The following is a 144,179-nucleotide window of genomic DNA, read 5'->3' on the forward strand; positions in this document are numbered from 1 at the left end:
CCTCTAGTTGCAGTACTTGGAATAATTTTTATGGCATCATAATAGATTGCTGACAGCTTAATATAATCCTCTTTCACTCAACACTTGCTTTTGTGTCAAAAACTCTCCTTGAATGAGTAAGCCTACAGAAGTTAGCTGAAATAACTAAAAACTCCAAATTTTTAAGACTGTTGAATGCTTAACCCTTTTTTCTTAAGAATCACATGTACTTAACTAGAATCACTAAAATCTCCAAACTTCTAAGACTGGATTTTTGCACTTAGGTAGAATCAATTTGCCTCTAATGATTCTAAATACACAATATCTTTATAGAAGTATTTGTTTAGGAAAGGTGTGTGTTTTCGGTCATTGTGTTAACAAACAGTGTCTCAGATTATAGCTTCACTTGTCTATGCTTAAGTGATCTTACAGTTTTAAAAATGTAAATATAGAAGCTAGAGCAACTTATTTTCTAGTTTTGATGCTAACTATGTAGTAGAGTATAAAAACTCCATTTGTCATATTTTTTACAATATTTTCAAAAAGATTACTTTTTTAAATATTTTCAAATATTCTTTACATTTTTGTAACTACATATCAACACCAATATTTTGTACATTTCTTACAACCCACAAAAGATGATTCAGATAAGTTATTTTAATACACAATACAATAATAATTAGGTGTCTTGTCACATTTGAAAACAATCACGCAATAATGTCTTATTACATCTGACAATGACAACTCAATAACACTCCTCCGTGGATAATAACTTTATCTGTTGGTCAAAAGGATGAAAATTCTTTGTTAAATAATTTAAGGACCAAAGTATGTGGTATTATAAATAGAGGGGGAGCCCCTTTATCCCTTGGATAAAAAAGGAGTATCAATTTTTATTAGGAATGGCTTGGGGGTGGAAGACAATACATACATATTTTTTATTCCTTTTTTTCTCCAAAGACCAAAAAAATACACACAATACACATATGTTCACCAGATTTTTGCCCTATTTTTTCCCTATCTGTCACAAATAAAAAATACACATATACAAAATACACGCACACCTCACACCCTTTCTCTCTCTTCTCTCCATCACTGAAGCTATCGTAATTGGCCACCGGACGATCGGCAAATAACAACTCTACCACTATCGCACTCCTCTTCCACTTCTCCTCATATCTCTACCACCGCTGCTCCAGCTGATGAAAACACCGGCACCACCATAAACCAGATCTGCCAGTGGTCCCTTCCCCTCTAACTCTGTCTAGTCACCAGTGAAACATCAAACCTAGCACCCATTAAATCGATGGCGGTCAAAATTTTCTCCAGCCAGCGAACTAGACTCAAATACCACTGCCCACCAACATTGCCCCTCTTTCCTTTGATCCTCTCCCTATTATCGTTTTTCTCATTGTTGACGGCCAGATCTGGCCGAAGCTCATGGCTTCCGGCGATGCTCTAGTAAAAGCCATGGAAGCAACGTCATTCTCCTTCTTCTCTATTCGTTGCTTTCACCAACTAAAAAATTCTCCAATAATTTGGGTTTTATTGTATTATTTGATTATTCATCAATGCTGTCTTATCGGATTTTGGCTTGAAAATGAATAAAAAAAATGTATTTTGTTTTACCTTCTCTAGATGTTTTGGGCCGGAGTTGGCGAAAACTCGATACTTTCCAACTAGCTTTTAAATGTTTCAAACATTGCTTTAACTTTTAGGCTCGGATTTTTCTCTATGTTTCTACTGTTGCTCCATTCTTTATTGTGTATTGTTGTTATTGCTTCTAATTTTGCTATAGTTTCTTATCTTTGCTACTGTGTTGTGCTATCCGGGATTGATTTTGTCTGGCACATTTTTAATTAGTAACAAATAAATTAATATAGATTATGGCCAATGACAATATCTTTCCATCAGATTTTTTAGGCCATTTTATTATAAAAGACGGACTTTAATTTTATCAAATTTACTATTTTATAACAAAGATCGACACTTGATCGATGACATATCTCTCCATCGAATATTTGAGGCCATCCCATTACAAAGATAATTTTTTACTTATTTTATTTCAAAATAAATTCTTGGCCATTGAAGAAATTCTCCGATGATTTTTGAGTCCTTCCTAAATTAAAGAAGGACATTATATATACAAATACATAACACAAATAAATAAACTCGGGCGATGAACAAATATTTAAAATATGACGATAACAAAACGGGTTTTATGATGCGTATCTTGGCAAGATGATGTAGGATGGCCGATAAATCAAGAAACCACTTCGTATCCACGACGCGTCTAAAATTTAATATGAGCCCAAGCTGTAACAACAATCTATTTTTAATGAATATTTGTATACATATACGCACACATAGTTTCTAGTTTATTTTGCTTTTTTACTAACATGTTTGTATAGGTTCTCGGGAATGCTTGTCGAAAATGACATTCAAAAAAGAATTTATATCTTGTAATTGTACACATAAAACATAGTGAAAAATTTACTTCTTGCGGTCTCGTGCCGGAATATTCTTTACTTACCTAATATGCGTTTAGGCAAAACTTAGGCCATTAATATTTACACAAATAAATTAATTAATTAGTACGTTTACATCATAAATATTGTATAATCTTTCTTTTCAAGTAAGTCTTTAATTTTTTTTCGGTAATTATTTGTAAAAAATACTTTTCCTTTTTATAGTACATAAAAGATACTTTTCTCTTTACATGTCACAAAATATCTTTTCTTTTCACATGAAATTTGTACATTTTTATACATACTCTTTACATATTTTCGTAACAATAAAATTTACTCATAAACTTAATATACATACATTTTTCACATTATTTTAAATATTTCTATTTTTTAAGGATTTATTTTTAACTCTTCCCTTTTTGATGAATTTAGTCTAGTCGGGTACCACATTTGTAGATTTTGAATGGTGCCTAACCCCTTTCCTTCTGAATAACTTAAGCCCTTACCTAGAATCTTAAACTGATTTTTGAAGACTAAAAAACATTAGTTATACATGTTAATAAATAGGTTTTCTTATTTTTCTGAAAAAATTAGGTAACAACTCTATATAAATATTTAATTCTTTAGTGTCCACGAGTCATGATGTTTTGTTTAACCTATGCAAAAATAGGGCCTGATAGAATGGCGACTCCACTGGGGACTAACAACAGGTTCTAACCATGATAGACTCAATTTGTGAATTGAGGGAGGTATTGTTAAAGTTTGCATTTGCTAATTCTTTGATTCTTTACCTGTTTCATATTGCCAATGGTGTAGGTTTGTTCAAAATTTTTTTACATTATTTGCAAAAATTAATTTTGCTTGCCTTATCAATTCTTTTATTCATTACTTGTTTAATACACTATATCTGTACATTATAAAAATTACTACATATTATTTTACTTCATTTAATCATAAATCACAATTTCATTAAGTCTTTAGCCTTATACAATTCACACACTGAACACACGAAGGGTGTACTGCACTCCTTCGAACCTTCTTTGGGTTCCTTAGTTTTAGAATTGGTGTATTTGGATTAGTGTTCCTTTTTCCAATTATTCAGTCCTACTCTCAACCATTTAGAAAAATCTCTATTCTAGGAATAGATCCCTCCATGTACAAACTTACAGATAATTTGACCTATGTTTTGACCTGATTTTTGTCCTGACAAGATACTTAGACAACCCTGTATTAGGGTTTAGTCTCTTCGCTATTTGAGAATAATTTCTCCGATATTCAAACTGGGACATTTTTTCTATAACAGTTCAAAGACGCTCTTCAAAAGTCTTCAAAGAGTGCAAATAAATAACTCCTAAAAATCCAAATATTAAATAACATTAACGCCTAGCCATCCTACTTCCATATCCTCACCCATTTTTGGATCGAGAAAACCTAGATTCTTCTTTTGAACGTTGCAAACCATTAAATTTATGGCATATTGATCCTCAATTTAAAAAACAAGGGTTGAACGCTCTTTTAGTCATAACAATCCTACCAACTACGGCAAAATAAGGTCATAAGTTCTTCAACATATGACCTTCCCAATCTTGTCAAACATATTGAAGTAGTTTCAAAACTCTGCTCATGCTTGGCATCCATACTCTCAATCATCTGATCGAAATAATTTTGATGCTACAAGTAGTTCCTTCCTGATCGCTTTTCAAATCATTTTCAAGGATGGCCATCACTTTTTACAAACATCCATGTCACATACAAATTCATAAATTTTCCGTAACTACGCAAACCTAATTTTTCTTCTCACAAGATACATAGGCAACCCTCATTCGGGTTCAATCCCATTTTTTTTTAAAGAAAATAATAAAAATTTAAAAAAAATAGAATTTTGACTTGGTTGGTACCAACATAATTAGGAGTATGCATGAGAAAGAACAATTGGTATGATGGAAAGGATCAACTTCTGGGTAAACCATAGATTCTTTTGGTACCATTCAATCAAACCTGAGTAATACTTGAAAAATTCTCTTGCATACATCTACGATGAGAATGAAACCAATCTCATAGTTTCAAGTGCATTGTGTGGTGAGCTTTGGATTAATTCCTTGCATGGTATTGTTGATCTAGAACTTGGCCTAAATGTCAGGTGAGAAAAAATTCTGAGTTATACTTAGTTTGGGAAAGGATTATAGGCATTCTTTGATCCGACTGTGTCTTCCACAATCCACCAAATAACATTAATCCCTATCATATCTCCCTTTTGAGCCTAAAAACTTTTGTCTGGCTAACCTCATCTAAGCCTATACCTTTTGAGCGCTTAAATGGACTATCCCTCTTTTTGCTCAACTCCTTGAGCGCATTAAATACGTGTAAGTTGCAAATGAAGATTCAAGATCAAAGGCACCAAAGACAAAGGATGTCACAACCCAAAAATGAGGGTCATGATGGCACTTGTCGCGGCGTACCTTGACAAGTAAGCCTATCACCCAAACTGATATGAAAAGAGAAAAAGACAGAAATACCCCAAGGTAAAGCTTCTAAAATTAAGCCGAACCATATAAATAATCATAACAATGTTGAAAGAAGTTATCCAAACTACCAATCATACCCAAAACTAGGTGTCAATAGTGTAAGAACTACTAATACAATCCAAGAGTCAAATACATCAGAAAAATAACCACAAAGGAATAATAACTGTCTCTAAATACTAACAAAGACATAACTAGTATAGAAAGATAAAGGTGAACTTCAGACGCATGAATGCCCAACCAATACCTTAGAAGCTCCAACAATCGCCCGAATCAAGTAAGCTGAGGCACACTCAAGATAGGACCTGCATCGAAAGGTCGCAATAGGCATGAGAACGGTCCACTTGTACTAAGTAGGTATCATAGGCCGACCAAGCAAAGTGGTAAATAAAGCATACAAAATATAAAATAAGGGCATATCACCTGTAATCAGATAATATCCCACAACGGTAGCCCACACCACTTGCACTAACAGTTCTAGTATATCTCACATATATTACAAAAACACACCAAGATACGAAACACAAGTATGCATTATGCCACATATAATATAACAAGAAAGAACACGTAGATGCAAGATCATCAAATACAAGTAAAGGAAAGTAAGACAAACACATAGATGACATGTCAATAAGGCAATACAACACAACATAAACATAATAAAGTAAGTGTAATGTATATGATAATGATGGTGGTGGTGATGATGATGATGATATACGAGGTTGCCGCATAACCTCCAGGATCGCCGCACAATCCCCGTATACACTTATGAAGCTAAAGATTCCCGATGTAGTACCCATGGGGGGTTCGTCAACCCATATACAATCCACATATCTCATATCTCCTTTCCAGCATATCCCTCGAAAAGGGATTTATAAGGTGTTACAATATTTTTAAAAAGGTGTTGCCAGTGTTTCTCAGATGTTGCCACGATGGTACTAATGTTTCATGAATAAGTATGATATGAAGATGTAATGCTCAAAACCAATCACAATAAGTATTTCCACAGCCAACCACATGATATATTTCCATAACCAACCACAATGATACATTTGTACAACCACATGAGTCAATATTCACTCATTATTTTCATTTCATCCATGAATTTCCACATGCCTTATATGCCAGTAAAGTATGAATATAATCAGAATACACCTACGGTACCACATTAAACAATACCATACAATTACTCACATGTATTCAAGGCTATCAATGTCACATATGACCCCATACGGTCAAACATATCACATAATATTTCATATCTACAATTACATCACATATAGGCCCCTACACGGGCACAGCACGTAGATAGACATTTTTCATGATTAGTTCCCACCCTTAACATGCATTTTGTACCATCATTTACTACCCAGCCTAGTCTGAAGAGTTAAGCCATAACCTACCTCGAAAGTTGAAATCGGTCCGCTACACTTGAACCCGCGACCTTAATTTTCACGATTAATCTCTAACTCTACTAAAAACATCAAATACGAAATCTACGCATCAAAATAAAACCAGCAACACCCATATTGACTACTTTTAGTTTGGGGTCAAAATGAACCCCCAAAATAGGTTTTCGAAAAAGAAGGGTGAAATTGGAACTTTACTTCAAAAGTATGTCTCTCATATTTTTAGGAACCTACATCTGAAAATTCAAGTTAAATCGAGTGAAAAACAGGGTTCAAATTGAAGAAAAACTATTTTTGAGCTTTACCGGGTAAAATCCTTGAAATCCGGGTTAAAATCAAGAATCGGATTTGTTTTGAAGGTTAAATTGATGAAGAACTAGTAATTATAAGATCAAAATACTATTCAAGTGAATGGGGATGAAATTTGGGTTTAAAATCATGCCCTAAGATTTTTGGGGTTTTGAGAAATTTATCAAGAAATTTTTAAGAAAAGGGTGAATTCTTACCGTAGATCCGTAATATAATCAAGAAATAGGTGTTTATCTCGCTTCCCAAGATCTCACAAACTTCACTTTTAAGCTCCCAAAATATTTAGGGTTTAACTCTCAAGAGACAAGATGAAAAATGAGCAAAATGGGCAAAAAATGTGAAAAAGCTGCTATATATATTGCAGATTTTTCTGCATAACTGTGCAATTTTTATTTTAAGCAAACAAACTATGAAACCACACTAAATTAGACGTTCTAGATGCGACGACTTTACCAGATTTTCCAGAAAAATTCGTTTTCACAAAATTGACTCCGGAGATCCGAAATCACAATCTTCCAAACTGAGGGTCGAAATGAGATTTAAAAGCCGTAAAATCATATCCAACATTCTAACACACTAAAATTGATATTCCATATCTATTGGCGAATTCGAATTTTCCATACGAGGTCATGTCAATCAAAAGTGGGTCTCACAACCAACTTTCCAATTTTTCAACTTTCCGACTAGTAGGTTGAAATGAGCTCGGGTGAACCAGGACCCAAACCAAAGGTCCATCTAGCCTGAAATCGATATTCCGGTGCTGATGGCACATTCCGTTCGGTCATCCGTCACACGGATCAAAATATAACCACATAAGTCCAAAATAAGGCTCTCAAAGCCATAAAAAACCATAACATTGCATAAATGATATCAAGATGCATCAAAAATCATGTCAACCACTCCCACACCCCAGAAATACCATAATGCAACTACGGGGAGGGGTAAAATAGTCAAATTGCACAAAATCACAAATTTCACATATTTATCAAATTTTTAGGTCGTTACATCATCCACCACTAAAAATGTAGTTCGTCCTCGAACTAAGGCAAGGAAATACCTGAATTAATGAAAAGCTAGGATAGGAACTACACATATCAGAATCAATGTCCCAAGTAGTCACATCTACAGGTTAAAGTTGCCACTGGAACTGAGCCACAAGGATTACTTTAGAACGCAACTGTCTAACATCCCTAGCCAATATGGAAACTGGCTCCTCAACAAAGGACAACCGTTCATCTAACTGAACTGAATCACAATGAATAACATGAGACTTGTCAAGAATATAGCAACGAAGCACAAAAACATGAAAACTGGATGAACAACAGATAGATCAAGGGGCAAAGCAAACTCATAAGCCACATCACCAATTGTCCGAAGAATCTCAAACGGATCAATATACCTGGGGCTGAGCTTGCCCCTCTTGCCAAACCTCATCACACCCTTCAAGGGTGAAACTCGAAGGAAAACATGATCACCAACACCAAAACTCAAGAAACGACGTCTATGATCAGTATAACACTTCTACCTACTCTGGTCCACTCTAAGTCTATCCTGAATGACCTGGATCTGATCCAAAGATTCACGAAGCAAATTCGTACCTCGAAGTGTCACCTCTGAAACATTGAACCAACCTACTGGAGAGCGGCAATGACTACAATACAACGCCTCAAAAGGATCCATATCAATACTGGAATGGTAGCTATTACTATGTGCAAACTATGCTAAAGCCAAACGCTACTCCCACTAGCCACCAAAATCCATCACGCACGCATGGAGCATACTACAAAACTTGGATAGTCCATTCTGACTGGCCATCAGTTGGGGGTGAAACACTGAACTAAGATCCACTCGAGTACCTAACTCATCCTGAAAAGTCTTCCAAAAGTGAGATGTGAACATAGGACCTCGATCTAAAATAATGGACACCGGCACACCATGCAAACGCACAATCTTACGAATATAGATACGGGCCAACCTCTCAGCACAAAATGAGACCTAAACCAGAATAAAATGAGCTGACTTGGTTGATTAATCCACGATGACCTAAACACTATCAAAAATAAGATGTACGTGGAAAACTAGTCCCAAAGTCCATAGTGATGCGTTCCTACTTCCACTGAGGAATGGGTAACCTCTGAAGTAAACCACCAAATCTCATATGCTCGGCTTTCACCTACTGATAACATAGGCAACGAGACACAAAATCTGCTATATCTAGTCTCATACCACCCCACCAGTAGTGTTGTCTCAAATCACGATACATCTTAGTCACACCTAGATGGATGGAATATCTGGAACAATGGGCCTCCTCCAAGATCAACCTAATTCGATCACCACTCTCGGCATACAAACTCAGCCCTCAATCCTCAAAAATTTATCTGAATTAGGTGAGGCTTCCTTAGGCTCTCCACTCAACATCTTATCTCCAGTCAACCTCAACCCAACATCGTCAAACTAATGAGCTTGAATCTGCTCCATCAAAGAGGGTCTAGCATCCACAAGTGCCAAACCATACCCTGGTGTTGAAATATCAAGCTTGACTATCAGATTAGCTCAAGACTGAACCTCCAAGGCTAACGACCTCTCTTGAGTCAAAAGATGCACTAAGCTACCCATGCTAGCTGACTTCTAGCTCAAGGTATCCACAGCCACATTAGCCTTTCCCTAATGGTAGAGAATAGTCATGTCATAATCCTTAAGAAACTAAAGCCAACGATGCTGCCTCCTAAGAAGATCTCGCTGATAAAGAAGTACAAAAGGCTAAGATAATCTAAGAAGATCTCACAATTGAATCCATACAAGTAGTGCCTCCAAAACTTCAAGGCAAACACTACTGCGCACAACTCCAAATCATGGTAGGATAATTCCTCTCATGAGGATTCAATTGACGAGATGCATAAGCAATTACCTTTCCCTCCTACATCAACACAACACCTAACCTAACCTCTAAAGCATCACAAAAGACAGTAAAGCCCATGCCCTCCTTAGGCAAAGCTAATATAGGAGCTGAAGTCAATACATCCTTGAGTTTCAGGAAGCTCGCCTAACAAGCTTCGGACCACTGAAAAGAAATCTTCTTTTGGGTCAACTTGCTAAATCGAGATACAATAGATGAAAACCTCCAACAAAACATCGATAATACTCGGCCAAGCCAATAAAACTCCAAATCTCGATGGGCAAAGTAGGTTTACCCCAAATGACGAACCACTGCAACCTTAGTTAGATCAACCATAATACCTTCCTTAGTCACCATATAACCCAAGAAAGAAAATAATACTAACCAAAACTCACACTTAGAGAACTTAGCATACAACTTCTCATCCCTCAATCTGTAAAGTACAATCCACAAATGCTGCTTTTTCTCAACCTCACTCTTGGAATAAACCAAGATATCATCTATAAATACCATAATAAAGGAGCCAATATATGGTCGAAACACTTATTCATCAACTCCATGAACGAGGCAGTGGAATCGGTCAACCCAAAAGATATGATCAAGAACTTATAATGACCATATCGAGTCCAAAAAGCTATTTTTGGAATATCCAATTCTCTAATCCTCAACTGGTGATAACCGAACCACAATTCAATCATCGAAAACACCACAATGCCCTGAAGATGATCAAATAAATCATTAATGTGAGGAAGAGGATACTTATTCTTAACCATCACCGTGTTCAACTGCCGATAATCAATATATATCTACATAGACCCTTCCTTTCTCTTTACATACAAGACAGACGCACCCCAAGGTGAAATACTAGGTCAAATAAATCCCTTATCCAACAACTCCTATAACTGATCCTTCAGTTCCTTTCAACTCTGTTAGGGCCATCATATAAGGAGGAATAGAAATGGGCTTGGTTCTCGACTCAACATCAATAATAAAATTAATATCTCAATTCGAACGCGTACTAGGAAAGTTCGTAGGGAACACCTTCATAAGCTCATGGGCAACACGGAGAGAATCCAAGAAAGTAGACGAAACAAAACTTGTGTCACGAATATGGGCCAAGTAACATAAACACCCCTTCTTAACCAATTTATGAGCTTGAAAATAAGATATAACCCTCTTAGGACCCGAATTAAGTGTACCCTTTCTATGCTATCCTTGTCACACCAACTAAAGCTAAAGTCACAGTCCTAGCAAAATAATCTAAGACAACATTATAAGGAGCTAAACAATTAATATCCAAAATAACATCAAAATCGACCATATCTAACACAAGCAAGTCTACCAAAGTTTTATGTTTGACAAATGTCACAACATAAGATTGGTACACCCGATCCACCACTAAAGAATCACCTACCAAGGTAGATACATGAATAGGCATGGCAAGAGGTTCCCTAACAGAATCAAAACCTAAAGAAAAATATACCGAACATAGGAGAAAGTCGATCCAGGATAAAATAATAACATACAGGTCTGAAACAAATGAAACGGTATCTGTGATCACAGCGTCTGAAGCATCCGCCTCAGATCTGACTAATATAGCGTAACACAATCCATGACTACCATCTTACTGAGTGGCCCCATAACCACCAATACGGGCTCTACCATCTCTACCTCTAGCATCTTTGGTAGAACACCTATCTCTCACAACTGAAGTAAGGTTATCTCTAAACACGCGGCAAGAACAGTGCTTGGCCGCATAGCTAATCTTATCACACACATAACAACCTCTGCGACTAGTCTCAATAGGAGAAAGTACAACTGGGCCTGAACGACCACCCTGAACTATTGGACTAGAAGGTCCACCACCTGAACTCTGTAATACCGCCTGTACTGGCCTACCATAGTATCCACGAGAACCTTTAAATTTTTTTCCTCGCGAGGTCTGACTTTTGAACTCACAAAAATATCCCGCCTTCTTTACGCCTCCCTAAGATGCACTAAGAATATCCTCTGTCATCTTAGCATGATCCACAATACTCTAAAAAGAAGCCCTAAATACAATTATATGAAATATAGCCAACAGAAGAAACACAATCCAACCCTTTACAAACCTTTGAATCTTCTCAAACTCAGTGGAAATGCTATCTTAGAAATATCAAGATAGGGTATGGAAGCATTCCTTATACTCAAAAACTATCATAGAGCCCCGCTCCAAATTATCAAACTCATCCTACATATGATCTCTCAAACTAAAAGGCACAAATCTCTCCCGAAAGGCATCAACAAACTGATCCCATGACAACTCAGGAGCATTAACAAGCCTACAACCAACAAATAATATCCAATAATCTCTCGCTGTATCTCTCAACAGATAAGAGGTATAAGAAACTCCATTCGCATTGAAAGAGTGAAACACAACTCAAAATATAGGGTATAAAAGAATTTCGCACGAAAACGAATAAAACGAGGGAATTTTCCTAAAGACATCCTATAGTCTCTCGAAGATAGATACGGACATCTACGTACCGATCTGCGATACTCTATTAGACATCTCATTCTTACACCGTTGAGACTAATGAAACCTGGCTACTCTGATACCAATTTGTTACAACCCAAAAATGAGGGTCATGATGGTACTTATCGCGGTGTACCTTGACAAGTAAGCCTATCAAGCAAACTAATACGAATAAAGAAAAAGATAGTAATACCCCAAGGTAAGGCTTCTGGAATAAAGTCAAACCATATAAATAATCATAACAAGGCAGAAAGAACTTATCCAAACTACCAATCATTATCAAAACCAGGTGTCAATAGTGTAAGAACTCCTAATACAATCTAAGAGTCAAATACATCGGAAAAATAACCACAAAGGAATAATAACTATCTCTGAATACTAATAAAGACATAACTAGTATAGAAAGATAGAGGTGAACTTCGGATGCATGAATGTCCAACCGCTACCTTGGAATCTCCAACAATCGCCTGAATTAAGTAAGCTGAGGTGCACTCGAGCTAAGACCTGCACCGAAAGGGCGCAGTAGGCATGAGTACTGTCCACTTGTACTCAGAAGGTATCATAGGCCGACCAAGCAAAGTGGTAAATAAAGCATACAAAATATACACTAAGGGCACGTCACCTGTAATCAGATAATGTCCCATAACGGTAGCCCACACCGCTTGCACTAATAGTTCTAGTATATCTCACATATATTACAAAAACACACCAAGATACGAAATAAGTATACATTATGTCACATATAATATAACAAGAAAGAACATATAGATACAAGATCATCAAATACAAGTAAGAGAAAGTAAAGACAAACACAAAGATAACAAGTCAATAAGGCAATAGAACACAACATAAACACAATAAAGTAAGTGCAATGTATATGATAATTATGGTGATGATGATAGTGATGATGATGATGCACAAGGTTGTCGCACAACTTCCGGGATCATCACACAATTGCCGTATACACCTATGGAGCTAAAGCTTCCTGACGTAGGACCCATGGTGGGTTCTTCAACCCATATACAATCCACATATCTCATATCTCCTTTCCGGAACATCTCTCGAAAAGGTTTTATAAGGTGTTACAATATTTTTAAAGAGGTATTGCGAGTGTTTCTCAGATGTTGCCATGGTGGTACCAATGTTTCATGAATTAGTATGATATGAAGACGTAATGCTCTTAATCAATCAGAATAAGTATTTCCATAAACAACCACATGATATATTTCCACAACCAACCTCAATGATATATTTCTACAACCACATGAGCCAATATTTACTCGTTATTTTTATTTCATCCATTAATTTCCACATGTCTCATATGCTAGTAAAGTATAAATATAATCATAATACACCCATGGTAAAACATTAAACAATATAATGCAATTACTCACATGTATTCAAGGCTATCAATGTCACTAGGACCCCACGCGGTCAAACATATTACATAATATTTTAATTTCGATAATTACATCACATATAGGCATCCACACGGGTACAACACATAGCTAGTCACTTTTAATGTTCAGTTCCCACCCTTAATATGCATTTTGTACAATCATTTACAACTCATCCCAGTATGAAGATTTAAGCCATAACGTACCTCGAAAGTTGAAACCGGTCTGCTATATTTGAGATAGCGACCTTACTTTTCACGAACATTCCCGAGCTCTACTAAAAATGTCAAATATGAAATCTAGGCATCAAAACAAAACCAATGATTCCCATATTGACTACTTTTTATTCGGGATCAAAATGGATCCACAAAATATATTTTCGAAAAAGAAGGGAAAAGTTGTAACTTTACTTCAAAAATATGTTTCCCACATTTTTAGGAACCAACATCTGAAAAGCCAAGTTAAATCGAGTGAAAAATGGAGGTCAAATCAAAATAAAATCATTTTTGAGCTTTACCGGGTAAAATCCTTGAAATCCGGGTTAGAATCAAGAATCATAGTTGTTTTGAAGGTTAAATTGATGAAAAACTTGTAATTATAAGATAAAACTATTATTTAAGTGAAAGGGGATGATATTTGGGTTTAAATCATGACCTACGATTTTTGAATTTTTGAGAAATTTATCAAGAAATTTCTAAGAAAAGGGTGAATCCTTACCTTAAATCCGTAATATAATCAAGAAATAGGTGTTAATCTAGCTTTCCAAGATCTCACAAACTTCACTTTTAAGCTCCCAAAATATTTAGGGTTTAACTCTCAAGAGACAAGATGAAAAATGAGCAAAATAGGCCAAAAATATGAAAAAGCTGCTATATATATATTGCAGATTTTTCTGCATAACTGTGCACTTTTTATTCTAACTCGAAATGGACTTCGACGGGGTGCTTGTGATTCGTGCGGAGTCTGATTTATGCAACAGAACTATGCAAAAACACTAAATTCGATGTTCCGGACGCGATGGTGATACCAAATTTTCCAGAAAAATTCGTTTTCAGAAAATTGACCCCCGACACCCGAAATCACAATTTTCCAAACTGAGGGTCGAAATAAGAGTTAAAAGCCGTAAAATCATACCAAACATGCTAACACACAAAAATTGACATTTTGGATTTTTTTGCTAAGTCGAATTTTCAATACGAGGTCGGTTCAATCAAAAGTGGGTCCCACACCCAACTTTCCAATTTTTCAACTTTCCGACCAATAGGTCGAAATGAGCTCGGGTGAACCAGGACCTGAACCAAAGGTCTACCTAGCCTAAAATCGATATTCCAGAGCTGTTGGAGTAGTCCGTTCGGTCATCCATCGCATGGATCAAAATATAACCACATGAGTCCAAAATAAGGCTCTTGAAGCCATCAAAAACCACAATATTGCATAAATGATATGAAGATGCATTAAAAATTATGTCAATCACTCCCATACCCAGAAATACCATAATTCAACTACGGGGAGAGGTAAAATAGTCAAATCACATAAAATCACAAATTTCACATATCTCATCAAATTTTTAGGTCGTTACAAAGGACGTATAGCCCTAGAAGAACAAAACTAAAGGAAGACTTTAAAGCAGAAGGAGAAAAAAGCCCCGCATAAAGGAAAAAAGAGATAACACTAGTAAAGATGGAGAATCATCATAAAAAATAGAAGAAAAAATAGATTTATTGGAAAGAAAGGGGAAAAACTCCAACTCAAGATTGAAGAAAAGTCTAAGAAAATACAAAACAAGGGGCAAAGAATCATAGAAGATCAAGCGTCAAAGTGTAACAAATGTCAAAAACATGAATACAGTGCAATGCTCAATAAGGAATTAGTCACCTTTATCTTAAATATCATCCTACCCATCCTCAACCCTACATTACAAGCCGATAGCAAGTCCTATAAGAACCTACTCCAAATGTTCTCACATTAGTGGATACTTACATTAACGCATCCTAGACCAGGGCCTTGTCGTAATGGACATCCCAAGTCCACCTACAACCTGGGACCACCCCCTTAACCTAATCTAACATCCTTATAAATCCTTAGATGAGCTGAATTTTGAGCATATAACAAGATTCTGCAATGCTTTTATGAAGACTTTGGGATAGGGTCACAACCATAAATGACCCAGCCAAGTCTATTGATACCAAACCAACTATCCATACCATACCAAACCAAAGAGAATATCGAAACATAATATGAATGTCTAACCAAAAATGTAATATAATGGAACAGTGATAAATTATGTCCAGTGATGCCAGCCTCCTATCTTTTCTAAAAGAAAAACTAACACTAATACCGATCCCGCCTATTCCAACCCAGAAGTACTACAAATCCTCTATACAAAAAAATACAACTATCTAGTTAGGACATCCCCTAACCATGGCGAAAACCAATATCCGAAAAGAAAATAAAAGTCTAAGAATGTCCAACATAAAATGATGCCTTCCGAAAGGATGAAAGTTCACCACTCAGTTCAATAAGATATCCCCAAATTAAGTAATATAAAGGAGAACTCAAAAGTCTGATTCCTGCATAGCCTAGCTATACAGCCGTAAGTAGACGGGTTAATGGGTGAACACTAGCATGAATGTTGGGGTAGGATAAAGTAATGCTAGTTATTAAAAGTAAATGAAAACCATCCAATGCAAAGAACCATACATATATATAAGTTCTTGGATAAGGGACCGGGTTTAGCATGCCATTTAAAACCTTAACCTGGGTCATGTAGCTTAGCCATCCTACTACCTACGGGCTATATGGGTTCAGTTCCCCCTGCTGAAAGGGCTCCGGTGAGTGTAGCTGTAGGACCAGGCAATAATCCCAGGATAAATAGTATATCCCTTCAAAATAAATGTGACAGTAGCATGTGGCCATCGAGTACCCCTCATATCAGCACATATGAGTTTCTGGTTGTGATCCCCAGCCTCCGAGATCGCCACCTTCTACGGCTCAGCTTACACTTTCAGCCATTAATGCCTAATTAAAACCAAGTCCAAACAATCAAATTATCCATTTATTAACCAAGGCTATTTGATGAACTAGTGGTATCGTCATACCACCATACTTGTAAGCATTATCCATAGCAAAAACATTTAGATTAAGGGGACTCTCGATGCCCTTTCTATTTACCCTATTAACCTCTTGGGCGACTACCATGTTCTCCACAAGAATAACCAATTAGCCTTTGCCCTTTGTAAGCCATTTAAACCATTTGTAGTTTCATGCATAGGATGAAAACAAGCAATAGTTCCCTTTTGAAAGAGAATGCAATAAATATATCTTTAAAAGCATTTAATCAAACACCCTGTGGGCATAATATAACCCAAACCAAATTCCATTACCATTAAACCATTACCATGCAATTCCATTATCCTAAACCACCATTAATGCATTAAAAGCATAATTAAAACCATAAAAAATCATTACCAAGCATATAACATAAAACCCCCAAATCAATGATTGAAAATCAAAACCATGCAAAAGTAAAAACCATGAAATCAACCATATAACTATGCCTTTAATTGATATTACAATTAGGGAAGATAATCATGCATTAAACCATGAAGATTGATGGAAATAATTCACCAAGATAAGCCCCAAAGTAATCCCAAAGTTTTAAACCTATCTCTTTTCCCCAAAATCTCTTGAGAGAATTATGATATGTTTTGAAAGAGATTATAAGTGTTTACGAATAAAATAATTGGGTAAATAATCTCCTAAGTGTATTAGAAGTTGTGTGTCCCTATTAGGTTAAGTAGAGAAATATCAAAAATACCCCTACTTAAATCGCAAAAAAACCCGACACAAGGTTAAGGATGACCTCCTTACAAGTCATAGCCTAGCTTAGGGTTGATATCTCCCCAATCATAACCAATCCTCAACCATGGATCAGACACTGTCTAGTATACGACTTATACAATGAAGTCGTAACCTCAGCATACGATTTGTACCTATGATCTGTATCCCTAGCAAAATGTAACATTAGGAGGATCAAACACTAACTACCTTACGAGTTACCGATATGACTCGTACCCATGCCTTACGACTCATACCCTTAAGTCGTATCCATTCCAGTGTCAAAGACCATCCCACCAACTAACACTGGTAAGATTACGACAGGTGTTTACCACTCGTATCCCAACTTATGACTCATACCATGATTCCTAATAGGTTCGAAGAATGAGATTCCTTGAAATTTTCTAATGGTCAAAACCTGGGATGCTTTAGTCTCCTCCACTAGGAACATTCATCCCGGAATGATGAATAAGGTAGGGGTAACCACACACAAAGTCATTTGCATTATCAAACATCCCTTTAACAAAGTTTGAAAACAAAGAGGCAAAGATGTTAATCTTTCCTTTAACAAACTCAGAAAAAAAAAATGTGTTCAAGCACACATACCTTCTGCACGAATATCAGGAGAAAAAAACCAGAGCGGATACTTGGACTTTATGTCCTCTTTCGCTTCCCATGTGGCCTCTTCCACCTTCTGGTTCCACCATTGAACCTTAACCAAAGTCACATCTTTGGTCCGCAACCGACAAACCTGCCTATCCAATATTTCAATCGGGACCTATTCATAAGACAGAGAATCTGTGATATCCAACCCTTGCAAAGGCACAATCGAAGATGAATCACCAATGGACTTCCTCATCATAGGAACATGAAATACTAGATGAACCAAACTCAAACTAGATGGCAACTCCAACTAATATGTAACATTTCCCGTTCTCCGCAAAATCTCATAAGGACCAATGTACTGAGGACTGATCTTTACCTTTTAGCCAGAAAACATTATTCCCTTTATAGGAGACACCATAAGGAAAACGTTATCCCTAACTACAAACTCCAAGTCTCTATGCCTAACAGCCACATATGACTTTTGATGACTCTAGGCATCCTTGAGCCTATCCCAAATAACCTTCACCTTTTCCATAGCTTGACGAACAAAATCCAAACCAAACAAACCATCCTCGTTGAGCTCACACTAACCAATAGGAGATGTACAACTCCTACCATACAACACCTCAAAAGAAGCCATACCAATACTCTTATGATAGCTATTATTGTAACAAAACTCTACCAAAGATAGATGTTTCACCTAACTACCATAATAATTAATCACACAGGCTAGAAGAATATCTTCCAATGTTTGAATAGTTATTTCCGCCTGCCTATCCGACTATAGGTGGAAAGACATACTCAGACTCACCTTAGTCCCCAACTCTTTCTAGAAAGGATGTCAAAAGTGGGACGTAAACTATGTACCATGATCGGAAATAATCAAAATAGGCACCCAATGCAGTTTCATAACCTCTTGAAGATAAAACTTCGCATAATCCTCCTCCAAAAAGCTAGTCCGCACAAGCAAGAAATGCACAGACTTCGTCATCCTATCCATAATGACCCAAATCAAATCAAATTAGTTTCAAGACCGAGGAAGACCGGGAACAAAATCCATATTTATCTCCTACATCCATTCAGGCAACTTAATCTTTTGATATAACCCACCAGGCCTCATGTGATCAACCTTAACTTGTTGACACAATAAGCACTTGGACACAAAATCAACCATGTCCTGCTTCATACCACTCAACTAATAGATCTCCTAGAGATCATGGTATATGTTAGTATAACCAGGATGGAAAACATAGCATGACTCGTGTACCTCAACCAAGAACCTTTTTCGTAAACCATGTACATCAAGAACACACAACCTCCCTTGGTATCACAAAGTACCATTGCTACTAATCTCAAAATCTGCCACCTTTTGCTTACCAATGCTACCGTTGATTTTCATCAAGGCAGAATCCAACACTTGCTTCTCCTTTATCACCCCACCAAGAGACAATCTAACTACTTCATGCACCATCACACTACCTTCCTTGGAGTTCAAAAGACGAACCCCAATATTTTCCAAGCAATGAATATCCTTCACCGATTCCCACTTTTCTCCTTCCACATGAGCCAAACTACCCATGGATAACCTGCTAAGAGCATCAGTAACTATGCTAGCTTTACTTGGATAGTAGTGAAGACTCCTTTCATAGTCCTTGAGAAGATCAAACCATCTTCTCTACCTAAGATTAAGCACTTTCTGTGAAAACACATACTGAAAACTCTTGTGATCAGAAAAAATTTCCATGTGGTCCCCATACAAATAATACCACCATATCTTCAAGGCAAACACAATGGCCAACAGCTTTAAATTATGAGTAGGATAGTTCCTCTCATGAATCTTCAACTTCCTAGATGCATAAGCTATCAACTTTTCATGTTCCATCAACATACACCCAAGACCAACCCGGGATGCATCACAATAAACCACCAACCCATCATTGCCTTCTGGCAAAGTCAGAACTGGAGCCGAAGTTAACTTATCCTTCAACTTCTCAAAACTCCCTTTACCCGCATCTGACCAAGATAACTTAACCTTCTTCTGAGTCAACTTAGTCAAAGTAGCAGCTATCAACGAGAAGCTCTCCATAATTTGCCTATAATACTCAGCTAAACCCAAGAAGCTCTGAATATCATACAGAGTTATTATTCTAGGATACTTCTTCACCACATCCACCTCCTGTGGATTTACTATAATCCCTTTACTTGAAATGATATGACCCACAAAAGTTACAGCCTTCAACCAAAACTCTCACTTAGAGAACTTAGCAAACAACTTTTATTCCCTTAAGGTCTACAACACCATACGGACGTTATTAACATAATCTATCTAACTCTTGGAATACACTCCAGAATATCATCAATAAACACAACGATGAAGAGATCCAAATACTGCCAAAACACCCTATTCATCAGATCCATAAACATTGATGTGGCATTTGTTAATCCAAATGACATCAGCAAAAACTCATAATGCCCATACCTAGTGCAAAAGGCCGTCTTAGGGATATCTACCTCCCTAATCTTTAACTAATGTTACCCTGACCAAAGATCTATCTTAGAGAAGAACCTTGCACCTTGCAACTAGTCAAACAGATTATCTATCTGAGGGAGAGAATATTTGTTCTTGATTGTTACCTAATTCAACTGTTGTATTTGATGCACATACAAAGGAACCATCCTTCTTGCACACGAACAACATATGTGCACCCCATAGGGAAACACTAGGATAAATAAACCCTCTATCTAAAAGATCCTTAATTTGTTCCTTGAGTTTTCTTAACTCAGCCAAAGCTATTCTTTATGGACGAATAAAAATTGGAAGAGAGTCCAGAAGAAAATCAATACCAAACTCTATGTCTCTAACCAGATGAACACCTAGAAGATCATCTTGAAAGACCTTTGGAAATTCATTAACCACAGGGACCGAAGACAAAAGAGGATATTATGAATTAGAATCTTTAACTCAGACTAAGTGATAAGGACAATCTTTAGAGATTAACCTTCACGCTCTAAGATAAGAAATAAATTTCCTCCTAGGCACTAAGGAACAACCTTTCCATTCTACTTTTGGCTCACCAAGGAACCTAAAGATGACCCTACAAGTTTGAAAATCCAATTTTGTATAACAAATATACAACCAATCCATGCCCAAGATTACATCAAAATCTACCATACCGAACTCAAATAGATCCACCAAAGTTTGCCTAACACTCACAGATACCATAAACCTCCTATAGACCCATTCAACAATGACTGAATCTCCTATCAGGGTAGAAATAGAAAATAAATCAAAAATAATTTTTGGATCAAAACCAAAAAACACAGTTAAATACGTAGTCACATAGGAAAGGGTAGAAGCTGGATCAAGCAAACAATACATGTCACTAGAGAAAAACTGTAATGTACCAGTAACAATATTATTTGATGCCTCAGATTCCTGATGAGATGCCAAAGCATACAACCTATTTCTACTAGCACTAGAACTAGGAGCAGTAATAGAAGCAGATGCCACACCACCGAGTGTAGGAATAGTTGATGAAGACCCCTGAATCTTATTCGCCCCCCTAGAAACCTTGTTAGATAGACAATCCTTGGCTATACTTGAAGGACTTATCCCTACCTTCATCACAAAATCCCTGATGAGGACGACCACAAAATTGACAAGGAGGACATAAAGAAATAAACTGACATACACTTGCCTTAGACTGGGCTCCCTGCGCCCGAGAGTTGTCACCACCATATTTGCACCTGTCGCCTGACTGCTAAGGGTAAGGAGCAATGGCAGTATATAAGGTACTAGAACTCCCCCATTTATTTCTCTTCCATTTCCTACCATCTCTACCACCTTGAGACTGGGCACCTCCCTGATTAGAAAACCTACCCCACTTACCTTGCCTATCTCCATATTCTGCACGCCCTCTCTTTTAATCTTTAACCTGCTGCATATAAATAGTCAGCCTTGACATGTCCATATCTCTTATAAGTAAAGTAGTCTTGCTCTCCATAATCCTATCATTGTTCATCCCAGAAGAAAACTTCCTCATTATCGACCTTATATCAGCCACCAAATTAGGAGCATACCTCGACAATAGATAAAACTTCAAAGCATACTTCTTCACAAACATTCTTCCTTGCCTGAGGTTTAGAAAATCCTCTATCTTAGCTTCTCTCAACTCTTGAGGAAAGAACCAATCCATGAAGGCATCAGAAAAGGCCTTCTATAAACCATCCTCTTCTGCATCACCCTTATCTCTGTTCCACTCCTCATACCATAATAAGTAACCTCTTTGAGCTGATAAGTTGCAAAGTTTACTCCTTCCATATTAGTAGCCATCATTACCCGAAAGATCTTTTCCATCTTATCAAGAAGTCTCTATAAGTCTTCCTCCACCTTCACTCCAATAAATGTTGAAGGAACCATCTTCATAAACTGGCCAAGCCTAGTAGTCTCAGTAGATACAACATTAGCTGTACCCTGCTCATCTTGAGCAGCAACCAGTTGGGCCATAGTTTGCATAGACTGACAAAATTCCACATAAGTCACATTTCCTTGAGGGACCTTAGGAGCAGTAGGAGGAATAAAAGGAACTCTGGTACAATCTAAAACATGACCATGATATCGAAGATGTACTCCAGACATAGGAAGTACTTCTTCAGCATTATCACCATATGAGATAGAAGAATTTTCTTGTGTTCCAGATCTAGGAGGCATGATCTTAAAGATGAACAAACAAGGATTAGAGGAGATTCTAGGACTGCAAAGTCAATCTTGAAGAAAGAATACCAAAAAAGTGAAACATTCCTAGATATCCTGAAGTCTCTCCCTTATGAATGTGGCATGCCACACACCCTAAAAGAGACTTTACTCAACACTTCTTTGTGGGCTCCAAATTAACCATGAATCCTAGATCTAATACCAACTTGATGTAGCCCAGACCAAGCCCTTATCGTAATAGGCATCCCAAGTCCACCTAGGACTAGTGAACACCCCCTTATCCCAACCCAACCACCTTATACTACCTTAGATAAGCTGAATTTTGAGCATAAAACAAGATTGAGCAATCCTTCCATGAAGACATTGGGATAGGGTCATAACCATGATTGACCTAGCCATGTCTGTCCATACCAAACCAACCAACCATACCATACCAAACCAAAGAGAATATTGAAACATAATATGAATGTCAAACCCAAAATGTAACACGATGGAATAGTGAGAAATTATGTCTGATGATGCCAGTCTCCCAGTTTATTCTAATGCCAAGGCTAACACTAATACCGATCTCGCCTATTCCAACCCCTAAAAGTACCACAAAGCCTTTATCCAAAAGAATAGAAATATCCAGTTGGGACATGCCCCCAACCATGGCCAAAACCAATATCTGAACAGAAATTAAAGCCTAAAAATGTCCAACATAAAATAATGCCTTTCGAAAGGATGGAAGCTCACCACTTTAGTCTAATAAGTTGTCCCCTAATCAAGAACTATAAAGGAGGAGTCGAACACCCAATTCCTACATAGCGTGGGTATACAACCGCCAGTAGACAGGTTAGTGCGTGAACACTCTTCAATTATAATTACCAAGTGAAAACCATCTAATAAAAAATAACCATACATATATATGTGCTGGGATAAGGGACTGAGTTTAGCATGCCATTTAAAACCTTAACTTGGGTCATGTAGTTTAGCTATCCTACCACCCACGAGCCATATGAATTCAGCTCTCCCTGCTAAAAGGGTCCAGTATGTGTAGCCGCACGACCAGGCAATAGCCTTAGTAGGGTCCAGTTCGTGTAGCTGGACGACCAGGCAATAGCCTTAGGATGACTAGTACATCTCTTCAATATAAAAATGACACTCATACATGGCCATCGAAGACCCCTCATAATTACAAATATGAGTTTCTTGTTTTTGATCCCCTCAAGATCGCCATCTTCCATGACTTAGCTACACTTTCCGCCATTAATGCCTAATTAAAACCAAGTCCAAACAATCCAATTATCCATTTTATTAACTAAGGCTATTTGATAAACCAGTGGTATCTTCATACCACCATACTTGCAAGCATTATCTATACCCAAACCATTTAGATTAAAGGGACTCTCGGTGCCCTTTTCGTTTTATCATATTAACCTCTTGGGAGACTACTATATTCTCTGCAAGCATAATTAATTTGCCTTTGACCTTTCTAAACTATTTAAACCATTGGTAGTTCCATGGATAAGCTGAAAATAAGCAAGTGTTCCCTTTTAAAAGAGTCAATGACATAAATATATCTTTATAAGCATTTAATCAAACACCTTGGGGGCATAGTATAACCAAAACCAAATTACATTATTATTAAACCATTACCATGAAATTCCATTATTGAAAACCACAATTAATGAATAAAATCATAATTAAAACCATAAGAAATCATAAACAAGCCTTTAAAATCAAAACCCTTAAATCAATGGTTGAAAATCAAAACCATGCAAAAGTAAAAGCCATGAAATCAACCATATATCCATGAATATAATTGAAATTACAAGTAAGGAAGATAATCACGCCTTAAACCAAGAAGATTGATTGAAAGAAATCACCAAGATAAGCCCCTAAGTAATCCCTTAGTTGAAACCCTAGATCTTTGCCCCAAAAGCACTTGAGAGAATTATGATATGTTTTAGAAGAGATTCTAAGCATTTAAGAATAAAATAATAGGGTAAATAACCTCTTAATTATATTAGAAGTCGTTGGTTCTTATTAGGGTAAGTAGGGAAATGTCCAAAATACGCCCAGTTAAATCCCAAAAAAACCCGACACAAGGTTACGACTGACCTTCGTATGAGTTATAAGCTAGATTATAGTTAATACCCACCCAATCGTAACCAATCCTCAATGATGGATCAAATATTATCCATTATACGACTATGATCCGTACCCAGGATTAGTATCCCTATCAGAATGTAACATTAGGAGGATCGAACACTGGCCACCTTACGAATCACCTATATGACTCGTACCTATGCCTTACGACTTATACCCTCAAGTCATATTCATTTCAGTGTCCAAAATCATCCCACCAAGTAATACTGGTTAGCTTACAATAGGTCTTCACCACTCGTACCCCAGCGTACGGCTCGTACCATGAATCATAATTGGTCCAGAGAGCGAGATTCTTGGAAATTTTCTAAGGGTCCAAACCTAGGATGCTTCATACATAAAGGCCAAGCCTATGGTATCACAATTGCATTCATTGAACTTTTTTCTTAGTGTGAGTGCACATCCCGGGACGTCCACAATCAAAAGAAAAATACTCAAGTAAGTGTGAGAAGAAACATTTTTTCTGGAGAGGACACTTGAAACATGAGGACAAGTATAGTTCAAAATCTTTGTTTGAAGAAAGATGAACAAATCATGTAGACACTTAGGTATGGCTGAGGTACAACATGAAACTATATGAATTACCCTAAATCAATCTCGGTTAGCTGAATGAGATGGGGGAATTCTTATACAAACTGTTAATTGTTGATACCAATTGAAGTCAAGATACGATTATGCCATATTCACTCTCTATCATTTCTCACAAAGAAAAAATACAAAATAATCTTTTGCCTTCTTCATGCTTCATTTCTCACAAAGAAAATACAAAGTAATATTTTAGATTTTCACTTTTCAACGTCGCTCACAAGGAAAACACAAAATAATTTTATGCATTTTTTATATTTTTTGCAAAAAATACAAAACAATCTTATACATTTTTCACCTTTCAAGATTCCTCAAAAAGAAAATACGAATATTTTTTTTTACATTTTTACTTTTCCATACCTTTCCATATTTCTTACAGTAAAATATAAAGCAATCATCTGCATTTTCTCCCCTTAGCATCCCTTAAAAAAAATATACAAATCAATTTTCAGCATTTTTCACCTTTCAACACATTTTTACAAACAAAATACAAAAACAATTTCCTTTTCTTTCAAACACATGCCTTCACATACATGCATTACACTTCACATGCAAAATACCCACCTCCAAATACATATAATTGATCATTCTTTCCAAAGTTACCGCCTTCAAACACAGACATTTTGCTTTTCTATCAGGTGTTCTCAGAGGCTTTTACATTTCCATAGCCCCGCCAGTTGAGAGACTATTACCTTTCAATAGCCCCGCCAGTCTAGAGGCTTTTACATTTTCATAGCCTCGCTAGTCGAGAGGCTATTACATTTCAAAACCCTGCCAGTTGAGAAGATTTTCCTTTTCCATAGCCTCGCCAGCTGAGAGGCTATTACCTTTTAAGCCCCTTCAATTGAGAATCTATTGTTTTTAAAGCCCCACAAGACGAGAGGCTTTTAATTTTCATAGCCCTGCTAGTTTAGAGACTATTACTTTTTAGGCCCCGTAAGTTGAGAGGATTTTATATTTCTATAGCCCGTCAGTTGAGAGGCTATTATCCTTCAAAGACTAGCTAGTTGAGAGGCTTTTACATTTTCATAGACCCCAGTTGAGAGGCTATTACTTTTCAAAGCCCCGCCATTCAAGAGGCTTTTACATTTCCATAGCCCCTCCAGTCGAGAGGCTGTTACCTTTCAGTAGCTCCGCCAAGCGAGATCCTTTACATTTTTACTGTCCCATAAGTCGAGAGGCTACTACCTTTAAATTGCTCTTCCAGTCAAGAGATCTTTATATCAATAGCCCCGCTAGTCGAGAGGCTAATACCTTCCCATTTTTCCACCAATTAAGGGACCTTTAGAATTCAATTACCTCGCTAGTTGATTACCCTAGTCCTCATAGACAATTGAGGACAACCATTATCATCAATCTCTGTAGATAATCGGACATATCATGCACCAAAACAACCAGAGGACTTTACCACAATCAACATCGGTCTCCATAGAGAATTGGAGATGTCATTTGTTCTTCGTATACAATCGAAGATATCATTTATCACATAGTCTCTGTAGATAATCAGAGACGACAATCAATATCTATCTTTATAAACAATTGGAGATGTCATCAAGTCTTCATAGACAATCAAAGACATCATTCATCATATAGTCTTCGTAGATAATCGGAGAAGACAATCAATATCTGTCTCCATAGGTATTATAGATGTCATCAAGTCTTCGTAGACAATCAAAGGCATCATCACTAGTATTAGTCTCCGTAGACAATCGAAGACGATAATCAACATCAGTCTCCATAGACAATTGGAGATATTATGCATCAAGTCACCGTAAGCAACCAAAGACATCATCATTCATCACACAGTCTACGTAGACAATTGGAGATGATAATAAATAAAAGTATCCATAGACAATTGGGGATGTCATGCATCAGGTCTTCATAGACAATCAAAGACTTCTTTCATTCATCACATAATTCTCGTAAACAATTGAAGATGACATTCATCCCCAAGTCTCCATAAATAATTGGAGGCGACATTCATTCTCAAGTCTTCATAAACAATCGGAGACATCATACATTTTTTCAATCAAAAATTAAATTCAAACCAACAAAACATTTTTTCAACTTTCATTCAAAAAGCCAAATACTATCAATAAATCATACATATGGGCCAATTTTGAGCATCGCCTAATTTTTTTTTCCTATTTTCTCTTCTCAAACTACATTGACTTGATTCTCGTAACACTCGATATATGTAGGAAGCTTTATGCAAGGTTCAGTCATCACAACCACACAATTATTCTTTCTCCCCAGCAAGTACACAATCTTGCATCCCAGTATCTCATAGCTCGATACTGGGAAAATTTTAAAAGGAGCATTGGGAATATGTGAGCACTTCCGTTCCCAAATAGTGCTCTTCTTAATAATCATTCCATATGATCACTCACCTATAATAACAAGGATAGAGGCAATCTGCCTATTTTTTGAACTACACCCGACCTGATTCTCATTCAACTCGAGGTATATAGGCAACTCTGAAATTAGAGTTCAGTCGAATTGTCATATAAAATTATCCTTTGTCGAGAAAAATTAGATACACATCAATGTTTTCATTTGAAGACTTCTACATCGTCCTCAAATAAAAGGAGCAACTATTGACACTTAATTTTGGATCTTCGTGCTTAAAATTAACATCTTTGGGTTTCCTGATCGTTAAAGCACACAAAATACAATTTCACATCTTTTTCTACAATTGTTTACAAATTATTCATAATCATCCTTACTTTAGGATTTTTATCAATTTGTTGTAGTATTTTTACTTTTCATAATTTATTAATAATTCTTCTTATATTAGGATTTTATCAATTCATTATCGTTTTAAACATTTTACAATCATCTGCACTCGTGCACGACATGACCTCATATTTTTTAGAATATTTTCAAATCGACTACATTTTTCAATACTATAAATAATCTTCACATTTTTGTAATTACATATCAACACCTATATTTTGCAAATACAACCCGCAAAAGCTAATTCGGATTAGTTATTTTAATACATGTACAGTACAATATTAAGTTGGTGTCTTGTCATATCTGACAATGACCACACAATAATGACTTGTCATATCTGACAATGACAAGTCAATGACACTATCCTTTGAACAATAACTTTATCTATTGGTCAAAAGGATGAAATTCTTTGGTAAATAACTTAAGGACCAAAGGATGTGCTATTATAAAAAGAGAAGGCACCCCTTTATCCATTGGATAAAAAAGGGGTGCCAATTTTTATCATAAATAGCTTAGGGGTGGAAGACAATACATACATATTTTTTATTCTTTTTCTCTCCAAAAAACCAAAAGAATAAACACAATATGCACACATGTTCATCAATTTTTTGCCCTATTTTTTCCCGTTCTCTCACAAATAAACAATACACACATACAAACTACACACACACCCCACACCTTTTCTCTCCCTTTTATTAATCACTACCACCACTGAAATTGACTACCAGACGGTCAACCACGAACAACTCCACCACCATTACACTCCTCTCCCCCTTCTCCTCACATAACAGGCACCGTCACTTCGGCTGGGAAAAACACCAGTGCTATCATAAACTAGATCGACCAGCGACTATCACAATATAGGACTACCGAGTCTTGATGAAACCTACCACAATCCATCGATAGGTAAGCAACACCCTAGCCCAGAGCTAATGCAATGGGTTACCTTGGTAAGAACATAATATAAATGTAGTTTATCCTCATAAATAGTTAAAAACTCGAATGCATCCTTTCCAGGAGCACCAGAAAACCTAGGTAGAGCCAACCTCAAGAACCTACCAAGTGTCTTCTAATCCTCAACAGACATAGATGGTTGGGTCAGAACTAGCAGAACAACTGTCAACTGAACAACTACCGAAATAGGAGAAACCTCAACTCTAAGAGCTACAGCTGCAGGCTGCACTCCTGCTCAAGAAGTCCACAAAATATCAATAATACCCAATGGATGAACTAAAGCATCTCTAATAAAATATGAGGTAATGTACTCCTGATAGAGCCTTGGCTGGTCCCTGGCGCACCACTAGCTGAAGTGGAGGAGTCTCTAGCTCGGGTGTAGAATGGGGTTCTGGGGAGGCCTATTAGATGATTGGTGGGTCATAAGACGCTAAATACTATGATGATCAGTGAAAATCTCATAGCGCATACCATACAAGTAATTCCTCCAAATGATAACATTCAATAACTAAGACAAACGATATTTAAATACCAATCCCAAGACCTAATAGTGTTAATACAAGGCTTCTAAACTTGACAATTGGAATTTACAATCTTAAGGTCTAAACCGTCTTAGATAGTCTCATACATTTGTCTTGAACATAAAAGACAAAAAAGATAGAGGGGAAAGAGGGCAACTTAATCCAAGAGCTCACCCTGTCTCTAAATAGTCAATACGGAATAAACTAGTTCAACGATGGCAATTATAACCTGGGTCTACACCAAAATGGTATAGAACTGTAGTACGAGTACCATAACATGGGTACTCAGTATGCATCATTGGCCGACTGAGCTAAATTATAATATAAAGATGATATAAAGTAAGACAATAACTTAAAGTCAAAGTGTAGAGTGTAGGATTGAATCAGAATATTTTTTAAAACACTGTATAAATAACTAATAAAATATATCAATAGTAAGATATTCCATATCCGCATTTACCATAACTTCCATACAATATGAGTAATTGTTTCAAAAGCGTAAAGCCGCATAGGTATACAATAACAACCATGTATTTATCATAATCAAAACAACTATAATTAGAATGTAAAGCACACAAACTTACCATGACGTCCCATACAGCGTGGAAATACATGAAAAAGAATACAACAAAGAGCTCATTACAACATCCCATACCACCAGAGAGTACACCAAAAGATCAAACCATGATTATATCAAGGCATAATCACACAATTACTTACCCAAAATTGTGGTTCCACATTTCCAACATGGCCTCTTACCTAGGTCTACAATTATCATCTAAACCACATTTATATACAACAACCGATATCACCATGACATAGATATATAGTAACTTATTCTCTATTTCATTAACGAACTCCAAGTCTAGTTTATATTAGTTAATCACCAAATCCAGGTAGCACTAGTTTACAAGTCTTATAGCTTACTAGCCATTTGAATAAAGAAAAGCTACAAGTTACCAATACCATTATTTAGTCACCTATCCCAAGGCCATTATCTAGTTAGCAACCTTATTATATAAGTTGTTCATTAATCCACCACGGTATCTAACACTAGATGTCAAATTATCTATTTATCATACAATGCTAAGGCCTATATCATTAGGAATATTATAACCTATAAGACTAGTTTCCATATTTTAACCAAGTAAGATCCACTAACTAGTTACTAGGTATCTAGCCCACATCATAGCCATTTATTAGAAATAACTAGTTGTCACATGAACCACTTTACTACGAAAAATTCCATAACATGACCATTTATCCAAGCTAAGTAGATTTACTAAGTGAACCCTAGATTCTACACAAGATTATTCATATCAATAAGACTTAACCCAATACTTTGCATAAACCACTACTAAGTTTCTAATTAGCATCAATATGGGTCATACCTCTTAACTAGTAATTAGTGACAAAGAATGAATATTGATTAGCAAGGAAGACATCATGTCTTAAATACATCAATGTTTAGCCTCACGCAACATAACCTCATATATATACTAATCCACTTATATAAAGTTTCCCCACATAGCTTCATAACATCATTACATCTTTCGGATTCACTGAGTATCATTATAACATCAGTACCTCTTCTGGATTCACCAGGTATTAATATCATCTCTATAGTATCCTTCAAACTTAAATACGGTATTAATATTATCATAATATCCACCGGTCTTATCTGGTATCAATATGCCATCACGATAGTATTCTTTGGACTTAAACTGGGTATTAATATAATCATAATATCCTCCAACCTTGCTGAGCATCATCATAGTATCAATATTTCCTCTGGATTAATCAGACATCATCGTAATATCAACAATATTTTCTAAGGAAACAACATACACACATATAAGGCCTAAATTAATAAGTATACACAAGTTCACAATAATTGAGTAATAGAGATATAAGATACATAAACCATCATACTTTATTACTTGTCATCATCATGACATATAAGTAGAAGCATAAGCATGAATATCTAGATGATATACCATCTTTCCATGGCTATCCATAACATGGAAATAAGACAACCAATCAAGTATACACATTTTCCAACCATTGCCCTTAGTCATAAACCGACAATCGGGTTTAACCCTTATAATCTCAATAACGTACTTTAGATGCCCATCAAGTATCTAAGTTGTTTAAGAATCTCGTAGTTCAAGATTAAGGTGGTTCAAGTCCAACACCTAAATCCCTATAATGCCAAGGCTCACTTCTAACAAGACTAAATTCTACTAAGAATTAATCTAGGTTATCTATATTATACCATAAGGACTTATTAATCCTTACTAAGCCTGTCGGGGAAATCTTATTCAAACATTCCTTCTAAGTCAACCCAACACAAAGGTCAATCCATAATTAAGAAATATCTAAGTAAACTTACTCTTATGGTCATCAAAAAATATTATTCTCATCTAGAAGAGCAACTAAAGCGTTCTCATACTATTTATGTTACTATATGTTGAACTATCCAAGGTTCTATGCGAAAGGTTAACAATCATACTTTTACAAGTTTAACAACCTATGAGAATCAACTAATACCAAAACTCACCATTCAACCATTTATCATCTAAAAACCTAGCCCACTATCACAACATATCAATAATTATATTACAACCAAGCTCAACTAACTACGAATAGGCCTAACCTACCTTGAGTCCATGAAATTCATGAATCTACAAGCTTTGCCTTTCCCTTTTTTGAAGCTTCCTCTTCTACGACCAAGCTATCAATAATACAATTTATGCCTTACAACAAGAATAACAATACCCATTATGGCACCATTGTTCTAGGGGTTCTAAATGATATCAAAACCCCAAGTAGGTTCCAACTTCAAAAAATGAGTTTCTAAAACCAACACGTTACTTACATATTATTAGGGAGTTATAACCCTCAACTAATTTAAATAAATCAATCATAATTGTGGCTCAATCTTAGCATTTAGCCCTTAGGGGTTTTGGGTAAAACTTTTAAGAAATCAATACCAGACTAAAAGGAACGATACCTTAAATTTGTAGAAAGATTTGATTTCACAAGTTTATTAAGCTTCCAATCATCCCATAAGACTTACTTGGAAGATTTTTCACTGTATTAGGGTTTAAGATCTAGAGGGAGTCACAAAATAGCCAAAATATCATCCATGACAGCTAGTAATAAGATTTACCTAGGATCAGGTAGCGTGGTCGCACCCTCCGCCTAGCCGCAGTCGTGGTACCGTATTCACGCCCTAGCCTCCATGATTGCAACATCTCATTCAAGGCCAGGCATGGTTGAAGCTTGGAACTTAGTTTCGGGCTTCAGCTAATGTTTCAAGATGCATTCAGAGTCTGATTTAAGAAAATAAAATATGTAACCACATAAATTTTATTGTTTCGAATGCATTGGCAAAGTTGGATTTCATATTTAAGGTCATTTTACTAAAGTTCTTGCTCGGTGGACAAGTAGAACCTACCTAGACTTCAAATTGAGGAAGTGGTTCTAAAAACCAAATGAACTGCCAGGTAATCGATTTATTGGTTTTGGTAAAGTAAAATGACTTGGGGGATATGGATGTAAGAGCCCACAAGTTTCTCTCATAGTTTGAGCCTTAGAGTGTGTCAAGTGAAGCATGAATTCGGCCCTAAAAGGTTGAGAAGTCTCTTCCCATGTGAGAAGTATTTTGAAACGTGCAAAATTTCCCTAATATTGATTTTTTTTATGTAGACCATTGAATAAGCTTTCTGTTGATACCAAATTTGTCAAAATCTGACACTCGAGCAAAGAGTTAGAGCTATTTTAGTGAGACAGTGTGCCACCTAGCACTTTAGCATGTCACTGAGCTAGCCAAAATGGCAATCATCAAAATTCAGCGAGCCTCTATGATTATGGCGCATTGCACCAAGGATTAATTTCAAAATTGTCAATTTCTAGTGCACCAACGCGATTTTACCATATCGCGGTGCCTTGCTATTTTGCAACTAAGGTGGCAACGCAATTTCCACTATATCACGCCACTAACCAGTTTCCTAATTGTCCAGATTCCAGTAAGCTGGCATGATTATGGTGTCTCGTGACAACCTGTAAAATTAGAATTTTTCAGTTTAATTCCAAGGGAGAAAAAGGTCTTTTCCCAACCCCTATATATACTTCTTAACAGGGGATTTAGCCTTATTTCACCCAAAATATCATTTTTTTCTCTCAAGGTTGTTCAAGAACAAGAGCTAGGGTTACTACAAAAATCATAACCATTCCTTCTTCTTCAAGTGAAATCAAGAAATCAAGAATCCCTCCAAGGGCTTTTAAGAAAGAATTTCTCTAAGGTATGCAGATGTTGATTCTTCAGTCCCATTCATCCAAGAAGCTCAACAACCCTTTTTCTAAATTTTAAAGCTTGTATGTTTATGAGTTTTCATGATTCATGTGAGGTTAAATTGATGTTTATTCGATTATTGAGTTGTGATTCATGTTTGTTTACAAGGTTTTCAAGCATTGACCCTAGTATGTGGTATTCATATGATGTTCAAGATATGCACTCTTCAAGTTGCTTGTTAAGTGATGTGTTAATGTCAATTAAGTGTAGAAATTATTGAATAAGAAAAGCATGCTCCCCATATGCTTGATAAAATGTTTATGTGAATGAATTAGAGCAATTATAGCATGTTGACTAAAAGTCCCCAATTATGTGTAAGCCCACGCATTCCAAGTGTTTGTTGAAAAGCCTTAGTGAATGAATTGTGGCATGAGAGCATGAAATTCCCCAATTTTGTACTCTTTGATACATTCTAAGACTTTAATACATGCTAAGTGTTTGATGAATGAATTGTAACATAATAGCATAAAGTTCCCTAATTATGTGTTCTCCGATACATGCCAAGACTTAAATATGTGCGAAGTGCCTGATGAAAGGCCTTATTGAATGGAGTATGATCCAATAGAATGTCCCCCTATGTTATTACATGTTTAGGATTCCTAAATGCTTGAAGTGATCCTTAGTAATTGTGATGGTGAATGATTGTCCATGGTCTTTATTATTCAAGAATGGTTATGTTTTACTTTTATGTTATTGCGTCCTGGGGGTATCTATACCCGACAATTTAGCTATTGTCTAGAGTACGAGTCAATTTTTACAATAATTCATATCGAGCCATGATCCATAGAACTCAGCGAGTTATAGAACTCTGTATTCTCAGACAGATATAGAATTTAAGGAATCTTTGTAATCTCTATAATCACTATAATCAAAGTATCGCTAGTAATCTAGCATCAGTTTTATACCTAGCTCAAATCTAGTAGTATTCAAGTGTTCAGTTTTGACCTCTGTAGTAATTGAGTACTCTATTGAAAGCTCAGTGTCATTTAGTTAGATAATGAGATTCAGCAGTATTCCGTCAGATACGAAACAAAGTAAATTCAATTTAAATCATTCAGATCATTCGATAAACATGATCAGTATTAGATTCAGGTTAGTTTGTGTTCAATTAAGAATTATTTTAAAGTCTTTCAGTTGGGAGTAGAATCTAGCACCGAGTGAGGGAAGGGATGGTGGCTCCCCATCATAGAGGTAGAGTTGTTAGGAGCAATCCCTGAACTCAAGAACTATATTGCCAGTGTAGGATGAAGGAGTCACCCATCAAGAAAGGATGGTCACCCGTCAGATAGGCGTAACTATTATATGACTTAGGCTTGACTTCCTGCGAGGGTCATCCATTAGATAGGCTTGACCAGAGAGGTCTTTACCCAAGGAACAGTATTGACAAACTACCAATGGAGGTTATATGTTGGACCCCACAAGTTGAGATTAGGGGCATGTTAGTTAAGTGACCACTTCCCACAGTTACAGTTTCAGTATCAATCATCAGAAATCAAGGCTGTCAAATACAGTCATCTATCTCAGTGAGGAACTTAGATATTTCCATTTATTCATGGACCACCCATCAGATAGGCTTGGTCATACATTAAGTTATTCATTATCAGATCTAGAGATCACCTGTTAGATAGGCTTGATCTCAGTCTCATATTCAGTTGATTAATCTCATTATCAGATCCTGAGATCACCCATCAGATAGGCTTGATCTCAGTCTCATATTCAGTTGATTAATTTTATTATCTGATCTAGAGATCACCAGTTAGATAGGGTTGATCTTAGTCACATATTCAGTAGAGACATCTTATTATCAGATCCCAAGATCACCCGTCAGATAGGCTTGATCTCAGTCTTATATTCAGTTGAGTGATCTCATTATCAGATCCCGAGATCACCCGTCAGATAGGTTTGATCTAAGTCTCTTATTCAGTAGAGAAATATCATTATCAGATCTAGAGATCACCTATTAGATAGGCTTGATCTCAGTCTTATATTCAATTGAGGAATATCATTATCAGATCTCGAGATCACCCATCAGATAGGTTTGATCTCAGTCTCAGATTCAGTTGAGAAATCCCATTATAAGATCTAGAGATCACCCGTAAGATAAGCTTAATATCAGTATCATATTCAGTTGAGGAATGTCATTATCAGATCTATAGATCACCAGTCAGATATGTTTGATGTCAGTCTCATGTTCAGTTGAGTAATCTCATTATTAGATCCCGAGATCACCCATCAGAAAGGTTTGATGTCAGTCTCAGATTTAGTTGAGTAATCCCATTATCAGATCCTGAGATTACCCATTTGATAGTCTTGATATGAATCTCAGATTCAGTTGTGTATTCTTGTTGTTAGATTCGGACATGATCATCTTTTATCATTGATAGTATATTCTGGAATTGTCCGTTAGAGAGGTTTGATCTTCGATACAGCCAGTCAATAGTACAAAGCTTAGCTTTCAATCATTGATATGAGTAGATTCAGTTATTCAATATCTCAGGCATTAGTAGTGAGTTCAGATGACTGTAAAGCAGTATTCGGGTTTCAGTATTTCAAGTTGCAATGTTTTTAGTTATGGTTTGTGCATTCATGCATATGTACTCATTCAGTATTCTCTTGATTATCCAGTTAAGTAATTGTTCATGCATAAGCCTTTGCATTTAGCCTTACCTCGTCTGTATACTTGGTATATTTTCGTACTGATGTGTTTGTGCTATGGTGTTTTATTTGACACCATAGGTTCAGAGGAATGAGATCTAGAGTACCCTTAGCAGTTCAGTCCCAGCCAGCAGTAGTAGATGTAGCAGTGACTCCTCTTCATTCAATGATGATCCTTTTATCAATATTTTTATCAAATTTTGTTTATTTTGTAGTAGACAGAGTTAGTTGGGGACATATCCCATCAACTTCATAGTTCAGACAGTTTAGAGGCTTTTTGGATAGATGTATCAGTATTCAATGTTCAATTTTGAGTATTTTTAGATGTTTTGAACCTTATGGCTAGTTACTATATTTATTATCTGTATTATGAAGTGTTCAAGTATAGATATCAGTAGAGGGTTAGCTTGTGGTCCTACGAGATCATGAGCACCATGTGACATTCTAATTCTAAAAAAATTGGGTCATTACAAAATTGGTATCAGAGCCTAAGGTTCAATAGTGTCCTAGGAGTCTAAAAAGCCGTATCTAGTAGAGTCTTGGGCATGGGTGTGATGCGCACCATATTTTTGTAAAAGAGGCTATAAGATATTTTTAGGAGCAGTTTTCCTTCTTTGAATATTCATGTCGTGTGAGTGAACATGAGCTCAAGTTGGTCCTTAGTCTAATCCACCTTTTTCTTCCAGTTATAGAGTATGCCTCCTCATAAAGATAATTCCCATATGGTTGATGACCATCCACCTCAGCCAGTAGATCCTGAGAATTAGAATATATTACATGTAGAGTTTTCGGCAGCTTTTTAGGAACTAGCCCAAGTTATGACTAATGTTTAGGGTAACTGTCAGGATATGGCCTCACCTCAGCAAGATGGGGGTTCAGCCGCAGCCAGAATTAGAGATTTCATAAGAATGAACCCGCTAGAATTCTTTAGGTCAGTAGAAGGTGAGGACCAACAGCTTTATCTAGAGGAGGTGGGGAAGATCACCCAGGTTATGCATATTTCTGAGAAAGGGAGTGTAGAGTTAGTATCCTATAGGTTAAAGGATATCACTTAAGACTGGGCTGTAGTGTGGAAGAAGGGTAGAGGGGAGGATGCAACTCCCGTTGCTTGGCAAGAGTTTCAGGGTGCCTTTTTAGATAAGATTTTCCCACTAGAGATGAGGAAAGCTAAGGTAGAGGATTTCATAAACCTAAGTCAAGGCTCCATGACAGTGAAAGAGTATTGCTTTAAGTTTAACCAGTTAGCTAAGTATGCTCCTAACTTAATAGCTGACCCTAGAGCGAGTATGAGTAAGTTTGTGACTAGTGTGTCTGGGTTAGTGTTAAAAGAGTGTAGAACTATTATGCTTCATAGAGATATCAACCTTTCTATGATGATGATGTATACACAGGATATTGAGGTATATAAGATGAAAGAAAAAAAGAGAGTGAGTAAGAGAGCCAGAGTAGGTAGTCATGGTTTCTCTCAGGTAGGGTCCCAGGGCGGTAACTATTCTCAGCATAGTCAGAATTTTTCAGTCCCAACTCCATCCTCAGCTAGTGTACCCATACAAAACTTTAGGGATGTCAGTCATGATAAGGTGCCAGACCCTAAAACCCTGAGTAGTGCTAGCAGTATTCATACTAATCCACTTTGTCGAGAGTGTGGCAAGATCCACCTAGTTATGTGTAGAGTCGGTAGTGATATGTTCTGTGGGTGTGGTGAGCCAGGCCATAGGATGCAAGCATGTAGAGCGCTAGCGTAGAGGGGTAGAGAGTTTCTTCAGTAGAGTGCCCCTTTCGATGCCAATAGTGGTCAGTGTCAGAACATTCTCTATGCATTTTAGGCTCTTCATGATCAGGAAAGGTTCCCTGATATAGACACGGGTATGTTATGAGTCCTTCATCTTTGTGATATGCATTGCTCGATCCTTCACTTCCATTTTGAGCTTATATGTCAGCATGAGTCATGTATGAGTTTCATATCTAAGTCAGTCAATTATGACCCAGATTGTAGGTTCCCCATGCACCACCCTCATATTTCAGCGAAGTGTGTTTAGAGGGAAATAGAGTCCCAAGGGGGAGATACCCCATGATATTGCAATGCTTTCATGTCCTTAGACTCATTCAGTTGTATGTTCAGACTCTCCTTACGAGATTAACATCAGTTGTCATTGCATAGCAAGTCATTTTTTGGAGAGCCAGTTCAGTCAGACATTCATGCATTAGATATGCATGTTCAGTAGAAAGAGTTCTGTTTTTCAGCATGTTCAGTCATGTATTTATGAGATGAGCCCAGTTATGCATCCATGCATCAGATATGCATGTCTATTATGAGAATTCAGCTTATGAGTAGCTTCAGTCGAGTATTCCACGCCTTTGATATGCATGTTTAGTATGAGAGTTCAGAATATCAGTAGTTCCAGTAGCATAGTCATGTTTCAGGTGTTCGTGTTCCTTGAGTAAGTTTAATCGATCAGTATTCTTATCCTATCAAGCGACATTCAAGGATGAATGTTTCCAAGGATGATATATTTTAAGAACCCACAAATTTCTCTTGTATTTTGAGACTTAGAGCGTGTCAAGTGAAGAATGAATTAAGCCTTAAAAGGTTGAGAAGTGTCATCCCAAGTGAGAAGTATTTTTAACTTTGTAGAATTTCCCCAATATCAACATTTTGTCATGTCAAGTGTTGAATAATCTTTGTGTCGATACTCAATTTTCCTAAATCCGACACTCGGGCAAATAGTTAGAGCTATTTTAGTGAGACACTGTGCCACCTAGCACTTTAGTGCATCGCAGAGCTAGCCAAAATAGAAACCATCAAAATCCAGTGAGCCTCCATGATTATGGCACGTCGTGTCTAGACTTAATTTTAAAAATGTCCATTTCTAGTGCACCAACGCTATTCCACCGCATCATGGTGCCTTTCCAGTTTGCAACCGAGGTGGCAATGTGATTTCCACCGCGTCGTGCCACCAACCAGTTAACCAATTGTCCAGCTTACAGAAAGCTGCCATGATTATGGCACGTCGCGCCAACCTATAAAATCAGAATTTTTTAGTTTAATTCCAAGGGCGAAAAGGGTCTTTTCCCAACCCCTATATATACTCCTTAACACGTGATTTGGTCTCATTGCACCCAAAATATCATCGTTTTCTTTCAAAGTTGTTCAAGAACAAGAGCTAGGGGTTCTACAAATTTCAAAACCCTTCCTTCTTCTTCAAGAGAAATCAAGAAATCAAGAATCTCTCCAAGAGTTTTCAAGAAAGAGTTTCTCTAAGGTATGCAGATGTTGATTCTTGGATCCCTTTCATCCAAGAAGCTCAAGAACCCTTTTTCTAAATTTCAAAGCTTGTAATGTTTATGAGTTTTCATGATTCATGTGAGTAGATACTGATGTTCATCCTATTATTAAGTTGTGATTCATGTTTGTTTGCAAGGTTTTCAAGTTTTGACCCTAGTATGTGGTATTCATGTGATGTTCATGATAAACCCTCTTTAAGTTGCTTGTTATGTGGTGTGTTCATGTCAATTAAGTGTAGAAATTGTTGAATAAGCAAAGAATTCTCCCCATATGCTTGATAAAATGCTTATGTGAATGAAATAGAGCCATTATAGCATGTTGAATAGAAATCCCCAATTGTGTGCAAGCCCATGCATGCCAAGTGTTAGTTGAAAAGCCTTAGTAAATGAATTGTGGCATGATAGCATGAAATTCCCCAATTTTGTGCTCTTTGATACATGCTATGATTTTAATACATGCTAAGTGTTTGATGAATGAATTGTAACATGATAGCACGAATTTCCCCAATTATGTGTTCATCGGTACATGCCAAGACTTAAATATGTGCGAAGCACTTGATGCAAGGACTTATTGAATGGAGAATGATCCAATAGCATATCTCCCTGTGTTATTACATTTTTAGGATTCGTAAATGCTTGAAGTGATTCCTTAGTGATTGTGCTGGTGAATGATTGTCCATGGTCTTTATTATTCAAGAATGGTTATGTTTTACTTTTATGTTATTGAGTCCTGGGGTATTTATACCAACAATTTAGCTATTATCTAGAGCTCATGTCAGTTTTTACGATAATTCCAGTCGAACCATGATCCTTAAAACTCAGCGAGTTATAGAACTCTGTATTCTTAGACAGATACAGAATTTAGGAAATCTAAGTAATCTCTGTAATCACCATAATCTCATTATCGCTAGTAATCTAGCCTCAGTTCTGTACCCAGCTCAGATCTAGTAGTATTCAAGTGTTCAGTTCTGACCTCTGTAGTAATTAAGTACTCTATTCAAAGCTCGGTGTCATTCAGTTAGATAACAAGATTCAGTAGTATTCCATCAGATACGGAACCAAGTAAATTCACCTTAACTCAGTCTGATCATTCGAGAAACATGATTAATATTAGATTCAGCTTAGTTTGTGTTCAGTTATGAATCAGTTCAGAGTCTTTCAGTTAGGTGTAGGAGCTAGCACTGAGTGAGGGCAGGGATAGTGGCTCCCCATGAGAGAAGCAGAGTTGATAGGAGCAATCCCTAAACTTCAGAACTGCATAGCCAGTGCAGGATACAGGAGTCACCCGTCAGGAAAGGCTAGTCACCCGTCAGATAGGCTTGACTATTATATGCCTTAGGCTGGACTTCCTGCGAGGGTCACCAATCAGATAAGCTTGACTAGAGAGGTATTTACCCATAGCACGTATTGACACCCTTCTAGCTAGGGTTACAGGTTGGATTCCACCAGTTGAGATTTGGGGCATGTCGGTTAAGTGACAACTTCCCACAGTTACAGTTTTAGTATCAATCTTCAGAAATCAAGGTTGTTAGGTACAGTCATCTATCTCAGTGAGAAACTCAGATAGTTCCATTTATTTATAGACCACCTATCAGATAGGCTTGGTCCCATATAAAGTTATTCAGTACCAGATTTAGAAATCACCCATTAGATAGTCTTGATCTCTGTCTCATATTTAGTTGAGTAATCTCATTATCAGATCTATAGATCACCCGTCAGATATGCTTAATCTCAGTCTAATATTTAGTTGAGGAATCTCATTATCAGATCCCGAGATCACCCATTAGATAGGCTTGATCTCAGTTTCATATTCAGGTGAGTAATCACATTATCAGATCTAGAGATCACCCGTCAGATAGGCTTGATCTCAGTCTCATATTCAGTTGAGCAATCTCATTATCTGATCCCTAGATCACCCGTCAGATAGGCTTGATCTCAGTCTCATATTCAGTTGAGTAATCTCATTATCTAATCCCTAGATCACCCTTCAGATAGGCTTGATCTCAGTCTCATATTCAGTTGAGTAATCTTATTATCAGATCCCGATATCACCCGTCAGATAGGCTTGATCCTAGTCTCAGATTCAGTTGAGTATTCTTGTTGTCAGATTCGGACGTGATCATCTCTTATCATTGATAGTAGATTCTGGAATCATCCGTTAGAGAGGTTTGATCTTTGATGCAGTTAGTCAAGAGTAGATTGATATGAGTAGATTAAGTTATTCAGTATCTCAGGCATTAGTAGTGAGTTCAAATGGTAGTAAATCAGTACCCGGGTTTTAGTACTTTGAGTTGTAATGTTTTCAGTTATGGTTTGTGCATTCATGCATATGTCCTCATTCAGCATTCTAATGATTATTCAGGTAAGTAATTGCTCATGCATAAGACCTTGCATTTAGCCTTACCTTATCTGCATACTCGGTACATTCCCGTATTGACGCATTTGCGCTATGGTGTTTCAATTGACACCAAAGGTTCAGAGGTACGAGATCTAGAGTACCCTTAGCAGTTTAGTCCCAGTTAGAAGTAGTAGATGTAGCAGTGAGTCCTCTTCATTTGAGGATGATCCTTTTTTCATTATTATATCAGATTTTATTTATTTTTCAGTAGACAGAGTTAGTTGGAGATATATCCCATCAACTCCATAGTTCAAATAGTTTAGAGTCTTTTTGGACAGATATATCAGTATTCAGTTTTAAATTTTGAGTATTTTTAGATGTTTTGAACCTTATGGCCAGTTTTCACATTTATTATCTATATTATGCAGTTTTCAGGAACAGTTATCAGTAGAGGGTTAGCTTGAGGTCCTTTGGGATCATGAGCACCGTGTGACATTTTGATTTCAGAAAAATCAAGTCGTTACAATGGAGATGCTCTATTAGTGGAATAAGCGTGAATATAGAAAATGACCTATAGGGTAATTACAACATCCACTACTAAGGAACTTTCGTCCACAAATTTTTAAGACAAGAAATACTTGGAGTCTCAAACAAGTGAGGATACTGGGCCCGCATCTCTCTCTCGATCTACCAAATGGCCTTCTCTACTGGGCTGTGTCTCCACTGAGCCTTGACTACTTGAATCTCCCTAGTACGTAGTTGCCTCACATTATTAGGAAAAGTCAACACGGGATCCTCCATAAAGGTTAACTGATCGTCCAACTAGACCAAGTCCTATCTAAGAACATAAGAACGATCAGGAACATACTTCCACAACATAGAGACATGAAAAATCGGATAAACAATGACAAAGTTTGGAGGTAAAGCCAACTCATAGGCTATCTCGCCAACTACACGAAGAATCTCAAAAGGACCAACATAGTGAGGGCTAAGATTACCTTTCCTCCCCTATCTCATCATGCTACTCATAGGTGAAACATGAAGAAATACACAATCACCAACTCTGAATCTCAAATCACGGAGTCTACAATCAGTATAGGCCTTCTACCTACTTTGGTAACTCTCAGCCTATCCTGAATCACCTCGACTCTATCCGATGAATCCCAAAGAAATTTTATACCACAAGGTCTAACCTCAGAAGTCTCAAACCATCCTATAGGATAACGGCATCTCCTACCATACAAAGCCTCATAAGGCGCTATCTCATTATTGGAATGATAATTATTGTTGTAGGCAAACTCTGTCAATGCTAAGTACTGATCCCACTGATCTCCAAAGTCCATAAAACAAGCTCATGGCATATCCTCAAGCATCTGAATAGTCCACTCAGACTGACTATCCATTTACGGATGAAAGTTTGTACTCAAATCCATTCGAGTACTCAACTTCTCATGAAAAGCTCTCTAAAATCTCAAAGTAAATATAGAACCACAGCTTGATATGATAGACACAGGGACCCGATGCAAATGAACTATCTCTCGAATATAAATCTGGGCTAATATCAGTATTAAAGGTCATATGAATAGGAATGAAATAGGCTGACTTGGTCAAACGATCCATAATAACCCAAATATTATCATGATTGTGAGAAGTATGGGGCAAACCACTAATGAAGTCCATAGTAATTCATTCCTATTTGCTCTTGGGAATTGATAATCTCTTAGTCAAACCACTGAGACGTTGATGCTCAACCTTAACCTGCTAACAACATGGACAACGAGTTACAAAGTCCACCACATCCTGCTTCATACCATCCCACCAGTACAACTGCCTCAAATTTGTATACATCTTGGTTGTACTGGGATAAATAGAATATCTAGAACTATGAGCCTCTTGCAGAATCGATTGAATAAAGTTATCAAGTCAGGGAACACAAATATGACCCTAAAATCTCAAGATACCCTCAAAATCCATAATATGTCTCCCAGACTCACCTCTCACTACTCAATTATGGAGAAGGCACAACTTACTATCCTAAAATTGATAGTCATGAATCTGGTCAAACATGGAGGACCTCAAATCCGAACAAGCTAAAATTCTTGTAGGATCCAAAATATCAAGGCAAACCATCAAATTGGCTAAAGGACTGGATATCCCGTACCAAGGGACTCTGAGAAACTGAAATTCAAGCTAAACTACCCATACTCGCTGCCTTGCGACTCAAGGCATCAACCACTACATTAGCCTTACCCGAATGATACAAGATAGAAATATCATGGTCCTTTAGAAACTCTATCCATCTGCACTGGCAAACATTAAGCTCTCACTGGGTCATAAGATACAAAAGACTATGATAATCAATGAAAATCTCACAGGACACACCATACAAGTAATGTCTCCAAATCTTGAGTGCGACAACTACCGATGCTAACTTTAAATTATGAGTGGGGTAGTTGCGCTCATGCACCTTAAGATGTCTAGAAGCATAAGCAATGACACAACTCTACTGCATCAAATTACATCCAAAACCAATACCAAATGTATCACAAAACACTGTGAATCCCTCGCCCTCAACAGGAAGAGCTAACACCAGGGCTGAAGTAAGACAATCCTTAAGCTTTCTAAAGCTTAACTCACACCCCTTGGACAATTGGAAAGGAATTTCCTTATGGGTCAATCTAGTCATAGGGACTAAAACAATAGCAAAGCTCTCAACAAAACACGTATAACAACCAGCCAAGTCAAAAAAACTGGGAACCTCAGTAAGAGACGTAGGCGAAGCACAATCATGAATCGTTGAAATCTTAGTCGGGTCTACCATAATACCCACCTTGGAAACCAAATGTCCGAGAAATGATAGTGACTCAAGCCAAAACTCACACTTGGAGAACTTAGCAAAGAGTATATGCTCACGTAAAACCTGGAGCGCAATCGTTAAATATTGTGCATGCTCCTCGAGTACACAAGAATATTGATGAACCCAATAATGAAGGAATCTAGATAAGGTCTTAACACACGATTCATCAAGTCCAAAAATGTGGATGGGTCATTAGTCAACCAAAAAGGCATCATGAAAAACTCATAGTGACCATAATGGGCCCTAAAGACTGTCTTTCTGATATCCTTATCTCGAATCCTTAACTGGTGATAACCGCACCTTAAGTTTATCTTAAAAAAACAACACAACAACTCCTTGAAGATGGTCAAAAAAATCATCAATACGAGGCATAAGATAATGGTTCTTCATTGTCACCTTGTTAAGCTGCCTATAATCAATACACATACGCATCGAACCATCTTTCTTTTTAACAAACAAAATAGGAGCTCCCCATGGGACACACTCAATCTAGTAAAACCCTAACCAAAAATATCCTGGAGTTGAGAATTCAACTCCTTAAGCTCAGCAGGAGCCATACGGTAAGGTTTTATAGAAATAGGTAGGGTGCCAGGCTCAAGGTTAATAGCAAACTCAATCTCATAGCCAGGGGAAGTACCAGACAGATCTGCAGGAAACACATTAGGAAACTCACACACAACAGGAACAGAGTTAGGTGTCAGACTCTCAACAAGGGAATCACAAACATTGGCAAGATAAGACTCGCAACTCTTTGATATAAGCCTGTAAGCATAAATATAAGAAATAATCCCTATCAACTTGAGGCTAACCGCTCCCTACCATCGACTAAGTGTATATCGGGCATGGCTAAGGTAACAGTCTTGGCAAAATAATCTATAACTGCATGATAGTGGGATAACCAGTCCATGCCCAGAATCACTTCAAAATCTAGAATATCCAGAATAATAAGATAAACACCAGTATCAACATCACTAACTATTAGAACACATGATCTGAATACTAGATCTACTACTAAAGAATCACCTGCGATAGTAGCTACGTCCAATAGCACGGATAATAAATTACTAGTAAAGTCTAACCATGGTGCATAATAAGAAAAAATATGAGAATAAGTGGATCCAAGATCAAATAAAGCAAGAGCCGACTTGTGGCATACAAAATTTCACACGTCACTACTCTATCCAAAGTCTCAATCTCAGGCCTAGCAGGTACTATATACAACTGATCACACCTCTCATCTAGTTGGACACCTGACCATCCTCCTATCCTGCTAACCGAAGTACCACCTCAAGCACCCTGGTAACCACCTTTTCAACATCGAGAACCATTGGTACCTGAAGGAGAAATTACTCTAATAGGAGTAGCTCCCTAGGATGAAACACTCATTGCACCACGACTAGGGAACTCTCTATAAAAATGGCCAAAAATCCTATAAGTAAATCAAGACTCATGAGAAGAACAAGGAATCATAAATCCAGCTAATCTGACATATCTACCATGCTTAGCATGGCCGACGGATAAACCTCTCAAAGATTGATCACCATCCTTACTAGGGTGACCACTAGGAATAGACTGATCCCCGCTAGTGGTCTAAAGAGCTTCCTATACTGGTCGACTAGTCTGACTCTGAGGCTGAAAAGATGCATGCGGAGAATTTCAATCATAATTAATACTACTTATAAACCAGGAACTACCAAGGCTCCCACCAAATCAACCCTGATATTTGGGCCTTTTATCATGGTCCTCATGATACATGTACTCTATTACTCTAGCATAGTCAGCAACCTCAACAAAGGTCCTACCAAAAATAACCAAATTATATGTAGCCATTCGAATAGGAAGTCTCAATTCTCTCATAAAGAAGCAAACTCTTTCATACTCGATATACAAGATAAAAGTTGCATATCTAGCTAACTCATGGAAATGACCCGCATACTCAGTGACTATCATAGAACCCTACTCAAACCTAGATAAACAATCTCTCAAATGATCTCTAAGGCTATACGACATACACTTTTCCTAAGAATATCTCAAAAAACTAAGCCTAATAGAGAGGGGAAGATCCAACTAGTCTAGGACTCATAAAACCTTTCCATCTATGTCTAGCAGACAATCCAATAAAAATTTGGTGTAGTCCACACCACGGGTCTCAACAAGGCCTAACCCACAAAGCCTATCCTCACAAGCAGTTAAAAACTCAAATGCATCCTCTCTAGGAATACTAGAAATCCTAGGTGGAGCCAACCTCAATGTAAGACACCATAAAAGTCCTAGTTCAATTCAGTCCCATATAGCATGTAATGAGGGGTCCTAGACTTATGACAAATTCAGCTAAGTTTTGAGACTTAGAATCATCTTAGCCTTCGTAATGGGACAACTTTATTTTTTGATTCGTATGACCTTAGAATGTTGATTTTAAGTTGATTGACGATCAGGGATGTCAATAGGTTTTCTTAGGTGAGTTTTAGAATTTTTGGGCAAGAATAGAGGTATGTTTGGAGTCCAAAATAGTGGCTACGCATGATTAGCATGCGGCACACCCTCCAGTCCACCCCTAGGGAGCATGCGGTGCACGCTACATTCCATAGCTCCAGAGCATACGAAACATGCTCTATTCCATAGCTCTAGATCATGTGAAACACGCTCTATAGCATGCTCCTAAAACTTTTAGCTTTTAGTTCTGCGTCTAGAGGGGTAAATAAGTCATTTTCCCACCTTATATCAACCCTAAAACATGAGATTAAGCCTTTTTAAAGGCCAAATTCACTCATTACTCACAAATCCTCTCAAGAACAAACCTTAACCCATCAAATTCAATATTTAAGTCCCAAGAAATTCACAGTAATTTTTAGAGAATTAACAATCAAGGTATATTAGGTGTTCATCCTTTGGTTTCCATCTACCCTTGGAGTTCAAGAATCCTTTCCAAAATCTCAAGTTAATAGTTTTATAAATTACATGTATCAATTGGGTTGTTTTCATGTTCATATTATTTGTATGGGTTTTCAATTCAAGATTTAATTATAGTTTTAATGAGTATATGATATCATGCATGAAATTGTTGTAATCCCCATGTCACAACCCCTGAATTGTGAATTGATGGTTGTAGTCATGATGCATCAACATGTTAGTCATACCTAAGTACAAGATTATGCCTCCTAGGTGTTTGACAAAATGCTTAATTGAGTTAATTGTGCAAATGTGATTTATTTGTGACCCTAGTGTTGAACTCATGTCATTACTATATGTTTAAATTACTATCATGTTAAAGCTAGACATTGAAACTGATTGATAGAATGTCCTTATGGATTGAACAGTGTATCTAGGACATGTTGGCACATGTCCCTATTCATGTACAAGATCATGACTTCTAAGTATTTTGACAAAATGTCTAAGTGATTGCAAGGTGAACAATTGATTATTGCCATGTTTTCAAGTATTGTTGTGTTCTATTAGTATTGATGCTATCAAGTCCTGGGTGTGTTCAATACCCGACAATCTAGCTATTTACCTAGAATTAAAGTAGCTACAGGATAGTCTCAGTAACGTCATGAATAGTAAAATTCAGTCAGCTATAGAATTCAGTGAACTCAGTCAATTTCAGTCAGTTAATATGATCAGTAATAGTTTAGTCAAGCCTAGTACAGTCTAGTGATCAGTTCAGTGTCCTTTTAGTTGGGAGTAGGATTCAGTACTGAGCGAACCCAGGGATGGGGGAAGTCCTGCCTGCATAGGGTTTGACCCTTAGAAGCAGTCCCTATATTATAGAAATATGTAGCTAGTGTAGGGTAAGATGTCTTCCTACCAGGATAGGGTTGACTCAACCATACATATAAATATTAGGTCTTTCTTTCAGATTAGGCTTTAATCGGCCCTGTTAGTATCCCCTGGCAAGGCACTAACACTCTTCCAACTGAGGTTACAGGTTGGACTCCAACTCAGCTTATATCGGGGTATGTTTCTTAGATGAACACTCCCACAGTTACAGTTTCAGTTCCAAACTCAGTATAGAACTCAGTTAGTTCTACAGAATTAGGACTGTCAAAAACAGTTACCTAGTTATCAGCAATTCATTTATCAGAAATTTTAGATATCAATCACTCAAGTATCAAAACTTACTATTTAGTTTTGGTATAATCCCTGATATAGTATATGTGCATAGTATTACATACTCAATATTTATAGTAGTTTTAATTATCCATGTACTCTCATTCAGTTATGTCCATATCATTTAGTCAATCATTATCCCATGCATATAAACCCAACATATATCATCCTACGTCACTTAGCATACTAGTACATTCAAAGTACTGATGCATACCTTTTCTTTTGCACTATGATATTTTATATCACAGGTTCGGATACATGGGTTCCAGATCGTACTTAGCAGTTAAGATTATTTGTAGAGACAAAAGTGGCGAGTCCTCATATTTCAAGAATTGATGTATTCATTTTAGTATTTTAGTAGACTCATTATATTCAGTTGTTGGAGTTACTTGGGGACTTGTCCTATCTAGTCTTCATCCAGACAGTTAGAAGCTTTCAAACTAGAATATTTTAGGCAATTATTCAGTTTTTTTTTCATTATTACATTAGTTTTTCAGTATTTATTTTCAATGTTTATGAACCTTATGGCATTTTAGTTATGCTTCCGTATTATTATAGTATTACTATTCAGTTCTCATAGCAGGTACCAACCATGGGTTTGCTTGTGGTTCTATGGGATCGTAAGGATCGCGTGACGTCCGGGGTATAGACTCGGGGCATTATACTCAAGAACTTACCCAGTGTCTTTTGCTCGTCAGCCGACATAGAAGGCAGGGTCACAATTGGCTCAATAGCTGTCGGCTGAACAACTGCCCGAATAGGTGAAACCTTAACTTAAAGAGCTACAATTGCAGGATGTACTTTTGCTCCAGTGGTCTACTAATTATCAGCAATACCCAACAGATGAACCAAAGTATCTCTAAGAAAAGAAGAGGGAATGAATTCCTAGTGGAGCCTGGGCTAGTCCCTGGCCCACCGCTAGCTGAGGTGGAGGAGTCTCTGGATCGGGTGTAGGAATTGAGTTCTGGGGGGCCCATCCTGATCCATAACTAGAGACACATTACAAGGCTGGGTCTCGATACCCTCTTTACATACAACTAAACCACGATTCCTGACCATCCGTGAAGGAGTAAAGTCAAAAGAAAATCCAACAAACCAACTCAGACTCTTAGCACGATATGATAGAAAGAAGTGAAAGACTCCTAAGAATGTCCCATAGCCTCCCGAAGATAGAAAATAGATGTCAATGTTCCAATCTGCAGGACTCTATTGGATGCTTGCTCTTGTACTAGTAATATCGGTGAAACCTAAAATCTAATACCAATTTGTCACGATTGGGATTTTGAGACATGATGGAACCTACCACAACCCACCGGTAGGTAAGCCAAAATCGTAACCCAAAGCTAATGCAGGGGGTTACCTTGGTAGAAACGTCCAACATGGACCCTAAGTAAGAACACAATATAAATGATAACATTCGACAACTAAGACAAACGATATTCAAATACCAACCTCATGACTTGATAGTATTAATACAAGAGCTTCTAACCTTGACAATCAAAATTTACAATCTCAAAGTCTAAACTATCTTAGATAGTCTTATAAATTTGTCTCGAAAGCAAAAGTCAAATAAAGATAGAGGGGAAAGAGGGCAACTCAAACTTCAAGATCTCACCCTGTCTCCAAATGGTCAACGTAACATGAACTAGATAAATAATGGCAATTAGAACCTGGGTCTACACCAAACTATTATAGAACTATAGTATGAGTACCAAATTACGAGTACTCACTAGGCATCATCGGTCGACTAAGCTAAATTATAATATAAAGACGATCTAAAGTAAGACCATAACTTAAAATCAAAGTGTAGTATTGATCCTGAATCTTCTTTGAAACATTGTATAAATAACTAATCATCTATATTAATAGTACGACATTCCATATCCGTATATACCATAACTTCCATACAACATGAGCAATTGTTTTGGAAGAATAAAGTCGCATAGGTATACAATAACAACCATGTATTTACCATAAACACAACAACCATCATTAAAATGTAAAGCACAAAAACTTACCACAACGTCTCATACCGTCGGGAATTACACATAAGAGAACATAACAAAAAACTCGTCACGGCATCCTATACCACCGGAGAGTACACCAAAAGATCAAACCATCAAAATATCAAGAAAAAATTACACAATTACTTACCCAAAACCATGGGTCCACATTTCCATCGTGGCCTCTTGCCGAGGTCTACAATCATCATCCAAACCACATTTAATACAACAACCAATATCACTATGACATAGGTATATAGTCACTTATTTCCTATTTCATTAACGAACTCCAAGTCTTGTCTATATTAGCTAATCACCAAATCCATGTAGCACTAGTTTAGAAGTCTTACAGCATACTAGGCATTTGAATAAAGAAAACCTACAAGTTACCAACACCATTATTTAGTCACCTATCCCAAGGCCATTACCTAGTTAGCAACCTTTTTATATAGGTCGTTAATTAATCCACCATGATATCTCACACTAGATGTCAACTAAACTATTTATTATGCAATGCTAAGACCTATATCATTAGGCATATTATAACCTTAAATACTAGTTTCCATATTTTAACCAAGTAAGGTCCACCAACTAGATTACTAGGTTTCTAGCCTGCAAGTAATAGCCATCTATTATAAACAACTAGTGGTGACATAAACCACTTTACTAGGCAAAATTCCATAACATGATCATTTATCCAAGTAGGTAGATTTACTAGGTGAGCCCTAGATTCTACGTAAGATTATGCATACCAATAAGCCTTAACCCAATACATGGTATGATCCACTAATAAGTTACTAATTAGCATTAATATTGGTCATACCTCTTAACTAGTGATTAGTGACAAAGAATGAGTATCAATTACCAAGGAAGACATCATGTCTCAAATACATCCACATTTAACCACAAGCGGTATAACCTCACATATATACACATGCACTTATATAAAGTTGACCCACATAATATCATAACATCATTACCTCTTTTGAATTCACCAGGTATCATCATAACATCATTACCTCTTTCGAATTCACCAGGTATCAATATCATCTCAATAGTATCCTCCTGACTCTAACCGGGTATCAATATCATTATAATATCCTCCGATCTTTCTGGATAACAATATGCCATCACAATAGTATCCTCCAGACTCGAACCGGGTATCAATATCATCATAATATCCTTCGGCCTTGCTGGGCAACATCATAGTATCAATATTTTCTCTGAATTCACCGGGCATCATCACAATATCAATAATATTTTCCAAGGCAACAACATACAGACATATATGGCCCGAATCAATAAACATACAGAAGTTCACAATAATTGAATAATAGAGATGTAAGATACATAAACCATAATACTTTACTACTAGTCATCATAATGACATGTGAGTAGAAGTATAAGTATGAGTATCTAGATGATATACACAATTGTCATCTTTTCATGGCTATCCATAATATGGTAATAATACAACCAATCAAGTACACATATTTTCCAACCATCGCCCTTATTCATAAATTGAAACCCTTATAATCTCAATAACGTAATTTAGACACTCATTAAGTATCTAGGTCGTTAAGAAATCTCGTAGTTCAAGCTTAAGGTGGGTCAAATCCCACACCTAAATCCCAATAATGCCAAGGATCACTTCTAATGTGACCAACTTCAACCCAAAATTAGTCTAAGTTATCCATATTATACCATAAGGACTTATCAATCCTTATTAAGCCTATCAAGGAAATCTTATTCAAACATTCCTTCTAAGTCAACCAAACACTATGGTCAATAAATAATTAAGCATAATCTAAGTAAACATACTCCTAAGGTCATCGAACAAAATCATTCTCATCTAGTAGAGAAACTAAAGTAATCTCATACTATTTATAAGACTATAAGTAGAACTATCCATGGTTCTAAGCTAAAGGTAAACAATCATACTTTTGCAAGTTTAACAACCTATGAGAATCAACTAATCCCAAGCATCATCATTCAACCATTTATCATCTATAAACCCTGCCCAATCTTACAAGATATCAACAATTATATTATAACTAAGCTCAATCTAACTACGGATAAGCCTAACCTACCTTGAGTCTAAGCAATTCATGAATCAACAAGTTTTGCCATTATCTTTCTTGAAGCTTCCTCTTTCACGAGCCAAGCTATCAAAAATACAATCTAAGCGTTACAACAAGAGTAAAAATACCCATCATGTCACTATTGTGCCATGAGTTCAAAATGACTTCAAAGCCCTAAGTGGATTCCACCTTCAAAAAATGAGTTTTTGAGACCAAAATGTTTCTCACATATCATTAGGTAGTTTAAACCATCAACTAATTTGAATAAATCAATCACAATTGGGGCTCAATCTAAGTCTTAAGCCCTTAGGTGTTTTGGGTCAAACTTTTAAAAGATCAATACCAAACTATAAGGAACCATACCATAAATTTGTAGAAAGATTCAATTTCACAAGTTAATTAAGTTTCCAATCATCCCATAATACTCACTTAGAAGATTTTTCAGTCTATTAGGGTTTAAGATCAAGTGGGAGGCACAGAATAGAAAAAATCTCATCCACGACAGCCTTTAAATAGGCTTTGCCGAGGCTCGGGTAGTACGATCGAGCCCTCCGCCTAGCCGTAGTTGAGAAATCATGTTTGCGCCCTAACCTCCGCAGTCACGACATCTCATTCAAGTACAGGCATGGATAAAGCTTAAAACTTGGTTCCGGGCTTCGGCCAATGCCTCAAGATGCATTTGGAGTCTGATTTAATCAAATAAAATATGTAACCACACAGATTTTTTGATGCCCCGGACGTGTTGGCAAAGTCAGATTTCACATTTAAGGTCATTTTTCTGAAGTTCTTTCTCAGTTTCCAACTAGAACCAATGAAGACTTTAAATTAAGTAAGTGGTCTAAAAACCAAACGAACCGAAGGTAACCGATCTATTAGTTTTGGCTAATCACAAATGACTTGAGTCGGCTATGGAGAAACTCTACCAATGAAATAAGAAAGAAAATAGAAAATGACATATAGGGTCATTATAGCAACCCCTTCCCCTATAACTTCGTCCAGTCACTAGCGAAACAATGAACCAAGCACCCATCCAGCCGACGTCGTCGGCAAAAATTCGCTCTAGCCGATGAACCAGACTCAAAGACCACCACTCACCAATGTTGCCCCTCATTCCTTTTCTCCTCTCCCTATCATCATTTTCCTTATCATTGGTGGCCAGATCTAGCCGAAGCTCGTGGCTTCCAACATCGCTCCAATTAAAGTAGCGAAAGCAACATCGTTCTACTTCTCCACTGTCCGTTGCTATCAACAACTGGAAAATTCTCCACTAGTTTGAGTTTTTTTGTGTTATTCGGTTACTCATCAATGTCGTCTCATCGGATTTTGGCTTGAAACTGACAAAAAAATATGTTTTGTTTTACCTGCTCTAGATGTTTTTGGCCGGAGTTGGTGAAAACTCCATACTTTTCAACTAGCATGTACATGTTTCTAACATTACTTTAAGTCTCAGGCAGCTTGGATTTTTCTTTATGTTGCTACTGCTGCTCCATTATTTATTGTGTATTGTTGTTACTGCTTGTAATTTTTCTATAGTTTCCTATCTTTGCTACTGTGTTGTTGCTATCCGAGATTGATTTTGTCCATTATATTTTAAATTGGTAACAAATAATTTATTATAGACTATGATCAATGGCAATATCTTTTCATCGGATTTTTGAAGTTATTCTATTACAAAAGACAGACTTTACTTTTCAAATTTACAATTTTATATCAAGGACCGACACTTGGCCGATGACGTATCTCTATGTCGGATATTTGAGGCCACCCCATTATAAAGATGAATTATTACTTATCAAATTTACGTATTTTATATCAGAATAAATGATTGGCCAATAAGAAATTCTCCATCTATTTTTGAGTCCTTTCTAAATAAAAGACAGACATCACGTATACAAATACGTAATAAAAATAAATAAACTTGGGCGATGAAGAAACCTTTAAAATAGCATAACAACAAAAAGGGTTTTATGATGCGTATCTTGGCAAGGCGATATAGGATGGCCGATAAATTGAGAAACTACTTCATAGACACGGAGCATCTAAAACTTAATCCAAGCCCACGTTGTAGCAAAAATCTATTTTTTATCAATATTTATATACATATACTCACACATAGTTTCTAGTTTATTTTACTTTGTTACTAGCCTGTTTTTACAGGTTCTCGAGAATGCTTATCGAAAATGACATTCAAAAAAGAATTTATATTTATTTTTTTCCTTATAATTATACATATCAAACATAGTGAAAACTTTACTTCTTGGGATGTTGTGCGGTAATATTCTTTACTTACCTAATATGGTTTAGGCAAAACTTAGGCCGTTAATATTTAGACAAATAAGTAAATTAATTAACACCTTTACATCATAAACATTAAATAATCTTTCTTTTCAAGTAAGTCTTTAATTTTCTCTTGGTAATTATTTGTAAAAATATTTTTTCTTTTATAGTACATAGAAAATACTTTTCTCTTTACAAGTCACAAAATATCTTTTCTTTTCACATGAATTTTGTACATTTTTATACATACTCTTTACATATTTTCTTAACCATAAACTTTATTCATATACTTAATATACATACATTTTTCACATTATTTTAAATATTTCTATTTTTAATGAATCATTTTTTACCTCTTCTCTTTTTCATGAATTTAGTCTAGTCGGATACCACATTTGTAGATTTTAAAGGGTGCCTAACCCCTTTCCTTCTGAATAACTTGAACCCTTACCTAAAATCTTAAACTGATTTTCGCAGACTAAAAAACATTAGTTATACATGTTAATAAATAGGTTTTCTTATTTTCCATAAAAAATTAGGTGGCGACTCTGTATAAATATTTAATTCTTTAGAGTCCATGAGTCATGTTTTATTTAATCTTGGCAAAAACAACGCTTGACAGCATGTATAACCGTCCCAATAGGATATATATGTAGTCGTCCCAACAGAAATCAAATTGTTACAATAGCTTATCTAACCGTCCCAATAAATTATATAGGGACGGTTGCAATCGTCCTAACATATCTTAAACCATCGCAATATCATATATATAGGGATGATTTGTAGCTGTCATAATAAACTAATAACAGTCGCAACATTATATTTATAATAATCCTACAACATGTATATAGGGACAGTTTGGAACCGTCCCAATAGCTTGAAAACCGTCGTCATACAGTCAATACAATAACCGTCGAGTTTGATCTAATGAAACGCCTTCAGTTGTATCAGGTGTTGTAACCGTCACAATATATCTATGGAAATGATTTTGGTGTCTATAAAGACGGTATTAGAACCGTCGCCATAGCCCCTTTTTTCAGTAGTGTCTAAACTTTGTACAAACTTTCATTTTAACATCTCAATTAGACTTTATTCATTTAAATACCTAATTAAGTGTCCAAGTGTCTCATTTTGATAATTTTTTAATAATTAACTAAAATTACAAACACTATATAATACACTTGCGGATGACGTGATATAATAAGTAATAACAAATTAAAAGTGTACATACAACATTTTGGTGTAAAATAATAAGTTATAAATAAATTAAAAGAAAAATAGAAAGGAAACAATTAATTTCAGAAAAAAAAGTTCCTATTTTTTCTACTCTACCTATCCCTCCCTCTATTTTTTTGTCACTTTTCCAACATAGTTTGTCCATTACCTATACCCCTGCTTTCTTATTTCTTCATTCCTTTTCCCCCTTTTGAATTTCATTAAATTTTAATTTTTTTTATACTATTTGCTACAGATTTAATTTTTTTTAAAATTTTAAATTATATATTTTTCTTCTTAAAATTGATATGGATCAAATTAAAAGATGGTGAAATCAATAAAGGTATCACGACATTTGGTGTTGAATATTAAAATTGGGTGGTAGTAAATTTGCGAGTGATATTGAATTCAATTGTAGTGCAAAAATTTAAAGGTGGATAGTGAAATTAATGGTGGTTGTGTAGTAAATTTGACTATCACCACTACTGATTTTGTTGTTGTTGTTATTGTAAGATTTTGTGCAACAATCATGAAGGATTTAAGAGAAGAATTTAGGAAGGAGAAGAGTTTGAAAGAGTATTTTTCCTAGAAAATTATGACTGAGATGATAGGATTCTTTGAAAGGGTAATTTTTTCATTGTGTTCTTTGATATTTCATAAAGTTCTTCAAAATTAAAGTATGATGACTTATTTAACTTTTTCCTCTATGTTTTTGTAATTCTAAAATTACTGATGGTAGTTTGGTATGGTGATGATGATGATGTTGGAAGGTGAATTTGGTGCACGGAGAAGAAGAAAGTAAAAGAAATTACAAAAGAAATAAAGCTTATAGGTGGTCGTTGGTGGTGATAAAAGGTGGAGTAGGTGTAGGGAAAAAGAGAGAAGAAGAAGATAAAAATGAAAAAACAATAAAAGGAAAAATGCTCCTCAAGAGGCTAAAATTAGTGTAGTACACACGATGTGCTATGTCAGCAAAAGGTGTCAAAATGAGACACTTGGATATTAGTTTAGGTGTTTAAATGTACTAGTTTAAGTGCACGCGCATCGCGCATGTACTTCACTTTATTGAGTTCAGACGTTACAATAAATAGGATATTTGTTTAAATAATAAAGATGAATACATTAATTAAATTCAACATCTTTAGGAGAATTTATTTAATTAAACATTACCTTTACCAAAATAATTTCTCAAAGCCGATCGACATTCATCTACTATGATGATAGAGACATCAAAACAATATAATTAAATCTAACCTTTATACAGAAATTTTTTCAAAGTCGTCCGACAATTATCTACCACCTATAAACTATAACAAAATAATATGACAATAGATATATCAAAATAATACAACTAAACTTTACCTTTATATAAAAAATTCTCAAAACAGATATAATAAATAATACAATTAAACATAATCTTTACCTAAAAAAAATTCTCAAAGTCGACCGACATTCATCTACTACCTATAAATTCATCAATGACTTGTAAACTACAACAAAATAATACAATAGTGATCACAAGGATCTACTTTTGATGAAAATAATTTTTGTCTGAGCGAAACTTTTGACACTAAAGAATGACTTGAATGAAAACAAAGAAGCTATATATACACACCCCTTGAATTCTATTGTTTTTGTCTGAGCGAAAATTTTGACACTAAAGAATGACTTCAATGAAAACAAAGAAGATGTATATATATATACACACGTTGAATTCTATTATGTTGACAAAGATAGTGAAGAACTTGAGGGTTAGAAAATTAAGCATCCACCAATCTAGACATGCAACCGAATCAAGTTAGATGAACATAAATCATATTTTCCCAATAAGTAAACCGATTTCTTCTCTAATTTAACGTGCATCTCAATATTTATAGAAGTATTTCCTTAATAGAATCCTATTTTAGGAGTATTTTTCTATCTATTATAGAAGTATTTCTTAATTGAACAATAGAAAGGAAAATATTAATTGATTCTCCTTCCACATATTTTATTAGTTCCGTATATTTTAGGAGTCTAGTTAATATAATAAAAATAATTAAATAATAATTTGAATAGTGAAAAGACAGTTTTGTCTGAAGGAGAGTCTTTTAATGAAGAGTATTTTGACAAAAAATTTAAATTACTTTTCGAAGGATTTTCACACTTTTAATATATTATAGATAGATAATAACGGGTGGAAAATGAAAGTTCATGTCAATCTAGAGGATTGATGATGTGTTAGGCTTTAAATATATATCAAGCTTAATTTGCATGACACAAGCCTCGAACCTGTAACTTACGTAAATTCGTCAACTTTTTTGCTGCTTGAACTAAGACTGATATGACGATAGTTTTGCGTACTAAACAGTAACAATAGCATCTAAGTGTTAGTTGGAATACATAACATGAACATAAGTTGAGGAAGTTGTTCTTTGATGGAAAGTACTTTTCCTGAAACAACATTTATGCTAATCAAACACCAGATAATAACTTCCTTATGAAAAAAATTACTTTTATTATATATAAAAAAACATTAGCTTTGAATGTAAGATTAAATTAAACGTTTTAGATGTTTCAAGAAGCTCAATCTTCTTCATCAAACTTGCTGTTTCGTGCTTCAAATTCAGCATAGTATTTAGTTTCACAGCTGGCATTTCATCTTGAGCAAATTTTCTCCTTATTTAAAAGAACACACAACATAAGAGAAAATAGTGTCAAAACAAGAACGAGTTATCACACTAACTACTGAAGTTACAAATGTAAAAGTGCAAGTCGAGCACTATAAAAAACAAGATACTGTGCAGGAAGAGCACATTAAAAAACTAGACCTAGAAGGTGACGATGAGAAACACCTTAAAACTCAAATTACTGCCGAAACTTTAATTACAGTTGCAGGAACATCTAAAGGGAAAAATATAGTCACTCAAAATTGACCTGAAATACCAAAGAAAAAGAATTATAACCTTAGCCAAATATTTTCAAAACCATACACACCAAATATACAAAATTTAGAAGCATTTGAACCTCCCCAGATACATACTTATTCTGAATCACTTAATCAAGAAAAACAGACATACAATTGTTCTTCTCGTAAATACATTGACAACATACACACTTTACAAACCTTATTAAATACCAAACCTATTCAAAGTGAAGAGCTAGCCGCACAGCAAAGAGGATATATTACCCAAAAATGCCAAAATTACAATAAACTTATTGCCTTACCAGAAATAAGCCCAAATTTTATTAAATCATGTCACTATTATGGATTATTATCTACGATTTACACAACCAATGGAGAAGAGTTAGCAGAAATCCCAGAGATTCACAAAGAATTTATGACTTACAAGAGAATTACCAACGGACAATTATTCTATGTTCGATTTTATTCAAACCAAATATTTTACTAAGGGCATTCAACGTTTAAATAATACACTCGAAGTGTTACTTATTTTTTGCTTAAGCTATTAGAAAGAGTATATTTTTTTTTATTCAAGTATGTCTTCAATAAAGTATGCATACTAGATCCTCGCATGTACTCGTACGTACCGAATACTCATGCATCCATAATCGTATAAAATTAATGTATTCTGAAAACAACTCTCATGGTTGGCTAGAATTATTGCATATACTTGTATGAAGGAAGGCAAGATGTGGCCAAATGAAGGATTATCATGATCATAAAATAATCACAAACTTGTGTATATCAAGCGACTATCTTTTTTTCTTTTTCGGTGGAAATGGGGATAGGGTGGGGGGACGAAATGAAGGGAAAGTTCAATGAAAAGAATCAAAATATCATCATATGCTTACACTTCTATCGAAGATTTGCATAGGGATAATTATTAGGAAGTGGTAATAGTGTATATCAATCCTAATTAATCTGATAGGATTAGTTAGGTTGTTGACTAGGACTCCGTCTCTTGAGAGTTGTATAGAAGTTGGGACTCTTTGTAAAACCTGCATCTAGTTATGTAAATAGAGCACACAATGTATACATAAATATGTAAAAAATTCATTATTAAAAAATATGAATTAGGGACAAACAAATCAGATAACTGGATATGTAAAGAATTCATTATTAAAAAATATTAATTAGCGACAAACAAATCAGATAAATAGCAAAATTCATTGTTGATTTTATTTAGTGATGGATTAGTGACGATGAAATTTGCAGCTAATTTCAATTTTTTGTAGTGAACATTCTTTGCTCTCTTGGCTGTTACCTCTATACTGTGTATTTCTGTTGGAAAATGGTAGTTTCACCTAGGAACAATATCAAGAATAAATAATAACAAGACACCAAGACTTTTAAGCGTGAAATAAATAATACTCAAAACCGAGTAATATAATTTGACTATAGTGAAACATTTATCACTTTGATAATGTAATATCCTGAACTTTCGGACTAAAATAAAATCAAATTGGACCGCTCTTCATATATACTTAGACCTGAATCTAAAAATGTATTATATCTAAGTGTAAAGTTCATGTTAAAAGTGTCGTAGAGGTATTGGATATGAATTAAGGGCATAAGAAATGTCTAAAATAAATTTGAGTTTAAAGGTCTTTTATTGATTAAGTTTTTGTATACGTTCATACAAGGATCAAATTTAAACAAGAATTTTTCCTAGAATTGTTAGAATTATGTGACCCATTACCTAACAAATTAGAGGCTTTTGAGTCTTCTTGTCAACACCACCAAGGGCTCATCATCCGAGTCCCGAATAAAAAGTTATGTGTGGTTTACTAAAAACTATCAAAACAGTTATATACCAGACCAAAATTTTCTATTTTTTCCTTAAGTTTTCACATTCTTGGAGGGTGATTTCATCCTTTCCATTTCCCATAACCCCTAGTAAGTTTTAATTCCTCTTTCTTCCATCAGTTTTCTACGTTTAATGTCCCCCTGTTTTCCTCAAGTTTACACGTTTAAAACTCCACTTTCTCTATTAATTTTTATTGCATTTTTCCCATCATTTTTTCATATGATATTCATAAAAAAGTTTACACGTTTAAAACTCCACTTTCTCTATTAATTTTTATTGAACTTTTTCCATCATTTTTTCATATGATATTAATAAAAAAAATATCCTAATTGCTCCTCTAGATCTCATACTCCTAAGAAGCTCCAGAAATTGGCTCAGGAAATCATGTTTGGTCCCCACTTTGTGATCTAAATTTTTTCAAGAGCTTGTGGTGTGTAAGACTATCATTTTTATGTATTCTTAAAATTTTATGTTCACCAATTGAATTTATTCAAGGTAACCTAGGATCGAAGAAATTCTCATACTCTTATCCCTCAATTAAGCGCATAAATATATTTTTTTCAGATACTTTGAGCAAGAAAAAAAATAAATCTTTTCTTTGTCTATCAGCATCCATCCTTTTAACTATTGATATGGTTTGAACCAATTGTAACTCTATCAATGTTTGTATAACTATTGTACTGGTTGTATGACTGCCGCACCAGTCCTATAGTTGCTGCATTGGTTGTATGACTGCTTCCCCGGTTGCTTTGTATAATTTTCTTGTTGGTTTCGTAAAATATTAATCCACTTTCCTGTTAAATAGCTCTTTGAAAATTGAATCCTCATAATGGAAACGTTAAATTCTTAAATTGGGAGTTTGGATTCTCTTTTTACTGATAATAACTATTTTATCTTCTACTAGGATCTCATGATAATCTATTTTAAGAATCTCAGGTAGTAGATGATTTGTAATACAATATCTTAGCCCAATACTCCATATAAAAAACTCAACCATGATATCATGTGAATATTTCTATTAAAGTTGTAAGATATAATTTATGAAACTCTAAAGGTATAGTTCCTGTTCCATAATCTATAAGAAGGTCACCTTCCTGCAACGTTCATAAAACTCTTTGAACTATGAACTATACATTATGAATTTGCAAGTCTTAGTATAATAGTACCAACTTCTCAAGAATTCCCCATTGACCTACAAGATACTTAATAACATTAAAATGAATATTTTTATAAGAATGCTTTCAACCATGCTCATGAATTATATTATATCGAACCATGAAATTACCTATCATGCTTCTTCAATAAGGATGTTAACTTATAATTTATGAACATATTATGGTTAACTCTCAATTTAGCCCTTAAGTGGAATCCATGACTATGAGCCTAAAAAGGATAAACTATGAATATGAGCCTAACAAGGCTAAACTATGAATTTGAGCCTAACAAGGCAAATATTTTGATCAAGAACTAAGAAGGTAAACAAATAACATTATGAGATTAAGGGAGTTAGTTGGATGACCAAGAAGTCATAGGTTCAAATTACAAATACCCATAACTACGTTTGCTAGCATAGGATAGAGATCATTTCACAAGTAAGATGACTCTTTTTTATGTGTCCAAAAAAGGGATTACTGTCCTTGCTAGCAAATCATGTCATGCAATGTCCTATGCCCGGCAAGGTGTAGGATGACTTAGCTAATCGGGCAAAGATCAAACTCCAGGCGCTCATGTGGTGGTTTATGTCAGTTCACCACTCGCTCCCACAATAACCAAAAGACTTAAATTCACCATAATTTGTCAATTAGCTTATACTCTTATTCCTTTCCATCATGTCTTCACATAAATTTAAATTTTATTTACATTAATAATTGAAACACCCCAAATTTTGACCCTTGAAAATTTCTTGATCTTTGAGCGACTGCCCTAGTTATGACTGGACCCTCTAAGTTGTAAGGCGTCCGAACGATTCGTTAGGATGAGTGGTAACCAAGTCAGTATGTTTATGTCTTAATTTTTCTCTGAGTACGAGTGGCTCACTAAGAGAAGTAAGGATGCATTACGAGTTGTAAGGTGTAATCGTAGGGTGTCCTGTATAAGTATCATTTTGGATTATGTCGACAACGAGTAGACCCTACGAGTCATGGGGTCTCATTATAGGTTGGTTGGTTGATTCATAAGGATAATAGTGCAGGGTGTCTTGGTGATACTACCTTGGTTACTACTCATGGTGATAAGTCATAAGGAGTGGCTAAGAGTCAAGGGTTGACTTGTAACCAAAGGAAACCTTGTTCATCTTTTTAGTTGAGGGCACTTTAGACATTTCCCACTTAAAACACTTTTGACCACATGTTCGTAAAACCCATTTAGGGCATTACTTCCATACTTTAAAGGAATATACACACATTTTACTCTCTCTAATTCCTTTCAAGCAAGTCAAGCTAGGGTTTTGCCAATTTGGTCATCCAAGGACACAAGGATTGATTTATCTTTGTAAATCTTTATAGTTCAGGCATGTGACTCTACCGTTAAAGTTAATTTCTCTATCTCATAAAAGTACATGGTTATTTATATAATTTAAAGAATTGCTTTTTGACATAGTTAAGGGTTTTGACATGAATGGTCAATTAAATATTTTCCTATGGTTTTATGATGCATTACTTATGTTTTAATAATGGTTTTGAACTGGTGGGTGCTTTGGTATAATGGATGAAATTTCCCAAACTTGTGACTTTTGTAGTTGTTATGACCCAAACCCCATGATGTGGAATTATGATAACGCTCAACTTACACCTCAAATTAGTGTAAGGTGGTCGTCGTCAATATATTTATTCAACTTTGGAGTCGGGGTCGAATCCACAGGGAACAATGTGAGTGGCAATTAATTTAATTTGAAACTATAGCTCTAAGTTCAATTCAAACAAATGGTACGAAAATATAAAAGTAAGATGGGGATTTTTATGAGTGAAGCAAAATTTAACAGCTTAACTTTCTTCAGAACTCAAAAATAAGATTTCAATTGTTCAAATCAATGATACAGAGAAACAAGGGTCATGATCACTATGACTATTAATCTCTATTGAATAATAACTATTCAAGATTCTCGTGGTAGGTGGGAACTGCAGAATATCCCTGCCTATGATACTATCTGAATTATCTCTCGACCTCTCCAGATAATTTATTATCTATTTCTCTCAAACTTAGATAACTTATCTATTTCCAATCGGATGTTATCTCAGGTAGATTAATCCAGTTACGACATCAATCATTAAACAGAAGGTTGGTAGCTTCCGAGTCCTTGTTGATAATTTGGTTCCTCTAGCTTGTTTCTCTGTTCAAGCAAATAAACCTAAGGTGTAACCTATTGTTTGCAACCAATAGATTTAAGTTAAAGTAATGGAATTTCAAGATGTTCCCACAATCACTCAAATCCTAAACCAACTGCTAAATCAATGAAATAATAATCACAGATACCACAATCCTAGTTGTGGGTTTTAGTTGCTCATAAGATAGCAAGAGATAACCACGATTGAATTCATAATTTAAAGCAATTAAACTTACAAAAGATGAAATTCAAAGTTGATTCTTATCCAAGTACAATAAAAATTTTCCACAACTAAATAAAAGGATTAAAAATTGGAATTAAAATTAAGAGACCAAAAACTATAGAGAAAAAGTGACCAAGTACGTGAAGTTCAAGGTCACCCCCCCCCCTTCAAAAGAGAATTAAAAACCTCTTTTTATAAGTTCCTCCATATAATAAGACCTAAAAACTAAGCCTTCAATAGAAAGAGCCATATATGGAAGCAAATCTTAAGTTTCAGCTTTTTTCTCGGAATAGACGATGTCATTTCTGAAGGCTTGTTAGACTCCTGATAGCTTTTGCAGAATGTTTCAAAGCTTCCAGTATAATAGCATCTTCTGCTTCTCCTGACGAAAAAATTTAACGGCGTGTCAAATATGCGATGGCATGTGAGAAATGTTGTCATATCCTCATTGAAAATCATTATGTTCTGCTTCTAGTTGACGGCGATTTTGATGCATTGTCAAAGTTGTGATGGCGCCTCACAAATTTTGTCACACTTCACTTTAATTCTTTAGCTTCTGTCTAAGCTTGACGGCAATTATGACAGGCTTTTACATGTCTGATGGCGCTTCAAAGATGTCATCAGCTACACTTCATCTTATTTGCACCAGATTTTAACTGATTTTGTTCTTCTTTTCTTTAGTTTCCTCCTCGTCCACTTGCATCTACATTAAAATAATAAAAACAATTAAAAATAACAAAAGTTGCTTAAAACTTCACAATTATTTAGAGTTAAAAGCCTCAAATGTGTTAGCATCTGCTCACACATCAACACCCTCAACTTAAAACAATTACTTCTCCTCAAGCAACCAAAACACAACACTACAATGCTTAACCAAGAAATACATAAGATACCCATGACAGCTGATTTTTAATTTTAGCTCAAAACACATGGCACTCTCTAAGTTCAATTACTTATAAACCCAATTATGTTTATAAATGAAGATCCACAATGTGGCACAAAGGAATCAAGATTTGGCAACAAGTTAGAAATAACAACCATGCATATATACAAGTTACAGTACCCAAAAAAGTAGGTACCTAGTGATAGAACCTATGTGCCCTTACAACAAAGAAGTCCCTCCTAACTCATGTATGAAATCAAACATGTAAATGCAGGGACGGTTAAGAGACACCCACTCTCAGAAAGAATTTCCAATCAATGTATGTCAAATACCATATGCTTGCCCTTATTTTCATTACCAAGGCTTTCAGACAGTTGAGTTAGGATCACTATAGGTTTGTTTCTTCGGCTTATAATGTAGGCTTGGGGCTGGAATGGTGTTCATGGATATTTAAAGTGACTAAGCCTCCTTGATACTACACTACTCTTTTAGGGTCCCACCTCTTAGCCCTTTTCCATTTTTTATTCATTATTGATCACACATATTTCGGATGAGTGCGGTTTGTTTTTTTAACACTTCGTTCTTTTTTTTCACAGTTTTTTTCTTTTATTATTCTTTTTCTACTGCATCCATTTTTTTAAATTCTTTTTCTTTTTATTTAATCCTTCTTCATACTCATTGTTCATCACGCACCCCTATGATAGCCACACTCAACTTAGGTTATTTGTCTAAGTCAAGGTGCACAGTTTCCAAGGAGGACCAGGACCAAAACAGGTTCAGTGACATACATGGGAAGGTGATAGGTGTCGTAAAAGAAATAAACATTTAGGCTCAAAGTAGGGATCAAGGGAGATATCATGCACATAGGGTAGGTAATTTAGGCTAAAAGTGGACTAAATCAACAACGGCCTATGATCCTTTCCTAACCCCTATCTTTCAACCTAGGCATGACTAATCGGGCAAGGTCTAGATTCAACACACAAAAGGAACTGAGCTAGACCTCACACACACATGGCACAAAGGTACATCACAAGCTACTACCTATCCGGTTAATGCAATTGCTAGCAATGATTATCATATCCTTAGGACTAATGCCATAAAAAGATTCACAATAGTCATATATAGATGCACATCTCATAGTTATTATATAGACAGTTGGAGAGGTATTTGTCATTCTAAGAGAAATCAACAAAAACATATCAACTGCCCTAGATACTTATTTTTTCCTTAATTAATGACAAAACATCACAAAGTAAAACATACTATGCCTAAACATGCAGGCTCTACTAGTAATAAGACTCTGGGGAAAAGATGCACGGCAACAAAAACCCACGGAGGATATCAACACCCACAAGTAGCCCCGCCCTCAACCTAAAATCATGCAATGTATCCAATGCATCAAACCAAAATAAGAGAGTTAGAAACATACCTGTGGCACCATGGATGCAAAGATCTGATGTCAATCACATAAGATGAATACAAACAACAAAATACCTTGGGTTGCCTTCAAAGTAGTGCCTAGTATAACATCGCGGCGTGACTCAGTTATCTTGACTACTCAGACTTTGTCAAAATAACTTGTTGATAATTATTTATGTCTCCACTTAGGGTATTTGAAATGTCGGCCCAACTTTTAATCAATAGATCTTCGACGTGTATTGGGCAATTGTGAGGGCAAGATGAGGAATGTTCTATCGCGCCACTTCGAAGACTTTAACTGCTTGCCCAATTTTGCATCAAACTTTCATGTGGGATTATTTGGCAATGGTGAGAATCTTAAGCAGCGACTAAATTGACATCGATCTTTAAGCTCCTTGGCCTCCAATATTGGGGTTGTAGTATACCCTTTTGGAAGGACAAACTCCAAAATGCAAGAATCTTCCTCCTCATTTTCAAAATTCATCATTTACTTTGGTGATTTGACTTTCATCACATCAACTAAGCATAATGTTGAAAAGTGATTTGAATGAGGACTAACCCTCAATTTCAAAATAACTTACCTATTAGTATTTTTACCTCGAAATGGACTAGAGTCTTCACGAGGTTTGTGTTTGATTTTTTCTTTTGACTGTAATACCATTTCCTCATCCTTGGTATCTTCGTTCATGAATGGTTCGGTTAGTTAGGAAATGATCGGGGGTTGCTTAACATCAAGATCATCATCAACATCGGATTCTTGCTCTTCATCCTCACACTCTTCCATTATTTTAAATAATTCCACAGGCAAGATATCATCAAAATATAATATAGAAAAGTGTTTTGAATGATTAACCCCGTTATCTATCTCTTTTATTGTTTCTCTTCCCTCGTTAAATGCCCTAATGCCTCGATGTATGTCACATATGGTATCATTCCTTATGTCTATGCGATCCAACATTATTTGAAGCTTAACTTCAATATGACTCTTTCCAGTGCTTCGTTTTTCTTTTTCTTGAGCATAAGACCTGTTATACTCATAAGAAGAACTAGAACTTGGGTTAGCGCAATAGGGGAAGGGGGCATTTGGGAAATCACTCCAATGTCCATATTGACCACCGAACAATTATACTCCTGATAGGATGGAGATGGTGCACATATCTCTCTCTGTGGAGCATATCTACAATCTTTCCAAAAGTTGGCTCCATCACAATATGGACATGGACCATCCAGATAAGATTTCCAACTAACAAACTCACATTCATTCCATGATGCTATAGTAAGAAATAAACAAAAATAAAGAAAGTCTACCTAACACAAGAAACAATGTAAATCAAAAACAAATATTTACAAATTTGTATTCAAGCAAATAAGCTAAAATTCCAAACTAACTTAATACGCCTAATTGTTCATCGGCAATGGAGCCATTTTTGATAACGCTTAACTTACACCTCAAATTAGTGTAAGGCGGTCGTCGTCACTATATTTATCCAAATTTGGAGTCGGGGTCGAATCTAAAGGGAACAATGTGAGTGGCGATTAAGCTAATTTAAAACTATAGCTCCAAGTTCAATTCAAACAAATGGTACAAAAATATAAAAGTAAGATAGGTATTTTTATGAGGCATACAAAAGTTAACAACTTAACTTTCTTCAGAACTCAAAAAAAAGATTTCAATTGTTCAAATCAATGATAGAGAGAAACTAGGGTTGTGATCACTATGACTATTAATCTCCATTGAATAATAACTATTCAAGATTCTCGCGGTAGGTGGGAACAACAGAATATCCCTGCCTCTGATACTATCTGAATTATCTCTCAACCTATCCAGATAATTTATTATCTAATTCTCTCAAACTTAGATAACTTATCTATTTCAAATCGGATATTATCTTAGGTAGATTAATCGAGTAATGGCATCAATCATTAAACAAAAGGTTGGTAGCTTCTCAGTCCCTGTTGATAATTTGGTTCCTCTAGCTTATTTCTCTGTTCAAGCAAATAAACCTAAGGCATAACCTATTGTTTGTAACCAATAGATTTAAGTTAAAGTAACGGAATTTCAAGATGTTCCCACAATCACTCCAACCCTAAACTAACTATTAAATCAATGAAATAATAATCATGGATCCCACAACCCTAGTTGTGGATTTTAGTTGCTCATAAGATAGCAAGAGATAACCACGATTGAATTCATAATTTAAAGCAATTAAATTTACAAAAGATGAAATTCAAAGTTGATTTTTCTCCAAGTACAACAAGAATTTCCCACAACTAAATCAAAGGATAAAAAATTGAAATTAAAATTAAGAGACTAAAAACTACAGAGAAAAAGTGACCAAGCACGTGAAGTTCAAGGTCAGCCCCCCACACAAAAGAGAATTAAAAACCCCTTTTTATAAGCTCCTCCATGTAATAAGACCTAAAAACTATGCCTTAAATAGAAAGAGCTATTTATGGAAGAAAATCTCAAGTTTTAGTTTTTTTGTCGGAATAGACGACGCCATTTCTGATGGTTTTTCAGACACCTAACGGTTTTTGCAGAATATCGTCAAAGCTTCCAGTATAATAGAATCTTATGCTTCTCATGATGGAAAAATTTGACGGCTTGTCAAATATGTGATGGCATGTGAGAAATGTCGTCACATCCTCATTGGAAATCATCATGTTCTGCTTTGAGTTGATGGAGATTTTAACGCATTGTCAAAGTTGTTACGGCGCTTCAGAAATGTCATCACACTTTACTTCAATTGTTCATATTCTGTCTAAGCTTGATGACAATTATGACAGCCTTTCATATGTCTGACGATGCTTCAAAGATGTCATTAGCTACACTTCATCTTATTTGTACCAGATTTCAACTGATTTTGTTCTTCTTTCCTTTAGTTTCCTCCTCGATCACTTACATCTGCATTAAAACAATAAAAGTAATCAAAAATAACAAAAGTTGCTTAAGACTTTACAATTATTTAGAGTTAAAAGCCTTAAATGTTTTAGCATCTACTCACACATCAACACCCTCAACTTAAAACAATTACTTCTCCTCAAGCAACCAAAACACAACACTATGATGCTTAAACAAGAAATACATAAGGTACCTATGGCAGTTGATTTTCAATTTTATCTCAAAACACATGGAACTCTCCAAGTTCAATTACTTATAAACCCAATTAAGTTTATAAATGAAGATCCACAATGTGACACAAAGGATCCAAGCTTTGGCAAAAAGTTAGAAATAACAACCATGCATATATAAGAGTTACAGTACCCAAACAAGTAGGCACCTAGTGATAGAACCTGTGTGCCCTTACAACAAAGAGTTCCCTCTTAACTCATGTATGAAATCAAGCATGTCAATGCAGGGATGGTCAAGAGACACTCACACTCAGAAAGAATTTCCAATTAATGTATGTCAAATACATATGCTTGCCCTTATTTTCATTACCAATGCTTTCAGACAGTTGAGTTAGGATGACTATAGGTCTTTTTCTTCGGCTTGTAATGTAGGCTTGGGGATAGAATGGTGTTCATGGATATTTAAAGTAACTAAGAATCCTTGATACTACACTACTCTTTTGGGGTCCCACCTCTTAGACTTTTTCAATTTTTCATTCATTCTTGATCACACATATTCCAGATGAGTGCAGTCTTTTTTTTTAACACTTCGTTCTTTTTTTTCACAGTCTTTTTCTTTTCTTATTCTTTTTCTACTATGTCCATTTTTTTAAATTCTTTTTATTTTTAATCAATCCTTTTTCATACCCATTATTCATCACGTATCCCTATGATAGCCATCCTCAACTTAGGTTATTTGCCTAAGTCAAAGTGCACAGTATCCAAGAAGGACCAGGGCCAAAACAGGTTCATTGTGATATAAATGAGAAGGTGATAGGTGTAGTAAAAGAAATAAACATTTAGGCTCAAAGTAGGGATCAAGGGAGATATCATGCACACAGGGTAGGTAATTTAGGCTAAAAGTAGACTAATATCAACAACAGCCTATGATCCTTTCCTAACCCCTATCTTTCAACCCAGGCAAGACTAACCGGGTAAGTTCTACATTCAACACACAAAAGGAACTGAGCTAGTTATCAGACACACATGGCACAAAGGTACATCACAACCTATTACCTATACGGTTATTGCAATTGTTAGCAATGATTATCATGTACCTAAAACTAATGCCACAAAAAGATTCATAGTAGTGACATATAGATGCACATCACATAGTTATCATAAAGACAGTTGGACATGTATTTGTCATTCCAAGAGAAATCAACAAAAATATATCAACTGCCCTAGATACTTATTTTCTTTAATTAACCATAACACATCACAAAGAAAAACACAATACGCCTAAACATGTCATCTCTGCTAGGAACAAGACTCCGGGGAAAAGAGACACGACAACAAAAACCCATGGAGGACATCAATACCGACAAGTAACCCCTCCATCAACTTAAAATCATGCAATGCCTCCAATGCATCAAACCAAAACAAGAGAGTTAGAAACATACTTGTGGCACCATGGATGCAAAGATCTGATGTCAATCACATAAGACAAATACAAATAACAAAATACCTTGGATTTTCTCCCAAGTAGCGCCTGGTTTAACGTCGCAGCACGACTCAGTTATCTTGACTACTCAAACTTCGTCAAAATACCTTGTTGATAATTATTTATGTCTCTACTTGGAGGATTTGAAATGTCAGCCCAAATTTTGATCAATACATCTTCGGGGTGCGTTGGGCAAATATGAGGGCATGATAAGGAATGTTTTATCATGCCACTTCGAAGACTTGAACTACTTGCCCAATTTTACATCAAATTTTTGTGTGGGCTCATTTGGAAATGGTGAGAATCTTAAACAGCCACTAAATGGACATCGACCTTTAATATCCTTGGCCTCCAATATTGTGGTTGTAGTATACCCTTTTGGAAGGACAAACTCCAAAATGCAAGAATGTTCCTCCTCATTTTCAAAATTCATCATTTGCTTGGGTGATTCGACTTTCATCATATCCACTAAGCATAATGTTGAAATGTGATTTGAATGAGGACTAACCCTCAATTTTGGAATAACTTCCCTATTAGTATTTTTCCCCTGAAATGGACTAGAGTTTTCACGAGGTTTGTGTTTGATTTCTACTTTTGACTCTAATACCATTTCCTCTTCTTTGACATCTTCATTCATGAATAGTTTGGTTGGTTGGGAAATCACCGAGGGTTGCTCAACATAAAGCTCATCATCAACATCGGATTGTTGCTCTTCATCTTCACACTCTTCCATTATTTTAAATAATTTCACAGATAAGATATCATCTAAACATAATATAGAAAGTGATATCCATCTCTTTTATGCTTTATCTTCCCTTGTTAAATGCCCTAATGTCTCGACGTATGTCATATATGGTATAATTCATTGTGTCTACACGATCCAACATTAGTTGAAGTATAACTTCAATGTCACTCTTTCTAGTGCTTCGTTCTTTCTTTTCTTAATCATAAGACCTGTCATACTCATAAGAAGAACTAGAACTTGGGTTAGCACAATTGGGGAGGGGGCATTTGGTCAATCACTCCAATGTTCATCCTAACAACTATATAAAGAAAAATTATACTCCCGATAGGATGGAGATGGTGCACACATCTCTCTTCGGGGAGCATATCTACAATTTTGCAAAAAGTGGGGTCCATCACAATATGGACATAGATCATCCAGATTAGATTTCCAACCATTAAACTCATATTCATTCCATGATGCCATAGTAAGAAATAAAAAAAAATAAAGAAAATCTACCTAACACAAGAAACAAAGTAAATCACAAACAAATATTTACAATTTTGAATTCAAGTGAGCTAAAAATCCAAACTAACTTAATGCATCAAATTGTTCTCATGCAATGGTTCCATTTTTGATAACGTTCAACTTACACCTTAAATTAGTGTAAGGCGATCATCGTCAATATATTCACCCAACTTTAGAGTCGGGATCGAATCCATAGGGAACAATGTGAGTGACGATTAAGCTAATTTGAAACTATATGTCCAAGTTCAATTCAAACAAATAATCCAAAAATATAAAAGAAAGATGGGGATTTTTATGAGTCAAACAAAAGTTAATAGCTTAACTTTCTTCAGAACTCAAAAATAAGATTTCAATTGTTCAAATCAATGATAGAGAGAAACTAGGATCGTGATCACTATGGCTATTAATCTCTATTGAATAATAACTATTCAAGATTCTCATGGTAGGTGGGAATAGCAGAATATCCCTACCTATGGTACTATCTGAATTATCTCTCGACCTCTCAAAATAATTTATTATCAAATTCTCTCAAACTTAGATACTTTTCTATTTCCAACCAAATGTTATCTCAGGTAGATTAATCGAGTTATGGCATCAATCATTAAACAGAAGGTTGGTAGCTTCCGAGTCCTTGTTGATAATTTGCTTTCTCTAGCTTCTTTCTCTAATCAAGTAAATAAATCTAAGGCGTAACCTATTGTTTGCAACCAATAGATTTAAGTTAAAGTAATAGAATTTTAAAATATCCCCACAATCACTCAAACCCTAAATCAACTATTAAATCAATGAAATAATAATCATAGATCCCATAACCCTAGTTGTGGGTTTAGTTGCTCATAAGATAGAAAGAGATAACCATGATTGAATTCATAATTTAAAGCAATTAAACTTACAAAATATGAAATTCAAAGTTGATTCTTCTCTAAGTACAATAATAATTTCCTAAAACTAAATCAAAGGATTAAAAATTGAAACTAAAATTAAGAGACCAAAAACTATAGAGAAAAAGTGACCAAGTACGTGAAGGTCAAGGTTATCCCCCCCACACAAAAGAGAATTAAAACCCCCTTTTTATAAGTTCCTCCATGTAATAAGACTTAAAAACTATGCCTTAAATAGAAAGCGCTATATATGGAAGCAAATCTCAAGTTTCAGCTTTTTTCCCAAAATAGACGACGCCATTTCTGATGGCTTGTCAGACACCTGATGGCTTTTGCAGAATGTCATCAAAGTTTCCGGTATAATAGCATCTTCTTCTTCTCCTGATGGAAAAATTTGATGGTATGTCAAATAAGTGATGGCATGTGAGAAATGTCATCACATCCTCATTGGAAATCATCATGTTCTACTTTGAGTTGACGACGATTTTGATCCATTGACAAAGCTGTGATGGCACTTCAGAAATGTTGTCACACTTCACTTTAATTCTTTAGCTTCTGTCTAAACTTGACAAAAATTATAACAACCTTTCACATGTCTGATGGCGCTTCAAAGATGTCGTCAGCTACACTTCATCTTATTTGCACTAGATTTCAACTGATTTTGTTCTTCTTTCATTTAGTTTTCTCCTCGATCACTTACATCTGCATTAAAATAATAAAAACAATCAAAAATAATAAAAGTTGCTTAAGACTTCATAATTATTTGGAGTTAAAAGCCTTAAATATGTTAGCATCTGCTCACACATCAAATTGGTTTTTAATTATGAGAAATATAGGAATTTGTGAAATTTAACTATTGCATGATATAAAGAGGTATTTGAAACACAATGGTCTGATTAAGTGAAAACAGGAGTTGTTCTCCCCAAGTTAATGGAAATTTTTTTGGCATGATATTATTATCTTGCAAGTGTAGTTTGTATGACAATACAAACGATGTAGGTCTTAATGTGAAACATGGTTCAGTGAATGGGAATGTGTGGAAAATATTTTAAATATGTTTTAAAAAAGGGTTGTGTAGCTAATTCATGAAAATAGAGGTCCAAGTGATCGATACTGGGAACCATGCTAACCAGTGCAGGTGTCGTTATAACTTGAGGGTTTGAGTTCCCTTGCTTAGACTGGGTGGTTCGAGTGCACCTTATTATTATTATGATTGGAGGGTTTGAGTCTCTCATCTCACACTTAAAATCAGGTGGTAAAGTCACCTTAGTATATGACTAGAAGTTTTGAGTCCACCGTGCATATATATGTGATTATTCTTTGGTTAGTGAGGCTACAGATATTGGAGCCTGACCAGCGGGGTGAGAATTGGGGTATGTCTTTAAGTTTGATTAGTTGTCTCAGTATGACATATTTGAGGCAAGGAAGGATGACAGTCAAAGAGTGGTGTATGATAAAATATATATGATAAAACATAACATCTAGAAATATGGTATATCAATACCAAAATTAAAATAAACTGTCTGAACATGCTAGTCTATAAACCTGTAAGCTGTCCGAAAGCTGTGGATTTGATGGGACATGTCTCCAACTAACTCTGTCTACAAAATCTGAAATAATAAAGTAATGATATAGTCTAGCTATCCTCGAAAGATGAGACCTCACTGCAAATCTGCAACTCCTAGAAGAATCCAAAGCTAAGTACGATCGAGAACTTGAGAGTTTGAACCTATGGTTTAAAACACCATAGCGTAGAAGAAAAGTATGTGTCAGTACGTCTGAATGTACTGGTATGCAAAGTGAGGTAGGCTAAATCCATGGGATTCATATGCATGAACTATAATGACTAACTGAATAATATAAATGTGAATATACATGCATGAATACATAACTATAAATGAGATCGTGATAACACTGACTAATGAGTCTTAATACTGATAACATGAGTTTTGTATAATTGATATACTATTAACTGAGAGACTGTGTCTAACAGTCCTGATTCTGATAAAACTAGCTAAGTTTCGTACTGAACTGAGTGACTGTACCTGATAGTTCTGAATCTGAAGAACTATTTAAGTTTCTTTACTGAGACTAAGACTGAGACTGTGGGAAGTAGTCATCCAACTAACATTCCCTTATCTATATAGAGTTGGGATCTAATCTGTAAGCCCAATTGGAAGGGTGTCAATACCGCACCACTGGTAAAGACAAGCTGTGAGTGACCCTCATCTGGCAGTGTCCCTATAAGAGAACGATGGGACCCTCATATGATAGTGTTAATCCACTTTATAAACCCTCAACTGTCAGTGTTGATGTCTCAAACTATACTGGTTACATAGTTCTGGAACAAAAGGATTATATCTAAGAATCATACCCTCTACTGGCAGTGTGTGTTCCCATCCTTGGGTTCACTCGGTGCTGAATCCTACTCCCATCTGAATAGACACTGAACATGATTAATTGAACTAAACTGGACTGAGTTCATTGAGTTCCGTTGACAGACAAAATACTACTGAGATTACTGAACTACTAAGATTTCTGAGATTATTGGGATTACTGAGTTTACTGAGTTTTCCTGAATCATAAGACTAACTGAATTCTATTGAGCATGGCTTGAATGAGAGTATTTTGAAGACATGAAATTGGTTCTAGGCATATAAATAAATTTTTGGGTATTAAATACCCCAGGACTTGATAGCATAAAACTGACAAAACACGACACTTCTTGAACACATGACCAATATCAACAATTCGTAATACAATAAGTTGGGGATTTCAGAAAGCAGATGGCTATCCTAACCTTGTACATGGATAGGAATGCATATAAACATATCATGATTTCATCACTCTAATCTCATGAATATTCCATCAAGAAAATACATTGCATAACAATATTAAGGAAGACATTTTGAACATGAGGGTAAGCATGCATTTACCATTTAGGTCAGAATTGAGCTATTTGCATAATTTCCATTCTCTTAGGCATTTTATCAATCACCTAGGATGAATGAATTAAGGCTTAGGCATGAATATCAAATTAATACATCAAAGTTCCTTCATTAAACTCAATTTCATCGATTTCAATCCATACATTAACATAATTTCATGAAAACATATTAAAGATTCCAACTTGGGAATCGTACGACAACATAACCATGGTCATAAATAAATGCATAATCTAAAAATCACAATTTATCATTTAAAAGTGGATTCTTGAGCTTCAAGGATGATAGGAATCCATGAATGAACACTTGACATACCTTAGATAGAAGTTTTTTGAAGATTAACGGTGGAATATCTTGGATTAGAACCTTCAATTAAAACCCTAGACTTATTCTTGAAGAAATTTGAGAGAAAAAACTATATTTTGGTAAAAACCTAGATGAATCTCCTGTTATAGGATTATATAGGGGGTGGTAAATTTACCCCTTTTCCTTTAAAGATTTGGATATTTAGTGACTAAAAACTAGGCATCAATGCGATTGGCAGTGCAGCGCATCAATCGCATTGATGGGATACCTAATGCGCCGCACCATGATCATGGTAATCCTTAGTAGTTTTGACTCTGGCAACCTACAACAAAGTTAACAAACACGATAGGTAATGCGGCGCACCAAGATCGTATTGGTCCACTATTTTGGGACATCAAACGTGGTCTAAATGAGTTTCAAAAAATCAGAAACTCATTCGGGAACTCTTATTTACCTTCCTAATCATGAATTAATAAAATATGGACCATTAAGGGAAATTAAGGTCACAAAATAAGATTTTCAACTTTTGAAGGCCAAAAATAAACTAAGTCTGGGAACTTAGCTAGAATTTTCTAAGTCTAAGACCCCTTGACAAGCCTAAAATGATGAGTTAAGTTTAGAAATTTTACACTTCACAAGTTGGCATGGTTTTCAATTTTTTTTTTGTAATTTCTAGTCTTTGTCATGACTATTATTATTGTTTAATATGAAGTGGTGTTAATAAACCTTGATGAAAATATTTCTTCTTTAAGAAATTTAATTTCAATCTCATATTATTTCAGTTATTTTCTTTCATGTCGGTTGTATTCTCATGTGTTATACTAGAACATCCATTCGTACTAGCGATAGTAATGAGTGAATGTCAAATCCAGGGACTCAATTTAGGGTGTGTCAAACATGATATCAAAGCACATAGTTCAAGTATCCTAGGTGTCTGTGAAGCCATGTCTAGCTAATTATGGCTGTGATGTGTGCCACACTTAAAAATGGAAGGCTGTAGGGCATTTATGAAATATTTAAATTCTTTCATATACTAGATCGTGCAATAGACCTACCATAAGAAACTTATGTGAATTAGTACGTTATTATAATTCCTCTGACTATACCTCAACTTTGATGAGGTAGAAGCAATAAACTTCCAGTTCCCATTGATGTAGTTCTCTTAGATAGAGACAATACAAAGTTAAGATACTACAAAAGGGATTAAGAAGATACTATTAGTGCATTTAAGCCCATTGATTTAAAAGAATATACACTTATTCATATTAGTCGTGCATCTGTTTCAAACTAAGATGTACTCTCACATTTTTTTAAAACCTTGTTACCAATGACACCTTTATAAAGAAGGTATGTATTTTAGTGCTCGGATAGTATTATCTCCTGAGAGAAGGTGTGATTTGGGGGTTGTAAGTCATAAGTAGCAGGATGCATTCTGGAGCAAGAAATATGAATTCAAAAGTATAGTGGACTAAAAGTAGAGATATTTAGAGTAAATTATCTATTGAGTAATAGGGTGATATGTCCTTAGATGTTGGCTAATGTGTAATAAGTTTGTTGTAGATCTGATGTTAGTAACTTGAGAAAGAATTATTGCATAAGATGACATAGAAGTACTCTCAGACCAGGGATGAAGATTATTAAGGTTCGTTATTATGTCAGTAGAGAGTGGTAGTAGTGTTGCGAAGTAGAAGGTACTTTTAGGTCAAAATAAGATAGACAGTGTGATTTTGCTCCGTTATTTTGTCATGAACTTTCAGTGGACTACTGGTTCTTGATTTTATTTATATGCTACAATTTAGATTAGTATAATTGGATAATGTTAACATCCTTGTTTATTGCTAGACAGTACAATTGAACTTTAGATGACTACAACTATAGAAAATATGGTGGTATGATAGTGATAACACTAGTTTTAGGAAATAGATATAGCAGGCTTGATTAAATGAGTTGAAGAGCTTAAGTTTGATAATTCAAGAAAAGTGTGAATGTGAAAACATAAAATACATGTGGAATAAGGCTAAGAGAATGAATTCTAGTTGATTTATTAGATAAAGAAGATCCCTAAGTTTTATAGAAAAAGGATACTCAAGGTAGTACGTGTCTATATAAAATTCTAAGTTTAAGTGTTATGTATTCCTAGTTAGTACCTTTGAGTTTCTAAAGTGTGGAGAAGGTTAAGTATATATTATATGAGGTTCTTGAGAGCGAAATTTTGAGGATTATAAATAGACGATGTGGATCCTCTTCGTATAATTTATTTTTCATTAAATTGGGTGATTATGAATCTATAGGTGTAATGTTAGTAGACTAAGAAGAGAAGGTCGAGTATAACGAAATTATGTATAATAATGAGACCATAAGTTATAGAATGATGGCTGTAGAAGCTAGAGAAAGTTAAGAAAGTATCTCAGGTGGAGGTCCGAGCAAGGATTGTTGACCTATAGATATAGTCTATCAATAGGAGTAAGGTGATCATATATCAGATATGAGCATAGATCCACAAACTTTAAGTATCAACTTTGACCTACAGAAGAGATGACAGGGTAAAGAACCAAATTAGGTCATGAGATGCAGAAAGTAAAGGGTTCCAAAAAAGAGATATGATGAGATCCATTACGATCCATTTTTATTCTAGCGTATTCCATGTAATTCAGCCAAGATGACATTCTACTCATGTCTTATGCATTTATGTCATGCCAATATCTAAGATCCAAATTTATATGCAAACTCATGCCCAGGATCTTACCCTTGAATATGAAATAATAGCTTCACACTATGATCCTAATCTTAGTCTAAGTTTCTAGGAATACAAGTCCTATATTACTATATTTCTGAGCCATAAACCCATGCTTTACGTTAGGTTCAGTCCTAATAAACCATACTTTATAATATGCTCCTAGCTTATTCTATGTCATGCCTATGCCTAGAATGACTCTGTGTTCATGCTTTATGTATTTGATACATGAAATATTCGTGCCTATTATGCTTTATTCTATGGCCACATCTTTATTAGAAAGGTCACGATAACTATTAGTAGCGATTAAGAAGTATCCCTTCTAGCCCTGATGCTCATATTCTAGTCCATTCGTGGTATTCCTTATGACATTATAATGGTATGATATCAAATAAGTAATGGTTGGATAGGAGTGAGTAGATGTTCCTTATTATAATGATTGTAATATAATGATTCATCTAAGATTATAACCATGGATGAAGTTTGAGATAAGGATTAGATAAATGTAATAGTTAGATGAATTCATATGGTGTGTCTCCTAATAGGAGTACATGAATTAACCTTGAATTCATATGGTGTGTCCCTTGGTAGGAGTATATGAAATTGCGGGACATAGAGGTTCTAAGGTAGGTGGAGAAGATTTTATTATTTATAGTATTAACCGGGAAGAAACCATGAATTTGTTATAGTGATGAGCTTGGATATCACATTGATGCCTATGTGGCTAAATACTCTATGTAATTTGTGACTTCTTGATTAGAGTTTGAGAATAGTTGTTTTCATGATGAGAAAAAAAAGTTTCCTTGAGTATAACTGCAGATGCAAGAGAGACCTTGTTGTGTTTTAGAACTAACTTAAGATTAAGTCAACAATCAAGATGAAGATTCCTAAGGGGAAAAAATATTATGGATCCTAAAATTCAAACTAGCATGATTATTTTAAGTGTGGCACCTTGTACCTCTCACTAGGCTTAGACATGATAAGAATGTACCGTTAGAATCAAACTTTAGTACTTGTATGTGCCCATGTGAGAATTGTAATTTGGAAATAATAAAGTGTAATATTCAGAGGTAAAATGTAGCTTTGAAAGGTGTTGCTAAGATTTAATGCTACCGGTATTAGAGGTTAAAATACATGTATTCCTATGTCTAATACATACATGTTTCATGTTATGTAACTTCATATTGAATGGGACTTATGTCCAACTTTAAGTCATGTCATTCTTTTCTATAAACCCTATTCAGATAACTAACATACCCCTACAACACATAACCAAATTCATGTATGATTTTTTCAAGTTCATTTCCCGTAAAACCCTTTTCCTATGATATGGCTATGTTATTCTCATGCATTCCATGACTCATGTCTCAATGTTTCTTCCATGGCTTGTTATGAAGCTCCACATATTAGAAATTTCATGTCATTAAGAAATAATTCAACAGATACTAGACTATGTTAGTATTCCAACGTAAGGCACTCCTTTTGTCCCTTACCATCATTCAAGGATGAATGATCTCAAGAAGGAGATATTGTAACACACTAAAATTTTGGACTAAAAAAATAAATTGGATCACTCTTCATATGTACTTAGACTTGAATCTAGAAAATTAATTGTATCTAAGTGTAAAGGTCATTTCCAATGTATCATAGGGGTATTGGATATGAATTTAGGGCATAAGAAATGTCTAAAATAAATTTGAGTTGAAAGGTCCTTTAGTGGTTAAGTTTTCATGCATATTCATAGAAGGATAAAATTTAAAAATGCATTTATCCTAGATTTATTAGAGTTAGTGACCCACTACCTATCATATTAAAGTCTTTTGAGTCTTTTTTCTAATGCCATAAATGACTCGTTAATCCGAATCTCGAGTAAAAATTTATGTATGGTTTACTAAGAACTGTCATAACAGCCACATACTAAACAATAATTTTCTATTTTTCACTTTACTCTTCACATTCTAGGAGGGTAACTTCATCCTTATCTTTTCCCATAACCCTCATTATATTTTAATCCATCTTTCTTCCATAAGTTTTCTATGTTAAATGTCCGTTTGTTTTCCTTAAGTTTACATGTTAAAAACTTCACCTTCTCTATCAACTTTTTATTAAATTTTTTGATTAGTTTTTCATATTATATTCATCAACAAATATCGTAATTTATTCTCTATATCACATACTCCTGAGAATCTCCAGAAAGTTGACTGAAGAAATCAAGTTTGGTTCTCTCTTTGTGATCTAAATTTCTTGAATAGTTTTTGGTATGTAAGACTACCATTTTTATGTATTCTTCAAATTTCATGTTCAACAATTCAATTTGTTCAAGATAAACTAGGATAAAAGAAATACTCATTCTCTTATCCCTCAATTAAATGCATAAATATATTTTTTCCAGATACTTTGTGTAAGAAAGGAAAAATAATATCTTTCTTTGTCCATCATCTTCCATCCTTTTAGTTGTTGATATGGCTTGCACCAATTGCATCTCTATCAACATTTGTATAACTGTTGTACTGGTTGTATGGCTGTTGTACTAGTGGTATAACTGTTGCACTTGTTGTATGAATGCTTCACTGGTTGCTTTGTATGGTATTCTTATAGTTTTCGTAAAATATTGCCCTGCTTTCCTATTTAATATCTCTTTGAAAATTGAACTCCCCATATTGACATTGACAGATTCTTAGATTTGGAGTTTGAGCTCTCTTTACTATTAATAAATGATTTATCTTATACTGGGATCTCATGTTAATCTATTTCCAAAACCTTAGGTAGTAGATGATTTGTAATATAATATCTTATCCTAATCCTCTTTGTCAAAAATTCGGCCATGCCATCATGAGAATTTTTCTACTAAAGTTATAAGATATACTTTGTGTAACTCTTAAAGAATGATTCTAATTCCATAATCCATAGAAAGGATACCATCCCACAAAATTAGTAACACACTTTGCAGTATCAACTAGACATTATGCATTTGCAAGTCGTACTATAATGATAATAGTACCAACTTCTCAAGAAATCCCCATTGACCTAATAGATACTTATAATATTATGATGAATAATTTTACAAGAATCCTTCCAATCATGATCATGAATTATATCATATCGAACCATGAAATTACCCATCATAACTCTCCGATAGAGATGTTAATTCATGATTTATGAACTTATTATGGTTAACTATCAATTTAGACCTTAAGTGAGATCCATGACTATGGTCCTAAAAGGCCTAAACTATTAATATGAGCATAACAAGGATAAAATATAAATTTCATCCTAACAAGGCAAATATTTTGATCAAGAACTAAGAAGGTAAACACATAATATTATGATTTTAAGGGAGTTAGTTTGATAATTGAGAAGCCACAAGTTTAAATTACAAATGCCCATAATTTCCTTTACCAATGTAGGATATAGATCATTTCGTAAGTTAGATGACTCTTTTTCATGTGTTCCAAAACGTGCTAATTATAGGTCCTTTCTAAAAAATGATGTCATGTAATGTCCTATGCCCGACATGGTGTCGATGACTTAGCTGATCAGGCTGAGATCAAACTCCATGCGCTCACGTGGTGGTTTATGTTGGTTGACCACTAACCCCCATAAATAACCAAAAGAATTAAATTCACCATAATTTTTCAATTAGCTTATACTCTTATTCCTTTCTAGCTTGTCATTACTTAAATTTGAATTTTATTTACATTAATAATCTTCTGCTTTGCTATTCTCCTAGAATGATTTTACATACCAATACATTCCACGTTTTGACAGTCTTTAGCACTACATTATTTCATAATGTAAGGTTTTACTGTCATGTCCATGAACAGGTGCATCAATAGGATTTGTTAGCCTCTTTTCTACCCGAGGCCGAACAAGATATAATTACTTCATTATATGTTTCTTCCAATATTGGTACTTATTAGAGGCTTCACAGGTTGGCGAAGTTGTTAAATAATCTTTGTAATTTCTAGTCTTTATCATGGATATTAGTAATATTTAATATTAAGTGGTGTTGATAAAAACCTTGATGAAAATATTTATCCTTCAAGAAATCTTATTTCAGTCTCATATTATTTTAGTTATATTCTTTCATGTTAGTTGTATTCTTATGTGTTATGCTAGAACGTTATCTCATACCAAAAGTAGTATAGGGCGTGTGTCACGTCCAATGTCTCGTCACTAGGCGTGACAGATAATCATAAAATACTATGATACACTTTAAAGAGAAAACACTTGGTAGTTCATAAAACTGACTATTATACTACTCACACTTTCTATCGTCTCTCAGACTATTTTCTTACCATGTTTATGAATTTCTCTCTCAAATTTCTATCCTTTCACTCTTTTATTGGTGTGTTTTGAAGTGAAAGAACTCCTCCCTTGTATTACAGATAAACTCAGAGCCTATGTACATAAAATAAAAACTCATACATAAATCTTTAATCACAAGTTGATATTTTAGCTCAAACAAAAATGTTGCCTACCATGAATTCGTAGAAAATAGGCTTATGCCAATATATGAGTATGACCACATAATCTTTCCTTTAATTTTAAGTTTCCTTCTTCATTTTAAGATTTTATTAATCTCTAATATCCTTTAAACTTGAGAGGGTTTTTAAAAATAACTACAACTTGATAATGAAATAGTACATATTTGAGCTCTACCTCCTTCATGACAATGTATTATGTGATGAAGTAATATCTTATTTCATATAATTGCTTCGATCATGATACATCAAATATATGGAAATTGATTATGTAGATTTATTGCCAGCACAAATTTTTATCGCAGTAATTTAAAGCATATTGAACTTGTTCAATAATCTTTTCAACGAATAAATATCATGAAAAATACATGATATTATTAGATACATATGCACTTCACAAGCCAAGAAACTATCAACGAATTCTCTTTCTGAACTTCAAAAAATAACACAATCACCTAATAAAATACAAAATCAATCACACATTTTCTATCATCATATCACCCTCTAAGCACAATCACAAATTTCTACAAAGTTGAAACTACTAGAAAAGACCAATATAGCCCAAAGTGAATCATCCCTTTTTAGATAACGAAACATTACTCAAGAAACCTTTAAGTGAGTGGAGGTACTATCTTTCATGAAGAGACTCGTTATTCCAACTGATAAGAATATATCTAGCCTTGCATAATTCAAGTGCCTCAATATTCCCAATAGACTTCTAAAACAAGTAAAATCCATCTTTCTTCATCATCAAATTTTTGTAATTTCTTTTCATTCTCCATTTGTGTTTTCATGAGATTTCAATAAAGCATTTTACATTAAATTTCTTCAGAATTTCCTTTGTATAACTTTCTTGTGATATGAAAATAACTTCTCCCATCCGCTTTACTTCTATGTCCAAGTAATATGACTTGGATCCTAAAACCATCATTTCAAACTCTTTTTGAAAGATCAAACAAATTTGAATTATTACCCATCAAAATAAGATTACCAACATAAGGACAGAAAATCAGAATATCTCCATTAGTATAAACTTTAGTATAAAGAGCATTTTCATGGAGATAATAAGTAAATCTGTTATCTTGAAAAAACTCATTTGTGACTATTCAATATTTATGGAGCTTACTTTAGTCCATATAAATTTTCTTTAGCTTCAGCACCTTATTTTCAAGATTTTCTTATTACAAATTCCAATAATTTATCAACATTGATTTCCTCTACAAGATATGCCTTCAAGAATGTCAACTTGGCATCTAGCTGATGAAATTTTCAATTTATTCATGCGGCCAGAGAGATCAAAAGATGAATTATTAATCATTGAGTTTCTCATAGTCAATGAGAACCTTTACTTAGCTTGTAGCTGTTTTTTAGCCACAAGTATTATCTTTATATTCATACGTGAGAATTCTTCTTTGTTTTTGTATACCCTTTTGACTTCAATTACTTGATAATCTTTGAAAAGAGTTGTTAACTCTCAAGTAATGTTCTTCTCTATTGACTTAATCTCCTCTTTCATGACTTTTTTTGATCTTTTGTTCAGAATAGCTCTATCCTAAGAAGATAATATCAAAAATAAATATTAGTAACTCTGTGATACCATCATAGAAATTTTGAATGCTTCTCATACTGTGCAGTCTTTCACATGAACTCTCTTAATAAGAAAGTATGCAACATTTTCTTATGAATGAGGTGGGTTTGCATCCTATGCAGATAAAATAGTCTCCTATTCTCTATCATCTTCAAAGTATGAAAGAAAATCATACATTATTTCTTTATGAATCTCCTAATTTTGTGTTGCTTCTTCATCAAATTCAATGTTACGACTCTCCACCACTTTGTCATTGCTTGAATTGTATAACTTTTACTTTTGAATTTATGTTGTTGCAAATGAAAACATTTTTAGCACTTCAATAATCAAGTTTAGCTCTTTATTTTTGTGATACATGATCATAAGTAATGCCTTCAATGACTCTGAAGAGCTTGACACTGACTTTATTTGATTGCATGTTTTTTGTCAAAACCTAAATCAAAGCTCGGACATAATAGGCCCTGAAATATCACTGATCTGAGAGAGTCGCTTAACTTACATAATGAGAATTCAAATAAAATAATAAAAGTAAACTACCTAAAATTCATAAATAAACCATTTAAATAAACTTTAATCTTTTATGACATAAATAAGAAAAAATCTTAAAATATTAGAATGAAATAGAAAACATACGGAAACTGATACCTATATTAACTATGAATCCTCTAAGTACATGTGTCCATATGTAGACCCTAATGATACTATAAAAATAAAATGATATTTGACATCATAATGAAAAACACTATCTGAGAGATGGAGGGCTAACCAAGAGCTGATACATCTTATTTTTGTGCAGCATAGAATTATAAATATATATCTTGAACCCTACATCATGAAATTATGCATAATTTAAGACAATAAATACAATAAATGTGTTGTTTTGTAAATATCACAACCTGAACTAGGGTCTGGCCGTGACAGGTATGTCAAGTCTACCGAGGACCGGAGACCACCCCTTTATACTAGCTGAATAGAACATAACACCTAGAAGCGGTGTAAATTGAAATATATAATATGATAGAGAATAACGACTCATGAAAACTAGTATTATCAATCATCACATCCCAATCCACAGTAATATCCAGAAAGATCGATAATTCCGAAAAATATTCTACATTGGGACATGACCCCAAGTCTGACAATGACAATGATAATGTCAATGAAAATGTAAAGTCTTCAATTCTACTATATGAAATGAAATTTATGAAATGACCAAGTCTTCCAGAGAATGAAATCATACCAGTTCACCACACGACCAATAAACCAAGCCGATCAACCACACACTGTCAAGAAAAAGTAGTAGTATCTTCGGTAGCTTCATCGCATGGGGATACAACATTCAGGGTTGGGTAGTAGATTGAGCATTAGCATGTAACTCAGGAACAAGAGACATATAATGTCAAGTCAAACCCAATTCAAATCTATGTAAATATCATCATGTACATACAGAAATAATATATCGGGATAGAGAACAAGTCTTATTATGTACTTTAAAATCATTAACCTGGACTGTGAATTATAAATAAAGCACCCAGGTCTATATAGGTTTAGCTCTCTCCTATCTGAAAGGGCACCAGTGTGTATAACCGCACAAACTAGACAATAATTACATAAACATATGCATTGTGGGGGACTCAAACCTCTCGGCATATACCAAGAGTGACTTAAGCACTCTGTCAATAACATAGGGGACTCAAACCTCCCCATCATATAATAAGGAGGACTAAAACCTCCCAGTCCTTTAGCCACCTATGACGGCAACCATAATTTCTAGTATTGGTCCCTCGGGACCTCCACTTTCACAACATAGTTACACAACCCCCATTAAAGCCACATTAAAACACTTCTCACACATTCTCATTCATTGACCAAAGAATCACATTAATTGAAAGCTTATCTTTATGCCATAACAATCACATTACCTTGGGGGCCTTTGTTCATTAAATCAAATCATACCCAATATGACCTTCAAAATCTAGGTTCATTGTTTAATCCTTTATGCAATTCAGTAATATAGGTAAGTGAGTCAAACCAAGTGATAATATCATAATTCAAATCCATTTACAGAAGTAGGTTCAGGGAACAAAAGTATTCAAAATCAATTCCAATTTCAAAACATCAGTTTGGGGAAATACCTTGACCATTTAGTTTATTCACCATTCTCATGCACCCAAAAAGTTCAAAACCATTAATAAAGCATACGCAATGTATAACAAATCATGGGAAAATATTTAAGAATCAACCTTGTTAAATACCTCAACCATGTTGTAACCCACATTCAAAACCATCCAATTAAACTATTTAAATACATTCTTTTCACATAATAAGAGTTGGGGAAGAGTAATATGCTTGAAAAATCAAGGAATACAGAGAGAATTTGAGCTTTAAAGCTCTAGATAGTCAACCTTTTAAAACTCTAGGTATTTTTTACTTGAGAGAATTTGAGAGAGAAGATAATGTGTTTTGATTTTTTTAAAGGGTGAAAATAATGCCCAAAGGTGTTTTATGGTCATGGGTCATATGTAGGGAAAAGAGAAATGTCCAAATTGCCCTTAATTAAAAGCTAAAATATTATTGCAAGTGACTACGGGTCACTTTGCGACTCATAAGGTCACATAACGACTCGTTACCATGAGTGGTAGTCAATAAAGTTTCTACGTCACACACATATTGTTGAACCTATGAATTCACCTCATATAACTTGTCAAGAGACCCTTCGACTCATATGGTCCATGTTGTATCCAAGACAAAACCATTTGGGTAACTTACTGGTCACCCTATGATTTGCACATTATGACTCATATAGAGTCACTACAACTCGTAGAGTATAGTCGTTGACAGGGAAGAAATCATGACACATACACTAGTTGGCCTACCATTTGAGTCTATACGACTCGTATGAAAACCTTATAACTCGTAAGGAGATTAATTATCTAGGCAGTAAGCTCAAAGCTCAAAGATTTCTCAGAGACCAACACTAAGGTTATTTTGGTAGAACTTAAAAATAAATAATAACATAGAGTGCATATGAAATTGAGATCATAAACTGAAAGAAAAAAAATAGGACATCATAGACATAAAATGATTATTAAAGAAAAACTACTTAACATAAGTTACATTACTTTTGAACTAGATGATTTGATCGACATCGTATACATAATACATGAAACACCAAAGGCCTTGGCCTTACAAAAGTTTTTGAGTTTTGTACATTTAGTCCATGGTACGACTCATGGTACTAGTCGTACCTACTGGATATGACTTAGTGACCTTTAATCATACACTAGAAAGTGTGGTGGGGGTTACACACTATCCTAGATATGACTTAGGCATAGTCATACCTTTGGGTACAAGTGATACTATGGTAAGTCATAAAAAGTCTTAGGTGTTGGCTTGATGAGGCTATCTTGGGTATGGGCTAGGGTACAATTTAGGGTACCATTCATACCCTTGGGTACTATTCAAGAGTGGGTAGTCATACCCTAAATAGTGTGGTGGTCCTTGGTGAGGCTTAGGGTTTGAGTTAGGGTACCACTCATACCCTAGGGTATGACTTAGTGAGGGAGTCGTACACTCCCGTGGGATGATTTTCTAGCTTTTAATCTGAGGGTTTTATAGATATTTTCCACTCTCTAAACTTCTTCCACAAGATTAGATGCTAGGGTTGGAAGAGGATTCATCTAGAGGCAAGAGAAATGACAAGTTCTTCAGTGAATTATCTATTTTAAGGTATGTATATCTTCCTACATTGTTAGTTCAAAATATCATGTCATTTAAACAATGATTTTGACTTGTAATTGGTGGTTTTGAAATCAAATAGTGAGGGTTTTAAAGTAGAATATTAGGTAATGTTTACTTCTGATTTAACTCATGTTTATACATATTTTTATGATGGTTTTCACATGTGGGTGCTTTTTAATTTTTATTTAACTAATGGGTCATGAGTAACCTTAAATTTGATGATTCATACTTTAGTTTTGGTCTTAATAAAATTGTGCCCTCAAGGTGTTTGTGAAAATGTCTATGAGAATTAAATAGTCACATGTTAATGGTGTATTGAAATATGGTATTGTTCTAGTGAATATGAATGAGATAATATTTTGTTAAAATGAATATGAATGCTTGGTAAATGGTTGGTAAAGGCCTTACTGGCCATGTAATGAGTATATGGATGTCTTGGATAGTTGGTTGGCTAAATCGGTCATAGTCCCTAAACATGAAATGGAATAGTGTTTTGAACTAAAGAGTAGTATAAGAATGCTAATTAAGAATGAATGGTTTGTAAGGGTCATTATGACCATAAATTGAATTAAATGATGAATTAAATCAAGGAATTTTTCCAATTTAAATGATTAGTGTTTAACTGGTTTTTGTAAAGGTTGAATAATGACCTATGGTGTTGATATGTATCCTTAGTATCTTTAATTACCTAAGAAGGGTTTGAGTCCTTATGTGTTGAATTGTATGGACATTAATATATGTGTAAGAAGGGTTCGAGTCCTTATGTTGACTAGTGATAATTATAAGATGGCTTATGTTTCAAGTCCCTTTCCTAATGTAATGGTTTGTAGTTTGGGTCTACCTACCATATAAGGCATGTTGTTTTCTGGTTTGGTTCCACTTACCATACAAGGCGTGTTGGTTTGTGTTTTAGGTCCACTTACCATACAAGAGAGTTGTTTTATGGTTTGGGTCTACTTACCATAAAAGGCATGTTGGTTTGTGGTTTGGGTCTACTTACCATAAAAGGCATGTTGATTTGTGGTTTGGGTCCACTTACTATATTAGATGTGAAGTTTAGTGGTTTGGGTCCACTTACCACATAATGTTTGAAGGTTTGTATTTTGGGTCCACTTACCATATAAGAAACATTTGTTCCATTTTCTTTATATATAAAATGTGACGGCTTGAGGTTCGAGTCTTCTTATCCAATGTAATGGAGAAGCTAAATGTTCTAAAATATAAGTGTGGATGGTTTTAAGTCCTTCACTACATGTCTTATGAATGAACGATTTAAGAATGAATGTTATGACTTGTTCCATAATTTGGCCTACTATATAACTATATGGATATGCATCTTCATGTATGCCTATACTATTGTAAACATGATTGTGTATGATGGTTTGAATTTAATTTGAACAAAATGCACTATTTTATCCTTATCCTTGAGTTACATGCTAGCACTCCAACCGCTAACCATCTCTGGACGCTATGTCCCCATGTGACATAAGGGTCAATGCTTCTTCTTCTCTTCTTTTATAGTGATCAAGTTTTTGGGCAGATCCTGTGTTGAATTTGAAGTGGAGAGCTTCTATTCTTCGAATAGCATACATGTTGTAGTCATTTACTTTATGTCATAGACTTGTTTTTAAACTTGATTTTTCCTATTTTTGGGGGCATGTCCCGATAAATTTTTAGACTTCGAATTTGTAGAAGCTTTGTGGATGGCCGTGGACTTTTGTATATTGAGGATTGATATGTATATGTATAAGTTAATGTAAATAAAATCTTTAGACATCATCTAATTTATGGTTATTATTATCGTTTTTTTTCTTGACATAGAGCTAGAGTTCATCCGACCCATTTTGGATTGATTTGATGGTCAGGTTGAGTTATCAGGGAGATCGCTGGTTCAAGTTGGGCTTGAAATGACCATATGACATGGCTCAGTTTTGGGTCGTGTCAATACACCGCGGGCTATATAGATCCGATCAACACTGAATCAACTATTTTCTAATTTGTATTTTCCATATGGATTGAAATGTAGCTAAATAACATCATATTAGCATGCATAAAATTCTCTTAGAGGAATCGTCTAAGGCATTGAAATTTACAGAACAACTAACCCAACATTGAAAAGTGTAATTTTGAATAGTGAATCAATGAAACTTCACTCCTTCTCAGTCAACCATCTAATTCTCTTAAGCCCATATTTTACTTCTATATATATCATGAATCATATTTACAATAAAATATTTTATTTCTCTAACCATTCCATTTATATATGAAAGAATTCATATCTATTAGTATCAACATACAAAGACTTGCAAGTCAACAGTTCTTTTTTCTAAACTTTATTATGGAGGTAAAAAAGAGCTCTAATATCTCATAAGAAAAGATTATAACTCCAACAATTTATTGAAGATCATTCAAAGAAACTTTTTTATAATCAATAACCATTAAACAATGTAAAAATATTCAAATACCCCAACAAGACTATCTTTAAATTCATATTCATCTCGAATGAGTTTTAAATGTAAAATAAAAAGGGAATTCCATGAATAGATTTTACTTTATCCATTTGATTCTATTCTCAACCCAATGTATGAATTTAAGAATAATTTTAATAATCCCAAAACACAATTTAAAACAGTAAAGGAAAAGCTTACTCTTTAGAAAAGATATTCATAAAAATAGCTATTTAAAGAATTTAATCTTTCATCCTAAATCACTACTTAAAATGTAGATTAGGTATAATAAACCATGATTTTTGAAATTCTAAAAGGACGGATAGTTCGACAGACATTTCTAAAGAAATTAATGAAGAAAACTTGAAAGGGAAACTCTAAATTCTTGATTCTTGTGAACTCAGGGAGTTGGTATTTTGAGGAAAAAAAGAGTGTTTGATGAAGGAACTTTAGGATAAATGATTTCGTAGAGGATGTTAAATTGAGGAGAGATTGTTTTATGAAAATAAAATATATATAATGCCTCTCGAAATAAAGAATTAATTAAAAAATTTCATCTAAAATGGTCGCATCATTACACAGTGCCCAACAAAATAGTTCTGCTCCATGGCATGCTGGTAATATGCCAGATCTACTTTGTGGCACACTAGACACGTGTCACATTTTATTTATGGCACGTCGATAGCACGCAGTGTAGGACCTTAAAAAATTTTAATGAATTTATTTTTGATCCTCCCACGTGTGTAATATCAATTTTTTACTTGAATTATATTAAGGGATGTTAAAAGAGTGTTCTGGAAAAGTTTTGGAATTTTCGAAAGGGTTGAGGACCATTTTGGAACAACAAGGCAGTAAGCCTCCATGATAATGGCGTGCCATGCCACTTAGCCTCTATGATAAGGGTGTGCCACGAAGGCTAGGCTCTGTGATAGCGGTGTGCCACGCCGCTATTTAAAAACCATCCAGTTTTATTTTTTTCACTTAGGGTAAGGGACCTTTTATCCTTTTACACCTTACACAACTTTTAAACATAACATTGACCCCTTTTTTTTTCAGTTTTTAAAGATAAAACTGCACTCTTTTCTTCTTTAACTATCCATCCAAGAAAAATTAAGGGTTTTATGAAGAATTCACTATTCAATCTCAACAGTTTGATTTCTCTTCAATTTTTTGGTATTTTAGGCATGTCTCTCATTCTTAACTTGAATTTTACATTATGAAATGTATTAAACCATTATTCATGTGATTTTAATTATTGGGTTGAAATTGGGTTGAGGTCTTTTGATTGTTATTACTTGAATTTTAATTCTCATTATTTAAATGTGTTGTTTATACTTTAATTAATGGTTTTTGGGGATGCATGGGTGCATTGTTATGAGGATTGGAATGAGGAACATGGGTTTCCCCAAATTGATGAAAATTTATCTTCATAATAGAATTAACCTCAACCCACCTTTATGACTTTGGTTTTGAATATGAAATTTGCATAATTGACTACTTTTGGAAACTTTCATTGCAATAAAGTATAATGGAGGATAAAAATGGTTTTGGAATGCCCCTGGTGTCAATGAGTTTGATTTTAAATAGAACTTGGGAATCTAATGATTAAATGGATTGGTTTGACATAATTTAATTATGTCGCAAAAATATTGGTATGACGATACCATATTGGTAAATACCTTAATAAATGATTCTGTGCTTAATGGTTGGGTATTTTTGTTAACTGATTTAATTTAGGCTTAAAGAAAATAGTGTATCTCACCAAAATGGTGCAGTCTCAGGGGGACCAATACTGGAACCATAATTACAAGTGTGGGGTCTATATGATCGTGTTCTTGGTGCACACATTACATTTTAGATCGCTATCGCCTTGGTGTATTAAGACTTTTGTTTAATTTCCTCAATTTTTATTGCTAAGAAGTGATGGGGCCCTTTCAGTAAGAGGTTAAACCCATATAGACTATGGGTTCCTTTAGGATGGAGCGAGCTACGTAATTCAGGTGAATGGTTTAAACAATCATTCTCATGACCCATGTCCCTATCCCGACATCCTATATATGTATATATAAGTGCTGTGTATATGGTTTTGACTACTTTTTGGCAATGACATTATTTTAACGTCTTCCCCAGAGTTTCATGCCAATACTTCCCTACTCATCATCCTTAGACGCTACATTATTTCATGATACAAGGTCCAAATGATTTCTTGTTTCTCCTGTGTAGCATTAGGTGATTTATTATTCTTGTGGATCAACTGTAAAGTGATGACCCTCTATATTTTAGAAAGACCTACCATCTCACTGGTTTCTTTATTATCTTAGTATTTTATTTAGGATTCTTTTTGTCATAGTCAGAGGCATGTCCTAACTTACTTTGGTAGTCTTGTTTTAGAGGCTTTTGTAGACAAGTGTGGGTTGTTTGTTTGTTTGGATTCTTAAACTTTCATTTGGCATGTTGACAAGTGGTGATTTGACCACTTATTCTCATTCAACATTCATGAACATTGCCTTAATTTAAATGAATAGATGAGACATATTCGTGATTAATGGAAATAATATCCACTCTTTGCAGGCATAGAGTTGAAGGAACGGAGAGATATGAATTCGAGCTTAAAATGATCAAAAGGGGAGCAAGAAAGTGTAGCTGAAGACCCTAAACAGAAGAGCCTTAGGTACCACGGTCGCTATTTGCTGACAACGGTCGCTGCAGTCAAGGATGGTCAATTAATCATGATTGTGGAGGTAATCTACAGTTGCATATTTACAATCATAGCTAGATTAGTACGATCGTGGCTTAGCGGGGGAACTCAACCTAAAGGCAAATTTGTTACTACAAATGCTGATCCCATATTGAACAAAATGACTCAAATCCTATGATTAGAAAAAAAATTCCATCTTCCCCAATTTTTAGGTTTGAGATTTGTGTAGTTCATAGCCTCTATTTTTGGAGAAGAAAATGTTGTATAAATTTTGGGTGAAGAATACATTATAGACTTTCTAATTGGAAGATTTGATCACTTACATTATTGATATTGTGGGAGAGCCAACATTGAGTAACAACCACTTAAATCTACAACAAGTCATTTCAATGGAGATTATGGGTATACTTATGCATATTTATCTTATGTGTACCTAAATCTCCCTCTTGAGGTTATATGTAAATAGGGGTTTAAGTGTGAATAGGTTATTATTTTTAGCATCTATTTGAAAGTTCATATTTATGAGTTTTGTCATTACTATGCTATTTAATTGGGATTTGATGGGAGAAAGCCCCAAACACCCAAAAGGGTTTGATGGGTGAAAGCTCCAAGCTCTAGAAAGTTCAAGGCCCTCTTTGAAAGAAGATTTTTGGGTGACCTTTAGCAATCTGTGTTATCTTCAAAAGAGGGATGTAGAGACTGAAGTAATGATAGACAATTATGTGTGTAGTTTGCTAAATTTTCACTATCTTAGACATAAGTGTGAATATGAGGTTAACTATGCCATGGGTATCATGCTAGAAATAGGGATGCCTAGATTGAGGTTCTGGTTACCAATTGTTGAACACTCCTATTAGGTATTCGAAAGAATTAATGGGTGTAAGTTTGGTGTTTTGTTGAAAGACTAGCATCAAAATCTATAACCAAGCCAACCCATAGTTGATTTACTAAATTGATGTTGATGACTAACTCCCATATTCCACTCCCTTAGTAGTGCATAATCGTAAGATCTATGTTTAAGTATTAAAACTATAATTATTCTTAGCCTCAAATTTATAATAGAAAAACCCAAAAAGAACATTAGTGTAGGAACCTATCCCCCATTATATCTTTTTGTACCATTTGTTTGAATTTAACTTGTATCTATCATTTCAAATTAATTTGATTGCCACTCACATTATTCATTATGGATTTGACCCTGACTTCAAAGTTGGATAAATATATTTACGATGATTGTCTTGCACTCAAATTGATGTGTAAGTTGAGCGTTATAAAAAATGGCGCTGTTGTCGGGAAATAATTTTGCGTGTTAAGTTAGTTTGGAACTTTAGTTACTTGCTTGAGTTCAAGCTTGTATATATTTGTTTGTGATTTTCTTTTGTAGGTAGAGTTTATTCTATTTTTATTTTGCTTTATGGCATCTTCTCACAAATATGATGTTCGTAGATAGAAGTCTGATCTTTATGATCTATATTCATATCTCACCGTACCATATTTCATGAGCGATTATGACTATGCCTCCTAGAGAGAAATGGATTCACCATCTCAACCCTATAGGGAGTATAGGTGCTCTTCATGTAGTAGTCAAGATGGACATTGGAGTGATTGTCCACATGCCCCTCCCCCCATTATACTAACCGAGTTGCTAGTCCATCTTATGAGATTGATATGTATCATGAAGAGAAGAAGGAAGAGCAAGATACCGAGTCCAATAACTATGACTCAAGGTTAGAAGCCATTTTGGATCGGTTGGAAGCAATGGAGGAGGGCCTAGAACACATCCATCAAGAATGGACAAGTGTGATAAAGGCGGTAATGGGCGAAAAATAAAAGCTTGTAACTATCATCACCATGCCCATTACCCAAGAAGAATTATGCCAAGAAGATAAACGAAGCTATGATGAAGGGTTTGGTAGCAAAGAATCCTCGGCGGCTTCCTAACAATCCGAATCATATGGGGGAGGAAAGGCTAAAATAAAAGAATTGATACTAGGGTCAAAATAAGAATCAATGCAAAACTTTTATACTGACTCTAGTTCATTTCGGGGTGACAATGCTTTAGAGGAAGCTAACACAAAGTTAGGTGTTGGACCTTGTTCAACCCACTTTTCAAGATTAGGCATAGAGGATGTGAAGATGATCTATCCCTTTGACCAAATGGAGTATTGTGGGGAGGTGGAGTCCTACTCTTATATTTTTGAATTGGTTATTCTGAAGGAGCACATACTAAAACCCCATCCATCAAAGGCCAAGATGCTCAATTTCAAATGTACAAGGAATGACCTATTGATAAGAACTCTTTTACCCACAGAACCAATCCGAAAGATCGATGTAAAGTTTGGTAAAAGGTTTAAGCCTTCAAAATGGCAAGATCAAAACTTTCTTGACATTTTACCACCACTTCCAAGTTTTATCTTGGATGAATTTGAATTTTCTGTCCCTCTGCAGCTCATGAACGAAAGTTGGGATAGAGATTCAAATTTTCTAAGTGGAGACACAAAGAGAAGGAGTGGAGCCATCATGCTGCAAAGTTAAACTAAGTTATCATTAGGAGGCAACCATCATGCCACAAAAAATGACACATATCCTTTTATTTATGCATGCTAGGATTGATTTTGGTTTTTATTTTAGTGCATGGATAATCCCTGTAATATGGTACCACGAGGCATTTTTATCAAAGTTGAGAAGAAATATATGAAATTGGAAAGTTTGGACTGAGCACCAAATGTAGAAAACCCAGTTGTTGGGTCTCAGTTATCGTGACCATGATCTATTTCCCTATAATTGCAGAGGCTGCGTGATCGCAATCATAGTCAATTCAATTTAAAAGACCATCCGACAAGCCATTTCCTCCCCCCACAATTTTCTCTCTATTTCTTTCATAGTCCTCTCTAAATTTTTGCATTCCATTGCATACCCAAGCATCAACTTACCAGTTTGCATCACCTAAACCGGTAAGTGGTTGAACTTTCACTTATTTTGATATAGAATTGAATATTTAGAACTTGTAGTGTAGAAAAAGGACTAAAATAGTGATTGCATTGCTAAGTACATATTTGGTTGTAATTTTCACAGTGGTTGGCTAATATAGTTAGTGTACACGCTAATGGGGAAGTGTTGTGTACCCAAGTTTGAGCTTTGAAAGGTTAAAATAATCGTCTACCACATGTATTCGATTGAATGCCCCAATGAGTGTAACTTGAATTCTTTCAAATTTAAGGGCCGCAATCACTCACTATATGCTTGATTTTACTAATTATAATTCTACCATGCCTAGTTAAATTGGGGAATTAGGATTAAAATTGCATTCTAAACACTGTGCAGAAACTGTCATACCTGATCTCAGGTACCGCAATGAAGGTTCCAATGACTGGGATTGCACCACCACGGTCGCGGTCAGTGCTCCGCTATCTCCATACTTGAGAGCAGATTTTGGCAGATGTCAATATTTTTGCACATCCTTAATAGCTCCCCAAAACCACCCATAACACTACCACGTGAGTTTATTTGATTGGTCTAGCATGTTTTTTGGTATGATGACACTAATATTAGCCTAAGTTTACATTGATTACAGGTTCTAAGCATCACAATGGGATATTATGACCATATTTGATTCATGGCCCCTGAATGCCAAAGATAATATGACAATGACATCCCGAGTGCCAAATTATTATTAGAGAGAGGCGTGTGCATCAATAGGGTTCTAGAATAGTACCAAAGATTTTTTGACAGGTTTGCTGCTTTCGAATGGATATGATTTATCCCGGATCCTTGTGAGGCAAATGAGCAATGGGTGTGGGAGTTTTATTCAAATTTGAGCACTATCTCTCTTGCAGATCCAGTAATGAAGATTCAGGGAAGGTATGTGCATTTTGGAGTGCAACAGGTTAATGAAGTGTATGTACTTTAGGATATTGAATGGAAGACATAGAAGCAAAGGGCCACAAGCAAAGAACCTGAATGGCTAACATTCTTTGCCTAAATAGAGAGGTTTCCTAGACTGAAACAAAAAGAGGGATCTCCACACATAATGTAACACCCCAAATTTGGTACCCGAAATGCTACACGATACTCATGACCCCGAAGGACCACAAGCTAACCCATGACTAATATCTATATCTATTCACTATATAATATACTATATATATATATACACTGTAAAAAAATACAGAATAGAAGCTATAAGGTCGTAAGGTTCAAACTAAATAGCTGATAAAACACAACATAAGTATGGAGTACCGAATACCCAAAATAACTGAAATACTGTCTGAACATACTGTAGTCTGAAATCCTCTAATCTATCTAAAAACTGTAGAGTTGATGGGACATGTCCACAACTAACTCCAACTACTATAATAACTAAGTACTGAAATAATGAAATAACAAATTACATCATCCTTAAAGGATGAGGACTCACTGCTAACTAACTACTGATATCTGGAATCTACTGATGCTCTGGAGCTCGTGCTTCTAAACCTATGTTATAAGACACTATAGCATAAATGCGTCTATAATTTGAATGTTTTGGTATGAAAGTGAGTAGGCTAAATACAAAAGGGTTCATATGCATTGACAACACTAACTAACTGAATGATATTTATGTGAGAATACATACATGAACAGGTAATTGTAACTGAGATCGTGATAGGAATGAATACTAAATTCTGAGTGCTGAGTCTACTGATAACATGGATTTACAGACATCTGAGTTTACTGATGCTGGGATACTGAATACCAAGGGATTGATACTACATTACGGATACATCAATAACTATTTTTTGATAGTTTTAATTATGAAAAACTGGTCTGGTTGACAGTATCTGACAGTCCTAAAGATGAATATTGATAACTTGAGTTTCGTATAACTAGTATATTGATACTGAGCGACTGTCTCTGACATTCTAAGTTTTGATGGAACTAGCTGAGTTTTGTACTGTACTGAGTGACTGTATCTAATTGTATTGAAATCTATAGAACTAACTGAGTTTTATTACTGAGACTAAGATTAAAACTTAGAAAGTGGGAGGTAATAATTTAACCAACATGCCCCAAAACTGAATTGGTGGGGTCCAACCTATAACCCAACTAAAAGGGTATCAATACTGTGCCATGGGTAAAGATAAGCTGTGAGGTAACCCTCTCTGATAGAAAGCTCTTCTGTCAACCCTCCTGTAGGAATAACCTCAAATGAGATCTATTAGTAGTCCTACACATAGGGGTGCATCTCAACCTAGACTGGCTACATAGTTCTGGAATGCAAGGATTGCTTCTAAGGATCATACCCTCCACTAAATAACAGGTGAGTCCCCATCCTTGGGTTCACTCGATGATGAATCCTACTCCCAACTGAATAGACACTGAACTAATTAAATGAGCTCAACTAATACTAATGGTATTGTTTAGCAGAGATAAACTAAGTTCACTGAGTTTCATTAACTGACGGAATGCTACTACGACATGATGACTGACTGAGATCACTGAGATTTTTTAGATCATTGAGATTACTGAATAGGACTTGACTGATACTGAGTTTACTGAGTTTTCCTCAGTCACATGACTGACTGAATTCTACTGATCATGGCTTGTCTGAGAATATCATGAAAATTTGACATGGCTCTAGCAACACAACTAAATTTTTGGGTACAAGTACCCCCAGGACTCGATAGAATGAAACTGATAAGGCTTTACACTTTTGATCACATGACCAATATAAAAAATTCATAATTTCATAGTTGGGAATTTCATTAAGAACATGATCATCATAATTTTGTACACTGATAGTAATACGTATAAACAAGGCATAATTTCATGCTTCTAATCATATGAACATCCCATCAAGAAATCAAAATGCATAGGTTTAGAATGGGAATCATCTTAATCAAATAGGTATAGCATTACTTGAGAGGCATGACATGATCTTGACACATGGACACTAAGTACTTGATCATCATTCATTCATTGGGACATATTATCAAACACCTTGCATACACACTTAGGGCATAGGTATGATTATCAATTTAATACAAAATGGTTCCATAATTTAACCCAATTGCATGAATTTCAACACTATACTAACATGGTTTCATAAAAACATGATAAAAATGCAATATTAGCAATCATACAACTATAACAACATAAACATCATCAATTTAAAACAATAACATCATGACATATAGTACTTTAGAAGTGCAGGGTATTACAATATCTCTCCCTTGGGAACATTCGTCCTTGAATGACACTGATTTATAGGGGAAAAAAAATAAGCTAAAGTACATACTAAACATAAACAGCTGAAACATGACTACTTGACTGACATTTATGAGATTCATACTGAGCATGCATATCTGATGCATGATTTTATGACTTACCTGATGCATGAATGTATGACTGAGAGTACTAATAAGTTGATCACGCATATCTGATGCGTGAATATAAGATTGAACTAACTCATGAACATATGACTAAACATGTAGGGGTAAAGACACCAAGTTTGAAACAAAAATAGAGCATGGAACTGAATACCACATTTGTAAATGAAATCTAAAAATAAAATTGGATAAGCTTAAGAATAGATATTTCCTTGGGTGATTCTGAGTTTAACTACTTAATATGAATGAGCGAAAACATAAGAACGTAACTGGTTCTGGAACGTGATACATGAGCTGAATATTGTGATCTGAACTGAGTACCTTGAGTACATAGCGTACGACCACGATTGGAGCTAGAGGATCAACTTATGGGTACTCACTACTCCAAAATAGATTCGTTAGGAGAAGAGAGCGGCATGTTTATGTCCTAAAAGATTGTGGGAATATAGCGTATCTCCTCCTTAGGAAACTATGTCCCTTGAGGAATATTGGTTGGGCTGAGCTGCTAAGGAAAACTGAGGCGATACACAAGACACCTAGGAATTGAGTCATAACTAATTATATGATATTCAAAACTAAGGCATGATACATAAATTGAGTTGAGCTTGCATCTATCTAATTGGTTCATCTTAGAATGGTTACATTTTTTATGAGATTTCGACTAGAGCACATACCTGGGGACATGGAAATGAAACTGTATGAATTTATCTATATAAGATAGCTGAGTAAGAAAATGATAAGCTAATTAAGATTTGGTAAGATGAGTTGAGACCTATGAACATTATCTAAGATGAAGTAACTAAAACTCATACAGTGAAACTAAGACTACTGAGAAGATTCACGTGGGTGGTGAGCACGAATGCATAAGCGTACTGTCTTATCCAATTAACTAAAGGGCTGATAGATGAATACTGAGTCTGCAAGGTCGGTCTATACTTAGTCTGAACAGTTGAACTGAAATGGTAGAGTATCATCCATGAAAGGTATTGAATGACTGGATAACTGAGTAAAACTATCACTACCTATTCTGGCCTTTTTATTTTCTCTCTCTTTTTCTTAAGTTTATGCTCTTCAATCTGTTGAGCATGGACCGTAAGCCTAGATATGTCCATCTTCTTAATCAACGTTGCAGTTCTACACTCCTTAACCACTCTACCAGATATCCCAAACACAAACTTATTTATTTTGGATCAACTGTCTACTACTACATAGGGAGCGTACCTGGCTAACTGAGTGAACTTAAGGGTGTATTCTTTTACGCTCAAGATACCTTGCATGAGATTGATGAACTCTAACACTTTAGCCTCCTTCTGCTCTATGGGAAAGAACCTATCTAAGAAAGTTATAGAGCAAACTCTTCCTAATCAGTGGGATCTGAATCTGTACCCCTGTCTACCTTCCACTGTTTGAACCATGTATGGGCTAAATCTTATAGCTGATAGGTGGCTAACTTAGCACTCTTACTAGAAGTCACTTCTATGATGTTTGTGTCTTTCTAAACCTAATAAAGGAACTCCTGTGGATCCTCTCCTGACTTAGAACCGAAGAATAAGGAAGGATTCATTCGGGTAAAGTCTCGAATCCTGGCTGCAGCAAAATTTGCCACTGGGTTAGCTGGAATAGTAGCTGGCCATTCATTTTGAGTTGCGGCTGAACTGGCTAGAGTAAAAAATGCAGTCCTAAATTCTACATGAGAGACATGCTTATCCAGAGAATCTGGCTGGACGGGTTGATGTGCTAACTGATTTTTGGTTCCCCTTTCATTAGTCCATTTGGGAGGCATGTTTTATAATTGAAAGGAAGAAGCGAATTAAACTAAGAGTTTAACTTTGAGCTTATGCGTAATAGCATAACATGAATACTGAAAGAAGGAAAACTGTTCCTAAAACATCTCATAGCCTCTGCACATAAGTGTGGTGCACAACACACCCATGTAGATAACTCTACTACATGCGACTTTTTAGACTTCCTAGGACACTGTTGAACCTGGCTCTGATACCAAGTTTTTAATGCCCCCTAATCTAGTACCCGAAATGTTACACGGTTCTCATGACCCTAAAGGACCACAAGCTAAGCCATGACTAATATCTGTACCTATACACTATATAATATACTATACATATACACTATAAAAAAATGCAGAATAGAAGCTGTAAGGCCATAAGGTTCAAACTAAATAGTTGATAAAACATAACATAAGTGTGTAGTATTAAATACCCAAAATAACTGAAATACTATCAGAACATACTATAGTCTGAACGCCTCTAAACTGTCTGAAAACTGTGGAGTTGATGGGACATGTACTCAACTAACTTCGACTACTGAAATAACTAAGTACTAAAATAATGAAATAACAAATCACATTATCCTCAAAGGATAAGGACTCACTACTGACTGACTAGTGATAATTGGAATCTACTCATGCTCTGGAGCCCGTGCTTCTAAACCTATGGTATAAGACAGCATAGCTCAAATGCATTAGTACTTTGAATGTACTGGTATGCAAGTAAGGTAGGCTAAATGCAAAAGGGTTCATATGCATTGACAATACTAACTGAATGAATGATATGAACGTAAGAGTACATGCATAAATATGTAACTGTAACTGAGATTGTGATAGGACAGAATACTAAGTTTTGACTACTAAGTCTACTGATAACATGGATTTACTGATATTTGAGTTTACTGATGTTGGGATACTGAATGCTGAGGGACTGATACTACATTATAGATACATAAATAACGATTTTTCGATAGTTCTGATTATGAAAAACTGGTCTGTTTGACTGTATCTGAGACTCCTAAAGCTAAATACTGATAATTTGAATTTTGTATAACTAGTATACTGATACTAAACGACTGTATTTGACTGTCTAAGTTTTGATAGAACTAGCTGAGTTTTGTACTATACTTAGTGAATGTATCTGATAGTCCTGAATCTATAGAACTATTTGAGTTCTATTATTGAGACTGAGACTGAGACTGAGACAGAAATTGAGACTGTGAGAGGTAATTATCTAAATGACATACCTCAAAACTGAACTGGTGGGGTCCTACCTGTAACCCCAGCTGGAAGGGTATCAATATTGTGCCACAGGTATAGACAAGCTATGAGGTAACCCTCTCTGATAGAAAGCTCCCTCATAAATCCTCCTGTAGGAATAACCCTAAACGAGATGTATTAGTAGCCCTACGCATAGGGGTACATTTCAACCTACACTTGCTACGTAGTTCTGGAAAGTAAGGATTACTTCTAAGGATCACAACCTCCACTGAATAACAAGTGAGTCCCCATCCTTGGGTTCACTCAGTGATGAATCCTACTCCTAACTTAATAGATACTAAAGTAATTAACTGAACTGAACTGATACTAATGGTATTGTTTAGCGGAGCTAAACTGAGTTCACTGAGTTTTATTGACTGATGTAATGCTACTGAGACTTGATGACAGACTAAGATCACTAAGATTTTTGAGATTACTAAGATTACTGAATGGGACTAGACTGATGCTGAGTTTACTGAGTTTTCCTGAGTCACATGACTGACTGAATTCTACTGATCATGGCTTGACTGAGAGTATCATGAAAACATGACATGTCTCTAGGTACACAGCTAAATTGTCAGGTACAAGTACCCCTAGGACTCGATATAATGAAAATCACATGGCTTGACACTTTTGATCACATGAGCAAAATCAACAATTCATAATTTCATAGTTGGGAATTTCTTAAAGAACATGATTATCATAATTTTGTACATAGATAGTAATGCGTATAAACATAACATAATTTCAGGCTTCTAATGTTATGAACATCCCATCAAGCAATCACAAAGCATAGGTTTAGCATAGGAATCATCTTAATCAAATAGGTATAGCATAACTTTAGAGGCATGACATGATCTGACACATTGAAATAAAGTACTTGATCATCATTTATTAATTGGAACATATTATCAAATACCTTGCATGCACACTTAGGGCATAGGTATGATTATCAATTTAATACAACACGGTTCTACAATTTAACTCAATTGCATGAATCTAAACCCTATAGTAACATGGTTTCATAAAAACATGATAAAGATGCAATCTTAGCAATCATACAACAACAACAATATGAACATAATCACTTCAAAATAAGAACATCATGACATATAGTTTAAAATAGGGTTCTTGAGCTTCATGGACAAGAGGAGTCCACAAATCAACACTGTGCATACCTTAGTTCTTGATTCTACGAAGATTGATGGAGAGATTCTTGAACTTGAGTCTTGGATTTGAATTCCCAATTGAAAACCCTAGCTTGTTATTGAGAGAAACTTAAGAGAAACAATATATTTTGGGTGAAATATTGCTGAATCACGTGTTATTGGGTTTATATAGGGGTGGAAATATTGAACCTTTTAACCCTTGGATGCGTATTTAAAATTTTGTAAAAATTTCCCAATTTGGACCCATGACGCGAGCGGCGCTATCGCGTCGTGTCTCTGGAAAGTGACAAATGTTAAATTACATGGTGGCGCGAGGTGGAGTTATCATGTTGCAACTTTGTTTATGACCTGGAAGTTTAGAGTGATGCATCACTATCATGGAGCAACACTGGAAATTGACAATTGCCATTTAAGTTGGCTCCGCGACGCGCTGATGCCTCAAGTGCTACACTGTCTCACTAAAAAGGCTCTAACTCTTCGCCAGGGTGTCGGATTTTGGCAAATTTTGTATCGATGGAAAGCTTATTGAATTTTTCACATGAAAAAAAAGTGAAAAACTTGAAAATACCATATTCATAAAGTGGATTAATATTTGAAACAAGTCTTTAAGATTTCTAGGATGATTTTAAGTTAGGTAGAAGTACAGGGTATTACACATAAATTCTAAATGGAGGAAAAATCTGGTAACACATTATCAGTAGAAGATTCTCACCATATACCCACATGATGTCTGTCATCGAGTTGCGAGCTCATTTGGTAGACTTCCTGATGACTGACATTGATTTAAATATGGGCCAGATTGTACTTGAAGAATGAAGGCTATACAAGATTCGGGGTAGTACACTTCTTCCCTTCCCTTCTCTTATTACTGAACTCTATAGAAAAGCAGGGGTGGAAGAGTATCCTACAGATACCTCGGTGAAATCAAGTCCCCGCATAGCTCCACTAAAAATAAAAGGTGAAGGTTCACCTAAGCACAATAAAAAATAAAAAATTGACTCAAACAATTCAATAGTTAAGGAGCCTGAATCTTGTAGGCCATTCACCACTGGGCCTTTATATAATTTGGGTGTTGATGTCATGGCCACTAGAGAGCTGTTAGCTGGTTTTCCTCAAGGACCGGGGTATCCATCCACTAGACATCATTCATATATGTTCGTTGCAGATTATGATGAAGACAAAAAGGATCAGGAAACATAGGGTGATATAGTAGCCATCTTAGAGAGAGATTATTTAACCATAGAGGTATCTCATAGGGACCTCAAGGCATCATATGAGAAGATGTTGAAGAGAGAGAAAAAAAAGATAAATTCTTCAACAAAATATGGAAAGGGGTTAAGGGCCTGTGGAAGACCCTGAATCCTAATGCAGAACTCTTTTATTCCAGGCTTGACAGTGATGACAAAGAACCTGTTGAGTGGTGAAATGCTGAGGATGGCGGTGAGGATACAGAGTGAACAAGAGACAACAACTCATGATGCATATTTAGGAAGACCCTTTTACTTTTGCTAGATTGCATTTTTTTTAGGACACTACATTCTTTTGGTTGGGGGTGCCCCTAGATATTTAATTTGATGATTATTTTTGATGGATGCTTTTGATATTGTTTTTATTTTGTTTTGAGATGCTACATTTTTGGGCACTCTAATGGTTCCCACATTTTATGGAGTACCATGTTTTTATTTTATTTTTAGTATTCTTTTGATTTAATTTTATCCTAAACTTGTTGATACATGACTAGCTTTGCTCTATGAGGGATTGAGTGAAGATATACTTAAGGGTAAAATATTGTGTTTCAGTTTTAGATATAGATACAGGGGAATTCTGAGTACCCGTGGCATTAAATTTCATGAATGTAAGGGAAGTATGAGTACCTGTGGCATTGTATTTTATAAATTTTGGGTCACTGTGTACACCATTGGCAAAGCCTGAGTAGCCATATTGGTAATTTGCCCATTTTGTTCCAAAATATGAGACTAAGGCTTTGGTTGTATCCATAGTTTACCAAAGTATGCGAGCGGCAAATGCTAAGTAAACAATTCCCTCCATCCAAGAAATTTCAAAAATCAAGGGCATGGATGTGAGCAACTTTGTAACAAAACTTCTTCTTTTTTTGGGACTATATAAGATTTTGACTTATACATAATGATAGATACTCCAATTTTGTCTCTCATGAGAGGGGCAATTGAGCCTCTTTGGCGAGTTTTGCGTGCCACATGTGGTGAGATTTTAGTAATCATCTCTTGTACACTTGTGTTATTTAAAACTTGCCCCATTAGTCTTTCAAAACTAATTTTTATGGTATGTGGTTTGAGAAATGATATTAGGCAATCCTTGAGATTTTGGAACCAACTCTAGCCTAAAAAGCCATCCTGTGCTTAATTATAATCTGTAGCACCCACTTTAAGCCTTTAGACCTTTTTTGGAAAACTCGTTACAAGCCATGTTCCAGTATTTTTATCCTTTTTTTGAACCATACCCTCTTCAAACTTGAAAAAGAAATTTGATTCTTAAATCCTAAGTTGGGCTGGTGAAAGTGATGGAAGGAATTTTGGATCCACAGAGTGTTAATAGAATTCCAAGGTGCCTAAGTGATGTAACAAAATGTTCATAAAAGTAAAAGATCCAACAAAGGAATGAATTGCACGCTATTTGTAAGAAAATAAGATGAAACAAAAGTGATGAATAAAGGGATCAAAGTGTAAGGATAAGAAAAGTAAGAAAACAAGGAAAAGTGGCCCTTAGTTGAAGAAGGAAGAATTGAAAAGTGTGATGTAGATGTTCAAGGAAGGGAGTAGCCATGTTATTCCCAAACTATATCCTGCCCTAGACTAAACCTACGTTACAATCTTAGAAAGTTCTTTGAGATCCCCAACCAATTACTTTCTTTGTAGTGATGATTGAAAATAGGGGTAGGCCTATGGTATGACACTTGTTTCATTGAGATTTGTTTGTGTGGAAGAGAGTTTTTGCACTTAAATTTCCTTGTTGAATATTTATTAGTTCAATGTATGAAATTCTCTTTCTTGTGAGGTTTGCATGTAAAACAAGTTGAGGTGGGTGATCTTGTCACCTTTCGGCAATAAGGCAAATGTAGTATGTCAAAGTTATGGTAAAAAGGGAGTCACTTCTAGAGCATTAGCGATTGTTTCTTGATTGCTCTATAAGTTCTTATGCATTCTTGAGCATTACATTTTATAATAAGGGGCATAGTAAAATTAGCCCAGACTTGTGCAGTGAGCTACTAGTGATTGTGACTAAGGTTGAAGTCAGAATGGCCTTTGGGGCATAAAGATTGGGCATAAATAGTTGTGTCTCATGGTAAGAGGTATTTTTTCTTGAGGACAATCAAATTCTTTAAGTTGGGGGTGTTGATAAGTGGTGATTTGACCACACATACTCACTCAACATTCATGAACATTGCCTTGATTTAATTGAATAAATGAGATATATTCATGATTAAATGCACTAATATCATCTCTTTGCAGGCATAAAGTTGAAGGGATACAGAGATATAGATTGGAGCTTAAAATGATAAAAAGGGAGCAAGAAAATGAAGCTGAGGACCTGAAACAGAAGAGCCTTAGGTACTGCGGTTACGATCTGCTGACCATGGCCACAACAGCCAAGGAGGGTCAATTAATCGCATTTGTTGAGGTAATCCATAATTACGTATTCGTAATCGCAGCTAGATTTGTACAATCGTGGTTTAGCGGGGGAACTTAGCCCAAGGAAAATTCTGTAACTACATGTACTGATACCAAATTAAACAAAATTACTCAAACCCTATCATTAGGAAAAAAATTCCATATCCCTAATTTTTAGGTTTGAGTTTTGTGTTGTTCATAGCCTCTATTTTTTGAGAAGAAAATATTGCAAAAATTTTGGGTGAAGAATACATTGAAGAATTTCTAAGTGGAATATTTCCTCACTTCCATTGTTGATATTGTGGGAGAACCAAGTTTGAAGTAACATTCGCTTAAATCTTCAACAAATTATTTCAATGGATATTATGGATATATCTATGCTTATTTATCTTATGTGTAGCTAAATTTCTCTCTCCGGGTTATGTGTGAATCAGGGCCTAAGTATGTGTGGGTTGTTATTGTTAGAATCCATTTTAGTAGTTTATGTTTATGGGTTTTGTTATTGCTAAGCTATTTTTTTTTTTAGATTTGATGCATGAAAGCCCTAAATACCCATAAGGGTTTGATGGGTGAAAGCTCCAAGCTCTAGAGAGTTCAAGGCCATCATCAAAAGAAGGTTGTTGGGTGAACTTTAGGAATCTGTGTCATCCATGAAAAAGGGATGTGGAGACTGAAGCAATGATAGACAATTATGTGTGTAGTTTGCAAAATTTTAACTATCTTAGACATAAGGGTGAATATGAGGATAACTATGCCATGGGTATCATCCTAGAAATAAGGATGCCTAGATTGAGGTTGTGGTTACCAATTGTTGAACAGACCTATCAGGTATTTGAAAGAATCAATGGGTGAAAGTTTGGTGTTTTGTTGAAAGACTTTGCATCAAAATCTATAACCAAGCCTACCCATATTTTGTTTACTAAATTGATGTTCATGACTAACTCTCATATGACACTCACTTGTAGTGCATAATCCCAAGATTTGTATTCAAGTGTTAAAACTCTAATTATTTTTAGCCTCAAATTTATACTAGAAAAACCCAAAAATGAAACATTAGTGTAGGAACCTATCCCCCATTTTATCTTTTTGTACCATTTATTTGAATTTAATTTGTATCTATCATTTCAAATTAATTTGATCACCACTCACATTGTTCATTGTGGATTTGACCCTGACTTCAAAGTTGGATAAATATATTTACGATGATTGTCTTGCACTCAAATTGATGTGCAAGTTGAGCATTATAAAAAATTGCAACGTTGCTAAGCAATAATTTAACGTGTTAAGTTAGTTTGGAACTTTAGTAACTTGCTTGAGTTCAAGCTTGTATATATTTGTTTGTGATTTTATTTTGTAGGTAGAGTTTATTTTATTTTTATTTTGCTTTATGGTATCTTCTGACAATATGATGTTGGTAGATAGAAGTCTAATCTTAATGATCCATATCCATATCACGTCGTACCATATTTCATGAGTGATTATGACTATGCTTCCTGGAGAAAAATGGATTCACCATCTCAACCCTATAGAGAGTATAGGTGCTCTTCATGTAGTGGTCGAGATGGACATTAGAGTGATTGTCCACATGCCCCCTCCCCATTATACTAACTGAGTTGCTAGTCCATCCTATGAGATTGATATGTATCATGAAGAGAAGAAGGAAGAGCAAGATACCGAGTCCAATAACTATGACCCAAGGTTACAAGAATTTTGGATTGGTTGGAAACAATGGAGGGGGGCCTAGAACACATCCATCAAGAATGGACAAGTGTGATGAAGGTGGTAATGGGCGAAAAATAAAAGCATGGAACTATCATCACCATGCCCATTACCCAAGAGGAAATATGCCAAGAAGAGAAACGAAGCCATGATGAAGGGTTTGGTAGCAAAGAATCCTCGGTGGCTTCCTAACAATCTGAATCAAATGAGGGAGGAGAGGTCAAAATAAAAGAAATTATACTTGGGTCAAAATAAGAATCAACGTAAAACTTTTATACTAACTCTAGTTCATTTCGGGGTGACAATGCTTTAGAGGAAGCTAACACAAAGTTAGGTGTTGGACCTAATTCTACCCACTTTTCAAGATTAGGCATAGAGGATGTGATGATGATCCATCCCTTTGACCAAATGGAGTATTGTGGGGAGGCGGAATCCTACTCTTATATTTTTGAATTGGTTATTCTGAAGGAGCACATGGAACCCCACCCATTAAAGGTCAAGATGCTCAATTTCTTATGTACAAGGAATGTCCTATTGATGAGAACTCCTTTACCCATGCAACCAATCTGAAAGATCGATGTGAAGCTTGGTAAATGGTTTAAGTCTTCAAAATGGCGAGATCAAAACTTGCTTGCCATTTTACCACCACTTCTAAGTTTTAGCTTGGAAGATTTGAATTTTCTGTCCCACTGCCGCTCATTGCATATTGAATGAAAGTTGGGATGGAGATCAAATTTCTAAGTAGAGACACAAAGGGAAGGAGTGAAGCCATCATGTTGTGATGTTAAACTAAGTGCTCGATGGGAGGCAACCCATCATGCCACAAAAAATAACACACATCCTTTTATTTATGTATGTTAGGATAGATTTTGGTTTTTATTTTAGTGCATGGATTATCTTTATAAAGTGGTATCACGAAGCATTTTGCTCAAAGTTGAGAAAGAAATATGTTAAATTGGAAAGTTTTGACTGAGCACCAAATGTAGAAAACCCAGTTGTTGGGTCTCAATTATTGTTATCGTGGTCCATGTCCCTACGATAGCGGAGGCTGTATGATTGCGATCATTGTCAATTCAGTTTAAAAGACCATCCGACTGCGCATCCCCCCCCCCTACATAATTTTCTCTCAATTCCTTTCACAATTCTCTCTAATTTTTGGCATTCCAATACATACCCAAGCATCAACTTACCATTTTGCATCACCTAAAATAGTAAGTGGTTGAAATTTATCTATTTTTGATATAGAATTGAATGTTTAGAACTTGTAGTGTATAAAAAGGCCTAAAATAGTGATTGCATTGCTAAGTACATGTTTGGTTGTAATTTTCGAAGTGGTTGACTGCTATAGTTAGTGTACACGCTGATCAGGAAGTCTTGTGTACCCAAGTTTGAGCTTTAAAAGGTTAAACTAATCGTGTACAACATGTGTTCGATTGAATGCCCCAATGCGTGTTAGTTGAATTGGTTTATATTTAGGGGTTGCGAACACACACTACAGGCTCGACTTTACTAATAATAATGCTACCATTCCTAGTTAAAATGGGTAATAGGGATTAAAATTGCATTCTAAGCACTATGTAGAAATTGTCATACCTGGTTTCAGGTACCGCGATGATGGTCCCAATGACCATGATCGCATCACCATAGTTACGGTCAGTGCTCTGCGATCTCCATACCTGAGAGTAGATTCTGGAAGATGTCAATATTTTTGCATATCCTTAATAGCTCCCCAAAGGCACCCATAAACTACCACATGGGGTTATCTGATTGGTCTAGCATGTTGTTGGTGTGATAATACTAATATTGGCCTTAGTTTACTTTGATTATAGGTTCTAAGCTTCACAATGGGAGATTACTACCATATTCGATTCATGGCCCTAGAATGCTAAAGATAATATAATAATGACATCATTAGAGCCAAATTATATTTGGAGAGAGATGTGTGCATAATGGGGTTCTAGAATAGTATCTAAGATTTTTTGACAGGTTTGCTGCTTTTGGATGGATATGCTTTGTCCCGGATCTTTGTGAGGTAAACGAGTAATGGGTGTGGGAGTTTTATGTAAATTTGAGCGCTATGTCTCTTGCAAACCTAGTAATGAAGATTCGGGGAAGGTATGTACATTTTTTAGTGCTACAAATTAATAAATTGCATGTACTTTAGGATTCTCTATGGTAGACTTCGAAGTAAAGGGCCATGATCAAACAACTTGGATGTCAAACATTCTTTGCCCAAATAGAGTGGTTTCCTAGACTGCTACCAAAAGAGAGATCTCCACACATCAATTCTCAGTGGAGGCAAAAATTTAATTAAACATTATCAGTAGCAGAGTCTCACCATGTACCCACATGACATCTATTATCGAGTTGAAAGCTCACATGGTAGCCTTCCTGATGACTGGCATTGACCTAAATATGGGCCAGATTGTACTTGAATAATGGAGGCTATATAAGATTCTGGGTGGTACACTTCTTCCCTTCCCTTCTCTTATTACTAAACTATGAAGAAAAGCAGGGGTGGAAGAGTATCCTAAAGATACCTGGGTGAAACCAAGTCCCTGCATCGCTCCACTCAAAATAAAAGGCGAAGGTGCACCTAGGAACAACAAAAAATAAAAAATTGACTCAAATAAGTCAACAGTTGAGGCGCCTGAATCTGGTAGGCCATCCACTATTGGGCCTTTAGATAATTTGGGTGTTGATATCAGAGCCATCACAGAGCTGTTAGCTGGTTTGCCTCAAGGACTGGGGGAGCCATCCACTAGGCATTATTCATATGTATTCATTGCAGATTATGACGAAGACAAGAAGGATTAGGAAACATAGGGTGATATAGTAGCTAGCTTAGAGAGAGCTTATTTAATCTTGAAGGCATCTCACAGGGACCTCAAGGCATCATATGTGAATATGTTGATGAGAGAGAAAAAAATAGATAAATTCTTCAACAAAATATGGAATGGGGTTAAGGGCATGTGGAAGACCCTGAAGCCTAATGCGAAACACTCTTCTTTCAGGCTTGACAATGATGATGAAGCACCTGCTGAGTGGTCAAATACTAAGGATGGTGGTGAGGATACAGAGTTAACAAGAGACAACAACTCGTGATTCATATTTAAGAAGACCCTTTTACTTTCACTAGATTGCATTTTTAGCGAGGATTCTGCATTCTTTTGGTTGGGGGTGCCCCCAGATATTTACTTTTATGATTATTTTTACTTGATAATTTGGATATTGTTTTTATTTTGTTTTGAGATGTTACATTTTTAGGTACTCTGATGGTTCCCACATTTTATAGATTATCATGCTTTTATTTTATTTTTAGTATTTTTTTGATTTAATTTTATCTTTATCTTGTTGATGCACGACTAGTTTTGCCCTTTGACAGATTGAGTAAAGATATTCTTAAGGGTAAAGTGCATTGTTTTGGTTTGAGATATAGATGCAGGGAATTCTGAGTACCCGTGGCATCAAATGTCATGAATATAAGGGAAGTCTTAAGTACCTTTGACATTGTATTTTATAAATTTGGGGTCACTATGTACACCATTGGCGAAGCTTGAGTAGCCATATGGGTAATTTACCCATTTTGATCCAAAATGTTAGACTAAGTCTTTGGTTGTATATATAGTTTACCAAAGTGTGCGAGTGGTAAATGCTAAGTAAACAACCTCCTCCGTCCAAAATTTTTTTAAATTCAAGGACATGGACGTGAGCAACTTTGTAACAAAACTTATTCTCTTTTTTAGGACTCCATAATATTTTAACTTGTACATAATGATAGATAATCCAATTTTGTCTCTCATGAGATGGGCAATTGAGCCTCTTTGGTGAGTTTTACATTCCACTTATGGTGAGATTTCAGTAATCATCTCTTGTACACTTGTGTCATCTAAAACTTGCTGTATTAGTCTTTCAAAACTAATTTTTATTCTATGTGGTTGGAGAAATGATCTTAGGCTATCCTTTAGATTTTGGAACCAACTCTAGCCTAAAAATCCTTCATGTGCTTAATTATAATCCCTAGCACCCACTTTATTCCTTTAGACCATTTTTTGGAAAACTTGTTACAAGCCATGTTCCAGTATTTTTATCACTCTTTTGAATCGTACCCTCTTCAAACTTGAAAAAGCAATTTGAGTCTTAAAGCCTAAGTTGGGGGTGGTGAAAGTTATGGAAGGAAGTTTGGATCCACGAAGTGTTAATAGAATTCCAAGGTGCCTGAGTGATGTAAGCAAATGTTTATAAGAGGAAAAGATCCAATAAAGGAATGAATTGCATGTTAGTTGTAAGGAAAGAAGATGACAGAAAAGGGATGAACAAAGGGAGAAAAGTGTGGACATAGGAAAAGAAAGAAAATAAAGAAAAGTTGCCCTTAGTCAAAGAAGGAAGAAATGAAAAGTGTGAAGTAGATGTTGAAGGAGGGGAGTAGCCATACTATTCCCAAGCTATATTCTACCCTAGCCGAAACCTACATTACAATCTTAGAAAGTACTTTGAGATCCTAAACTAATTACTTTCTTTTTAGAGACGATTGAAAATAGGGGTAAGTGTGGTATGACACATGTTGCATTGAGATTTCTTTTGTGTAGGAGAGAGTGCTTGCTTTTAAAATTCTTTATTGAATATTTATTAGGTCAATGTATGGAATTCTCTTTCTTGTAAGGTTGGCAAGTGAAACAAGTTATAGTGGGTGAACTTGTCACCTTTTGGCAAAGAGGCAAATAGAGTATAGCATAGTTGAGGTCAAAAGGGAGTCACTTCTAGATAATTAGTGATTGTTTCTTTATTTCTCTTTAAGGTCTTATTCATTCTTGAGCATTACATTTTATAATGAGAGGTGTAGTGAAATTGGCCCAGCACTTGTGCAGTAAGATACTTGTGGTTGCGACTAAGGTTGAAGTCAGAATGGACTTTGGGGCATAAAGATTAGGCATAAATGATTGTGTCTCATGGTAATCGGTAGTGCTGCTTGAGGACAATCAAATTCTTTAAATTGAGGGTGTTGATGAGTGGTGATTTGGACACTCATACTCACTCAACATTCATGAAAATTGCCTTGATTTATATGAATAAATAAGACATATTCGTGATTAAATGTACTAATATCATTTCTTTGTAGGCATAAAGTTGAAGGGATGGAGAGATGTCGATTGTAGCTCAAAATGATCAAATAGGGAGCAAAAAAGTACAGCTGAGGATCTGAAATAGAAGAGCCTTAGGTACTGCAGTCACGATCTACTGACTACGGTAAGAACAACCAACAAAGGTCAATTAATCGCGGTCGTGGAGGTAATTCACAATTTTGTATCCGTGATCACAGCCAGATTTGTATGATCGTGGCTTAGCGGGGGAAGTTAGCCTAAGGTAAAATCTATAAGTACACGTGCTAATTCCAAATTGAACAAAATGACTCAAACCATATCATTAGAAAAAAATTCCATATTCCCTAATTTTTAGGTTTGAGTTTTGTGTTGTTTACAGCCTATTTTTTTTAGAAGAAAATATTGTATAAATTTTTGGTGAAAAATACATTGGAGACTTTCTAAGTGGATGATTTTCTCACTTCCATTAATGATATTGTGGGAGAGCCAAATTTGAAGTAACATTCGCTTAAATCCTCAACAAATTATTTCAATAGAGATTATGGATATATCTGTCCTTATTTATCTTATGTGTATCTAAATTTCTCTCTTGGGGTTATGTGTGAATCGGGGCTTAAGTATGTTTGGGTTGTTATTGTTAGCATCCATTTAGTAGTTCATATTTATGTGTTTTGTTGTTGCTAAGCTATTTTGGTTGGGATTTGATGGGTGAAAGCCCCAAATACCCATAAGGGTTTGATGGGTGAAAGCTCTACGATCTAGAAAGTTCAAGGCCATCTTCAAAAGAAGGTTGTTGGGTGAACTTTAGGAATCTGTGTTATCCTCAAAAGAGGGATGTGGAGACCAAAGCAATGATAGACAATTATGTGTATAGTTTGTTAAATTTTTACTATCTTAAACATAAGGGTGAATATGAGGTTAACTATGCCATTGGTATCATCCTAAAAATAGGGATGCCTAGATTGAGGTTGTGGTTACTAATTGTTGAAAACACCTATAAGGTATTCAAAAGATTCAATGGGTTAAATTTTGGTGTTTTGTTGAAATACTAGCATCAAAATCTATAACCAAGACTACCCATATTTGATTTACTAAATTGATGTTTATGACTAACTCCCACATGTCACTCCTTAAGTAGTGCATAATCCCAAAATTTGTATTTAAGTTTTAAAAGTCTAATTATACTTAGCCTCAAATTTATAGTAGAAAAACGTAGAAAGGAACATTAGTGTAGGAACCAATCCCACATTTGTCTTTTTATACCATTTGTTTGAATTTAACTTGTATCCATCATTTTGAATTACTTTGATCTCTACTCATATTGTTCCTCGTGGATTCAAACCCGATTCTAAAGTTTGATAAATATATTGGTGATGACCGCCTTACACTTAAATTGACGTGTAAGTTGTGAGTTATCACATATCTATCCTTCTTATAACTATATTTGGATAGTTTCTGGTGTATTCATTTATTTTTCTTTGAAGTTAGGCTAATGGGTTGGTCTTCGGCCCATGGTGGGATTGAGATACCCATCACACCTAGGTCCTAGTTTGGGTCGTGACAAGCTTGGTATCAAAGCTAGGTTCAGGGTCTTTGGGTGTCCACAAAGCAATGTCGAGTAGAGTCCTTTTTATTACTATGTAGCAGTCTATACTTATTTGGGGGAGGCTACAGGGAATTTAGGAATGTTTCCCTTTTTTGTGTTCTATTTTGGTGTATAAAGTGTTGTTATATAGATCTTCTATAACTCCTGGCTTGCTCGTATTTTAGATCATGCCTCCCTAAAGATTTGACAATCATAGAAACTCTGCTGGAACCTTGGTCGTACTTGGGGAGAATATGGGGGAAGTTCATCCTATTTATAGAGTACAGACCTGGTCTAGGGTTCCTGCACCTAACTATACCACTCTATGTAGGGTTCTACTAGTCTCTACTAGTCCTTCCATGGATTTCTAGGCTGGTGATACTCATGCTCAATCACCTTAAGAAGATATCTCTAATGCGGAGTTCTGTTAGTCTATTCATATGTTTGCCCAATTGGTGGCATTGTAGTCTCATCGATCTTATCATGTTGGTGCTGCTGTTAGTTCATCTAAGGTTACTCTAGTTGGCCAATTTATGAGGTTGAATCCCCCTACATTTATAGGCTCTAAGGTTGAGGAGGATGCTAAGGGGTTCATTAACGAGATGACAAAAACTTTTAGGGTTTTACATGCTACTATTTTTGAGGGTGCAGATTTTACTGCCTATTCAGTTGAAGGATATAGCTTACCAATGGTATGAGAAGTATGAAGCGATGAGGGGTGATGATGTCTAGTCAGCAGTGTAGGATAAGTTTTTAGGTACTTTTCTTTATCACTTTTATCCTCAGAAGTTGAGAAAATCTAAGGTCGGAGAGTTTGAGAACTTGAAGTAGGGAAAGATAAGTGTTAAGAAGTATGCCCTAAAATTCTAGCAGCTGTCCTATTAAGCTCCTAATTTGGTGTCTAATATGAAATATGGAGTGATGAAGTTTATTTCTAGTAATTCCTATAATTTGGTGCTATAGTGTAAGACTGCTATGTTGAATAAGGATATGGACATATCCAGGATGGTAGTCTATATACAGTAGGTGGAGAATGTGAAAAAGAAGAAGGTAGAGAAAGAAAAGAGGCACAGAAAGAAGTTTAGATATTTAAAGAGGGGTATAAGTCAGTAGAACAGTAAGGAGATGGTAGACAGCGGACCAAAAAGAAGAATTATGAAAATTAATATTCGTCGACTAGTGCACTTTATCCTAAGACTTTGGTGATCTTCTTTTTCAGGATAGCAATGGTCAAAAGGCATAGGTTGCCCAATCCCAATCCAGTGGAGCTCAGTTAACTGTACCTTACCCTTCTTGCCATTTTTGTAGGAAGCTTCACCATGGATATTATAAAGAGGAGAGGAATTTGTGTTTTAATTGTGGTCAGCCTGGTCATCTGTAGCAAAATTTTCCAAAAGCCAAAGTTTCCACTGGAGCTATTAAGGTTTCGATCTCCACTTTTTTGGCTCCTGAACCTAAGGGCTCCAATTTTGGTACCAGCACTGGCCAAAATTATCTGAATGTACTTGCTACTTGTCAGGATTCTAAGTCTTCCCCAGACGTTATCACTAGTATGTTACAACTTTTCTCTTATGATGTTTATTGTTTGCTTGATCCTAATTTTACCCTATCTTATATGCCCCCTTATGTGGTTGTACACTTTATTTTTGGTCCTGGAAATATTTTCGACCCCTTTTATTTATCTACTCTGACAGATGATTCTATTATTGCTAGAAAAATCAATAGGGTTTGTGTGATGTCCATATCTCATAGGGAGACATTGGTGGATTTGATAAAACTTGATATAATGGATTTTGATGTTATCTTGGGGGTGAATTAGCTTTATCAGTGCTATACTTTTTTTATTGTAGGACCCAAAAGATCAGTTTTCATTTCTCTAATAAACTGATGATTGAATGGGAGAGAAGTTCCTTAGTGCCAAAAAGAAGTGTATTTCTTATCTTAGAGCTCAGAAGTAGATTTCCAAAGGGTGTCTGTGTCATCTAGTGTGGGTTATGGATTCTAGCTCTGAAGGTCCTTCTTTGAAATTTTTCCATGTGGTTAATGAGTTTCCTAATGATTTCCCTGATGACTTGCCTGGAATTCCTCCTAATAGGGAAATAGACTTCGGGATAGATCTTTTATTGGACACCCACTGCATTTTTATCTCTCCTTATAAGATGGCTCGGGCTTACCAAAAGAAGCTAATAGAGCAGTTAAAAGACTTTCTTAATAAGTGTTTTATTTGTCCTACTATTTCTTCATGGGGTGCTCCTATACGTTTTGTGTGAAAGAAAGATGGGTCTCTTTGGTTATATATATAGATTATCATCAGTTGAATAAGGTGATAGTGAAAAATAAGTATCCGCTTTCTAGGATTGACGATCTTTTCGATCAACTTTAGGGTGCTAGGTATTTCTCTAAGATCGATCTCTATTTGGTCTATCACTAATTGAAGATTATGGAAGTTCATATTCTTATACTATTTTTCGAACCCGATACAACCAGTATAAGTTCTTGGTTATGCCATTTGGGGTAATTAATGCTCCAATTGCTTTCATGGGTCTTATTAATTGGGTGTTTACCCAGTTTTTGGAGTTGATTGTGATAGTCTTCATTGATGACATCCTAGTGTACTCTAAGAGTGAGGAGGATCATGATAATGACCTCCAAATTATGTTGTAGACTCTTAAGGACCAGAAATTGTATGCAAAGTTTTCTAAATGTGAATTTTGGCAAAGTACTATGACCTTTCTTAGGTATGTTATTTCTAGTGAGGGGATCAAGGTGGATCCACAAAAAGTTGAGAAAGTTAAAAATATCCTAGACCCATGACTCTAACTGATAGTTGGAGCTTCTTGGGCTTGGCAAGGTATTGTAGGAACTTTGTCGAGAGTTTCTTATCTATCACTGCTTCATTGACAAAGTAAACTCACAAAAAAGGATAAGTTTAGTTGTTTGATGCTTATGAGTGCAATTTTTAGAAGTTTAAGGATAAGTTGAATTCTGCGCCAATTTTGACCTTGTCTGATAGTACTGATGGGTTTGTTGTGTATTGTGATACATCCCATGTAGGACTGCGTTGTGTTTTGATGTATCAAGGCAAGTTTGTGGCCTATGCTTCCAGGAAGCATAAGGTTCATGAAAAGGAACTACCTAACTCACGATCTAGAATTGTCGACTGTGGTTTTTACTTTGAAGATTTGGTGACATTACCTTTATGGATTGCATATGGATATTTATTCATTCCATAAGAGCTTGCAGTATGTGTATACAAAAAAAAGAATTGCACCTTAGGCAGAGGATGTGGCTCAAATTATTTAAGGATTACTATATGAGCCTTCAGTACAATCTAGGTAAAGCGATTATAGTTGTTGATGCTCTTACCAGGCTGTTTATGGGAATCTTATCTCACATTGATGAGGAGAAAAATGGTTTGTGAAACATATTAATAGGTTGGCTATGTTGGGAGTTCACCTCTTGGACTCTGAGGATTGGGGAGTGAGTGTCCAAGAAGTGGTCAATTCATCACTTGGTTCTGAGATGAAGGAGAAATAGTCTTTGGATCCCATACTTATGCAAATTAAGGGTGATATGGGCAAGCAAATATTATGGCTTTCTAGAGTCGGGGAGATAACAACTTTAGGTATCAAGAAAGGTTGTTTGTTCTTGATATAGATGAACTGCGGAAAAGGATTTTGGCTGAGGCTCATGAGACTAGATATACAGTCCATCTGGGTTCGACTAAGATATATCATAACTTAAAGGAAATCTACTGGTGGAATAATATGAAGAGATATATGGAAAACTTTATGGCTAAGTCTATGGTTTGTCAGCAAGTTAAGGTAGAGTATTTAAGGCCTAGTAGCATCTCTCAAGAGATAGAACTGCCTAAGTAGAAGTGGGAGATGATTAATACAGATTTAATTATGGGTCTTCCACAGTCTCACAATCAGTATGATTCTATTTGTGTCATTGTGGACAAAATGACTAAGTCTTCTCACTTCTTTCCTGTGAGGACTAACTACTTAGGAGAGGATTATACTAAGAGTTAAAATAGGAGATAGTTAAATTGCATGGATCATTGATATCTATCATTTTGAACTGAGTTATTCCACTTTTATATCATATTTGGCGTGCATTTGACAATAGCTTGGGTACTCAGGTGAACCTAGCATCATTTTCCTCCCTCATATAGATGGATAAGTGGAATGGACTATTCAAACTTCAGAAGATATATTAAGGTCCTATGTGATTGATTTTAAAGGTAGTTGGGTTGACCATTACCTCTTATTGAGTTTTCTTATAACAACAGTTATCATTCTAACATCTAAATGGCTCCTTTTGAGTCTTTTTATGGTAGGAGGTATAGGTCCTCTATTGGATTGTTCGAAGTTGGTTAGACTAGGTTGTTTTTCCCTAACTTGGTTCACCAAGTCATAGAGAAGATTAAAGTTACTAGACAAAGACTTAGGACTGCTCTTAGTCATCAAAAGTCTTATGCAGATGTGAGGAAGAGGAAGTTGGAGTTTGAGGTTAGTGATTGGGTGTTCCTGAATGTTTCTCCAATGAAAGGAGTCATGAGGTTTGGAAAGATGGGAAAGATCAGTCCCTAATACATTGGTCTGCATCAGGTTGTAAGGAGAACTAGAAGTATTAGTTATGAATTATGTTTGCTAGCGAGTTTTTCTTCTATTTATCCTATTTTCCACGTGTCAATTCTTAAAAAGTGTATAGGTAACCTTTCTTTGATAGTGCCTGTTGAGGATGTTGGTGCGACGGATTCTTTGAATTATGAGAAAGTTTTAGTTGAGATATTGGATAGCCAAGTTCATAGATTAAGGACAAAAGATGTATCTTTGGTGAAGGTCCTTTGGAGAAGTCAAAAGGTGGAAGAAGATACATGGAACGGTGAGGAAGATATGAAAGCCAAATACCGGTTCTTATTCCCCGAGTTGGATAAAATTACTTAAGGTGTTATTTTTATTCCCCTCTTGTCGTATGCAAATTTATCATTTTGTTTTGATGTATTCTTATTCTTATCTTACGAAAAATTTCCTAAATACTAATTTGGGAACGAATGATCCTAAGGGGGGATAATGTAAGACCCCACAAAAAATTTATTTTTTCCTTCCTGCATGTGTAATGTCAATTTTTAACTTGAATTATTCTAAGGTATGCTAAAAGGGTTTTTTGGAAAAGTTTCAAAATTTTTAGAAGGGGTTCAGGGCCATTTTGGAACTCGGGAAATAAGCCTCTGCGATAGTGGTGTCCCACCCCACTTATCCTCTTCTATAAGGGCATGGCATGGAGGCTAAGCTCCACAAGAAATCGTTCAGCTTTTTTTTTACTTGGGATGAGGGGATTTTTGTCCTTTTACCCTTTGCACAACTTTAAAACTTACAATTGACCTCTTTCCATTAATTTTTAAATATCAAACTCCAATTTTTTCTTCTTTAACTCTGAAACCAAGGAAATTTAAGGGTTTTATAGAGAATTCACCATTCAAGCTCCACACTTTGATTTCTCATCAAATTTTTTGGTATTTCTGGCATTTTTCTAAACCTTAACTTGAATTTTTCATCATGAAATGTATTAAATCATTATTCATGTGATTTTAATTATTGGGGTTGAAATTGGATTGACGGATTTTGATGGTTATTACTTGAATTGTGTTTCCCATGATTTAAATGTGTTGTTTATACTTTAATTGATGGTTATTGGGGGATGAATAGGTGCATTGTTAAGAGGATTGGAATGGGGAACGTGGTTTTCCCCAAATTGATGAATATTTTTCTTTATAATGGCATTAACCTTGACCCAGTTTAATGACTTTGGTTTTGAATATGAAATTTGCATAATTTAGCTTACTTTGGGAACATTGCATTGCATTAGAGGATAATGGATTATAAAGGTGGTTTTGGAATGCCCTTGGGGCAATGATTTGGATTTTAAATTGAACTTGGGAGTCTTATGGTCAAATAGACCGGTTTGGCATAATTGAATTAGGTTGTAAACATATTGGTATGATATGCCATGTTTGTAAATACCTTAATAAATGACTCCTTGGTTAATCAAAGGTTTTATATGTAAACTGATTTAATTTGAATTTAAAGGGAATTGTGTAGCTCACCATGAAGGTGTAGTGTCGGGGGGATCAATACTTGATACCACATTTGCCGATGTGGATGTCTATATGATCGTGTACTTGTTGAACGCATTATATTTTGGATGGATATTGTCTTAGTTTCTTTACCCCTTCCTTTGATTTCCTCGATTCGTGTGGCTAACACGCGCTGGGTCTCTTTTAGTTGGGAGAGCTGAACCCATATAGCCTGTAGGTGTCTTGAGGATGCAACGAGCTATGCAGTTCAGGCTAATGGTTTAAACACTCATTTTTATGACCCTTGTCCCTATCCCGACATCCTATATATGTATATATAAATGTTATATATTTGATTTTGACTGTTATTTGGTAAAGTCATTATTTTATCCTCTACCTGTGAGTTATATGCTAGTGCGTACCCCACTGACCGTCCTTGGGTGCTACATTATTTAATGATGTATGGTCCGAAGGGTTTTCTGTTGCTCTTTTGTAGCATTAGGTGATTCAGTATTCCTGTGGATCAACTGTCAAGTGGTGAGCCTCCATCTTTCGGAAGACCCTATCATTTCACTGGTTTCTTTATTGTCTTAGTAATTCATTTGGGATTCTTTTTGTCATAGTCTGGGAAATGTATAGACTTAGTTTGGTATTTAGGTTTTAGAGGCTTTTGTGGACAAGTTTGGGTTGTTTGCTTGTTTGGACTCTTAAAACTTACATTTGGCTTATCTATCTTTATTATTACTATTTTTGGTTTGCTTCCACTGTATTCATTTATTATTCTCTAGAGATTAGGCTATGTGGGTGGTCTCCGGCGCATAATGGGCTTGAAATACCCATCATGACTAGGCACGGGTTCGGGTTGTGATAGTGAGGCTATGGAATTCTCAAATTTCTGAGTTTCTCTCAGTCGTGGTGTAGGACTGGATGCAGGGCTCTTACCTCATAGTGCACTGGCCATTTCTAATGCTCAAAACTCACTTCTAATCTCCTAATTTGACCAAAACACTTTCCAAAAATTTTAAAGATCAAACAATACTGTTTTCTAGCTTAAGATGATTCAATAAGTTACATAGGCAAGCATAAACACACTAGGTGTTACAATATCTTCCTTTTTGGATTATTCATCCTCGGAATGATGGCTAAGGAAATCCTCAAATTGTATAAGCACGATATGAAGGCTGGAACTTAACATAAGGACTTCACTTCTAACTTACATACATCAAGAGAGATTTCTTGAAAACATCAAGTAATTGATTAAGAACTAATCACATAATACTTGAGACTTGATAAATACATGATATGATACATAATTTCCACTACAAATGATCATAACGACACAAGACATTAATTTTAATTACAGATTAGGATGGATACATAACAAGAAATGTGGTCATGCTTAACACAGGAATAAGAGTATTTCCACCATCAATGATATGACTAATAGCCCCTAAGCATAGCAATACTTCTCTACTATGTTTCCTCCTCTAAATACCATATTTTATCCTTCCCAACTTATAATCCCCCCATGAACATAATTTAAAGTTAAAAGGTGCTACACATAATGCAATCATGCTAGTCTAAGCTACGGGAATCTATACTCTTTATCTCTCTAGAAATGTTGACCCAAGAATACTATCTTCTTGTTAATTAATAATATTATTAATCATCAAAGTAGCAATTTACAAAGCCACGCAATACCTACACAGTTTGGTTCTCAACAAGGATTACTACTAATACTAACACTACTAGAAGCTACATCTATGAAAAATAAGTCAAGCTGGAGTAGTATTTCAATCACAACACACAGAGGCTATCTTCCTTGATACATCTTAACTATTTTGCTCAATATTCTGAAAAAATATTGCATTCCACTCCTTTCACTCTACATACATAAACTCACTGTAGACCAATTTCTTGACTTGTGTTAAGACTCTTACCTCAAACTTTCTGCCAATTCCATATATACATTGCATCTCAAGAAGTATAGAGAAGTTGAGATATAGCCAACCAACATAATAATCTCTTCCACAATGAGTTGTTATTGCTGCATTTCATAGATAAATGGTCTTTTGTTTCATCTATTTGCTTGTACAAAATTACATATAAGAACATCCTAAATACTCCACTTCAAGAACCTATCTACTGTTGAGAGCCTATTTTGGAGTTATGCAACCAGTTTATACAGACAACTTTACTCCGTATCATTTTAATTAATCAAGGAGTCACTGGCCATATAATGCAATTTTTTACATGTCTATTAATCACAACATTCAAGCCCATCACTATATTCCTCCGAGGCTTCTATAGTAACTAACACTATCTAAAAATCTTCCCAAGCACTCCTAAAATTGGCAAATTTAAGAATTTCTACATAGAGTCACAACATAAAATTGACTTGGTTGGGCTTGATGTGATCTCCTTCAGAAAACTCTTCCATGCATATTTCTTAAAAGGGAAAGTTTTAAACAATTGATTAAGATGGCTGATTGAAGAAATTTTGTGTACCATGTTCTTGTGTCATAATAATTTGATGATTTGAAATTCAAGAATCCAAATCGCATGTGTCAATACCAAGTTCATATTGCATATTTTGTTTGAACACTTTGCATCGATGAACATAAGATTCAAAGGTAACAATCTATCTTTTTCATATGCACCATAGCAACAAAATTTCCACTTGAATGTCTCAACAAAAGACGCATATTTTTTATATGAATATCATAGATTTTTTCAGAAAGTTGGCCCAACTTTTGAATCTTGGCTCATAATAAACATCCTTTATCAACTTGTGATCACCATCTTTCCAGGACATTCGAACCGTACTCATTTCATAGATTTGATTATTACTCCATTACCAAGATACCATAAATTGTAATCATGTTCTACTTCTTTGAGTGTCAATGTAACGACCCGAAATTGTCTCCTGGGACGTCACACGGTGCTTAAGGATACAAGTAGCCCCCAGCTATCCCTTAGAGCCGGTTTCTACCAACAACACTCAATTCAAGATGAAATAGACTCAACACTCGCATTGTCATAACACATGAAAGGTAATACGGGAAAGATACTCGGTCCATATGACCACAATACAGAGAAACCTCAACAAAACCATAATTTCGAACCCTTGACACATCAAAAGTATGATACTAGTCTGACAAACCTCTACGAATCGAAAACTAGAGAGCCATTGCTACAGGTCCCCAACTGACTCAAAATGAACAGAAGATAAAACATAGTCTCTCAAATACAGAAAATATCTGAAGATCGGTCCTCGAACCATGAGGACTCACCACTGTAGAAAATGTAGGCAAGTACACGACGAATCACGAATGAGGCTAGGACTGAGCACCTGAACCTACATTATAAGACAATGTAGAACATAGACATATATGTGAATCAGTACTTTGGAATTTACTGAGTATGCGGGGGTGAATGCATATGTATAAAAATAGTACCGATCTTCTTCAATCAAATCATTAATGCAAAATGAGACGACTCACATAGCTTGAAAAAGTATAAAAATCTCGAGAGTTATCATTCTTTAACCCTAAAAAAATCAGAAATCTTCTCTTATTCTCAACACTCAAAGGCTAAGGGACTTTGAACAATACTTTTAACTCATGCATATGTCTCATGTAGAGTAAAACCTTCTCAATTCTCAATATTTCATAACCACTTAGAACTCGTGTACTTGGAAATTGGAATCATATGACTTGGAAAACATACTTAAAGGTGTTTCATTTACTTTAAGAAATTAGCTCATTTCAAGCTTTAGGTAAAATCATGTTATCTCAAATGAAAAAGTATTCTAGCTTAAGGAAATAACTTATCTCAAAGCTTTATGAAAAGTACTATATTAAGAGAAGATACTTTCATTTAGGAAAATAACCCACCTCAAGGAAGCACTTTAATTAGGGAACAACTTTGTAATTCCACCATTTAGTAAAGTAACTCATAGGAAGGGAAAATAAGTATCAAATTTCAAAGTTGAAAAGGGCAAGAAAGGTTCTCGTAACCGACATAAACCATGCGAGCTACATGGAGTCCAATGTTTTGTCCTCCTATAGAGGAGACCCCATGTTAGGGAGGAGCGTCATACTCTTGCCAGGAAGTATAACCTAGGTCTAGTGATTACTAAACAAAACTAGGCCTTGGGCCCAATCATAATCATCATAAACTCTCTCTCAGGCCCAACGTACGGTGGCACATAGTTTTGGGGTAAGAAACCATAGTGACTTATCCTCTCAGTGCTAAGTACTACTCCCATTAGCTTATCTACGCTGATCTCATAAAAATCAACTTTTAGAATAATCTCATGGTTCACCACGAACCTAATAATCAAATTGATAATCTCATATGATGAAGTGGATTTCAAAGCTTTTGGACCATTAGGTCAATTCATTTCTCTATGATATCAAAATACTCAAATCATGGGTGCTTATAGCACAAGATTTCATAATTTCACAACTCTCTAATAGGGCTTACTAACCCATAGTTCAATCTCAAGTTAAAGCTCATCAAAAGCATAATATATAGCATATAGATTCATAAATCATGTGAAAATCTGAAAATTTCAGCAATTTATCTCAAAATCTCAATATAGTAATATGCTTCAATATCTCAACATTGCAAATATTAGCTTCTTAAGAAGAAAATCATGGGGTTTATACCCAGCTGTAAAACCTCAAGAAAACATATAAAAATCATGTCATTTAACACTCAATTTATGGGGAATATCAGGGCAATGCATTCAATAATAATGGGTGAAAATTCTAATTCAAATTCATGTAAAAACACCATAGATTTCAGAAAAATCCTAATGCAAATAAGCTTTTTGGGAAAAAGGGTGAAAGGGTTACCCTTGTTCAAAACCCCACATACCTTGAATTAGAAGCTTTGGATGAACTCTCACTTTTGGAACTCTATTCTTACTCTTGAATGAGGGTTCTTGAGGCCCTTGACTTGGGAACATTGAATCTTGACTCAATTTAGAAAATGCATGGTGGATTCTTAAGTTTCTTGGTAGAGGTTTTGGATACTTAGGGTTTTTTATGATAGAAAACTTGAGAAAAAACTTATAGGATACTTATAATTGGCTTTGATTTGCTATTTGCACGATTTTATAGGCTTGAAAAAAATTCAAAATACCCCTTTTAACATCTGTACGAAGATGGAAAAATTGAACTGGAAACCTAATTTAAGGGGTTACCGCGACGCACCACTTATCGCGGTGGTTCACTGGAAATTGACAATTGATAATATGGGAGTCACCGCGATGCAGAGCCATCACATTTTCCCACTGGTTAGGACCTGGAACCTCAGCGCGACGCGCTAATATCACAGAGTTCCACTATAATTTGAGAATTTTCAAATCAACCCTCTCCTCAACGCGCCAAGATCTAATATGACACAGTTTTACGACTAGGTCTTAAATTAGCCATAACTTCTTACCCAGGTATTGGATTTGGGCGAATATTATATCGACGAAAAGCTTATCAAATTTCCCATGAGATTAAAAAGTCAAAATTAGTTAAATTCTATATGTTTAACATGATACTCACTTAGGAAGACACTTCTCAATCTTTTAGGGCCAGAATCATGCCTCACTCGACACACCCTAAGGCTCAAACTATGAGGGAACTTGGCGGGACCTAAAAATATCTCCCCCTTGGGAACATTCATCCTCAAATGTCATGAGTTAGGCTAGGAATACAGGAGAAGCAGAGTACACATAGCTGAAATAATTACTAAACGGTTCAAGATCTTTCTAAACTCATGAATACTCCAGAAAAATGGAGGAACTCATACAAGGATAGATGCATAGCTGAACTTTAGACTAGAAGGGATGAATTAAGGGAGAATAGTACCTTTGGATTAATCTGAACTCGCGGAAAAGAGGTGCAGGTATTTGGATCGCATGTCTGTTTCTGCCTCCCAAGTAGCACCCTCAACAGAATGGTTCTGCCATAACAGTTTGACCAAGGGAAACTCTTTATTCTTCAGCCTACGAACTTGAAAGTCAAGGATCTCAACAGGAATTTTATCGAAGGAAAGACTATCCTAAATCTCCGCACTCTCTTAAGGATCAACCATAACAGAATAACCAATATGCTTCTTGAGCATGGAGACATGAAAAATAGGATGAACGGCTGACAATTCTGAGGGCAACTCAACCTCATAGGCCACTTTACCAACATGGCTCAAGACTCAGTATGGACCAACATAATGGGGACTAAGCTTTCCCTTCTTACCAAACCTCTTCACCCTTTTCATGGCTGAAATATTAAAGTATACCAAATCACCCACCCCAAACTCAAGATCTCTCCTCCTCACATCTGTATAAGACTTTTGACTACTTTGAGTGTTCTTCAACCTTTCTCTAATCAACTTAAATTTCTCCATAGCTTCAAACACTGTATCAAGCCCATACGCGGCAACTTCACCCACTTCAAACCAACCTATGGGTGATCTACACCTCCTACCATACAAGGCCTCAAACGGTTCTATCTCAATACAAGCATGGAAACTATTATTGTAAGCAAACTCTATCAATGGCAAATGCTCATCCGAACTACCTTTTAAATAAAGAGTGCATGCCCTCAACATATCCTCTAAGGTCTAAATGGTTTTCTCAGCCTGACCAGATATTTGTGGGTGAAATGCTAACCTCAAAAGAACTTGGGTGCCAAGACCCTGCTGAAATGCCCTCCAAAATTGAGAAGTAAATTGAGTACCCCTATTCGAAATAATAGATAAGGGAACTCCATACAGCCTGACCAACTCCCGGATATACAATCTAGCATAATCCTTAGTCGTATAAGATGTATGCACTGGCAAAAAATGTGCGAACTTAGTCAACCTATCTACAGCAACCCAAATAGAATCATGATGACGGCACGAAAGAGGCAACCCGGTCACGAAGTTCATATTCCCCATCTCCCACTTCTAATTGGGTATACTAAACTCTTGCATCACACTACCCGGTCTTTGGTACTCTACCTTAACCTGTTGACACATTGCACACTTTGCTACAAACTCAGCTATGTCCTTTTTCATAGCGTTCTACCAATAGATTTCCCACAAGTCGTGGTACACCTTGGTAGTGTCAGGATGAATGGAATAACGTGTGCCATGAGCTTCAGCCATAATCCTCTGCCTTAATTCATCAACACACAGGATACACAACCTACCATATAGTCTCAACACACCATCTCCCCCTTGGGAGAAAACCTCTACCTTTTGGTCTTTAACTGACTCTTTCAATTTGACCAAACTAGGATCCCTACCTTGCCTCTCCTTCACTTTAGAAACTAAAGAGGATTCGGAACTACTCTGCACCAACGTACTCTCTTCTACTGAATCAAGCAATCTAACACACAACCTAGCCATAAAATGTACATCACGAGCTAACTCTCGTTTACCTTCCCTAATATGCGCAACGCTATCCATGGACAATTTACTAATAGCATCCGCCACTATATTGGCTTTGCTCGGGTGATACAACACACTCATTTTATAATCTTTCAATAACTCTAACCACCTACTCTACCTAAGATTAAACTCCTTCTAGGTAAACATGTACTACAGGATTTAATGATCAGTAAATTAATGTGCACACCACAAAGATAGTGTCTCTAGATTTTCAAAGCAAAGACCACAGCAGCTAACTCAAGATCATGGGTTGGATAGTTTTTTTCTTGCGTCTTCAACTGTCTAGAGGCATAGGCTATAACCTTACATCTTTACATCAATACACAACCCAAACCAACTCTAGAGGTATCACAATACACCCCAAAACCATCGGTACCATCAGGAAAAGTCAATATAGGGGCTGAAGTGAGTCGAGTCTTCAATTCCTGAAAACTCTTCTCACAAGAATCAGACCGCTGGAATTTAACTTTCTTTTAGGTCAATTGGGTCATAGGAGATGCAATAGAAGAGAAACCATCAATAAAACGACGATAATAGCTAGCTAGACACAAAAAACTCCTAATCTCAGATGGAGAAATTGGGCTAGGCCAATTTCTAGCGGCTTCTATCTTTTGGGGATCAACTCTAATACCCTCAGCTGAAATAACATGACCTAGAAAGGATACAGACCTTAGCCAAAATTCACACTTACTGAATTTGGCAAACAACTAGTGATCTCTAAGAGTTTGCAAGACAATTCTAAGATGAGTTGCATGGTCATTATACTCATGGGAATACACAAGGATGTTATCTATGAAGCCAATAACAAACGTATCAAGGTATTGATTGAACAGTAGATTTATAAGGTCTATGAAGGTTGTCGGGGCAATGGTTAGCCCGAAAGACATGACTAGAAACTCAAAGTGACCATAGCGGGTTTGGAAGGCTATCTTTTGAGTATCATATTCCCTCACCTTAAGTTGATGATAGCAGGATCTAAGGTCTTTCTTGGAGAAATAACTTGCACCTTGTGACTGATCAAACCGGTCATCAACTCTCAGAAGAGGATACTTGTTTTTGACTATAACCTTATTGATTTAATGGTAGTCAATGCACATACACAAAGATCCATTTTTCTTTCACCCGAACAAAATGGGTGTTCCCCAAGGAGAAATACTAGGCCTAATGAAACCTTTATCTAAGAGGTCCTTGAGTTTCTCCTTTAACTCTTTAAGAACTGTAGGTGTTATGCGGTATGGCGGAATAGAAATAGGTCGAGTATTAGGAAGAAAGTCAATTCTAAATCTATCTCTCTATCAGGAGGTACCCTTGGGAGATCTTTCAAAAAAACATCTGGAAACTCATTAACAATATCTACTGACTGGATGGTTGGAGTCTCGAACTTAGTGTCCTTGACTCTAACTAGGTGATAGATGCAACCTTTGGATATAAGCTTTTTGGCTGTGATATAAGAGATAAAATAACTCTTGGGAGATGCCGAACTCTGTGACCACTCAAACACTGGCTCACCAGGGAACTAAAACTTGACCACATGGGTACGACAATCTATAGATTCATAACTTGAATGAAGCCAATCTATACCCAGAATAAGGTCAAAATCCACCATGTATAACTCTATAAAATCTTCAAGTATGACTCTATGAAGCACAGTAACAGGGCAACCTCTATACACTTGTTTAGCAATAACTGACTCTCCAACATGACTAGAAACTAGGAAAGGCTCGGGAATCTTTTCAGGACTTATTTTGAGATTCACAGCTACAAGTGGGGTCACATAAGAGAGATTTGACCCTGGGTCCAACAACACATAAACATCAAGATAAAAGACCTGGAGCATACCAGTAACAACATCAGGAAAGTCCTCATGCTGCCGACGTGGTAGTAAGGCATAGAACCTAGTTTGGCACTAACCTCCAATAGTGCTATAAGAAGTTCCTTGAGCAGGAGACGGGTAGAGTACTAGAGCTGGTGCACTAGCAGCCTGTGCATGAGGTCGGGCATCTCTATTCCCCTGTCTAGCATGGGGACACTATCTAAGTCTGTGGCCCTACTTGCCACAACCATAACAACCCCTTAAATCTCTGAAACACTCCCCAAGTTAATTCCTACCATAGTTGGAAACACTGTTCTGTGACCCAGATATGAAAGACCTGCTCTTTTGCTCTGGCCTACCTCTAGGAGCAGGAGCGCTAGCTGATGAAGGCACTAGAATAGATGGTCATCTCTGAAATTGGGGGTGGTTCCCTCCATGGAACCTAGGCCGGCTAAACTTATGATGCTCAGGCCTAGCCCTCTTACTAGCCCTCATTCTATTTGTCTCTCTAATCTTATCTTTTTCTATTTGCTGATTGGCTAACTGATTGAACTTCAATCAGTACTCCTTAACAGCCATGGATCCCTGCCTCAAGTTCATGTACTCCTCAATCTTTACCCCTTTCTCATATGGCCATTTTTTTTAAACCATTTGAAGTCCATCACACTACTCAAAAATTGAACTACTGGTTTTGTTCCTAGAAGATATTCTTTGGTTGTTTCTGGAATCACAAACATTAGAATCTGATATCTACCTTCAGTTTTCACTCTCTTTCTTATCTGTTCGAACTGTAATGATCAGTTTAGATACTCATGATCAAAAATTTACCGTGTTCTGTATTCCACTAAATCTTGGCTCCGCCACTGTTCACTTGTACTTGTGCCATTCTAAAAACATACTCTTTTGTAAAAGCTACCAACTAACCAGTTCTCTGTGATTACTCACGTGGTTATAAGCAAATAAGCATTCTCAATGAGATCGGCCATTATTTTCCCTAATTACATGCACAAGCAAATCCAAGAGTTTACGTCAATGCCAATTACATACATAACTTGTTTTGTAGCGATCGATTCAAAACATAACCAATTCATCTATTTTAAAGAAGTGTTCGACGATATATGTAATGATTAGGCCAAATGAAGCAGGTCTGGAACTTTGTATCTGCCACTGCTACATGATCACTAAGCACAGGTCTAAAACGTATAAACTTTCCTGAAAAGACTAACAGTGAAGTTTGCTTATAGCCTTACAATCACTCACCTTTCTATAAACGTACCAACTCATTTAGGATACCAGTGATCACTAATCACAACCCCCATAGTCCTTACTGCTTGTTCTCTTTACGTTGTTTGGATAAGAGAAGTTTATGTAGCTACAAGATAATATTACTACTTGTTTATGGATTTCATGAGCTTCATGGGATTGATGGAAAATAGTAAGGACATTACGTTGGTGATGCAAATATATTCAAGTATAGAAGACTTAGCCAAAAGACATTAACTTTGTTATAATTTGGCTAAAAGTTGACAAAACAAAACGTAATAATTAATCTGTCAACTTTGATGGACCCAACTAGTGTTAATATTAACTTACTCTAAAGGGACCGGAAAAGAATTTTGCTTATTCTTACTCCCGACATAAGGTATCCGAAAAAGAACGAACTCAGACTCGTGGTCTATACACAAAAAAGAAGAACAAAGAGCCAATTCCTATATATTCAATTCAATGACAACTTGCAAATTTTATAAGATGCTAATTGAATAACTCTCTCTCCTAGGAATAAATGAGAATTGTCCTATCAACAATAAATGAGGGTTTTAAAAGGTACTTTAGAAATACCGATTGCTTTCCTGGGTGGGATATATTAATCCTTATTATGGACTTTAATACAGAAAGAAGGGACCAGCACACATTCATATTTTTTCAAGGCTAAGGTTAACATCATAGGTGTTGGGATGGTTACTTGTTCCTTAAGGCTAATGAGAAATTTTCTCTGTGAAACAGATGGCGTCATGACTAGTTAACTGGGATTCAAGATAAAAACTTTATTACTAGAGAAGATATGCGAGGCCTCGTGATCGATGGGGATGTGGAATAGAGATTGATGGATTTTCTTGATAGGAATTCCCAGCTACCTCATTTATATAATTGTTCCATATATATAAGAACTTGTGAAGAGGATCAATCCATGCAAGATACTTGTATCTCAGATGTTAAGAGATATTGACTACCTGTATGAAGTTCTCGAAAAGTTTAAAATCAGACTTCTAACTAACAAAAACACGAGCAGAAAATAAAAAGAAAAACCTCAGTCACCAAGTATCTTCCACTTGCATATGCTTTGTTAGATTTACGGCTGAGAATGGTGTTACGACATGCATTCAACACCCTTTTTTAATTTATGGCTAGCGTGTTCGGGTCGAATTTCTCAAGTCTCTCTCTAACAATAGTAACTGCGATAGGTATTTTACCCGATTCTTTGACAACGTTTCACTCTGAGTTTGGTAATGGTGCTTATGGAATTCAACTAATTCTCAGGAAGGAACACACTAAATTAGGGCAAAGAGAAATGTTGAGCAATATGATGTTATTACATGATTCCTATCGACATAATATTATTTCACTACCATATAGACCATTGTCATTTAAATGATAAGTGAAAACTAATATGTATGTTTTATCGTCTGAAGGTATAGCTAGTAATTAACATGCTATAATATAAGTATACTTTGGTATGAAATAGTATGAATAAAGTACTGTTTTGGTTTACCATGGCTATATGATAGATTTCTCCTTCATATCCATCCTTGGGAACCAAGGTTTAAGAGTAATTTTCTGGTTTTTAATGTATAGAATATGTGAGCTCATGTATGGAACGTTCCTTTACATTGGATGTCAAAGGATGTTGGGTACAAAATCGGAAATGCTTTGGGAGGTACTATTAATATTGTAATCCTTAAAATTAGAAGCAACACAGGAAAATATATGAGGGTAAAGGTTGGATATTACCAAGCCTCTACCTAGAGTTGATCAAGTTAAGCTTGAAAACTACATCAGTTGGACTAAGATACGAAAATCTACCTTATGTTTGCTATTATTGCTGTCTCCTATGAAATAAAACCTATACACAAATAACCAAGGACGTACAATTAGGTACTATAAAAAATGAACAGTTTGGGACATGGCTAATAGTAGAGAATGATGTTCTTTTCTCAAAGAACCTGAGGCACTAAGGGATAATCAGTATTACTGGACATCCGATTATGAAAAATTCAATGGTCGAGGGGAAAAGAGGTGTAGAAGCTATAAAAAATTTGTAGAACTTGGAAAAAGGCTGTGGCAACTAAGGTGCAGCGTCAAAATGAATCAAAAGAAAATAAAATTGTTGGTTTTAACATGAAATATTACAATGTAATAAACGTAGAAGATTCAAAATAGATGCATACTGTCGAGGAAACAAGTTGTGGATCACAGGGAAACAAAATTATTGGTGTCCGGAATGATCCTGGGAAAGGGACTTCTCTTTGTATTAAAATAATCTCTATACAGAGTTTGAAAATGAGCTCGGAAAATAATGATATATGCTCAAAAATGCCTGTTAACGAGAACATGTTGGATGCTATAATAAGGGGAAAGAGGATGCTGATCAATTAAACTCACATATGTGCAAGATAACACACAATAGTTAATCATAAATGTTCAAACAATGGACATTCACAACACAACTATCATACATGAAAAAAGAACCATGTATATACTAATGTTCTTGATCCATATACTCAAGCCTTATCTCATCTTTTCACCCAAATTAAGTATAATAATAATGATGGGAAAAAAATGAAAAATTAGAAATGGATGATCAGGGAATTGGGTGTTTTGCTAGAAACTAGAAACAAATCACAAAGTTTTCCTTCTATAACTGTGTTAGCACACAACTGCTAAGGAATTCAATTAGCAAATTCAGTCTAAATAAAATTAGAATACATCTATAAAATAGACATATTTTTACCTGGGATAGACAGATTATACTTGGCGTATTGATAAATGGTCCTTGTTTCTGTAATTCACACAAAAATTAGTCAAAAATTAAGCTCAAGATCCATATGCAAGATGAAAGAATGAAAATTAGAGTTCACTTAAAAGATGAAATCAATAGAAATTTCAAATAAATCAAAATCAGTAGAAATTTGGGGAAATCAAAATTAGACTAGTTCAAAGAAATTTGGGGAAATCAACTGAAATTTGGTTTTGAGTAGAAATCAGTAGAAATTTGGGCTTCTGTAATCTCAATAAGCTAAGAATACAAGCAATCTCGGCAAGGTCTAAAGAAAATGGATCTAAGCAATTCGAGCAATCTCGTTAAACCATTGTAGGGTTTTTGGAAAAAACTGAGAGAAGTGGGTTTTGGGGGAAAAATGGGGAAAAATATTTGACCAATTAAAAGAAACAAGGAAATATGAAATTGGGTCGCGGTATATTTTTAAATGGATAGCAGGGGTTAAAACCCCCACAAATCTAAAACCTTTAAGGGCATTCTATTTAACCTCCACATTTAATATAATTTTGTAAGGGTTAAAATAACCCCCGCAAATAAACCTCCGCAATTAAATCTGTTTTTTTGTAGTCAATACAATAATCCAACTTAGGTTGGGGTGAAATCCACAATGAATGAAAGAACGAAATTCAAAGCTCAAGAGTGTTGATAGTCTACTAAAAGGAGACCCATAATGTGAATGAAACAACATAAATATAAAATGGATGAATTAGTTTGAACGTGTTTATAATGACAATTATTTCTCTTTTAGAGTACTATCTTGACATTGAATAATGCTAAGAATGAATTCAATTGGGAATAGGCCTTGGGGTTATGCAATTCTAAGTGTGGGTTCATACATGGGTACTTGACAATTTATCCAAATTCATCTAAGAGTCATGGGTAGGATAGACTTTAAGGTATTGATGCCAATCTTTCAATTACGAAACCAAATTTCACAAGTGGGTTCTTTCGAACACCTCACAAATGTGATAATATTACACATCTATTGCCTCAATTAACATCCTTATGTCTAAGAAATGTCATTAAATTAAATAATTCAAGTAATTAGTTGTATTTATTCCTCACACATATCCTCTCTTTGAAGGATGGCATGGGTTCAAGAGTGATTGGGGTTTGCAACCCCCAACTCTTAATTAAACTATGGAATAAAATCAACTACCATCACAAATAACTAATTAAAAAGATAAATTACTAACAACCATGCATTAACCACAATCCTTCCAAGCATAACCCCAAGATTTAGAATTAGCTACTCATAGAAAAAAGGATAGAGATATACAAAAATTATCATTGATTTCATCGATGAGAAGTAAATAGAATGTAATTTTAAGCTTTTAGTTTCAATAAATATTCAATAGGAAATCATTAATTCCTCATTGAGAATCACTCACATGTATTCTTCACTCAAGACTATTACTATTGTTCTAAGGTGAAAAGATAAGTGATGATTCTTGAAAATGGGCTAAAAACCATCTTTTAAGCAGCAATTCTACATTTTCCAAAAGTTACAAAAATGACACCTTGATCTTTATCTGCTTTAGCAGATCTATAAAAGATGGAGAGCAGACACAGAGAAGGTAGAAAGTAGATGAAAAGCAGATCCAAAGCAGATGCAAAGAAGATGACTCTTTCTTTTCACATTTGATCTCTTGTTGACTTGAATAACTTGTTCATCTTTCCTTTTCAACTTTTACCTTCACAAACAAGCATTAAGTAGGAGATTAACATCAAATCAATGAAAAACCATGATAATTTAGGCTTAAAAGGTGCTAGCTAGTCGTCAAATTGATGACTTATCAAACCCAAACTTAAACTATTCCTTGTCCTCATGGAAATTGTTGTAATAAGCAGAGAAATGATGATTAGCTATAAATTTTATAGGAAAATTCTAATATGGTTAAGATAATAAATACAAATATACACAAAGTATCCACATAGAAGCAGTATGACTATAATAGAGGAGAGCCTAAATTTAAATAAGGAATTATGGCATTAAGCAAAGGCATTAACTACTAAATAATCACAAGTAAAAGAAACTTTTTGAAGTTGACAACTAAAAGCAGGTTACCAGCCATTTCAAACACACACTAAGAATTTTAAAAAAATTAATATCAATCAAAGGATGGCTAAAAAGATAAGTAGCTAGTTAAAAAATATTGACAAAATTCTAATTCCTAATAAATAAATGACCAACATAAAAATATCTAATAACTATTTTTAATGTTCCAATCCATGGGCTGGCCTCTGTGGCTGGCGACTAAGGACTCTGAGGCTGACAGGCCAAGTGAGGCCTGGCTTATAAGCCTCGTTTCTAAATAGGCTAAACAAAAATTTAGTCCAACCCCACTTAATTAAAAGGTTGGGTTGGGCCAGCCTTACGAGCCTAGCCCATTTTGACAGCTCTACCCCAAAACATAATATTCAATTTAGGAAATGTATTAATAGACAGTTACCCATAAATACATTTTACATAATAGTCTTGTTACAGGTACTATCGAATTTAAGAACTATGATTGAAATTATAAATTTGCGTTAAAACTTTTCATAAAATATATATAAAAATACTAATTTAACACTTAATAACATAAAAAGATTAGAACCCCAAATCAAATAATAAATATCAAATTTTATAAAAATAATTCTTTCTATTCAGTTTATGTGACAAATTATTCTTTTTAATTTATTTCAAAAAAGAATAATGTAACTTTAAAATTATATTTTTATCCGTTACAAAATAATTTATAGTCATGCAATACAAAATCGAATAATGACACATAAATTGAAACGGTAAGGAGGGAACTCTACAAAATATGTTGAGGAATAGTTATTTGGGATCTACAATGCTGTGGATTGAAAATTGTAAAAATATTTCTAGCCAAAAGATTCTCAAGGTGTGCTAAAATGGAAATAGTATGGCCTTTTTGAATGACAAACATAAAATCAAGTACTAATTTGACAACTGACTCTCAGACATTTGGCTTTGAAGTTTACATTTGCTATATTTTATTTTGATGATGATCAACTGACAACAAGGGACCAGGCTGCTGACTTTTCATGAAAATATATAGTTGTCACATGGCCCGCACAGTTTTATCGTCTAGTATAACAAACTACGCAGGTAAGATGTGTACCAGTTAGGACACTTGACCCAATCAAATTTGTACCTTAATCATTATTCCACTATAAAATGAAAAGAATGTTTCTAAATTTTGTAGTTTTCATAATCTTAATTATTAAAAGAGTGAAAGAGGTGAAAGCTCAATTTTGCATACCTGAAGACGCTCTCTATGGATGAAATCATTAGTAATCTAAAGACTCATGAGCTTAAGAAGCAGCAAGGACAAGAGAAGAAGAAAGAAAAAACAAAAAAATCTCTAGCACTGAGGGCTTCAAAATTTGATTTCAAGTGAAGAAGACACCAATGTTGACTATTTGGCAAAAAATAATTGTTAGAGCTATGAATAAAAATAGTCAGTTTTAAAAAAGAAAAAGTAGTAGCAACAAAGGTGGAAATGTTAAAGTTTGTCACAAATGTAGAAGTCCAAGCATTTCATTAAGGATTGTCCAATGCGAAAAATTGATTATCAAGAATATCTCAAAACTGAAGGTGACAAAGGAAAGAATGGGGACCAGGTCCTTGTAAAATCGACAAGAAAAATTATAGCAGATTATGCAGTGAGGCAGGCTCTAGTAGTATGAGAAAATTCCTGCAGTGATTTTGATAAAGCTGAGAAGGCTGAAGATGTATCCATGCTGGCTGTGGAGGAATGTGAAGTTCCCTATGATTCCTTGTTTTTCCTCATGGCAAACACTAAAGGTAAAGAAGAAAATAAGGCAGGAGGAGAGAAATATAGGCAGAACTAGTTTATGGATAGTGGACGTTCAAAGCATATGATAGGGAGGACTGGCTATTTTCATTCTCTCAAGATACTTCATGGTGGAGGTGTCTCTTTGGGAAATTGTAAAAAGGGCTATATTCATGTTGTGAGAATTATTGGATAATTATATGATCAAGCAATAGAAGATGTGTACTATGTGAAAGGACTCAAGTACAGTCTTCTATGTGTTTCTCAAATCTGTGATAAAGCAAATGAGGCCAAATTTTCAGCAGATAGATGTACTATGACAAGCTTGAAATCTAGGAAAGTTATCCTTAAAGCCAAGAGAATAAAAAATATGTATGTTCCTGATTTGGAGTTTGTTGCTTATGGGGAACTAACTTTCTTAAGTGTTCAAAGTGAAGATGTTGATTTATGGCGTAGAAGGCTAGGAAATGTAAGTTCCTCTTTAATGAACAAGTTCATTTCAAGGGATATGGTCCATGGCTTATCAAATCTAAAATTTCCTAACAACAAGGTTTGTAATGCTTGTATTAAGGGCAAGCAAACCAGGTCTTCCTTTAAGATAATGAAGCAGGTGAATACGTCTAGACCCCTAGAAATGCTGCTTGTAAATCTATGTGGACCTGTCAAAGTCTAAAGTAGAGGAGAAAAGAAGTTTGTTTTTGTGATTATAGATGACTACTCAAGGTTCACCTGGCCATTGTTCTAGAGAACAAAGGATGAAACCTATGAGGTTCTGATTACCTTTGCCATGAAAATACAAATGAAGTTGAATTGTAATATTGCTCAAGTCAGATTTGATCATAGAACTGAATTTTAGAACTCCCAAGTTGCAAGATTCTGTATTAAAAATAGAATCAGTCATAACTTCTCTACTCCAAGGACTCCTCAGTAAAATGGAGTAGTTAAAATAAACAACAAAACCCTCATAAAGATTGCCAGGACTACGCTGATTGAATGTGGGCTTCTAAAGAATTTTTGGAATGAAGATGTAAATACTGTTAGCTATATGACAAATGGGTGCTTTATTTGATCACTCTTAAACAAGACCCCATATGAGCTTGTGTTCTATAGAAAGCCTTAGATTGACTACTTCAGATCATTTTGGTACATCACTACAACAATTTTGAGGTGAATTCTAGCTGTCATTGTAGGCCTTTCGACCTTTACGGGACCGCTCGCCCACAGAAAATTGGTTTGAATCTTATTATATTAACCAGTTACCTGCTATAGTTGGTTCCTAACCCATCATGTAATTTACAAATTTCATACTATAAATCCACATAAACATTCCCTTTTTTCAATCAACACTGTAGTTTCCTCTCTTCACTTTGTTATAGAGAAAATTTTCTTAATTTTCAAATTCTAATAACCATCTTGATCCAATAGGAAGCCATGAAGAACTCCGCTATCCAGGGGAGATTAAAGAGGCCCTGGCGGAGCTGATTTGTATATTCATTCTAATCCAATGGAAGAATGATTTAGGAAAATTTGATTCCAAAAGTGTTGAAGAATTTTTTGTGGGCTATTCCTCAACAAATAAAGCATACAGAGTTTTCAACAAAAGAATTTTGTGTGTCGAAGAAAGTGTGCATGTGGTTTTGGATGAGTTAGGAAAGATAATGAATTTAGGTGATGATAAAGACTCAAAAATTGAAGAAGTCATTCCTGTTCAAAGAGATGATATTACTGAAGATGATTGTCAAGATGTAAATAATGCAGATGAGATTGAAGAAATTGATGGTGATAATGGCTCTCTATCACAGAATCCAGCTCCAGTTGAAGAATAATAAGAAATATCCAGTCAAACTCCTTAGGGACCTGTTCCTAGTGGAACTAATTCCAGAAGGTAAAATTAGAGTCACAAATCCTCTCATCCACTTGAGAATCTAACTTTACCTTTCGAATCTGGAGTCTAGAAAAGAGCTCAAGACAGAAGTTCCACGGCATTCTTTGTATTTCTGTCCCGAATTGAGCCTAAAATATTAAAAAAGCTCTAAAAGATACAGACTAGATCAGTACAATCCAGGAGGAACTTCAATAATTTGAGAGAAGTAACGTCTTGCACCTAGTCCACAAACCTGTTGACATAAAAATTATTAGGACTAAGTTGGCATATAGAAACAAGCAGAATAAACAAGGAACTATCAATAGAAATAAAGCAAGGTTGGTGGTTCAAGGGTATAACCAGGAAAAAAGAATTAATTATGATGAGACATTTGCTCCGGTAGCAAGGATAGAGGATATCAGAATTATTATTGCTTTTGCTACCTATATATGGTTTAAACTCTTCCAAATAGATGTCAAAAATGCATTTCTAAATGAAAACCTGAAGAAAGAAGTCTATGCCAAACATCATCCAGGTTTTGAAGATGCATATTTTCCTCATTACGTACTGAAATTGGACGAATCTCTCTATGGGTTAAAGCAAGCTCCTAGGGCTTAGTATAAGAAAATTTCAAAGTTTCTTCTAGAAAATAACTTTAAAAGAGGAAAAATTAACAATACTCACTTTTTTAAGTCCAGAGGTAGTAGCTTACTGATTGTTCAGATATATGTTCATGATATTATTTTTGGAGCTACTTCTAAATCCTTGTGTGAACGTTTGCAAAATTAATAGGGAGTGAATTTGAAATGAGCATCATGGGAGAACTGATTTTCTTCCTATAATTGCAGATCAAGAAAACTTCTCAAGGGACAATGATATGTCAAGATAAGTATATCAAGTAGCTATCGAAGATATACATCATGGGAGATACAATGTGAATTGAAACTCCAATTGGAACCAGATCTAAGATTGATGATGATGAATTTTTTCCCTCAGTTAATGAGACCATATATAGAAGGATTATTGGATCCTTACTATATCTCACTAGAGATAGGATATGCTAATGCTGATTATCCTAGATATCTGGTGGATAGAAAAAGTACCTCGGGAATGACTCATCTTCTGGTTCTTCCTTAATATCCTAGGGTTCTAAGAATCAAAATTTGGTTACCTTATCTACTGTTGAAGGTGAATGTATGGCTAAAACTTCTTGTTATGCTCAATTGTTACGGATCAAACAAAAATTGACTGACTTTAGGATTGTCTTAAATACTATAGCTCTGATGTGAATCTGGTATAGCATAAGAGTACCAAGCACATTGATATGAAATATCAATTTCTGAGAGATAAAGTTGAGAAAAAAACTATTTGTGTGAAGTTTTGCAAGACTGAATATTAAATAGCAGACATTTTTACTAAGGCACTTCATAAGGAATAATTTGTGAAAAATAGGATGAAGCTGGGGTTGATAAAAATAACTTAACCTACTA

This window comes from Capsicum annuum, chromosome 10 (assembly GCF_002878395.1).
Source record: "Capsicum annuum cultivar UCD-10X-F1 chromosome 10, UCD10Xv1.1, whole genome shotgun sequence".
NCBI classification, from domain to species: domain Eukaryota; kingdom Viridiplantae; phylum Streptophyta; class Magnoliopsida; order Solanales; family Solanaceae; genus Capsicum; species Capsicum annuum.